Source organism: Diadema antillarum, unplaced genomic scaffold (assembly GCF_040938485.1).
Source record: "Diadema antillarum isolate AM-2024a unplaced genomic scaffold, OU_Dant_1.0 seq00000345_RagTag, whole genome shotgun sequence".
Classification (NCBI taxonomy): Eukaryota; Metazoa; Echinodermata; class Echinoidea; order Diadematoida; family Diadematidae; genus Diadema; species Diadema antillarum.
In genome coordinates, this window is record NW_027271356.1 from 963,501 (window position 1) to 1,107,679 (window position 144,179).

At 38.8% G+C, this 144,179-nt stretch overlaps 3 protein-coding genes across 3 annotated transcripts in view; 2 read left to right on the plus strand and 1 right to left on the minus strand.

Annotated features, from left to right (window-relative positions):
• The first annotated feature begins 21,087 nt into the window (after positions 1 to 21,087).
• Positions 21,088 to 91,192, plus strand: LOC139730975 (guanine nucleotide-binding protein G(q) subunit alpha). The gene is made up of 7 exons (XM_071641854.1): positions 21,088 to 21,504; positions 51,011 to 51,195; positions 68,284 to 68,438; positions 79,573 to 79,701; positions 83,663 to 83,792; positions 86,023 to 86,176; positions 88,597 to 91,192. The coding sequence occupies exons 1-7, from the start codon at positions 21,387 to 21,389 to the stop codon at positions 88,785 to 88,787; spliced, it is 1,062 nt and encodes a 353-aa protein (XP_071497955.1). The 5' UTR covers positions 21,088 to 21,386; the 3' UTR covers positions 88,788 to 91,192.
• A 9,059-nt stretch (positions 91,193 to 100,251) lies between these two features.
• Positions 100,252 to 133,936, plus strand: LOC139730957 (KIF-binding protein-like). Its single transcript, XM_071641838.1, has 17 exons — positions 100,252 to 100,412; positions 108,865 to 108,982; positions 110,032 to 110,198; positions 111,501 to 111,557; positions 115,209 to 115,273; positions 116,627 to 116,750; positions 117,245 to 117,386; positions 117,971 to 118,133; positions 118,790 to 118,997; positions 119,463 to 119,561; positions 120,493 to 120,665; positions 121,155 to 121,232; positions 122,713 to 122,750; positions 124,645 to 124,738; positions 129,025 to 129,081; positions 130,297 to 130,363; positions 133,592 to 133,936. Exons 1-17 carry the CDS (start codon positions 100,338 to 100,340, stop codon positions 133,670 to 133,672), a joined length of 1,806 nt encoding a protein of 601 aa, XP_071497939.1. The 5' UTR covers positions 100,252 to 100,337; the 3' UTR covers positions 133,673 to 133,936.
• Positions 133,937 to 137,054: 3,118 nt separating this feature from the next.
• The window catches only part of LOC139730968 (unconventional myosin-Va-like), a gene marked incomplete at its 5' end in the record, with an annotated part of 101,268 nt that continues 94,143 nt past the window's right edge, over positions 137,055 to 144,179 (minus strand). The window contains 3 exons of the mRNA XM_071641848.1: positions 137,055 to 142,618; positions 143,283 to 143,457; positions 144,159 to 144,179. The exon at positions 144,159 to 144,179 is cut by the window's right edge and continues 65 nt beyond it. Coding sequence (XP_071497949.1) covers positions 142,379 to 142,618; positions 143,283 to 143,457; positions 144,159 to 144,179 — 436 coding nt within the window. The remainder of the gene's footprint in view (positions 142,619 to 143,282; positions 143,458 to 144,158) is intronic.

The window sequence follows — 144,179 nt, forward strand, 5'->3', positions numbered from 1 at the left end:
ATTTAGATGGGTTTGATGAGATTAAGTGATAAAATGTGACATTTGTGCTCACCTCTGCTCACCTTTACTCCGCAGAATTACCTTCCATAAGTTAAGCGTGGATCAATCCAATTCGTGGAAGTGTTCACGGTATGCTACCCTGTGAACATTATGAATGAACCAAACGTGAGTGGGGATCGGAACGACACGCTGCAGAAAAATCGATATTTATAATGTCTCTGCACTTTAGGCTTGTTAGTTCTTTGTGTTGATGTAGTTTTGTTGTTTTCCTGTTGTTGTTCTTGTTGTTGTTCTTGTTGATTATGTGAGTCATTTAGAAATTGATGGGGTACATCAGGGAGGTACATTCAGTGGAACCCACATATGGACTGATTTTGGCAATATTAGTTGCAATACTCCAGTATTAGTTGACTAGGCGATCTCGCCTAGTGTCTCCCTGGTTGAGCACATCAGTAAAGTTTGAGGAAATCGGACAATTCATTCAAAAGTTATGAATTTTAAAGTTTCAGCGACGCCATCGCTGGATGAGAAGACTACAACAGTTCGGAACGCTACGCATGGGCAATGATAAAAAGACAATTTAAAGAGAATTCCATTTTTTCAATATGTGTGATATGAAATCATGGAAAACAGAAAATAGCGCATTTTCTGTTCTTTCATCATGATAAGTGTAATAGAATATGCAACTCTATGCAAGTGGCGTTTACAGAAACACTTATTGTTATTCTTCTTTAAAAGTGAATAATTGCGTGAGTCTCAAATTTGACCATGACAAATGTTTGCAGGTTTTGCGGGAAGCATTGATTTTGTTATGCTTTGTTTTCCTCTTTCCTAGAGGCCTATGCATTATATCAAATTTGGGAATGAGTACCTCTGATCAAACTGAATTGCAAGTAGTGTCTCTGATTGAGTGAGGGATTAAAAAAAAAAAAACCTTGACCAAAAGCAGGATAGACAAAAAGTTTATGTATGTGTATGTACTATGTGTATGTATGTAGGACCTATATGTATGTATGTATGTATGTATGCTTGTATGTATGTATGCACGCGTGATGTTTTGCACTTCCATGCTCAGACATCAACAGGAAGCACCGCCAAGGTTTTCGAGGCTTTTGATCAACAGTCACAAAACTGTATCATGACCAGTTTGTTCAAAGTTCAGTGTAGACCCACGCCTCCGTAGTGTCGTACGGTGCACAGCGCCATCTTTTGTTTACGTCACGAACAGTACTTGTCGGAGGGTGATATACAATGTGCATTTGATTTTGCTCTTGTACATGTGACGCTACACCACAAAACCATCGAAAAGTCGCCAGATATGGATTTCTAGCTAAGGGCAATTTCTGAAAGAGCAGACTCAAAGCTTTAAAATGATGTATAGCTCAATCAATACAAGATCCTCCTCATCACTTTCAAAGCACTACATGGAACAGCCCCGCACTACATTACAAAACTCATAACCCCATATAAGCCCTCTAGATGTCTCCGATCTTCTGCTCGAAACTTGCTTGTTTTACCTACTATTCGAACAAAGTCTTATGGGAAGAGGGTTTTTTCTTTTGCTGCACCTACTCATGAAATTCTCTGCCAGACCCACTAAGAAGTCAGATGCCAATAGACAATTTCAAACACAAACTCAAAACCTATCTTTACAAAGTAGCCTATGATTGCTAAATTTGAAGTCATCTCTCAGTTGTACTGGCAACTCTGACCTTCAATGTATGTATATTTAAGAAATAGTGATTGTATAGTAATATATTGTGTTTGGTAAATTGTAATTTTTGTTGCTATATTTTGTATTATGGTATGATCTGTTTGTTTGTTTGTAAAGCGCATTGAAATTCTTTTCAAGTCTGAAATGTGCTATATATAAGAACTTATTATTATTATTATTATTATTATTATTATTATTATTATTATTATTATTATTATCAAAATGGACTCTCCTGACCTATCTAAATATTGCTAAGAAAGCACACACTCTGGAAAAGTGTGAACTGAGAAAAGAGGCTCTGAAGTACAGGGTCTATTCAACAGCTTAATCTTTGCCAAGCTGCGCTAGCTGGGCGATAAATGGGACAAAAAAACAGGATGTAAACCACCGGTGCAACAACAATGAAGGGATTATTTGATTAAGCTGAAATTGAGCATGCTCTATTAACACATTCTGTCCATAATTGATGCCAACTTTCAAGACAGGGGCATTATCCTTTCAAAAGTTATTAGAGTTGAAAGTGAAGTGTGTGCAAAGGATTTTTAAGAAATAAAAAGGTGCCTCTAAGAAATACCTGATCACACTACTGTACAAAAAAAAAAGGTGTTGTAGAAAACCTGCTGAAAACACCCCTTCCATTCATTTTATGATCCCAACTTAGACAGAATGTAGAAGAAGGATAGCTCTTTCAGAAAATATGAGAAACTCAATATTGACTAAGTTGACCCATTTCACCTTTTTTTAGTCCTGACATAAAATCAAGGGGTGCGACTTTTTGTTGGTTTTGTGATGCACGGTCACAATTAGAATTAAAGAGTTGACTTACGATGTACACTTATCTCTACATTATAAACTCGCATCACTTTCTTATCTATATCTAACTTTAATGAAACTCCCACTGTTCTTGTAGTTTACGTTTACTGCAGTCCACTTTCCACTTTCACACGGAGGGGAGTCTAATTTTGTGTCAACCTTGTCGCATTTTACTCTGAAAATAACTGGGGGGAGTCGACTACGAGAAAACGCGAAGCATTAATCTACCTTTTTTTAAAATCCCAGCATCTTGAAGTATGCTGTACATCGGAATTATATCATGCAACTGTGCTTTAGCCTGTGCCGCCAAAGTCCTTGTGCATGGAAGCACAATGGAGGAAGCAGAAGTTCTTATTTCTTTGATATAATTTGAATTCAAATGACAGAAAGGAAAATATCTGAATATGATAAACATCACTAAAATATGAAAATGCTGAAAATAATGATAATGGCCACGATGGTAATTATCATTATCAGTATCATGATCATTATTATCGATATCATTATTATCTATACATAATGATCGAAATGATAGCAGTATGGAGGTGATGATCATGGTAACAATGATAGCATCTAAAACAGGTTTTTTGTCCATGTTTGTATGCGAGTGATAAGATCCCCCCCCTTTTTTTTTCAAGCAGAATATCTATAATCAAATCCTTTGGCAACCATGCAAAGAAACGAGCGGGAAGAGCGGAAATGATGTCTTTTGTCGTGAAGTTTATGTGCATGCAATGGCATGTCTCTTGATAACCTGTGTTTTATAATAATCAATTTAGTTGTGGAAGCAACGCTGTGGTGTTAAGAATTCTCGAGAGCGCCCTCAGTGTCTGCATACTTCCAATGCTCTTTTTTTTTCTCTAGTCTTTAAAATGTCAGCTGCTTGTTGTTTTTCACTGCATGTGACAATGCTATTAGTTTATTCATTTTGATTCTTTTTTTAAGGAATAGGAGGAATGCAGTAATATGATCCAGATGGGTCATTTCAGTTTATGAGGATGAAATACAGCTTTTTGTTTAGAACATTGCCGTTATTGCTCCACGGGAAAGGGGGTTAAAGTTGTCAATTTATTATTCCAAAGCTTTATTTTTCTTTTTTGCACAAATCAATTATGGAGAGTGCTTAGGTATAATGTTCATCATTAACTACTCTATAGTGGTGAATGTGTGAAACTTCATAACTTTTCACAACTTTTCATAACTTTTTCATAACTTTCATAACTTCCTTTCTTTAAGTCCGGTTTTGGTAAAACCTCTTCTGATATTCCGTTGTCTGATATCACTTTTTTTTAATAAATGCCAACATGTTATAATTTCATCTTCCATGCTTGAATTTCTCATGTTATTCTTCAATGCACCAAAACCTATTGGTTTAAGAGGATTTCATTCACTAAGCATGTTTCATTAATGTCACTTATTTTCTTAATCTTATGAGCTGTTGTTTTAGGTGACAAATTTTTAATTTTGATGGTAGTGATATTTTGTTTATGAAAACTACACCTCCACTAATCTTCTTCAAAGTGTCTTGTAGAAACGGGAGCGTTTAGGTGACAATGACATGATTGGAACAGGTCATTATTACACTGCATGTTCTTTATCTTCTCCGTTTTCAAACGTCTGGAAAGCTGGTTCATCCCTTACTGGAAACCTGTGATGCCACGATACTGTAATCGCCTTTCACGAGCACACTAAAAGTATTCTTTCATCATACTCCAGCGCAACTCTTTTGATCTTTCGCTCCATTGTCATCCGACTGTAACATGCCTACAACAATAGACGTCTTCTTAAATCTATGGAGTCCACCCTTCTTATTCAATGTATACAAGCTCGTATTATAACAATTTTCTTTTCCGACAGACTCCAAAGCAGTTAAGATTTCAATCTTGACAGCTGGTTAGGTTGACATTTCCGCACTATTCTCACTCTGGCAAACGTTTGTCCGCAGCCCTTTACGATTATTTTTGAGCTGCCCACCCCACAGACCGTTTTCGTAACCATGTATTCAAATTTATAGATGCTTCATTCAGGCAACATTGAGACGAGATATTCCACTAACCCGCTCTTCTTAAATGAAATTCAATTGCTATAATCAAGTTTGCATACTACTTGTTGCTCTGTCGGACAAGCCTCGGACAAGTTTTGAGGTTGTCAAGAACAACCTTTGTTTAAAAAGAAAATGAAAATTGAATATGCAAAAGATCATTAAGCAGAGAATTGAAGGTTGAGATGTGAGTTTTCTTCAATAATTATGTCTCCCTCTACAAATGAAATTTGTAAGATCGTAACTGCTGATCTATAATTTCAGATACATGTCGGGAAAGGGACCACGCATTCACTGCCGGCAACCAGGGATAGCCTGGTGGTGGTGTCGCTGCCCGGAGAGCAGTAACTGACAGGTGTGAATCCCATGGTTCCTTTTTCCGACATGTCTGTTACATTATAGACCAGCAGTTGCGATTTTACAAATTTCAATTGTATAGAGGGAGACAAAATCTAATTGAAGAAAACTCGCACCTCAAAATTGAATATGTTACGAAAACCGCCTACTGGTATACAGCGCAATTCCCATAAAAACAAACAAACGGACAACAACAACAACAACAACAACAACAACAACAACAACAACAACAACAACAACACGAAAAATATGGTAGAGGTTTCACTAAAATAATATCAATATATAAGAAAATTGATGAATTTTAGTGCTTCATACGATTCCACGAAAATGTGATATAAGTATAGCAGCCACATCATATAAGGGTCAAATGAAATGATGATGTCATAGCCTCAGAATTTTGTCTCCTGTTAACTCGTACATAAATACACTTAATTGTATTCACTAAATCTAAATTTTTAGAAATAAATCAAAAATGTATACGAGAGACATATCCCTCGCATAAATTATCGTTATGTTGGGTAAAAAACTCAGAAAACAGACCATCAGAAGGCAGAGGATGCAGCGGCAAAATTATTTTGTCGATTTTTTAGAAATTATTATCATCAGTTTGCTGCTCGTATTGTGTACATTTTTACCGATTATATCAGAAGCTGGTTGAACGTTCATTTGTCACAATCAGTAGAAATTATCTTTGCTTGATAAGACTTTCACCTGCTGGATCTGCAGGCTTCTTCAAGATCGAGCGCTGTGAGAAAGACTTCCCACTAGCCGACGTATAATCTTATATGTACAAATCAAAGTGAGGTAGAGCTTAGGCCAATAGGGGGAGGGTGCAGTGGGAGGGGGAACACAAGACGGAGCTTTTGCGTTATTAGAATTGAAATAAAGCGATCTGAAACACACTTTTTGGGGAAAATTCGGAAATTGTCATTCCCCAAAGTATACTAAGTCTATAGAGGGGACCAAGCAATGGGAGGGTGGCAAGATACGTCTCCCATATTCGAGGGAGCTTTTTTCAGTTTTAGAACTGAAATTCAACAATCTGGTGCACACTTTTGTTGGAATATCTGGAAATTTGTCAATCGGAGAAGATGGGAGGGGATACAAGCCCTATTCCCCATTCCCACTTCACACGAGGGAGATTCTGTATTTTCTGATTGCATTTAAACGTTTTGGTGCACACATTTTGTGGCATGTTTGGAAAACTGTCTATATTCAAAGTGTAACCACAGTCTAGTACTCTACTTGATATGCATAGGGGCGGGGGGGGGGGGGGGGGACGGGCGAGTCCTAACACCACCCTTCCAGTTTTCTATCAACAAACGCAAGAAAATTTTCCTCATTTCGGGAATCGTTGGGGATCATAATGTTATAATATGTTTGCCCCTTCCCTCTTCCCCCGTCCGCGCTCCCCGTCCTCCAGGATCGACGCCCCTGCATACGAGGATGCTTTTGCATTTTTAGAATGCAGATGAAAATATCTCGTAAACACATTTATGATGTAATCTGGGAAAACTTCAATCCAAGAAGTGTATAATATTTCTTTTTTAGGGGGGGGGGGGCCTCCGTTAATCGTTAATTGAAAGTATCTAGATATCTCCTCCCACCCACGGAACATTTGCATTTTTTAAAACTTAAGTAACAGACCTGGTGCACACTTTATATGAAAGATTTTAAAATCTGTCAATCTAAAGTGTATTAAGTATATAGAAAGGACTGAACGGGGAGGGTATGGAAGGGGTTAAGCCTATCCCCCTCTTATGCGAGGGGGATTTTGTATTTTCAACATTGAAATTCAGGCATCTTTGGGTGAAATATTTAAACACTTTTCTATCAAAAAAGTAAAAACATTTCCACATCTCGGGAGTTACGAGGAGGAGCAAAATGATATGTTTGTCGATACTTTTATGGGGGAACCATCCCCCTCCCCCTCCATCGACGCCTCTGCATATAATGAGGGAGCTTTATAAGCGAAAGATCTGCTACACAGTCTTTGATAAAATATCATCAAGGAAATACGTCAATCTCAAAAGTGTACAAAGTCTCGAAAGGGACCCAGTAGCGGAGCTTTTGCATATTTATGATTGCAATTCAACGATCCGGTGCATAGTTCTGGCGGTAGTTGGACAATCTTCCATAAAGAAAGTTCGAGATTTGTCCTCCTCTCGGGAATTGCTTGGGGGACAAATGATTTGTCTGCCCCCAACATTTCCGTAGGGGCGGGGCAAATGCCCCTCCACCCCCCCCCCCCCCCCCCCCCCCCCAAGATAGATTCGACGCCCCTGATCATCCCTGGGTATGCCCATTGATGTATTAAACAGAGTCATCATCGTTTCAGGAACGGTTCAGGAAATGGAGGGGGATTCAATTATGGCGGTATAGTTTTTGTTGTTGTTTGTTTGTTTGTTTTCGTACATAATTTGCAGATGGCCCCGAGTTGCTCGCGTCATAGCATGTTTACATGTAAGCCTATATGCTATTTGACGTTGTCAACGTCTGGACCATACCTTATGTCGAAATCACTTTCTTCGCGAGCGAGCGAAGCGAGCGAGCGCTTGAGAAAATTATGTGCGTGTCCTATACAAGATCGAATACTGTTCAGCTCTGTTACCTGTCTGAAGGCGGGTGTACGAACATCATGCAATATGCCAAAATTGATACAATCACATTTCTTCTTCTTCCATTTTTTCCCTCAAATTTCAGGGGGGGGGGGGTGATTGTACAGGCTATCCCCCTCCTCCATTTCAGGGGGGATATATCCCCCCATCCCCCCCCCCCCCCCGGGATTTACGCCCATGCTTTTGGGGCAGATACAAACATCTCTCCCTTTGGAAGTAAGGGCAAACAAAAATATAACGAAACTCATCACCTATAAAATGTGAGACGACAAGCAGAGTGTGCACTGCATATCACAGTGATGTGTTTGCATTAAATCGACCATTATTAACAGGTAATTTTTGCGATCTACATCGAAACTTTCATAAACTAAAAGCATCAGATTTATTTAGGGTGATGAAATAATTTTCAAAAACAAGGTTGCTTTTAAATATTCTATAATTTGTGCCAACACGGTTTGACCATACTGCGACATAATTTTGCATTAGAGGGCTCACTCCGCTACTTGCTCCTCGAAGGGCTCTGCTTGCGACGGCACTGCTTGCGATGGTACCTTTACATGATAGTCAGTATACTCCTCTCCCGACTTCTCCGTGAACACGATCTTGTAATAAATTCGCAAATATTCTAAGCGTTATTACGTTGTTCACCTTTCAACGTCGAACCAATGCTGGAGCTTGTTCAATTTTCAGATTCGTCTGCTGACAAACGTTTCTATCAATTTTCTGTTTGTGTATTCCATCACTGTAGTACAATGCAGTCATGACTATACAGGGTATCTTTATGGTTTATTCCCTAAAAATATATCACTTATTCATTTCTTGCCGTTTACGTCCTCGCCTTTCATTTTCTTTGAATTCACATCCACGAGTATACTCCAGGTGACGTTTACGTTGGTAAGGAAACGGGTTCTAATGCACTATACAGACTTCATTTTATATATTTCCACTCCAGCAGGCCTACATGTTATTTCCATGCACGAGAGAAATGGTAATTACGCCCTAATTAAATGCAATTAAATATTGGAGAAATATAAATTTCAGACCAATGTGTCATTGGAAGTGCATTTAAACATTGTTTTCTAGATGCTCAGGTTTATCGAAGAGCATGGACAACAAGCTCTGCTTTGTCCGCTGATTTGCACGCGAGCAGGAAGTGTGAAGGCACTGTATTGTCAATCTGGGAACTAATTGACAATGAATAGAGATTACCTAATCTCTTATTGTGTTACCATGGCCTTCCTGTATGGACTGAGACACGCTGCCACACCACCTGAGTATTATAGTCTTGCTAATCTACAACTATAACAGGTCAAGTTTAGATGGATTACTGATTGCTCATGAAAACGCTTGGCCTGTAATTATATAGTTAAGGGTTACAGCTCGTTATTCCGAAGGTTCGTTATTCCGAAGGCTCTTCTGTCCGAAGATTCGTTATTCCGAAGGTTCGTTATTCCGAATTTAATTTTCGGATTAACAAATCTTCGGAATAACGAACCTTCGGAATAACGCCACTTAATGTTCGGATTAACGAACCCTTTTTTCATTTTCGGATTAACGAATCTCTATGTATAGGGAATTTGTGTGTTTTGGATTAACGAACCTTCGGAATAACGAACCTTCGGAATAACGAACAGCACCCATAGTTAAGCTGGGTGCCTATACGTGATAATAGGGTTAAGGCAGCCAGACAAGAAGTGGGACTTTCGTATCCACTTATTGTAAACCAAACCAAGACGTCGGATAAAACCAATAAAGTAAATCATGCCTTCGACGTTTATCTCATCACAGGCAGAATTCATCTTTAACGCATATCCTCCCCACCCCTCTATCACGAGGGCCAAGCGAATCACAACGAACGATATTTTAGTGTCCTCTGTTGTTTGTTTGGTCAGGATTTCATTTTACTCGAAAAAAGAATACCAGTCTAACATCAGTCGCAATCACACAAGCATGCACAATCCAGTCATTGACAATGTGATGACGTTAGGGGCGGGAGAAACTTGAATATATGAAGAATATGAAGATTTTTTTTTTTTTTTTTGCTAGTCAATAGTGATATTCATATTTCACGTAACCTCTGAGGTTAGAATTCAGATTATAACCTCTAAAACCTCAGTTGTAACTGATTGTCCCATAAGATATAGTTACAACTTTACGGGAGAATGTCCAGTAAGGGATGTAGCTTTTCCTTCATGCATTCAGTCAACCAGGATATTCTATCGGAAATCTGTACGAAAGTATATATCCCCTGAGAGAATGATGTGATAGTCCATACATCCACCAGGTACGTCCACGACAATCATTTTCGCCTCATGCGTATAGGCCTACATACGAGACCAGTGGCGGATTCAGGCAGGGGTGCACCGGGCGCCCCCTTATTTTCTGTTGAAACAAAAGAAATAAAAAGAAAAAATGGGATGGGGTGCGGGCGCCCCCCTTTAATTTTATGTAGGCACCCCCTCTTATCGGAATTCCTGGATCCGCCCCTGGAGACTGTTACCCATGTTAAACTTTGAAATTAATTCGACTTTTAAATGATTTGTCGTGCACGCAACACGTGCACGCAATCTTTCCTATGTTGTTTTAGGGATGGTATAGCTTTGGTTGAGATAGGCCTTCAGGTTTCTGTGAGATAATGAGAAACCTCTAATGAAATATTAAGGAACATACAATTCTAGGAGGAATTCAACGTTTTGATGAAAATCGGTTATGAAATGGCTGAGAATATATCCAGAAACAAAGAGGTCCTAATAAAAGGTGGGACCCATGCACCCTTTATTAGGACCACTTTGTTTTACTTTGGTTTTGGATATCTCAGCCATTTCAAAACTGATTTCCATGAAATAACTTTGAATATACTTCTTTAGTATGCTCTGTACTATTGCATATCATTGCAAGTGGTTTCTAATTATCTCGCAAAATGTTACAATCTGAATCGTAATCCCCATCTCAACCAAAACTATACTATCCCTTTAAAGGAAAAGTAAAAAAGCACCATTCGTTTGTGACGAATTCGTCCTGAATTGGAGCTGCCATATAATATTTGCAAAGGAGATGAGAGACGAAATAATTGGAATTGTCTTTGCCGAAAACCAATTTTTATACACCATCACGATATTTTGATGGAAAGTGTCATGCAAAAACAAAGGTTCATGGGAATTTTAAGGACATGACGAGTTAGCATATTCGTTGATTTTATGAGCATGACGCGAAATAAGAACTTCAGAGATCTGTGGTTTTTAATACGGTAATTATGACTTCTATTTGTTTGTTTGTTTTTTTTTGGAAAACAATCATTAAGGATGACTGTATGAGGATTATTTCCACTTTCCCAGCTGCGGCTAGGTGGCAGTTGGGAGAAATTTTGACACGTTCCTTAGTAGACAGTATAAGTAACATAATATCCCATCCCTCTCTTTTCTCTCCATTCTTTCTTTCTTATCTTTCTCTTTCCTTGTCTGTTCTTCCTCTTTTCCCTTTCTTCACGTTTTCTCACAGTTTTCATTCCTTTCTCTGTGTATATCTGCCATTTTGTCATTTATTATGTGTTAGAAATATGAGGCGGTCATTCTTATTCTGTTTTTTTTTTGTCATAAACATATTGTAAATTATGTCAATATACGTACGTGCTCTTTTATGCTCTGTTCTATCATGTAGCTTGTGCAATTCTATTAAATTCTACATGAAATAAAGCTGCTCTTAATTGCATGGGTATGATATGCATTGTTTTGTGGTTCATAATATAGTATGGTGCACTAATACATTCTATGCTATCATACTGTATTATTACATATGTATTATCTAACACAATCTGTCCAAGTAAATGAATCATTAAAAGGTGAAGAAGTTTATGACCAGAAATTGAATACGATGCTACATTTTCCGCTCGAGTTTTGACCTTTAGGCCACAATGAACAATATGTTGTTTACACTCCACTCCATACGATTACTTTATTTGGCACACGTGGCCTACCACATGCTTATCATAAGAATATGTACTTCATAATATCAGGCAAATGCCCTGAGAAAGAAATGCTTGTCTAAATTTGAAAAAAGGAGATATTATCTCCTATAACATTTCGACGAAGCTGCCGTTAGAAAATATACCCAAATAATAGGATCGCACTCGATAAAGATCATGACTTTCTTTGAGGCAGTATCATGTTAATGAAACATGTGAGTCGGCCTATCCAGATGAATGTTAAACACTGTAATATTTTTGTTCCATTATTTTGTTACAGGAAACAATTTTTTTTTTCTGTGATATCATGAATACTATTAAAAAAAAGAAGACTCAAATCGAGATGGGGCTCCCTCTTGCTCTTCTATAGATAGAATGCTTTCAAGGGAGACTATGACTGAGAATCTGTGAATGTTTGGCCTCTTGAATTGCACAAGCGAATAGTGACATATCAAGGAAGATTATTATTGTTATCAAAACTGGAAAACATCAGAAAGCAAGTTAAGGCCACCAAGATAGCCAGAAATTGCTTGCATACATGTAGTAGCCCCTTCAGCTCCCCCCAAAAATAATAATGTAAGCCAGCAAACAAGCAGATAAACAAGCAAAGAAAGAAAGAAAGAAAGAAAGAAAGAAAGAAAGAAAGAAAAAAGAAAAAAAAAAAACTCATATGATTTGGCGGGGAGGGGGAAGATACCATTATTTGAATTGCGGAGGAATGCTGCACTGACATACTTCATGTTTAGAGCCAGCACAAACATGACTGTCATGGCAGTACCTGATGTAAACTGAGGGAAACGCGACACATTGTAACGATATTTAATGTAAGAAATACAACGAGTAAATTTCTCGTATACAATCCCGGTGTCTCTTCCACTTACAAATCAATTTTTATATTAGGCCTACATTATGCTCTGTATTGACGAGATCGACTGTAACGAAAAAACTGCAATAACGAGTTGAGTTTCCTGCCTATTCCGAAGAAATCATAATATTGAATCTGAAATGGTGAGAAAGTCAATTAAGTGTTAATTCCTCCATACATCATAATCCACTCTTGCCACAATGATCTTTGTGTTGTGTATGACTCACAATAGTACCGATGCTCGTGCTGCAACTCGTGATATTCTGTTGAGATGTATGTTATGACTCCATTGGGTCCATACGACTTCAGACTATCAGGCAGACTTCTTTAGTTTAAGCGATGAATATTCCCTTGCATGCCATGGAATAAAATTGGCTCTTTTTAATTCCGCAGAGATGTTCACACAGTTGCAGCAGTATAATAAATATCGAAGACGCAGAAAGCATGATTTACCAACATGTATTGCATACACCTGATTAGCGATCGTGTACGAGGATCATTGTTAACCCTGTACATTTGAAAAGATATCGGACTCAGCGACAAAGTCGCTTGATCCCGACCGAATGCTCCTTGTTAAATCGAGTTTCCCCGTAACTGCGAGCTACTGTTGAAAAATTTGTCACGTTGGCATTAGACTGTCTATAGGTACCAGTGCAAAAGTAAAATGAAAACAAAACAAAACAAAACACATACACACACGCACACACACACAAACAGAATAACAACAAGTACAACAACACAAAAACAAAATGCTATACTACACTGTAAAAACATCAGTGTTAGATTTAACACCATGGGTGTTAAATCTAACACCGATCAAACTTCAATAGAGGACCACACCCACAGGTGTAGAAAATGCACTGTGATGGTGTTGAAAAGTGTTCACCTGACACTTCGTGGTGTAAATTTGACACTGTACCTAGTGTTATTTTGACACTGTACTGGTGTTAATTCAAAAATGACACCACATGGTGTTGATTTGATATTTGTTGGTGTTAATATCAATGGTTTAACACCCGTCCAGCTTCAATAAGAGACCACACCAGCTGGTGTTACTGTGGTGTAAATTTATCTTCACATTTTTTTCAAAAATCTAGTATTTTAATGTAAAATTCTTGATTCTCTTGTTTAAATTAAAAATCAACAAGAAGTGCAGTTACTAAGAAACTCTTCAAAAAAAAAAGTTTTATATTTGGAAATGACACCCGGAGGTGTTAATTTAACACCATAAATGAGCACCGAAAATTTAACACCAGCTCGGTGTTCACTATTTAACACCGGACTTTTTGCAGTGTACAATCTACTTATTAAGTTAGCTTTGTCCACGTTGATGTATTTTTTTTTTTCCATCCCTATAGCAGAGTTTCATTAAAAAAAAAAAAAAACACCCAACAAACAACGTGCGAATTGTCTCATAAGACTGAGCGATAACTTTTTCATCCTGTATGTAAAGCAAACCAAACCGTTCAAACCAAAACGTTCAATCCAATACTGGAATTCTGCAATGGTGAATGCTAATGAGCTGAAATTAACGTATTTTATGACAGAACATCTATATTCTACATGATTATGTATGCGATATCATTCTCTTCGTTACTAATAGTGTGTATACTTTTTCACTTCTCTGGGCATACCCCAGTATATTCCAGTTTTGTTTCACGTTTCATCTTGACACACTACAGTGAGTACAGTTAAATTTTCTGTTCTCATGAATACCAGAAAAGAGCAAATTCGCGAACACAAGGTAGATTGCTTCACTGACGAACGCAAGGAAGAAGATGATGGCACGAGGCTTGGGAGCTCATCGTCCACCTTTGGTAGCTGAGGGAGCCCTTTATGTCGCGCAGAGAACACTGCGGGGGGTCAGTGCGGCGCGTGCGACATAACAGCGACGGCCAGGGCGTAGTTCTTACGTCAGACCCGACACACCAGAATAGGCCCTCCGTCAGCTCGATAAGGAACCATCAGTATAGTTCATATTGAGACAGAAGAAGATGAAAGAGAGAAAGTCAGACAAAGAAGATGTGGGGATATGAAGAAAGAAAGAGAGAGAGAGAGAGAGAACCAGGGAGAGAGGTTACGGAGGAACTGAGGATGGATGAAGAAAAGGCGGATGCCAGAAGTGAAGAGTGGGGGAGAGTTTCTACCTCGAACATTTTGCACTGGCAAGGTTATGGCCTACAATGTGCAGGCGTCCGAGCCCGGTTGCCATGGATCCTTTTATCTAACTCAGATGAGTGAACCAGCTTTGAAATTCCAAACAATGGGAAAGACCTGGGCATCTACTCTACCATTTCTAACGTGTTTTTTTCTCCCTTCTCGTTTTTCATTTTGCGATAGAAACGTGAATGTCACCCCTAGCTACATTCAGTAAGAGTGCAGGTAGAAATCGGTGAAAGGGCGGACTAACATTGACAGTACGTATACAACCGTGAGCCTTTGAGAACGTCCATACGTATACGCTCTTATACTCTGTCATTCTATCTGATTTGCTGAGTATTTCAATTCTCCTCTTGCTTTCTTTCTTTTTTTTAATCATCATGCATCAATCGAGCTAAGGCCCAAGGTGAAGTGAGGTATGAGGCTCTGCGAATCTGTTGATGATGATATTTTATACTGGAACTCAGAGCAGTCAGTTTCAAAATGTATTTTATCGTACATAGCACCTGTTAGAAAGCGGTATGCTATCATAATTCACAAACATTAACGGATAATTCCAGCCTTTAAGTCTAAGAAAAGAAGCGATTCTGATCCATGAAATAACAGGAAAACCCTGCTGTTCTGGGTGCTCAGATACCGGGCACATGGATTGTCAAGAGGGTTGCGGAAATATCAAATTCATGTTATGGTGCACCAAATTACAGGTATAATTTGCACATCAAAAACCTGTGATCAGATACTCAGTATTATGTGAATTCTATGTTACCTACAAAATACTCTCTAAAAAAAATCGAGTGAAAATTTTCACTCTAAAAAGAGTGAATACAAAAAAGAGTGAATTTCGAGTGAAATTGGAGTGAATTTTGAGTGAAAATGCTCATTTTCACTCATTTTGGAGTGACGTCAGGGATCACTCCAAAATCTTCGAGTGATCCCTGACGTCACTCCAAAATGAGTGAAAATGAGCATTTTCACTCAAAATTCACTCCAATTTCACTCGAAATTCACTCTTTTTTGTATTCACTCTTTTTAGAGTGAAAATTTTCACTCGATTTTTTTTTAGAGAGTAACATCACTTTGATTTTATACTATATCATGAAGGATATCTTTCTGTCTATGGATAAGACATTCACACAATAAATGAAAGTGTGTCGAAGCCAGACACCGTGTCGAAGGGATTGCCTTCAGTAATCGCTTTTTAGCCGAAAATTGAACAATGAAACTTAAAACGGCTCGATAAGTAGCTTTACATCGCCAAAGCAGCGTTACAAGATAGCTGTGGAGTGATGAGAAAGATAGATAAATGAAGAAGACAAAGAAAGATTAAGTATATATACGGTGGGGTACCCATTTACCTCCTTCCTCACCCCCCCCCCCCCCCCTCCACTATACCAATACCACCATGCACCACCACCTCGCCCTGCCAGACACACGAACTATCGTTTTTGTAACCTGTATTACTCGGAAGTGTCTGTCCATCAAGACTAGATGCATGTTACCCCTGGCCTGGGCAATGGCTATAAATAACTCGGTTCTGCCTGTCATGTGACACTGGGCGGTGCCTTTGTTTCCATCAAGGAGCGCACTGGCAGCGCTGGCATACACCGAGAGCAGGCATACCACCAGTTCACGGATTAATCCGATTGTTGGTTGGGTGAGAGGTGTTAATTGGGTTCCGAAAGGGGGGTTTAACAAGTGACCTGAGTGAGGACGACTTGGTCCAACGTGTACCCTGTTTGACACCAAATAGACAAACAAAAACATGACTGAAACCGATCACTCATCCGTTTTGAATTCGGTTTTTTATGATATCGGGGTCTCCTGGAGAATGCCCCCTATACAAGTAGATGTTCCATTGATATGCTAGCTACGTGTTGTGGAATATTGAGTCGATGGTCACTGGAGGGGTCTACAATGTATAAGTCTAAAATCAAACTAGATTTAACAACTGGATGCAAGGTGGTCTTTTGACAAGTTACCTTTCTTCTTTTTTTTGGGGGGGGGGGACGAATGCTTTCATTTGAAATAATGATGTGGAACAGTGGACAAATGTATTCATTTCAGACTGAGTTGAAAGGGTATGAGTTCATTGTGATCATCACAACACCCATAAAAATGTCCTCAATTTGAGAGACCTTTATAATGTAACAAGGACGTCATCGTACCTCTATCACCACCAGCATCAGCTCGACTGTTTATAGGTCGTATCCCTTTTTCAGACCCGAACATAATCTGATTATTGTCACCATCGCCGTTGCTATACTGCCAATACGAATCCTACTTCTTCGATACCATTTTAACTATTTAAATTCTGCAGCAACTGCTACCACCACCACCACCACCATCACCACCACCTCCTTGCCATTATGAGCAACACCACCACTAGCACAGCAGCACCATTACAACCCTTGCCACCACCACCATGATCACATCACCGTCCACCAATATCGTATACTACCAGCACCATCAATATAACTACCCCCACTAACACCATTTATACCTCTCCTATATACAATTCAATTCAATTCAATTATTTTCCATCAATAAAAGGAAGTACATAATACAAGGTGATACATTTATCAATTCAACTGTTACACATTTTGGAAGGACAAATCATCGAATATGATAAAAACATATGTACGAATGATATTGTAGCAAAAAAAAAAGAAGAGAACAATGCACACTTTTGCAATAGTGAAAAATAGATTTGTGGATGGAAAAAAGAGCTCCACTGAAAAGCAAAAAGTGGTAGGACGTGGATCACTCGAAAATAATGATAAAATACAACAGCAACACCAATATACCAAGATAACGTATTTATGCCAAATTATGCACCATTGGAGCATTAACGACATGATGCTAATGATATCAAAACATATCATTAACGGTAATTGTTTTAGAATAAAAATGAAATACAAACTCAAGATAACACAACAACGTCACTGCACAGACATTATTCATTGGGGGCCGTGTGTTATACCAAGAAAATATGGTGACCAAAACAATTACGAAGAAAAGAAAACACACCAACAACAAAACCCCCACAGAAATAACAAAAATGCACGCATGAACAAATTCGCAATAGCAGTTACCGCACAACGAAGAACGAGGAAAGGGGAGCAAAGAAAACAGGAAAAGAAGTCTGTGAACTCGCTACTCTTTCTCAAGTAATAATGAATGATGTTTACATGAACAATGTAATTAAATGATACCTTGTACTGCATTTACCTTGGCTCGATATCAACTATCACGACTATCATCATCACCATGCCAACACTCTCCTAATCTTCTTCGCTTTACTAATCCCACCTTTATCTGCTTTTTTTTGATATTATTTTACCTCTTCGCTTTACTCGTCCCACCTTTACCTGCTTTACTACTGTATTATTTCACTTGTACTTCTACTTACTGTTACTGCTATTCTCTCCGATGATTACTGATTATACGGAATCAGCCATCGGCAACTGTTCATTCACAACAAGAGATACCAATTGGCATCTTTTCGGTAAAACAAAATCAGAATAAAAAAAAACATGAAAAGAAGAATTCATGGTGTGTCAAAGACTGCTTATCATTGCACTTTAGTTCATAATGATTTATAATATACTCACATATTAAACCCCAAAAAAAAACAAAAAAAAAACAAAAAACAAACAAACAAACAAACCGTTCACACATTCATGTCATTCCTGGCAATTTTTGTTTATCATCATCACAAATCTGACGATGATAGATTATGAAGACTGACAGTACCCCATGTTTGTGTGTTTGCATGTGTGTGTGTGTGTGTGTGTGTGGGGGGGGGGGAACAGTACTTCCGATTTCGTTTTGTTCTTTTGTGAAAGATTGTCTCGGTGTATCATAGACCAGGTCAAGTTTAAGGTTTATCATTTTGTTATAAAGTTTGTACATAATTATCAATCTTGCAATTTGGCTAATAAACACAACAAACAAACAAACAAACAAACAAACAAACAAACAAACAAACAAACAAACATAATGGCCCAACATTATACCTCCGTGAACTACCGACAGTGACATTCAAATCAAATATCGATTTAATCAATAAAATGATAAATGCCGGCATCATTTGGGGGGGGGGGGGGGGGGGGTTGAGGAGGGGCAAAGTCGTTGACGGTATATACATGAAAACAATCCACTATGTATAGTTATATATCCCTTTGGGAATCTTTTGCTTTTCTTTTTGTTGTTTGTATCGTAGTGTATTGCTCTCGACACGTTCTCCAGTTTGCTCAACAAAATAAATAGACAACAAAACGATAAAAAACTTAAAGTGAAATTCCATATTAGGTTCAAGTTGACTTGAATGAATTGAGTGCAGTCAAACCAACATTATAATGGCAGAGGTTTTTATCGAAATCGGAACTAAAATTAGAAAGTCGTGAAATTGAAAATGATAATAACAAAGTATAGCAAACATCACACTGGAAAATGCATAGATGACAAAACATGATGATGATGATGATGACGTCATGGTCTCAGAGCCTGGCATCAACCTATACGCAAAAATCTTAACAAAAATGTTCTTTATTTGACATGAAGGCAAAAAGAGAAATGTGTTATCCTTAAATTTTTGCATCTAACTTTAATAAATTGTGTTTCAATAACCAGGGTATAGCGAAGATGACTTTTTGTGGAGAAAGGGCCGTGGCTGGTCTTTCAGAAAAATATGAAAATGTTTTCCTCTATGTTGAACTGAAATGCAAATAGAATTCGCGTATTTTTGAAGCGGATAATACACGGATTTTTATTTGAGAATATAATCATGCAGAGAGAACTGTATATCCATGCTATATACCCTTTGCAGTTCGGTGAACTTTCATATTACATTAAACCATAAGACACTTACATTTGATTTGAATGTTGAGAGTGCGTTGGGTATATTTGGGTAATGAAGAAAATAGCAATATAATCGAAACCAGCGCTTTAGATTCAACGAAAATTAGAAACAAATAATATTACTACAATTGCAAAATGTTGAGTGGGATGATGTGACTCGAAATCCAGTAATGAAGAAAATAAAAATTGAGTTGAAACTATATCGCTTTAGATTTAACGACAATTAGAAACAGATACAATTCTGACATGTTGAATTTCATGATGTGACTCGAGGAAAAAAATTGGATGAGAAATCGATACCTATATAGAAATCTGTCAGATGATAATTAATTTCTATCGTTATATATAGACATTGCTATATCCACAATCGCAAATCAAATGAGCTGATGATTAGAGTTTCAATTGACTTGCTCCCAAATTTTGATTGAACAAAATAAGAAAGGTTATTTCATTTACGTTAAACTAACAAATTATTGATGAGTTGTGAAGGGACTCGAGTACTGGGAGTATATAGAACGCAAAGAAGGCTAAATTCGCGTGAACAATTTTTTCAAAATGCATAGGGGCCTGTATTTTTTTTCTTTTAGAACTGTAACAAGTAAAGTTGTTTAAGTACTTTCTAACATTTTTTTTTTTGGAAATGGCAACACTGTTCAGGGATGCAAAAATATATATATATAATTTTACCACTTTTTTTTTCGGGGGGGGGGGGGGGGGTGTCAGACTCATCGACAAGAGAGCGTATGGAACTTGAGAATAAATGGCAAAACACCTAACGTTTCTCATACATTACAGGCAGTCGTCTCATCTCTCGTTTCATGCTTTTTCCAGGATAGTTTTCAGTGTTTTTCGTTTGATCGTATTGTCATCAAATTTTTTTTTTCTGGACCCAAAAGCCATGAATGTACTCAGTATAATTTCTATTGAGGTCTGATGTGAAAAAAATAACGCAAAAACTACAAGGTTCACTGATTAGGCATGATTAATATCATCATCCCTGACGCCGACAATTACCCTGTTAAATAATGACATGAAGGTATAAAACCATAGATAGAGTTGTATGCTACGTCTTTTATTGTTTTTGTCCAAGTAGAAATATTGTACAATTCAATGTTTTGTGTCGTATATTCAGTAGGCCTACATGACTATTTTAATCGCTGTTGATAAGCATATCATACTAGTACAACTGGTATCAAACGGTGTCAAATTCAAAGTTCAAAAGACACCTCGACAAGGTAATATTTGTGTATTTTTGCAAGATAAAAGACTGTCTATGGGTTGTCATGGCAGGCCGATAATTTCTGATGAAAATTATTTCTACGATAAAAGGAAAGAATCTCTTTTTATTTCGTTTCAAAAGAAAATGAATGGGAAAATCTCAACGACTCCAGCATAGCGCATGCCCGTAGAAAGATCGTACTAGCGTTGAAGGAATTGGCCATCCCATAATACTTCTTTTCAATCCTATTTTGGCTGTTACATCAATGATCCTCTCCACCTGATTACATTACATTTTTCGGTAAATACAACGTATTGTTGCATACTAAACACAAAAAATGCAAAGAAAACCCATTAATAATATAATTGTTAACATAAATGAGGCATTTGCGAGGCTGATATGCGGGATGTGAATGAAATCATGTTAATAAGCTCTATTTCCAGAGGGGAATCTATGTTTCTTATCACCACACCCAACGTTGTAGGTACCTTTTGCTTTCTGGCAGCGGATTTGTAAAGGGAATTACCGGGTCATTCAGGGTGCTACATTACGCTTAGGGGGCCCTCGACCGGACACCCCTGCCTTCTTCGTACTCTACGGGATAATTTTAACAAGAATTGGACAATTTGGTGGATGGCTAACCTCTCAGATAACCGCCATAATTGCGTACTTGGTGACGTTCATTTTCAGTTCTAAGCTTGATAGCATAGCTTTGCATAGGCGCTGTGTACTGTGCTGCATACACACCACATAGACTTGCACACATTACACAGCCATCATGGCTTGTTGTTTGAGCGAAGAAGCTAAAGAACAGAAGAGAATCAACCAAGAAATAGAGAAACAGCTACGAAAAGACAAACGAGATGCACGAAGAGAGCTCAAGTTACTGTTGCTTGGTGAGTATATAATGTTAGAACCATATGTATTGACCTAATATCTTCGAAATACGGCTCGGTGTTATTTTGTAATCCACATATCATTGCTAAACTACAGTCACCATGGGCCACCATTGGCACACAGTGAATGTAGCGCGACCTATTCACCACACGCCTCACATACACAGCCAGTGCAGTGCATGCATGGAACTGCATCATCATACCATGTGTACACTGTCACTGATGACATGATTACCATGGCTGTGTTATACGTGACCAGTCTGTTTTTCCAAATCGTCTTAGACTTAGAGATTAATTTTGCCAGAAATTCAAAGGAAGTACACGTCCTGGAAAACAACTGTCTCCATTTTCTTAAAAAAACCCCCTTATCTCTCTGTACATGGGTGGGCAGTGCAGTGCCATCTGAATATATCAATCTGTGACTGTGAGTGTTGTGTGTGTGGGGGGGGGGCGAGTTTGCAATACTGCAGTACACAGTGCAGTTAATGGTGCTGCAAACTATCATGTAATGTCAGATTCAACATGTTGATAGCCAAATTGGCAATCACACCAGGAAAACAATGGAAACGCTAATAAACTCTGAAGCCACACATGTTGGCTTACATTGTGTAGACATCTTACAATTGTGATTCAGTTGCCAAAGCCAAAGGTATAACTATGAGTATAGGTATGGTCTGCAGGTTTTGTAAATTGTATCGCTGCCGGGACAGTAATTTGTAAAAGTGAAGTTGACATGAATTGGAGGAGTGATTTGCACTGGTTTACACATTGCTAGCCTCTTTGTCAGAATAATGACAGTGTATTCTACTTTTCATCTTGCATTGTGAAACTTCGTGGACATAAGGAGTGCGCGAGCGGTGGGCACATGCGCGGATTATCTATAACGTGTAATTTCTCGCATCAAAAAACGTATACTGGTGCGATATGTTGAAATATGTCATATTTCTTGTTGAGGGCACGGAAGGGGGCGAAGCGATTCGAAAAGAAGACAAAATTTTCTTTCTTTTCATGTAAAGATTTTTTCCAGAGAGTATTTATCTTCGCTGCTTTTCAAGTTTTAATTTGGCTAAGCACGTTCACTTTTTGTAAAAAGTCTATGGAAAATGAAGAAATTTCCACGAATTCGTACGTACTCGCTGGTTTTCAACATCGATCAAATCAGAACCATATATCGTATCAACTTGGGGCGAAGTGTTTTGGATAGAGCGGGCTGTAATCTACATGACTATATAAAACTCATTGCTATTGGTTATCTAACTCTGCTGCTTTCTTAGGCTAAAACTACTGATCAATTGGAAAAACTGTCTCAAAAGTAGAAAACCTAGCGATGACGTAATGGGCGATACTATTCATCGCAAAGGGAGATGACCGGATGTACGTGTTATGTACGTACAGTCCATTGTCTCATTTCCCACGCGAGAAGACCAAATGTGACAATGGTCATCTTTCCCAAGGTATTTTGAAGAGGAATCCTCCTGTTTTGTCCGAAAAAAACTTATTACAATGGCCATAAAGGTGGTTAAAATGATCAAGTATGCTTTAAGATTGGTGAAAGCGTACATAATTTCATGAAAAAAATGTCTACATAGCCAGAAAATGAGGTAGTGAATGAGGTCCTTAAGGCAGCCAAAAAATAAACGATCGTTTCAGTGCAATGAGTCCCACATGTACAAAGTTGCGTATGGTTAATTACAGTACGTAGGCTGGCTTCCATCAGGGAGGTGGGAAGTCCCTGCTTCCGTACTCGAGCTGTGCCTGTGTATGTAATCCTGGGGCATTTCAGGAAACATTTTTGTCCGACAAAGCTGTCAGACTATTTTTCTCTCAGGCAATCAGATGCAAGGATTTCTGTAGCTTGTAACAGTGTGTCAGAAAAATATGCTTCATGAAATGCCCCCATGCAATGCAGCGAACCCCTATTTTGATAATGGAAATGCCTCGTCTCTTTGCTATCTCCGTTCAAGCGTGAGATGAGTAAACAACGTGACCCGGTGACCTGAACGTGCACGTTGTTGCTTGGAAGGCTTGTGTCCAAAATTGGGGAAAAGTTTTCATAATGTATTGTATGATTTGACATTAATATCAATATGTTCATTTAATACTCGCAAACATTGACTTTTAGCTCCTCATGCAATCGATTACGATTTGAAGGAAGTCATTTAATACAAACAGGAAGGGGAAAACAAATTAAAATGTGCTCTTACCTGTCAAACACTGTAGAGACAGACCTACACTGTAGATGTGTACAGGTGATAATAGAATATCACTCCAATAATGTAATTTGAATTTTTGAAGGCCACCAAGATAAACTTTTGGCTTCTGCAACAGTATAATTAGCTGGAACCAATGTGATTGAATAATCAGCTTGCAGATTATCACTGTGATGAAGGTAGTTCCATTTTCTCTGAAATGAAATGCCCTACTGTTAAACTACTGTAAATTCCACTGGTGTTCTCTTTCTATCTCTTTTTTTTTTTTTTTTTTTTGATGCACACAAAGCAAAATAAACATGCAATGAAATGTCTGTTTCTTGTGTTTTCATTATGAAGTGTCTGAAGCATACTACATACAAGAGAAGCCTTCATATTTAATATAGGCCTATTTCCATATCTATAATGCATTATAAAGATCATCAAAGTCTCTGAGAAATTAGAGTGTTACCCTTCCTGGCAAGAGTGGATGTATGTGTAATAGATGAATCCGACTTCAGAGCACTGTAACTTATGGCAGCCATAACTTGGGGGGGGGGGGGGGGGGTTTCCAAAGAAAAAGAAAAGCACTTTCAATGGATTATGCAATGAGCCAGGTGTTTTGCTATGTCAGTGCATAAATTATCTTTTATTAGGGATACTTGAAGCCCCCAGTTAGAAATTACCTTTAAAAGACAGTACCCAAACTAAATTGGTCTATAGAATGGCCAGTGTATTATGACAGTGTTGTCCCCTTTTTTGTTACTACACAAAGTACGTATGCGCACTTAAAATGTCAAAAGTAAACTTGGCATGATTTGTTACCTCATGTTAAACCCCACTCTGTATTGCCTTATGGTACAGTGTTTAATCCTTATAAATGCATGGTGCATGATGGGAGGGAAATTTATTAACAGATACAGGCTAAATATGTAATTTTGTTAGTGGTGTATTGTGCACTTGGCTTATTGCATAAAGCTATTCCATTACCATTCTTTCCTTCATTTAGCAAAATGTTTAGACAGGGTTGGAAAGGAGGCTTACTGTAAATTTTTGAGTTGAAATTAGATGAAATTTCCTCATTCATAAAGGCCATCTCTGCATGGAATCAGATGAGCACTCTGTAATATGAACCAATTGGATGAATACAAAGATGCATCATTTTAAGTCTAATAACATGCATAATGGTATGATCTCTTGAGTTACATGTATAATGATGGGAGGTTCTATGTGGTGATTGTTTTTCTAATAGCACAGTGACTCCAACACTTGTTGCTATGGTTGGGGCTGTGGAATAAATCTCATAAATATTTCTTTTTTTTTTCTCTCTCTCTTTTGTAAATAAGAGCCATGTATGCTGTACATCCAAGCTTCTGATTTAATTGCTCTGATTTGGGTCAGTGAGGGTGAACTTACACCCTTGATATAATGCAAGAGTGACCGTCAGTTTGTCACATCCGTGAAGAGTGTGATGCCAGTAGAAGAGGTACATTGTATATTTGGTGTGGAGCAGTCACAAAGGCATCCCAGGAGAAAGTTCTAACATGTGAAAATGGTTGAAAGAAAAGCAATGAGCATTTTTTTTTTCCTGTACGTGTACTACAAATGTGAAGAATAATTGAGTGTGTGTGTGTGAAATGTTGATGTATCAAACTTGGTTACAAATAAAACTTGTATGAAAAAGAATGGGATCGTTTGTGTTATCATCCGTACATGCTGTACAATTGTACAACCTGCTGTTCAATTGCCAAGTATCGCATGAGACAGCACCAGCTTTGTATGATGTTATGCATGCAGGGCAGATTATTGATTTGCAATTGCTGCAGTTATGAGTGGCAATGCAAAGTTACTTGTTCATGCTGTACTATGTGTGTGAGACATTGTTTAATCTCCCCAGAATTGGCACTGCTGCTTGTGGTGACAAGAGCGAGTAGTAGATAATGACTAAAAAAGAAAAAGAAAAAAAGAAAGTCAGTAAGATTGATTCACTGTATAATATTGAGTTGCTCATTGGCATATTGCATGGCCCCATACATGATTACGTGTGTTGGTTAAGTGGGCAATTCACTGGGTTGGACAGATCATGATTTGGTCTTTTGGTGTACAGGCTGCACTTGAACTTTACTGCTTTATTTCTGAAAATATTGTGGTCTCATTGTTTTAAAGTGTACCAAGGAATACCCTTGAAATCAAATTTTTGTACAGCTAGAATACACAAACAACAGCCATAATTCACCTGCGATGGCCCTTGAAAGTATGCATATTTCGATAAATCAGATCATATCTCTATAACAATTTGGCTCTTGTGCTCCACATGTTTAAGTTCTGCTCCATAAGCGCTGGTACTGATTTGTGTACGTTTTAGCTACTAGAAGTATATCCGTATGCAGGAAATAATATGCAGATTCCATGTTGATTGGTTAGCTGATCGCGCGCAAGCATCATTCAAGACATATTTTGAAATAAAGTATTGATACCAGCATCGTTCGATTGAAAGAATCGGGTGATCGACTACTAGTCTCTTCAAGTTGTTTTGTTTTTGTATACTCTTCGTTGAAAATTACATTTAAACCCCAATAAATGAAAATCGGAAAGACAAACAATTCTGATCTTTTGCCGAGGGCATGTCTCGAGTATATTCTACAAATATAGCAAACATAATACCCCGGGTATTCGTACACTGAAAGTCTTTTTTGTTGTTGTTGATTTTACTTCCAAACTGGTTAATTCCATTTGGATAGTGTGTTTGGTAGAGTTCTGGTTATGGTCAAGCCTTATGATTATTTAATGATTTACAAAGTGCAAATTGAAAATGCTTGAAATTTAGGCCAATTCTAGGATATAAAGATAAATTAGGAAGAAATATAGGTCATAGGTAATCCTCGGATGAGACACACGCTGTTGGTGTTAATTAGTGTTATAAAAACATTTGTTACGTTTGCACTATCAAAATTTCTAGCTGTTGAAACCTGCAATGCATGTGCATTTTTTTTTTTAATATACATGTACAGTATGTCAAAATTCACTGCCATCCAAGGAAAATGGAATTCTTTCCATGTGTACAGCTTATGTCAATGTCTTTTGTCAAGGGTACTGTACAGGTGCAGGTGCTTTTGAGCTCAACATTAGATTACCAAATACTGTAAAAGTGGAAATTTTCGTGGTGTTCAAATTTTCGCGCATTTCGCGCAACCAGAAACTAGCGCGAAAATAAAAGCACGCGAATATTTTTGCTTGCCATATGTGCCTGTGTGTGATGTCATGATTCTGCGGAATTAAAAACATGCGAAACTCTTCCGACCCGGCCAAGCGCGAAAAATTAGTCACGCGAAAATATCCACTTTTACAGTAATAGAATAGGCCTAACTATTTGTGAGTATTTAATCTGCTTGGATAATTGACTACTGAGAGCTGTTGTACAGGTGTACTGTATACAACACCCTGAAATAGTCATTGTTTAAGTATCTAAAATACTTCTTTGTTCAACATGCATGTGTTATCAGCAATGGGACCAGTACAGTGTACATACACTGGGAAATTCTGTTACACAGCAAATTTATATTCAGGAATGCAATACTAGTAGGGCACAGGTCATTGCACATTCCAATGAGCTAACTGCCAATATTACAATACATGTACAAATTCAACAGATATTTGAAGACCTACCATTAGCCCTCTTCATCATAACGGGTAGGCCTAAATAATGTGTGACTGCTTCACATGTTGCACACACACATAAGCATTGTGCATGAAATACCAACAGTCTTCAGTCTGAGAATATTTTCCGAATGATATTTCTGCACTGTATATACATTGTATACATGTATGTCATGGTCCATAATGACAGTTGTATATAAATACATGTATACACATCCTCAGAGACAGGGAGTCAAGTCTGTCTTACAAATTAGAGAAAGGTGCATTTTACCCATGGCCATAGTATGCACTCAAAATGATAAAAACGGTAAAGGCATTGTCAGTAACTTGACTGAAATGGCCACTTTCAAGGTGCCCACAGGGTGATGCATCTGCGGATATACAGCTGTAAACTTTCCATCACAAGATCACTCCTTGCATCTTTTGTGTTTCTTCAAAGATTTAAAGGAATTTCGTTATGGTAGTGCTCATCTGATCATCCGGAATGATTTTAGCGTGAACACCACTGAAGTGCAACAAAGTTCAACACAACATTTTATGTGTTATGATGTTCACTGCATGATTAGAACCACAATCCGCATAATTGGACAAACTGTGGCTGAAACATTTCCATTGCCCCCATTCATGCCTAAAAAAACGAATCAAGAGCAATAATCACAAGGGATTTCATTTCCCTACCAGAACTTCCTATTTTCCAGCCAATCCCAGATACAGTGTAGATTCTGCCGATTGTGCGGCCAAAACTTTTGCAGATCGTGATCGTTAGTGGGACATACATAGTGGGACTATGCAATAGGGTTGCGTTGTGCTTGCAGTGCCATTAACTTCTACTCAAATATCAATTAAAGGGTGTGTACAGTTCTGGTTGAGGTGAAGATTTAGCTTTTAACGTTTTGTGAGATATTCAGAAACCACTCTATGAGATGTCAAAGAGAGAGCAGTTCTAAGGGGTATCAAAAGTTTATTCGATGAAAATCGGTTTTGAAATGGCTGAGATATCCAAAAACAAGGTGAAACAAAGAGATACTAATAAAGTTGGGGCGTGTCGCCTTTTATTATTAGCACTATTTTGGATGTCTCGGCCATTTGAAAACCAATTTTCATCAAGTAAACGTTGAATCCTTCTTTAAATTACGTGCTCTTTCATATTTCATAAGAGGCTTTTCATTATCTCACTTAGGAATGTTCAAAACATGAATCCCTATCTCAACCAGTACTGTACAGTCCCTTTAATGCACTTAGATTCATCATTGTTTTGTCTCTGGTTATGATAGCATGAATGTACCCGTTGCCATGGATAATGATGATTGGTATAAGTTTTTATGGGTCAATTTAGGAATAATGGATTTCATGTAGGTTGATTTGCAGAGGTGTATACCAGCCACCATTTAAGTGGGACCTCCCTCTTGTTACAGTATACAGTGTACTTGCTGTAAGGTACAATGTACTGATAGTGGAACTTATGGAGAGCCCTCCCTCCATGACAAAAAAAAAGATAAAAATATTAGAGTTAAAAACTACATTGCAAATCTTCCTCAAAAGCTACATTGTAACTGCACCTGCATTTTTCAATTGAGGTGCCATTCCTCTGATTGTGGGTACATGGAGGCACTAAAGATTTGCCAATTTCCTTGTATCGCTGGGACATTGTTAAAGATCTGTACAATGTAACTCTGATATGCATTGACTATTGTGTTCCAGAGTAGTAGTACAATGTATCTGAATTACTGCATTCCAACTTTGTTCAGATGTACAGAGTCTTGGGTGCGACTGAATATAACAGTTTAACACCCTTGAATGCCTTCTGAGCAGCGACCCTGAAAGCTTTGTGACACTCCTGTACGTTGTCATTTAGAATTGGTATAGATTGCGCATGCATTTCCTGCAGGCTTCATCCGTGAATAAATGACTTTTGGAGGCGCCATGTTTTATATAAACATTGCATACACATTACAAGAGAAATGTGTACTTCACTATATCTACAGTACTTGCAGATGCATTATTACAATAGCTGAAATTATGTACATTGTATCAGTCATTCTAAAACTTACGATGTGTACTGTTATGCATGAAGGTTGTAAATTGATTTGCTCTGATATTTAATAGTTTTTCCACTGAATATTATCAAATATATTGGTACCCTAAATTTCCTTTGTCCCCAATACAACAACTGCTTGATTATGCTACATGTACATAAAAAATGAATAGTAATATGTTACAGAAATGTATGAATTAAGGAGATGATTCCCTTTAAAACACATCTTAAAAATTGTCCTCTTACAATCTCTCAAATTCACTGAACCAGAGTTGTTGTTTTTTTCCTGCCCTACCAATTGACTCTAGATTTAATATACAGATGTATACATTACTATAGGAAGATTAAAAACAATGTATGTTAGCATTGCGAGATGATTATTCACACATTGATAAAATTTTTTAACATTATATTCATAGAAAGATAAAGTAGCAGATACAAGGCAAGAGCATAAAGCTCCTTATCAAGGAGGAATGGACAGAAATCATGAATGCATTAACATTCTAATATGACCTGATCTAATGATATGATGCAAATGAGATATACTAGCATGCAACCAAAGTCTGCAGATTGTTGGGGCAAAATCCTCCCACAAAAACACAGATGATTAAAAAGAAAATCACACACACACACACACACACACACACACACACACAAACACCCGCACACACACAAAACACACTCTAATGTGAAGCATGTGAAATATTCTTTTTTTTAATTGCATTTTTATTTCTTACAGCAAACATTTTGAATTTTGAATCGCCTATTGCAATATTGGTATCAAAAGTCTTATTTCATCAGAGAGTGACTTCATTTAGGCGCACCTGGTAAACTAGGGACGGCGAGCGACGCGGTGCGACGCTTCTGCAAATTTCTTTCAATTTCCGACGTCAAAGGACACCCAGCGACGGTTAGCGACGGCGTACAGTCACTAGTTTAGACTGCGTGTCGGCGGGCGCCGCCGAGCGTCGCAAAGCGTCGGCTAACTCCCAAGTATACTTGTAAAAGACGAGCCCTCACAAGTGGACCGTTGCATGTACGAAAAGGAGCTTACCTGGTGGCCGTCTCGCTGCGTTCGCGAAATAAGCTCCTTCCCTCTACCCTACCGATGCGTCCTGATGCGTCTCGAGGCGTCCCTCGTTGAATGGCGACTATTGTTTCGTAATGAATAGAAAACTAAAGTGCTACTACTAGTGCTAAGCGGAGAAGCCATCGGCAATCCAGGATTTGGGGCCACGCACTGTTTTGACATGAAAATTACACTTACTGATACATGTGCAAAATAATTAATGTATTTTAGGTTACAGAAATGAATTGTGACATGATTCAACTCCTCAGCAATGCAACTGCGAACCAAATTCGGCAATTAGTATTAAGGAGGAAATGCCATAAATATAATATTGCTTGATGCTTTAAAAAATCGCGAGTTTACCATTTAATTCGCGCTACTCGCTCGCTACTCATACGAATCTCCGATACGCGTGCGTGTACGTAGTGCAGCGTCCGAGTATACTTGGGCACACAATCTGCGCCCTGGGCTTGAGATGAAATTTTATGAAGCACAGCTGTGACTTGTGAGAGCTAAAACATCAAATGCAAGTCCCCGCACCGTACGTAAATTTTCATTTAAACGCAAGGAAGTTCATTGCTAAAAGGAAGCGTGATTCCGTATAGGCAAATATCGAACGCAACCTTCGCTAATCAAATGGAATAGAAAGTGCTACATATTACTAGCAGACGAAGCGGAGAAGCCATCAGCAATAGAACAGGGTTTGGGGCTACGCACTGTTTTGACCTGAAAATTACACTTACTGATTTTCTAGGTTACAGAAATGAAGTCTGACATGATTCAGCTCCTCAGCAGTGCAGTTTCGAACCAAATTCGGCATTAAGTATGAAGGTAGAATTGCTGCCCGATGCTTACAAAAATCGCGAATTTACTGTTTCGCGCTACTCGTTCGCTACAACTCCCGATATCGTTCCGAAAATCCCCGATACGCATTAAGTATTGTGTTATAATATAGCGTGTGGTATAGTGCACATAATCTAAGCACTGAGCTTGGGAAATTTCAGTAGTTGTGAGAGGTAAAGCATCAACACATGCAAGTTCCCGCCCGAGAGCGACAAGCAAGTTCATTGCTAAGCGGACGCTCGATTTCGTAGGGAAAATATCGAACGCAACCTTGACGAATCCAATGCCAATTTGCGTTTGTTTCTAATTCAACGCACAGTTTCAGGCAAAACTGTATTACTTATTTGCAGTTGCAAGTCAAATCTCTCACAGGGCCAGCGAGCCCTGGTCCCAACAACTTTTGTTACTGTCATTTTAAGGCACGACGGACATCCACTCGTTGGTATTCCAGAATGCGTTCGGAATACACTTTGTACCTTTTATCTCAGTGGCATGCACTCGAGAATGCGCCCATTCTATACCCATTCCGGCCGTCGCCTGGGAATGCTCAGCTTAACAGGGCCTAGAAATAAGCCGGGCATTCCGGAATGAAACTGAGAATGCATCAACAATAAGGGTGACTTTGTCTAATCTCTCTATTGTCTGTTAAAACCTAACGGTAACACTACCAACAGGATTAATTTACCAGGGTTCACAACCTTTGTCTTCTAGCATGCATTCCATCAGCCCCACGCTTTCACCAATGAGGTGCATTTTGTATACGTACATGACGCTAATAGCTCACCGTTTTGCTTCCTTCGCTAGCTCTCAACGATCGAACATGTGGCTGGATCTCTAGCTGGCCTGGTATTGCGAAGGTACCAAGGTAGTCTTTATACAGGCATGCTAGATTTCGAATTTTCTATCAAAGGACATTTAATTCAGTTTTCGCCGAGAAGGAATAAATCAATCCTTTTGCATGGCTACGTGAACATTTATGATATCAGGGAGGTGAGGTCTGTTCGCTATATGCTTTTTTTTAGGCGAAAAGAAAGACAAAACAGTATCATATGACGTTTACAGGAACTCAAAAGGGGCTTTTACTCAAGACTAGTGCTAGAGACATGTCCCTGGCTCACTCCCACTCCCAGGCCAGACTGTCTAATTGATATCTACACGTGGTTTACAACAAGGGTGGGGTGTGAAGGAATGCATACGCGCATTCCTTTGCTGGCAGGCAACACTAACTTATTGATTGATCCACTCTGCTTTCATGGAATTTTCCACAAGCTTGGCCTGGCTGGGGCATAGGTATCATTCCCATTTATTCAGCTAGCACATGTTCCTTTGTTTGTTTAGTTTTAGTTTAGTTTAGTTTTTGTTTTTGTATTGTACCGAACTTCTTCTTTGTCGGGTGGGCTGGGGAGAGGAAAGATCAAAGTGAGCTGAGAGGGAATGAGACAGGGAGAGGGGAATCAAAAGGAGGAATCGTCCGCTAAGCATGTTGTCTCCTATACTTTTGCACAGTTCCATAAATTGTCCTCAAATGCCGATCATGTGAAATTAACCGGATTTGGATCAAACAGAATTGAACTGATATGAATAATAATATGAAAATCAGTGCTGATGCTACAATACAAACGCATTCTACGTCACTACGAATGATTACAAGTTACTGATCTTATACTGCAGGACCTATAATGTATTACAAAGCGTTTTTAAAGCGACAGGGCTGTTATGAAATTACAGACCAGCGTGGCTAACGAGCTACCCTCACAACCATGAAGCAAACGGGCAAATTACAGATAGGAAAATTATTCGACATGTATTCTAGCATGTTCCGGAGCTGCATGTTATTGCTATTTACTTTCGAACGTAAAAGCAAACATGTGACATTTATTTTATCGTCGTACGGAGTTGAATATTATCGTTATTAATTTCCGAAAGTTAAAGGAAATATTCCACATTTATTTTAGCATCTTCCGGGGCCGAATGTTATTGCTATTTACTTTCGAACATAAAAGCAAACATCCGGCATTTATTTTACCATCGTCCGGAGTGGAATATCATTATTATTCATTTCCCAACGTCAAAGCAAACGTGCGATATTTATTTTAGCATCTTCCACAGCCGAATGATACCCTTATTCATTTCCCAACGCAAAACCAAATACTCGACATTAATTTTAGCACCGTACGGAGCTGAATCTTACTGTGATTCATTTCCAAAAAGTATAAGAAAACATCCGACATTTATTTTAGTATCATACAAAGTCAAATATTACCGTTATTTATATCCCAAAATTAAAAACAAATATCCGACATCTATTTTAGCATCTTTCGGCGGTAAATGTTATTGCTACAGATTCGAACATAAAAGCAAACATCAGATATTTATTTCATCGTCGTACGGAGTTGAATTTTATTGTTATTCATTTCCGAACGTCAAAGGGATCATTCGACATTTATTTTAGCATCTTCCGGAGCTGACTGTTATTGCTATTTACTTTCGAACGTAAAAGCAAACATGCGACATTTATTTCAGCATCTACCAGAGCCGAATGTTATCTTTATTCATTTCCGAACGCAAAATCAGATATCTGACATAAATTTTAGCACCTTAGGAAGCTAAATCTTACTGTAGTCATTTCCAGAAGTATAAGCAAACACCCGATATTAATTTTAGTATCATAAAGTCGAATATTACCGTTATTCATTTCTCGAAAATAAAAACAAAATATCCGACATTTATTTTAGCATCTTATGGAGTCGATTGTTAGCGCTGTTCATTTCCAAAAGTATAAAGGCAAACATCCGACTTTTCTTGGTGGCCCGATCGGTCCACCAAAATCTTCATACAGTTTGTATATGAAATTCTGGTGCCCGACGTGCGTTTTTTGATGGCCCCGGGCCACCGCTAGTATCGAGACCTGACGGTATACCTGGTAGGTACCTCCTAGCAACAGGGTTGGCGTCTCAATCTGGCAAGAAAAAATACGAATGTATCGAACTGCGGTACGAAACGCAATTTTAGGCGACGAGTATTATATCGTAAAAAAACAAATTAACCAACATACCAATACAGAAAATCGAATAAAAACAAAATCTCTGTGTTAGAAATCAGTTTCCAGAGACACTTTCACTCATTTTTTTTTTTTCACACTGAAACACAACGTGTATAATGGCGCGACTTTTCTTTCTCACAACGCAACAGGGCGGCGTGTAGTTCTTTTGAAGGTCAAAGACAATAGTAGAGGTGCACGAGGCCGCTATCATTCTTCGTGAATGAATGGTTTCAGTATAACGCGTCTGCATTCTCGGACGCATTCCGGACGCCTTGAATAGAGGATTTTATAATCCCCATTCTCGGAATACGACGGAATGCCTCTATTCACAAGGCTGAGGGGAGTAACAATAGGACATTCTCAGTGCAGGCAGAATGCGTGGACCGGGAATGAAGTAGAGAATGCCTGCATGCCGGACGCATTCTGGATTACCAGCGACTGGATGTCCGTCGCCACAGCATACACACATCACATTTTATTTTGCTTTCTGCTTAACTGCGTCATCATGCGTCCCGAGGAGTCCCTCTCTGATATGGCGACTGCTGTTTTTTAATGAATAGAAAGCGCTAAACTGTACTGGCAAACAAAGAAGAGAAGATTAATCATTATCTTACAATGTCTTAATGAAGCGTAAAGTTACTCTAAATACTACGGATTTGGAAGTAAAACGTGATTCGTTTTCTTCTCTTAAATGCGTTCTTTGAGACCTTCAGCAAATTGTGATAGTCCCTTACGTGCTACTAAGTAGGTTATAGCTCGTTATTCCGAAGGTTCGTTATTCCCGAATTTCATTTTCGGATTAACGAATCTCCGGAATAACGCCACAAATGTTCGGATTAACGAACGTCTAGATATAGGGAATTTGCGTATTTCGGATCAACGAACCTTCGGAATAACGAACCTTCTGAATTTTGAATTGATTTGATTTGATTCATTTCATTCTCATTTTCATTTTTTTCTTTCATTCCACAAAACATAACACAAAGTAAATCTCAAATTCAATCATAAGCATAATTATATACATTACAAAGTATAACAATCAATGGTAATCAACAAACTTGCAAAGATATGCACACATACTGGAATTACAAAGTTATGTTTGAAGGATAAAAAAATGAGAACTGAGGGGTCCACTAAAAAGCATTGCTTGTAGATTGTGGACCACTCTAAAATATCTTCAAAAATACTTGTTGTAAGTACAAGTACATGTACATAATACAGAAATAAGACAAAATGAAACAAAGAACAGAGACACAACAACATGGCATGACTAAACTGAGGGGGATACGATTGAAAGGAATACCCTTAGCAAAAAAAAAAAAAAACAAACACACACACACACACACATTTAAGGGAAGAAGGGAAAGAAAGAAATAAAGAGAGTGCCTGCACGCTGGACAGAGAAACGGAAAAGGGGATTGTGGAAGTATTTCGGACAGCTGGTGACTGCACGCAGCTGTGGAAAAGTTAAGGATATAAAATGCCGAATTTCTTTATACACTTGTACTTTATAATGCCATTCTTTACTTTATAATGAATAACGAACAGCACCCACTAAGTACAGTTGTATTTAGTGGCAAGTATAGATACGAGGCCGATTGTAGTCATCATCATGAAGCATACTAACGTAGTATTTAATCTTCCAGCGCGCGTTGGTGCGTTGTTTGTAATTCTTGGTAAAACCATTGTTTTCAAAGAGAGAACATCATCTTGCTGATATAGATCTGCTCTACAAAGCTGTCACATTCATGACAGCAGTTTTAAATTCTGTATTAAACCTATGTCATTAAACTTTTCGTCTAAATTTCGTCTTTATATACACACTGATTAAATACGAAAAGGTTTAAAATGTTCATCAAAGAAGGGGGTCTGGACATTCACATGTTGGCATCAGTGACTGTTCATTCATCACGATTTATTTTTCTTTGTCCATTCACGAATCAACAGTATCATCATTCATCTAGTATTAAGACAAAAAAGTAATGTATATAGATAGGGAACATAACTGCATCACCAATAAAATGTTATTATCGATGTGTATCACAACATACCTTGGTACCAGCGCTCACACTCGTGTTCATTCGTTTGTTTTGGTTTTCATAAAATTCATTCTTTCCTATCTTGGTGGTACCTTATAAGCAGCCGTTGGGTTTGCAATTCCCTCGTCGATTGAACGTCGACGGACTCTTCGATAATTTTCAGCGTCGATTACTAACTTACCTTAACACCCACAGACACGCACGACAGCTTTCAAAGTCCCTTGGCTGTAAACTTGGAGAGGTGCTCACATGGACTGTTATCTCGGTGTCGTAACATGCCGAAACACAAATTCCCTATGCCTAGAGGTTCGTTAATCCGAAAATGAAAAAGGGTCTGTTAATCGGAACATTTTGTGGCGTTATTTCGAAGTTTCGTTATTTCGAAGGTTCGTGCATTCGAAAATTAAATAAGGTTCGACCGCATACAATCCGTTCGTGTTTTTCCCCTTATTTTTTTTTTCCTTTGCTGGTAATGAACATTTAGTTTTAACTTAACGAAGGTGAGGTGTATGTATTTTTCCCATCATTCATGGGAAGAGAAGAAGAGTGAAAGAGGGAGAAATGAAATCAGACGGAGGACACGTAGCTCAACAAGCTGTCTTTTACACCAGCATCAGTAATATCATTACCATCGCTTGGCCCTTTTCGTATCAAAATTAGGAACACGACCACCATCATCACTCGAGATAACACTTAAGCAAACTAATCACAAAGTACCAACAACCTCTCAGACAACAACACAAACAGTACAAAATATCACACAGCACACCGAAGAGGCTGGGATCGAACTTCCTTCGAAATATGCAGTACTACAGCAAATTGGAGAAATTGCCGTTACGAAAATACATGTGCAGTAACCGAGACGGGTGCTGTTCGTTATTCCGAAGGTTCGCTATTCCGAAGGTTCGTTATTCCGAAGGGTCGTTAATCAGACGCAGACACGCAAATTCCCTATACCTAGAGGTTCGTTAATCCGAAAATGAAAAAGGTTCGTTAATCCGAAAGTTTGTGGCGTTATTCCGAAGGTTCGTTACTCCGAAGATTGGTTAATCCGAATCTGAAATTCGGAACAATGAACCTTCGGAATAACAAATCTTAGGAATAAAGAGCCTTCGGAATAACGAGCTGTAACCAGAGAGACACCTGAAAGAATTTTTACATACCGGTACTTCGAAACAAAGGGAACGAATAAAGTGACATTAAACAAAAGAAATCGTACCAAACGAGGTATGAGAAACAGAGGAAATAAAACAATGAGTAAAGGCCCTCGCCGAAGTTTGCAGCAGCGAACACCACGCGAAAATTATACAAAGTCAACACGTGGCAACTCGCTATGACGAGATCTTGAGACAGACATATTTTGTTCTTTGTAATCTTTATCAGTACACAATAAACAATACAAAACAGAAAATGAATTCGTTGGGACCGGAGAAATTAGTTTGTTATATCGGGTATTATTTTGTTACATCAGGATCTCCTATGCCTAATCGAGTTTCCACGGGACACTGGAAACAAAGTTCGAACGCTTTTTCACATGCACAAAATACATGCAAGAACAATTATCGCAGGAGCAAATGTGTTATCATCCAGTTCATTCCCAAAAATCTTCTTTTTTTTCAATCACAAAATAATTGTCCCGAAACGAGAGAGTGCCACAGAACTTCTTTAGAGTTCTGCGGAGAGTGCCCGTCACCTTCTTCTGAGGGAATTGCTAGTAAGCCTGACCAGACGCAGTGCAATTCTATGCAGCGACAAGGGCTGGGTAGTTAGTGAATGAGTTGCCTCCTAATCCGTCTTTTGTTCGCACGAGGCGTGGCGTGGACATTCTGTTTTGAAATCGGCAAGCCGTAATTGTCTCTGATCATAGTTACTCTGTACACTGTACTTGAAAGTCTGTGGTGTAGGGGGTGACTGAGACACCTTCCTTGCAAGACACAGTGCGATGCGTAAAAAAAAGACAGATTAGTGCTTGTTCATTAATTTTCTACGCCACCACGCCAATGTGCTGAATACGCATTGTATCACGTTATGTGCACCATCTTGTTGATGAACCCTATGAATTTGTTTATCAAATCGTTGCTGACCGTAAACGAGAGGTGGAAAATATAAGTCACGAACTGCCAGCCGCATGACAGAAATGTACCAAGCAAGCAAACAAGCAAGCACCAGTGAATGCCGTTTACAAACGCAAAAACTTGAACTGTTAATAGCAAAATCGACTGAAATCGTGTTTAGACTAAGTAAGAAGCTAAAGGGCCTACTCGTACATTAATATTGCAGAGATCAGTTACTGAGGATGATTTAACAGAAAGAAAACTCGCCTTTTAAAATGCAAGGTAAAACTCGCTCCACATCACAATAGGGCAACGAGTAAGTTCAGATGTACATGTTTGTTGATTTACAGATCAGCAGTTGCGATCTTAACAAATTTAATTTGTAGAGGGAGGCAAAGTGAAGAAACTCGCATCTGAACCTTCACCCCTCTGAATAATATCTTTCTTTCAATGCAAAATGTTTTGGGTATATCCAGTTATTGTTTACTATAAAACATAGTCATGTGTTATTTACAGGCTTTTTCATGTTATTTATTGGATTCTATACATCTTAACTATTCCAGTTTCTTTCCCCCTGACTGATATCACAAAGTCTGCCATAACGATGTTCGCTAAACAGTTTACGTTCCATACGAAGAAATTATGTCTTTTAAACGAGGAAAAAACAAAAACAAAACAAAAAACAAAAACGAACGAATGTTGATAGCCAAATAACTTCACAGTTCGTAGGTGAAGTTCCTTCAAATTTTCCAAAGTAATACGTAGTTTTGAGCGTGAAATTGTCAGGATTTTGCTGTCTAACCCGGTAGTGGCTGCATCACATACTCGTAGTGAATTTGTGTGGGCATACGAGGCCTTTCGTATATTTCTGTGAGTAACCAATCCCTTCCTGTACAATTTGTAGTTCAGTAAACATTTAAAATACTCAATTAAGTACACAATAATAAACTGTTCGATATTTCTACTAACGGTCAAAAGAAAGGCTATAATTAGAATCATGATCTTTGCGATGACAACTCATGAGCTAGTTCTTCGATCGATATTTCCAGGCTATTTACACGCGGTTTATTCCAGTGCGCGCATTCTTTCGTCTGGCACCTTGGGTCTGGCACCTGGTTTTGTGGAAATTTTCCACAAGGAGGGGAGAAGGGTGGGGTGTCAAGTTTCTCGTAAATGCCAGAGAGTGCCTACACAATCTCTTTGCTTCAGTTACTGTTGTGTTTTTCCCCTTTGCTGGTAATGAACTTCTAGATTTAACTTTACGAAGGTTGCTAGCACGTGGTTCTTTTTGTTGTGAGGTGTATGTATTTTTTTTTTTTTTTTTTGCACCATTCATGGGCCGGAAGGGAAAGAAGTATGTTCTGCAAGCTGTCTTACACTCGCATTAGTATAACTTATCATCACCATCACTCAGATCACTCAGCCTTTTTCTATAAACATTCAGAAACATGACCAACATCATCATCAATCAAAGATTATTCCTCCCGTCTATATTTCTTTTCTGAATTATCCTCCACTACTCGCTTTAATGATTAACAAAAAATCGTAACTGTTCGTTACTTTGAAAGTTTGCAATTTCCGAAGTCTCGTTATTCGAAAAAAAAATAAAAGCAACAACAAAACTGTGTTGCTGTTTTGAAGATTCGTCAATTCAAAAACGAAGGAAGGTTTGGTTTTCTAAATGCTGTTAATCCGAAAACAAAACAAATTTTTGACCACATTATTCGTTTTCAGATTAACGAACCGTATTTCCCATTTTCAGATTAACGAACCTTCGGAATGTCACAAAATGTTCGGATTAACAAACCCTACTACACTTTCAGATTACTATAGTAACAAACATGGAATTTGCGTTTTTCGGATACGGAAGAACGAACCATCGGAATATAAGTATATACACCTATCCGGTATCATCATACCTGACTCTTTTTGGAATAATAACCACCACGCAAAGAAATTAACAATGTCAAACTGAGAAACTGATTTCTTGCCTCAAATTTTTCCCTGATGCCGTCTATATATTTCTTTTCTGAATTACCCTTCCCCCTTTCCAGAATACACACATCACGCAAAAAAAAAATGAACGATATCAAACTGAGAATTTCACTTACTTGTATTTCTTGCCTCAAGATTTTCACTCCCTTCTATATTTATTTTCTGAATCACCCCCCCCCCCATCCCCTAATCGACTGAAAAAAAAAAATAAACGTAGTTACAGTCATTCCGAAGGCTCGTAAATCCCAAATTGACGAACAAGGGGGGGGGGGGGGGGGAAATCGTTTTTTGAAGAATCGTCGACTCGAAAACGAAACGGGGGTCGATATTAAATCGTTGTTAAACTCAAAAGATAAATGAGTAAATAAACAAATAGATAGATAAATAAATAAATACATAATAAATAAATAAATAAAATTTCGTGCCGGATTAAGAGTGTTCAGACTAAGGCACCTTCGGAATAATCCCACACACTGTTAGTTACTTAAAAGTTGATGCCTATTTAGGTGGTCAAATCTTACGTTTGAAATGAGAAAGTGGGAGCATTTGCAGACATTTTAAAAACATCCGACATTAACGTTTTAGCACAATAAAGAGCCGAAAGTTATCGTTATTCATTTCCGATTGTAAGAGCAATCATGCAACATTTACTAGTATTTTAGCACCTTACGGAGCCGAATGTTACCGTTAATCATTTTCAAATGTAAAAGCAAACTACCGACATTCATTTTAGCATCTTAGGGAGCTGAATGTTATCCTTATTCATTTCCGAACGTGAAAGCAAACATCCGCTATCTATTTCAGCATCTAACTGAGCCGATTGATACAGTTAGTCATTTCCAAAATTAATGTAAAAGCAACAATCTCTTACTGTTTTAGCATCGTACGGAGCAGAATATTACTGATATTCATTTCCAAATTTAAAAGCAAACATCCGACATTTATTTATCATACGGAGCCGAATGTTATATGCTGCTGTCCACTTCCGAAAGTGAAATGAATCATCTGACAATATTATTTTAGCATCGTACGGAGCCGAAAAGTAGGGCCTACTGTTGTTCATTTTTAACGTCAAGGCAGATATCAGACATTTACTTTCCCATCAAACGCAGCTGAATGTTACTGTTATTCATTTCGAGATGTAAAAGCAAATATCCAACATTTATTTTAGCATCGTATGGAGCAGAATGTTACTTCTATTCACTTCCGAACGTAAAAGCAATCATCTGACATTTATTTCAGCATCTTCCGGAGCCGAATGTCATTGCTATTTACTTTCGAAAGTATAAGCAAACATCCGACATTCATTTGATTATAGTACGGAATTGAATATTATTGTTATTCATTTCCGAACGTCAAAGGGATCATTCGACATTTATTTTAGCATCTTCCGGAGCTGAATGTTATTGATATTTGTTTTCGAACATTAAAGCAAACATCCGGCATTTATTTCACCATCACACGGCGTTGAATATTATTGGTATTCATTTCCAAACGTCAAAGGGATCATTCAACATTTACTTTAGCATCTTCCAGAGCTGAATGTTATCGCTAATTTACTTTCGAACGTTAAATTAAACATCCAGCATTTATAGCATCTTCCGGAGCTGAATGTTATTGCTATTTACTTTCAAACATAAAAGTAAACATCAGACAGTTATTTTATCATCGTATACGGAGTTGAATATAATTGTTATTCATTTCCGAACGTCAAAGCAAACATCAAACATCAATTTTAATGAATCAATGTTACTGTTATTCATTTCGAAATTTAAAAAGCAGACATCCGACAATTATTTTAGCATCGTATGGAGCAGAATATTACTGCTATTCGCTTCCGAACGTAAAAGCAATCATTTGATAGTCATTTTAGCATCTTCTGGAGCCAAATGTTGCTATTTACTTTCGAAAGTAAAAGCAAACATGCGGCGTTTATTTATTATCATCGTACGGAGTTGAATATTATTGTTAATCATTTCCGAAAGTCAAAGCAAACATTCGACATTTATTTCAGCATCTTCCGGAGCAAAATGTTATCCTTATGCATTTCCGATCGCAAAATCAAATATCTGACATCAATTTTAGCACCGTATGGAGCTGAATCTTACCGTTATTCATTTCCAAAAGTATAAACAAACATCCGACATTTATTTTAGTATCATACGAAATTACCATTATTCATTTCCAAAATTAAAATGAAACACCTGACATTAATTTTAGCATCTTGCGGAGCCGATTGTTGCCGCTGTTCATTTCCAAAAGTAAAGGCAAACATTCTGACTTTTTCCTACGGGAGAAATAGGACGACTTCGTAATACACTGTATTTAGTTCTTGAGTCACTTGACAGATAAAAAAAGATCTCACCTCATGCATGCAAAATTTTACATGTATGGAGCTGCCTAATTAAGGCATACATTCGCGTTTAAGTGTAGACCTACATGTGTTTTCATAAACCCTCTTCGATCGCTACTTTCAAAGTGTTCCCCGTTCAGTGAGATCACACCCCATAATTACGTTTTGAACTCGTGGGTTGTTACAACGCCGTCATTACCGACCGCGAATTTAAACACACGCGAAAAAGTCGGCACCGATGGAAACCGCGAAAGTTTCTGTACGCGAAAGAAACCACTTTTACAGTAGCCAAACGAAACGCAAATCAACTCATAACCAATGTTGAGACAAAGGAAAGCGTCGGGACACGTCGCTCATCGTCGGGCTATCACGAACATCATTTGTAATCTGGAGAGGCGCGTCTGGACACGTCGCTCGCTATTCAATTTGAGCACTGGCCGTGACCATTCAGAAATCTCGCTACATCTCAAGCGCCATGTCCCGAAACGTCGGCGCTATTAAAACGAACACTTGCGTGAGCGGAGGTCACGCAACATAGAAAAAAATCAACAACTTCTTTCGAGGGTGTCGGCAAGTGTCAGCAAGCGTCGGCAAGCGTCGCGGTATCATCAAAATGATGGCGCGTACTGCTTTGACCGACGCTTAGCGACGGAGTGAAAACATACTGCGACGCACTTCATTGTTCTCGCAATATGTCCCCGTCGCTGAGTGTCGCTCTCCGTCGCTCGCAGTCCCTACTTTACCAGGTGCGCCTTACTCTTGAATGTTCGCTCGATAGAATGGCCCATTTGTTCTTTGTCATTCAGACTCCAGAAGTTACAAAGCATTACAAACATTTGGATAATATGGGACCACGTTGATAATTTAAGCCTACAAAATTCAATTTGTCTGAAACGTACATGTAAATGAAGGTACGTTATGCTTTCAGCAGATACACGCACTCATGCCAGTTTTTTCCCTCCATGTGAATTTAACATAGAAGTGAATTTTTTTTTTTTTTTTTTTTTTGGGGGGGGGGGGGTGATTATCCAAAGCCAGATTCATTAGCCAACATTCAAGGCTAAGTGATCTTTGTTAGTCCCTATTTCTCTGTCCAAATCTGCGGGAAGTATTAGTGAATTGATAATAAGTGTGATCCGAAATCTGGTATTTTAGACTGTTCGAAATGCAAGTGACTCTTTACCCAGACCAGGGCAAAAACCACACTGCTTATTTATGGTCTCTGGTATGCAATCAGTTTCCATCCTGTGAAGGATGGACTCGGCTCTCTCTGGACAAACAGGTTGTCATCTGCCTGTGACAAGTGCATTATTTGTCCATATTAAACATAACCCTGGCAAATAAATATTGAGTCATTATGCATGTTTGCATGTATAATACCAGAATGGTCTGTGCTGACACGCAATATGATTCAAATTTCTGCCCCCCCCCATGATGCATACAGCAAGTGCTTTTGTGTGTGTTCAAGTTTTTCGCATGAGGGTACAGTATGCCCCAACTCTGCTGTCCAATCTATTTTTTTATTCTTTTTTAAGTAATAGATGTTACCTCATGGGGTTGGATAAAGCCTGTACAGATAATTCAAAGGATTTAAACTTCCACGGTTTGAAAAAATCTGTGCAAACTAATAGCTCACACAAAAAAGTAGCCTGAACAACAGTAAATTGGTAGTGTTGCTGGGTACTGAAATTGGTGACAATGGGTGATTTCAAGTTCGGTGCTAGTGCTAGTGCTAGTGCTAGTGCTATCTCAGCACTAGCACCGGCGATAAAACCGAACTTGAAATCACGTCGGTGTTGGGAGTTGACCTCAAAATTATGACGTATTTCCGGTTGCTGGTGCTGGGCTCGGTGTTGAATGTCGTCTGCTGAACCGAGCTCCGCCGGTTGTGTTAGCGATTTACGTGCTTTTTCGCCATTCACTAACACTAGCCCCTAGGGATTAACATTTTTGTCATTTCAAGTTCGGTGCTGGTGTTAGCGTTGCCGTGCGAGACTCATATTCACGTCCATAATAGATGCGCGTTTTACGTGCAAAGTCTATGCTAACGCAATGGTCGCCCACCTAACGTACACGAACACTCTCGACATGGCTTCATAAATCTGAGCCTAGGAGCAAAATTAAGATAGTTGTATTTTTGGGAGTGGATGAAATTTGTGGTATTTTAATATGTCTTCCTCACTATGTCTCTAAAACTAAGCAATTTTGGCTACATCTTTTAATATTTGACTGTAATCACGCGCAATCACTTTTTTCGTCGCGCAATTCCCGCGGAGCTCGCGGTGCTGTGAATTCCAACACCTAGTGCTGGTGATCGATAATTTTGATCGGTATCGCCTCGTTAATCTGACCGTCGGTGTTGGAGCTCGATTTAACGCTGTTATTCGGGGGCTAGCACTAGCACTAGCACTAGCACCGAACTTGAAATCACCCAATATTTTGGTGTCCACAGTAGCATGTGTTTCAGCTGGAGGAGTGCATCCAAAACATGCAAGGTAAAATAAGAAGATACTGCTGCAATTTTGTTTGGTGTTCAACCCTAAGGCTTTGTGTAACACATGATGATTATGATACATGATACTCAGAAATAACTAGAAATCCAGAAAATTAAACAAGGCTAATATTTCCAGAAAGAAAATGAATGCATTCGACGATATCTGACATAAAAAAAAAACAAAAAACCAAAACTGTCTGGCTTCAGAAAATGGAGATTTCTCATTCTGGAAACGGTTCGAGAACAGTCAAATATGAAAATGCAAATAGTGAAGTTATTCCATTTTTTCAACATGCCACATAGGTCGTACATAGATTTTCACATTTCCAGTTCATTATTCAGGCGAAATTTTTATCTTGTTTGCTGCAAACAAGACTAGGAGAATTTTGTAATTGAGAAGACAAAAAAATAATAGTTTAATACTGTCACTGGTCGATTGGTAAGCCTTGTCACTATTGTCACTGCGTAGCTCCATTCTGCAGTTTGACCCGAGGAGCTGAGATGTGTAGTTGGTAGTGAGTGGCATGTCCAAGCTACGCATTTCAAAACGACTTTGTGTTTATCAACTCTATTGAAATGCATCTCTGGCTCTAACACATTTGTGAGCACACTTTTTTGGGCGTGTCCGAAACTTGTTTCTAATATTCAAAACAGCTTTGCATTTATCAATTGCCCAGAGCTCCCTGAAAGTTGTTCGGAAACCTTAATTCCGCGCCAGAAGTGAGTTGATAAATGCACCCTAAGTCTGTCCTTTCCAAATTGTGAGGAGTGTTCAGGCACTGACGAGCTCTCTGTTCAAGCTGCTGTCAAAGGTGACTGCACCATACAGCGTGGTCACACTGGCAAAAGATTGAGAAGTTTGCGAAGTCTTTGCGATATTGTGTCGTCCGGTCACGCTTGCAGCCAATATTTGGATCGAAAAGATTTGGTCTGGCCAAAAAAAAAAAAAATTTTGTATTGGCGTAACATGAGATTTTCAAATAGGGTCGGGCGGGCGGATTTTAAAAAAAAGAATTATTTAATTGTTTTTTTTTTTTGCTACCTGTATTTTACGTGTAAAACTCATATTTAACAAAACCCCATTCGATAGAGAGGGTCTGTTGCATCCAAAGTTTGTTATATCACCGGTTTAAAAGCCGTCACGACATACCGGTCAGAATACGAATGAACAAATTCCTGGGCTAAATCACCCAGCGCCACAGACAAACCGATTCTCCGAATAATATTAAATAAAATCTTCGAACCGGACTTGCCTGTCGCCGACACGCTGTACTGCGCAACCATTTTCCAACACCAGCTGTTGTTGTTGTTGTTGTTGTTGTTGATAATTCGCAAACCCGTATCGCGCCCTCTCTCGGTAAAAACGATGTATTTCCCTTTTTTTTGTTGTTGAAAAGTTCAGGGTCGGGGTTTTTTTTAGGGTCGGGCGGGTTACGCCAATACAACGATTTTTTTTTTTTGGTGACGTAACAATGAGCACCTGTACAACAATAGCCGTGTGCTTCAGAGGCGCTGTCCGCAAACGGGTGGTGGACTGGTCCTGTGACAAAGATGACAAAGTTTCAGTTTCTAGCAGTCACACTAGCAAAAGATCAAGAAGCTTGGATGGGAGTGGGGGAAATATCCTTAGTTGGAGTGAGAAGTTACGCGAAGAGTTTCGCGGGGAGTTTGCAGTCACACTAGCAAAACTTTGAGATCTTAAAGGGACATTCCAGACGATTTTCATAATTTCAAACCATGTAGTACATAAATCGATAACTCCATATATTTGTGGAATTTATCATGGTTCTTGAGCAGAGAAACAATAGTTTAAAAAACCTTAAGCAAATTACACTGAACAAGGATGATGACATAGGAGGTTCACATATTTCAGAAATGTGGCAGTGTCATTCCATTACAATACCGCTTGCTTGCGAGTTCACCTGTGTATAATCTATGCATGCCTTCTTCTTTCGTTCTGCTTCCTTGAGCCCCAACTCATGTATTCTTATGGTGACTCTGCCATGTCATCATCCTTGTTCATTGCAATTTGTTCTAAATTTTGAAAATATTCTTATTCTTCATCCCAATTAGCACAAATTCTGAAACTCTGTCCTCAGGATAACTAATTTATAGTTGTTCAAATGTAAAAATCTGAAAATCATCCGGAGGTCTCCTTTAAAGATCGCAATCTTAACCTTCTTGATATTTTTCCAGTCTGACTGCACCTCTAGAGAGCTAGGCAGCGTGGAAAGTGTTTCTCCATTATTTGCAGTCCAGTATGTTGCTACTTTCAATACAGTCGTCAGTGTGTGTCTTCTGAGATTTATGCATATTGGACGAATGTGTACAACTGCTTTGAAGATCACTGTGAAGGCCAGATATGATGTTCACATACATGCACATGTATACAATTTTGAAACGTGATTAGAGCAAAACATGGTTGCGTCCCAACTCACCTCGATATAAACAGCATTTCAAAAGGCCAATTCCAAATGTGCATATTTTATAGTCAGCATTTTGCTCTAATCATGTTTACAGGGAAAGCATAGATGCAAAACATATAAAGATATTTATAATGCTGTCATCTTGATGCCTTTCTGGTTCATATGAAGTAGACACGCATGCTGAACGGTTCGTTACAATAGGAGTTTAAAATGTTTCAACAATGCACAGTGCATGTTTGGGATATCTGCTCTTTTTTGAGCTTGAAAAAATTTGGCATGAACAGTTCTCCAGTGAATGGCCTTGTGTACAGTGTTTGGAATCAGCATTTTGAATCAGCTTTTCATAATGCCAATTCTGCTTTGGCATTTTGAGCATAAACGGCACCCTGCATAAAGGAGATGGCAATTTCATAGGGCACAAGCAATTTCATGTTTGTCTTATGGATGCTTCTTTTCCAAACCTATACCCTTTTCCATACAGCTGAAAAGAGCAAATACCAGTATAATACGTACACCATTTGTACTATATGGCATTTTAACATTCGCATGTCCTTCCAATTGGATAATGTCATCACCACCTAATTCTCCTGCTGATACAAAAACGTCTTTGGGCCATGATGTAACAACAAGCGTGTGTAATCCCTTGCCCTTTTGTTACTGTTCTGTCATTAGCAGCAGTTAGTAGCAGTACTTTAGTGCAGAGGAATCAAGTATTTACAGTGTACCTTTCATTTCAGGAAAGGAAATTTAGTAACAATGTGTGTGGAGCACAATAAGAGGCTTGTGCAGCAATGACAAGATACTGTATACGCCATATATTTCGTGAGTCTAAATTTTCGCAAATCGGGAATTCCCAACGATTTCGCGAGTGGTTAAATTTGCGATCGTGGAGTCCTGTACTGAGCGGAGAAATGTACATGCGTACGTCACATTCACATCGGGATCAGAGTCAATATTTTCGCGTGTCTTTAATATCGCGAATAGCACCCGATTCGCGAAATTCATGAAATAAAAACCTCGTGAAATAAAAACCTCACAAAATATTCGGCGTATACAGTAGATGATTGTAGAATTCCCTAACCTTTGTAATTTATGTGTGCAATTTTGATGAAGCTGTTACCATTCTGTTTGATTTGAATATACAAATGTATTTGTGCACCATGAAACTCGAACATGGAGTGAGATTGTATTGGGGCAGCTTTTGAATGACGGTGTATCTACAAGTGAAAGGGCAGATGCCAGTATCCTTCATAGGTAGATACTCAAGTGTAGCAGGTGAAATTAGGAATGTTCATCAGTCCTTGATCAGTAGTCGCTTCTTTGACATGATATTGTGCACTTAGTGGTACTGCGTGTATAGAATGCGCCAGATTATGACATGATACCGAGTGCAGCAGCGTGTACTGGCACTTAATTGCTACCAGCATATCTATACCTGTCATTTGAAATGAGTTTCCTGGTACCTAATGCAAAGTGCTGCCTTGTGAAAAGAATTTTCAGTGAAGATTTCAATGTAATTTTTTTGTTCTTTTTGTGGTATATCATGAGCTATCCAATAAGCTAGTGTTGGTTGTATGTATGTGTGTGGGTGGACAGAAATGCTGATGCTGTATTTTTCTCTTTACAAAAAAAAAAAAAAAAAAATACTGACTACTGGGCCTATCCAAATTAATTAGATTGATACAGAAATTGCATAGGCCAAAGCTGATTATTGGTAGCAGTGTGTTCAAAATGCCACTCCCTATGAATGACCTTCAGCGCTAGTCCTAACGTTGTGTTTGAATAAAGGATGGCAGGTGTATCCATAAAATGCTCACGATGTTGCAAGGCTTTTCTAGTGACAGGAATTGTGGTGGTAATGTAGTGAGCATTACATGTACATAATGTGAAGGTGGTGCCTGGGAAATACAGTGTAGTCCATGCATTGTACAATGTGTCTTTGCTCTATGCCACTGTCACTGGTATGTGTTTATGACTGCATGTAGGCTATTAAAAGGTCTGCCAGTGTTTTGTTTAGTGTCATGACTCTTTTCATCTAATATGATTTAATTCTCGGTATAGCCAGTACCTGAGTGCCTTGTGGCAAGCATCGTTTTAGATGCATTATGGGATAGCTCAAGGGACAAACTTGCCACGGTTTTGGCTGCATATGCACTCCGGTCATGTTCCGTCTTTATCCAAGGGTATTTTTTGTTGAAGATTTTTTTACTTTCCATCATGTGACCAACACATTGAAGCCTTGCAGTAGTGAACCATGACTCTAGTGACCGCAAATCAGTAAAATTGAGAAGTTTAGCTATTTTTTTTACTACTTTTTACTTAATTCTAACCAAAGAACAGCAGCAAGAGAAAAGCAGACAAAAATTGCATTGAATAGCATGGTAACTGAGACACGCGCAAACCAACTGGAAGTGACGATGCCCCCAAGGAATCCCACAGTGCATCTGTGACAGGGCTTTTTAGCGTGCACAGAAGTTTTTCACGGAATGGCGATACAGAGAATTCTCTGTGCTTTCCTTCCAAATGTAATTATGAATTCCATGTCATAAATTTTTACCGATTGGCGATATCACATCTATTTGATTCTGAAGGGGGCATGTTTATTAATTTGCTGGCTGAGAACACATGCATGAGCTGCTTCCCTGTGAAATATTAGGGCAGCCCCTTCATGTTCTCCTTTACAAATATGCATTGCATCAGAGAATAGATCTTTACAGTCTACTGTAAATTCATAAATTTTTGTGGTTCGTTAATTTTCGCGTATTTCGCACTACATGTACTTCTGGCTCGCCCAAATATCTTCACTATTTTCTGTGCACATTGTGAATGGGTTGACAATTGCGCAGCACGAAATCGGGAACCCGCGAATGTCTTTGAGTCGCTCAAATAGTAATCATGAGAAAATATTGACATTTACAGTAGTTTGGTAAGCGTCAATGTAATATTACCTTTTTGCGACAGCAAAAATGGTTGTACATAGCAAACAGGCATGTGGCTTTTGTAGGTACCCTGTAGTATGAACATATGACTTTTTTTGAAAAAAATCCCTCTCAGAGCAACATTCAATTCATTTCCTACATAGACCTTAGTGTGGATAGTGGATACAATGTATGTATGGAGGCATAGTACAGCTACTTGATGATTTTGTTCTGTAGAAGTGCTAATGAAACTTGACTGGAAAGACTGGCTTGCCTAATACATGTATTTAAAAAAAATATATCTTCAGTATTTGTTTGTATTCTCTTGATGAAGGCAGCTTGTGATGCAAACACCTGAAAATTTCCCTTTGTTTTTCTTTTGTCGTTGCAGGTACTGGAGAGAGTGGTAAAAGCACATTCATCAAACAGATGAGAATTATCCATGGGGCAGGCTACTCAGAAGAGGATAGGAAGACATTCACCAAGCTTGTATACCAAAACATTTTCATGGCCATCAATGCAATGATCAGAGCCATGGACACACTCAAGATCGCCTATGGCGACCCAACAAACGAGGTGAGTTTGTAAGAAAGCAGTGTTTAGAAATGCACCACCAGTACTAACAACCAGACAGTGGTTCATCAACTCTTTGACAAGTATGTAATATCTTCCTTCTCATAATCACGACATAGTCTTGCTATTTATTATCTCACGAAGGCATGTGCAAGGCTGATTTTCTTGTACATTAAAACATATGTGACCCGCTACAACAAAAGGATCCGAAAGTCGGGGGAAGTTGATATTCTATAAATGACATGACTTTATTGCCTCACTTTTCCGCTTTAATTCCATATATAACATGACACATAAAAGTACTCGGTTGCAGTGATATTGGTGATTTTATAAGATTATGTCGAGTGGTCTAAGAAATCAGCATTTCGAGAAAACCACCTTCAGAGTTTTCCCTCTGACGAAATCGTGATCAAGGGGAGGTAAGACAGTTTTCACCTCTTGACAATAGAAGATATGCTCCTAGCAACCTCCATGATGTTCATTCAAGCTTAGTGCCTGCGGTCTACGCACGACCAATCAGTAACCAGGATGCCATGCACTGACCAATAAGATTGCTCCCTCGTTGCTAGGAGCGGAGTCTATCTGCAGCGCTAAATCCAAATCTTTGGACACGTTTCTGTTCCTCTGAAAGTCAGAAAATCATGGCCTAGAAAAACACTATTTTCTTGCCTTTCCTTTGGTCATTTAGCTTCAAAATTTTGGCAGAGTTTTGACGAAACATTAGACTACAAAATTATGCCAAAACCAGAAATTTGATGGTTCTGACAGATTTTGATGATCTGACTTCAAACTCGATTTGCTCGGCTCATCTGTCAGCGACTTACGGGTCCTTCTGTAGTGGCGGGTCACATATGTTGTGAGATTATTGTGTAGAAGGGAGTGGAAAGTTCGAACTGCTGGCCTTTGTTGAATGATGATAAAGATATTAGCAGGTGCTGCCCTAATGAGCAGACAACAGTGCAAGAGTGCAGACAACGTCATTATGAAAACATGTTTTCATCTGTATTTTTGTAGAAAATGTTTGCCCCTTGAGATATTAATGTATCAACTTCTTTCAGATCAGTACTTCCAAGTATGCCAATCCTTTCGAGAATACAGCTCAGAAGGCATTTTATGACCTGATAACACCATCCTGTCAACTGTTTGCAGAAGATCTTCTTACATTTTATTGAATAGTTCCTATATCTTCCAGTAGCATTAAGGAGAGAACATATGGGATAAATGCTTTATCATTGATCTGTCATAAGTTGAGCATTGTCATAGCTTGATCAGCTGAATGCCTGTTATTAACAACATATTCATCCCATTTTTGTTCTGTGTGATACTCCTGGCCTTTGATTATGGTGTAACTTGCATTGACCTAAATTTTTACACAAAATACAAAACTTACGAAACTTGGATACTGTAAAACCAGGACTTTTCACGTGCATGTAACTTTCGCGAATTTTGCGAGGAGCCAAGATTCATTAAAGAGTAAAGCGCACTCGAAGGTTTTGGTCTACACAATGCTTTCAATTGCAGTGGCAATCACAGAAGTTTCATGCCTGAAAAAAGGCCGTCGGCTCCCATTTGTCAAAGTTTAATGCTGCGAATGTTTCTGGTTATTCAGTATGTGCAATGCGAAATACAAGTTTGGGGGAAATATGATGTGGGTGTGTAATGTCCAAGATTAGTTTTGCCTGGAGTCAATGGTGACATCAGCATCATAGTTATACTGTCAGGGGCTTTAAATGCTTACCTGTGCATTTGATTTCATTCCAGACTTAGTTAAGAATGAGAGTGTGCCGTGGCAACCGATGTGGCAACCCACCAATTATTTTAAAGAATATTATTTCCTTGTGAACCATGGTAAATCTTGTTAACGTACATTAGTTTCATGGGTGTTCTAGGACCTGTGGCTGGGGGTGAGTAGGGAGGGTTGTTCCCTCTGAAACACCTGTGAGGGTTGCCTGTAGAACTCAGAAGTCCTGTGGCAGGCAATGTGTTCAACTCTCATGCTAAGAGCTCTCTGCTGGCTGGGTCCAAATGCTTAAGCTACGCTGACACCATGTTCCCAGCAGCCACGGCGATCGTGTTTGAGGCCACTCTCTACAAAACGGAATCGATGTGAAACAACGTTGGGGGACAGGATGGGCAAACGTGACATGGTGTGATTGCCTTGTCATATTTTTAAACTTTGCCACGGCAGTCACAGTGCTGATCGTGATGAGAAACCTAATAGGCCGTAGTAAAATGAGGTGAACGCAACATAATGTGACAGCACATAATAGGCCATAACAAAACTTGAAGGCAGTCTATAGTGGGATGCAACGAGAAGTACTGTATACGCTATAATTTTCGCGTACATAAATTTTCGCGAATTGCCGCTGTCACACATTTTCGCGAGTGGTTAAATTCGCGATGGGGGCACCAGAGAAAATATGAATTGGCAAAGAAAGTGTGAATTTTCAACTTACTAGCAAATAAGAATGATACTAGTTATACACTGCATGAAAAAAACTTAACCAAACTCTGCGAACTAGTAAGTTAGAATTCAACATTTTTGAAGTGGTTAAGTCCATTGCGCTAGATTTATGACGAGTGGTCCCCTTGCGATAATGGATTGGCTCTCTACAGTATTCGTAAGTAGACGTGGACATGTTATGTACGTAAACAAGCTTAGCCAGTTGGTCTATTCGGTAAGCCATGACATGGTATAGAGGTCTACTAACGTTAGTACTGAAATGTTCGTATCATCAAGGCAAGGGATTCATTTTGGAAGGTAATATTTTCGCGTGTTGTTAATTTCGCGAATAGCTCCCGACTCGCGAAATTCGCGAAAATAAAACCCCCGCGAAATATATAGCGTATACAGTATCTGTAGTCCAGCCTGACCAGACGCTGTGAGAACGTCGTCTGATAGCTACATGTACACTGGAGCGAGGACTGGAACAAACAAGAGTAGAATACAGAGGGGGAAAAAGGGAGAATATCCCATGTGTCCACAGGGCACTATGTTTCGGACAAATAGTTCTGCTGTGGCCTCCAGGAACAAGGTCTTAACTTAATACGTACATCTCTGATTGCCAAATCCAAATGATCCTCTAGTCAGTGCATTAACTTGTATACAGTATATCTGTAGCTGTATTATAGCAGTTGTTGCAGTCATGAAATGAAGCAGGATCCTATATACCATGTTTTCTTTTTGAAAAGATTGCAGATAAACTGTAATGTAACAAATTTTAGGGAGCAGTTACCATATGAAATATCAGTGCAGGCATGTGTTGTATGTAAAGGCTGTTCATACTTCGAGGCATCGGAGAACATCATGTGAAGTTATTATACCCCCACCCACACAGAAGCCGGATTCACACATACAAATTAGCGGGATGACGATCGCGATGCTCATCCCGAGTTTTTTTGCGAGCGTCCACACGTACCAAATTAGCGGGATAGCGATCGCGATTGGTATCCCGCTAATTTGGCGAGCATCCACACGTACCGAATTATCCCGCTAATTGCCGATAGAGATAACAGCAAAGCCTGCAAACTGGGTCACACAGCGCCCTTCTCTATCACTGCCTGCGCGCACTTACCTTTGTCCATTGTCTTTTACGCGTCAGTGGTGTGGTTAGCGCGCTGTTGTTGTTGTGCTCCAAAGAGGTGAAGGACCTCTTCGCAGAGGCCTCGCTGTTGTCATGTGCGCATTGCGTGAATAGTGTGTGGGGGGGGGGGGGTATATAGGAATCACTCTGAGGTCGGGTGGCCAGTCGGTCGGGTGGGCGGTCGGGTGGTGGGGCGGGCGGTCGGTCGGTCGGTCCGTTGCAAAATCTTGTGGATCGAACTCCTCTCTCATTTTTTGAGCAATTGATCCCAAATTTGGCATGTGTGACCACTATCAAAGGTCGATGTGCAAGACACCTTTTTTGTTAGTATGGTATAATACGTTGCCATGGTAACGGCATATTTTCATAAAAACTTGTGGATCGAACTACTCTCTCATTTTTTGAGCAATTAACCCCAAATTTGGCATGTGTGACCACTATCAAAGGAAGATGTGCAAGATACCTTTTTCGTCAGTATTGCATAATGTGTTGCCGTGGCAACAGCAATTAAAAAAAAATCTTGCAAAATTTTGTGGATCGAACTATTCATTTTTTGAGCAATTGATCTCAAATTTGGCATGTGTGACTGCTATCAAAGGTAGATGTGCAAGACACCTTTTTTGTTAATGTCACATAATACGTTGCCATGGTAACGGCATATTTTCACAAAAACTTGTGGATCGAACTACTCACTCATTTTTTGAGCAATTAACCCCAAATTTGGCATGTGTGAATGCTATCAAAGGAAGATGTGCAATACAACCTTTTTCATTAGTATCACATAATGCGTTGCCATGGCAACAGCAAATTTTTAAAAAATCTTGCAAAATGTTGTGGATCAAACTACTCTCATTTTTTGAGCAATTGACCCCAAATTTGGCATGTTTGACCACTATCAAAGGTAGATGGGCAAAACACCTTTTTTGTTAGTATCGCATAATGCGTTGCCATGACAACGGCATATTTTCATAAAAACTGGTGGATCGAACTACTCTCTCATTTTTGAGCAATTTATTCCAAATTTGGCATGTGTGAATGCTATCAAAGGAAGATATGCAAGACACCTTTTTCATTAGTATTGCATAATGCATTGCCATAGCAACAGCAAATTTTTCTAAAATCATGCAAAATGTTGTGGATCAAACTACTCTGTCATTTTTTGAGCAATTGACCCCACATTTGGCATGTGGGACCACTATCAAATAAAGATGTGCATGACACCTTTTTTGTTACTATTGCATAATGCGTTGCCATGGCAACAGCAAATTTTAAAGAAATCTTACAAAATGTTGCTCTTTGAGCACTTGGCTTGAAATATGGTACATGTGACTGTTATAGCATGAAGATGTGCAAACTTCATCTTTCATCATTGTTGAACAATGTGTTGCCATGGTAACAAATATATATTTTGAATGAAAATCATACAAAAATACTATGGATTCAGTTAACTCCTTCAGTCTTTGAGCACTTGGCTTGAAATTTGGCACATGTGACCGTTATAGCACGAAGATGTGCAAACTTCATCTTTCATCATTGTTGAACAATGTGTTGCCATGGTAACAAATATATTTTGAATGAAAATCATACAAAAATACTATGGATTCAGTTAACTCCTTCAGTCTTTGAGCACTTGACTTGAAATTTGGCACATGTGACCGTTATAGCACGAAGATGTGCAAACTTCATCTTTCGTCATTTTTTAACAATGTGTTGCCATGGCAACAGTATATTTTGAATGAAAATCATACAAAAATTGTGGTTCAGCAAACTCTTTCAGTTTTTGAGCATTTGGCTTCAAATTTGGCACATGTGATCACGGTATAACCTAGATGTCCAAAATTTATCTTTCGTTGTTAAAAATGTGTTGCCATGGTAGCTATATTTTGAATGAAAATCATACAAAAATACTATGGATTCAGTTAACTCCGTCAGTCTTTGAGCACTTGGCTTGAAATTTGGCACATGTGACAGCTGTGATATGTAGTTGTGCTAACTTCATTTTTTGTTATGTCAAACAGTTTGTTGCCATGGTAACGACATTTTTAAATGAAAATCATAGAAATTGCCAATCTACTTATCTTACTCAGGTTTTGAGCACTTGACTTTAGTATGGCACATGACTATCGGTGAGCGAAATAGACATCTGTTCAATGTTGAACAATACATTGCCATGGTTGCTATTTTTTTTCCAATAAAAAGGATACAAGTTATTGCTGGTTGAGCTAACTCTCTCAGTGTTAGGTGGGGGTATTAATCACATTGAGTGATACTTCCAAGTTCTATTTAAGGCAGGTATTGTGCAAAGTTTATACATTAGCACGAGAGTTTGTACATGTGCCCATTTGATGAATACAGCTGGGCACTTACAGTTTGAGGGATCAACAATAAATATTAGTTTCTGTTGAGTAGGTGAGCACTACTGCTGGCCTCATGGCCACAGGCTAGGTAAAATGACCATGAATGACCTGCTTCTAGAGTTCATCCGATCACCACAGACGTGCATACAAGTTAAGTTTGAGAATTCGCCTCTAGCCCGCTTTGAAACCACAAAATCCAAGCCTTAGTCATCACTTACTTGATGCACCGCGTTATTTCATTTTATATTGTCTCTAATGCAGTACCTGCAGCCTTGAGAAAATCTCAACTGGACCCTCGATCTCCAAAGATTTCTCATCAGTCAGTGGCAGGATACCAGTATGTTAGTTCGGGGTATATTGGATGGGAAGACGAAGAGAAATGGCTAATCAAAAAATAGCCGACGCAGTTGTAGCAAAGCAGGCAGGGTTCGGATCGTATTAACAGGCAGTGCGCGCGTGACCCAAATCTGTGACTTAAAAATACCTGACTTCCGGAATCGCCGCATTTGCACGTCACCTTTGCATCACCTCGTATTTTATCGCTCAGTAGAAACAGCTCAAGTGGTCGTAAAATACGAGGTGCTGCGTTGGACAAAATTCGTGGCGATGCCAGGGATGTGAGGTGCTCTCAGTAGAAACACACTCTAAGTCCATAATGCACTGCAGCTGAAGAATGGCATACTGTAAAACCAGAAACATTCACAGCATGAAACTTTTGCGAATTGCCACTGGCATTGCAATACATTGTGTAGACAAATACTTTCACATGCATATTTCTGTAATACTTTCGCCAATCTTGGCTCCTCGTAAAATTCACAAAAGTTTCATGCATGCGAATTTTTTTTTTTTTTTGTCTTACAGTTTGGGCAAAATAAGTTTGACAGTAGGATACTATATTTGCCGGCGATAAGTCTGCAGCGCTGGATAAGCCCTATACCCTTACTTTGGTGATAAAAAACTGGAAAAAAAAAATCTAAGGGGTTGTTCTGATCAAAATTTCATTACTTCTCTATATTATATTGCTGAGAAATTTTGTTGTTTCTCCATCTTTTCATGAGTTTTATAACAATAAGTTATGTTTGTTTGATATTAATTTTGTTCCTTTTGATGCAAACTTTGCGTCAGAATTTTGAATGATATTTCTGCGTGTAGGTCTCTAATGTGAAGAATGACCGAGTGTGTGTACACTCACACACACTATTCAATACTCCGTAGCCTAGTACCGGTGTGTCTTCATTCACGCACACTATAATATTCAGTAGTCAAGTATTGCATGAGATAGTGCTATTGTGTTATGTGTGCAGGATTGCAATCGCTGCAATGGCTATGCATGCCAACTGGCAATCAAGCTGTGCTCTCTTATAATTTTGAACACTTTTGTTAAATCGGCACCAGCGACAGTGCAGTGATAAGTAGGTAATGGAAAAAAAAAGTTGTCACTTGACTGCAGAACATATCATTGTCTGTAAAATTGATCAATTCAGTGGTTGATATCGCGTTGGTCATTGGCACATTGCATAGTCCCATACATGATTATGCGTGTTGGTTAAAGTGTATCTTTGGCCAAAAAATTATTTTGGATATGTGAAAGAGACACATTTCAGTAATCCATTGCACCGTCTTTCAGTTATGATGCATAACATGGCAACTGTTACAGCAATGGCAGCCACACTTGGGTGATAGAAGCACTAGGGATATCTTCATGTTATGGTGTTGTCTGAGGTCATGTGATGATGAGTATGTGTTAAAGAGTATGTGCAAGACTCTCTTTTCTATGTTAAAGTTTACCTGCAAAACTCTCTTTTGACAAATGACTTCACATAAGTTGCTTGGATTACAACCTAACTGGGGTCATAGATGCACTGGGGGTACCTTCATGTTATGGTGCCGTTGGAGGTCACAGGATAAGGTCAAAGGTCATTTGAGGTCATTTGTTAAAGTTTACTTGCAAGACTCTTATCACACGTAACTCGACACGTGTTGCTACAATGGCAATCAAACTTGGGTGATGGATGCACTGGGGGTACCTTCATGTTATGGTGCCGTAAGAGGTCACATGATAAGGTCCAATGTCATTTGAGGTCATACGTTAAAGTTTACTTGCAAGACTCTCTTATCACACGTAACTCAGCACATGTTGCTACAATGGCAATCAAACTTCGGTGATGGTAGATGTCTCTTGGGAAGTTGAAGGTAACCACAAGGTCAAAGGTTACAGACAGGGGTCAATGAACTTTCAGGGCCCAATGTTCAAGTTTTTAGGGCGCATTTCGTTTATGGCTCATAACTTTTGATCCCTTTGTCCGTTTGTGACCAAACTTGGATGGAAGATGTCCCTTGGGGAGATGAAGGTCGTCACAAGGTCAAAGGTCACAGACAAGGGTCAACAAACTTTAAGGGCCCAATGTTATGTTTTCAGGGCGCATTTTGATTGTGGCTCATAACTTTTGATCCCTATGTCCGTTTGTAACCAAACTTGGATGGTAGATGTCCCTTGGGGAGTTTAAGGTCGTCACAAGGTCAAAGGTCACAGAAAGGGGTCAACAAATTTCTAGGGCCCAATGTTAAGTTTTTATGGCGCGTTTCGATTATGGCTCATTACTAGTGATCCCTTTGTCCGTTTGTGACCAAACTTGGCTGGTAAATGTCCCTTGGGGTGTTAAAGGTCACCACAAGGTCAAAGGTCATAAGCAGGTCAATTAACTTCTGGGAGTTCTAAAAAATATTAATTCCTTGTACGCGAATGGGCGAGACACAATTTGGCACTTGCCTTGTTCTCTGAAAGTTGGTGCAATGGACTACTGAAATGTGTCTCTTTCACATAAAAATAATTTTTTGGGCAAAGATACACTTTAAAGGGATAGTTCAGTTTTGGTGGAGATGAGAATTGGATTTTTAACTTTTTGCGAGATACCAAGAAAACACTTATGATATAGTCCAGAACGTACCATTTTAAGAGGAATTCAAAGTTTATTTGACGAAGATCGGGTTTGGAATGACTGAAACATCAAAAAACAAAGTAAAACAAAGCGATCGTAATAAAGTGTGGGTCCCACACTTTATTAGAATCGCTCTTTTTTGATATCTCAGCCATTTCAAAACCAATTTTCATCAAATAAACGTTGAATTCCTTATAGAATTACATGCCCTTTCACATTTTAGAAGAGGTTTCTCATTATCTCACCAAAAAATGTTAGAAACCTGAAATTAGGTCTCAACCCCAACTGTACAATCCCTTTAAGCAGGTGATTTTCTGAGTTGGAAAGATAATTTGCTTGTGCCGGCGTATAGGCCTCACCCCGACTTTATTAAGCAGGTGATTTTCTGAGTTGGAAAGATAATTTGCTTGTGCCGGCGTATAGGCCTCACCCCGACTTTACTGCTGTATTTATGTGAACAATAGTGCGGCCTTATCGCCGGTGAATACGGTAAATGTGTTACAATTTTATGCAAAAGTCTAAGACAAGTCCCTAAACATATTCCCCTTCCTGCTCGTACACCTCATTTCATAAGTGGCTACATTTCTTTGTGGCCATTTTAGAGAGCTGTTGCCAAATATTATTAACTCTGAATGGTTACATTTTTGTCTTGCTGGCGTAGCGAAAGCAAGACAGTGTAGGCGTAATTTTTCCGTTGTCAGCATTGTCAACAATTTGATGTACTCAGGAGGGTGTTACAGAGATGGAGTGGCAACTCTTCGTAATTCATGCAAACACATGTTTGGGTTCAAGGCGTTACAATGGGATGTTTAGCATTCCACTATGCTTTTAAGTCATGCTCGGCACCGCTTTAGTTGCAAGACAAAGTTCAGAGACAAAGAACGCATTTCACCTTTCGTTGAATTACAAGCTTTATTTCACCGTAAAATTTTGAATGAAATACTCGAATTGATTTATTATAGTTTAGGAAAGAATTCCATATTTTAAGTATGTATTTCTAGTTTCTACGTAATTCGCAAATTGAAATGAAATGAAAATTAAGCCCTCTTAAAAACCTAATATTTTTATATAATGCACACATTTCCGCCTGTTAGTTTTCTATCTTTAAAAATCCTCTTCTCTAGAACCAGAAGTGACAGAGCTAAGTTAATACTATGAGTTAGTACATTGATGATTGCAGTTTCAAGTTTGTTCATGGTGGAATCATGGTTGCCCCAGTTGGGACCAAGGGGAAGGGCGTGGGGAGGGCTCCTAATGGGGCCTATATCATACATTTTCATCTTCTTTTTGAGAACCCCATGACCGATTTTCACCGAACTTTGCAGGTAGCATCCCTAGGGGGATAGGATCTCAATTTGTTCAAATGGGGACTGTGTCCCACCTGGAGGGTCCCCAAGGGGCACAAACCTCCCAAAATTAGGGAATCTTTAAAAATCTTCTCTAGAATCAGAAGTGATAGAGCTAAGTTAATACTATGAGTTAGTACATTGATGACTGTAATTTCAAGTATGTTGATAGCAGATCTAGGGGTGTCCCCCACCCCTTTGGGGGCAGGGGGAGGGGGTGGGAAGAGGTCAGAATTGGGGCCTAAATTGTACATTTTCAACTTCTTCTTGAAAACCTCATGATTGATTTTCAGCAAACTTGGCAGGTAGCATCCCTAGGGGGTTAGGATCTCAATTTGTTAAAATGGGCACTATGCCCCTCCCAAGGGGGGGGGGGGGGGGGCACCCTGAGGCCACCATCCCCCCAAATTAAGGAATCTTTAAAAATCATCTTCTCTAGAACCAGAAGTGATAGAGCTAAAATTGCTACTATGAGTGGGGAAGGGGGTCCAAATTTGGGCCTTAATTGTACATTTTCATTGTCTACTTGAGAATGCCTAGTCAAATTTTAGGAGAGCTGTGTGTAATTTAGATTAGTGACTGCGTGAAAGGTGAACTTGCGATACTCAGGTGAGCGCAAGACCCCCGGGTCTCATGTTTTTGACTGGCTCCAACAATGCAGTTTTTGTTTTTTTTGTTTTTACTGGTCATGTTCGACCAGTAAATTTGACTTCCTGAAAAGTCACTGGTCCGACAGTGATTTTTACTAGTCTAGGACCATTGGAACGACATGAGTGTTAAGCGTTATGTAAAGTCCAACAAGTTCAATGGTCAATAAACTTTACCAGATGGGCACTGTACAGATACTATTGTGGTGTACTCTCAATAACCTTCCACAGCTTTGAGCCATGAACATCAAATTTATACCACAGGCACATCACGTAAGATGCCAGTCGAGTTCGAATATTGGTGAATTTCGACAAGGTCAGGAGGTCAATGAAGTGTACCTGATGAGCCCTGTACACATTATATTGTGGTGTACTCTCAACAAGTTTCTACAGCTTTGAGCTGTGACCACCAAATTCATACCTCAGGTACCTCATGCCAAAATAACAATGAACTATGACCACAAAACTTACACAACAGGTACATCACCTGAAGATGTAGGTCAAGTTTGAATATTGGTGAAGTCGGACACAGTCAAAGGTGAAAGGTCAATGAACTTATATTGAAAAATTCTGTAATACTGTGATATATGGCCGAGACACTGCTTGGCATTTGCCGTGTGGTCTTTGATGTTGGCTATCAATGTTTGGGTAGTAAGTACCTCGTGATTACACTGCTCCCTAGCTATGATTATGGTAGTGTATATGCCATATATTTTGCAGGGTTTCATTTTTGTGGATTTTGTTAGTTGAGTGCTATTCGCAAATTTAACTATGTGAGAAAATATCAACCCTGATCCCAACATGAATGCGATATGCACACATGTATGCGTTTCTCTGTTCATTATTGTACTCCATGATCGTGAATTAACCACTAGCAAAATTGTTGGAAAGTCCCAATTTTGTGCAAAATTAGTCTTGCTGAATATATATGGCATATACAGTATTTCGGTTTGTGGTCTGATTGGCCACAATGTTGGCTTGCCGCAAGAGCTGTCACATTGGTCTATAAACTGTTCAGCTATTGAGGTCAGATGAGCTTCATCTCAAGCTTGGGTTTAGTGTGAAGTATACTTTAGTGATTTATTCAAATCCACAACAAACATAGGGAATATTTATCAATTGCTTGCAAATTAGCAAACAAAATTGATATGTTCAGAAACACATTTCATGCACATTAAGTTAGTGACTCTTTCTTTTAAAGTCTGAAAGCAAACACAAATTGCAAGTTTTGTCAGAACCTGCATAGAGGAAGCAAGACATCTAGGCGTCACTTTTTCTTCATTGTCATCAGCATCAACTATTGGGTGTGCTGTCAATGACTTTCAACAGCTTTGAGCTGTGACCACGAAATGAACACCACAGGTACTTTACCTAAAAATGGCAGTCAAGTTTAAGTCTGACAAAGTCAAAGGTCAAAAGGTCAATGAACTTTCCCAGATAAGTCACTGTGTTGTGACCAGTGTACTCAATTTTTCACAGCTTCGAGCTATGACCACCAAACTCACACCACAGGTAAGACACCTACAGATGCCTGTCAAGTTTGTAAATGGGTGAAGTCTGACAAGGGCAGAGGTCAAGGGTCAATGAACTTTATACATGATAATCTTTATATGCATAACTAGTATTGTGGTATACTCAATAATTTTCCACAGCTTTAAGCTCTGACTACCAAATTCACACCACAGGTACACCACCTAAAGATGTTGATCAAGTTTGAATATTGGTGATGAAGTCCACCAATGTCAAAAAAACAAAAAGTCAATGAACTTACATAATAAAATACAAAATGTGATGTGCAGGTGAGACATTGCTTGGCATTTGCTTTATTTGTGGATACACATTTCTCAAAGTATGTGTGGCCAGTTGTCCTGTGTGTATTCTAATCAAGTTGTGCCTAATTTTGGGTGCAAATTAGGTCATGGGAATGGATTGATGTCAAAATGAAAATAAAGGAAACAGAGCTTACCTCGACCCTGTAGTCATTTCATTTCCGTCATGGTGCTTGTTCAAAATATTTTTGCATACTAAGCGAATTAGAGAGTTGCCTGTTTTGATTGACAGACCCTGGGTTTTGTTACACAGCTGTTGTATGGAATATTGATTGCAGTTAGTAGTCGGGAAGGAGACTTGTTCATTGTCTGAACACTCAGTTAACATCTGAACAGGTTCGTTAACCTGTTTCAGGCCCATCTAATGTATAAATTAGTTCTATTAGAAGTCTGATATCCCTCAGTGTTGAAGCATGAACTTGCAAGAGGAAGGAAAGTGTAATTTGGACGTCAGATCCAAGAGGTGTTCTGTGACTGCAAGTCTTGTAGTCTAGATGCTTGTGGGTACAATCTAGCAGTTTTTGACTTCAAATTGAACATATTTTAGACAGATTCAGCATCTACACCATTTAGTTTACTAGTATTTTTTGCTCTTCCAGCAAGCATTTTAAGGCCATCTATGTATCAAGATATTGAATCATTTGATTTCTGGCTTGCGAAAATTTTCTAGGGGGAAAGTATGACTTGAGAGAAAAAAGTGAGGTAACATAAATATTGCAATCTCTGGAACAATGATTTTGATGATCAAGAGTAATGAGAAAAAAAAAAAGAAAGAAGATAGCTGTATTAAAGTTGCCCTTCTGTGGTTTAGAGGGCACTTCTGGCAACACTCGCTGAACTTTACTTGCCCAAGTTGAAGATTTTGTTAGTGAACCTGATGACTGTAGCAGTTGCCCTTTGGGTCTTTTGCCTGGTGTACAATGCATGCAATACATTGCAATACAGACACCATGGACGTGCACACATAGTAGACTGGTTTACCAACATATTCAAATTTATGGATGTCTCTTCCATCCTGATGTAGTAACCAGCTATTCCATTAACCTTCCCCTCAAAAGCACTTTTCAATACTTGGCATTCAGTTTGCACACATCGGTTTTTGCTACATCAGGCAAACCTCATTCAAGCTTTTAGGTTGTCAAGGAGAATCGTCAGGAAGGCATGCATAGAATTGGAATATGTTGGTAAATTGGTCTATTGAGTTCTTATCTGAACGAGCAGCACGCTCAGGTTGTCTTGTGTTCATTGCCTATGCTTAGCAAGTTTGAATGTTATTGCAACTGATTGACACAGTGCCTTACATTGGCGTAAAGTAAACTACCAAATTATTCAGTGTTTAGTAGAAGCCATGATAATTAGAAGCTTTGGTCTTTACGTTGGTTGGTTGGATCAGTTGGTTGGATTGTGGATTTTTTTCTTTTGGTTGTCAAACAATGTGACAGGCACCATGCGTGCCAAGTTATATGACAGTGTGATTTCAATAATTTATAGTTCATTCTCATATGTGGACAGATTCTGAGGATCCCCCCCCCCACTTCATGTAGTGCATTTTGCACAAATGTGGTAGAAAAACAATAACAACAACAAAATAGTCCAGAATCTTGGCTACGGTAGTTTGTTTACATACGTGTAGTTCTCAGCACATTGCTTTATTTGGCCACTGATTGTGTATTCCTATACCCTTAGTTACGTGTATGACATTCAAATATGATAATGTGTGAACCAATGGGTATTCTGCATGGACTGTGTAGCACACGCATTGCAATTTTACCAGGGCAAAGAGTTCTCTTATCTTGCTGTTGGTTCACTATGAAGCCCTGCTCTGTATTGATGGCATATAACAACAAAGTGTGCTATGCATAATGTGGACAGTTACCTCACATATTAATTGATGTTTTATTTAGAATGCCAAATACAAATTATTGTATACACTCAGCAATGACGTGATTCTCACAAGGCATTATAATATTTTAGTTCGTACTGCTTATAATGAAAGTTATGAGAAGGTCAAACCCATCCTGCAGTGGGAGGAATGGGAAGCAGGGGGAAATTTTTAGCGTTCATTTCCGCCCTTGATTTGTAGTAATCCATTACTGATCCAGAGAAACTGGGCCCAGTGTGACTGAGCTGAAGCTAATTTATCCAAGCCTGTGGCCTTGAGTAGGATCAGGCATTCAGCAGCTTTCCATAATGTATTATTATTCTCATGCTGCGTGCACAGGGAACACTTCACCCATCGTGTAATTAATTGCAGTTTTATTGAAAAACGCTTCATACACATTCCTACACGAGTCTTGCCATAGGCACGGCCAAGTTCATCATCATCTCCTTTCACTGCTGCACACCGTTGAATTATTCGAGGATTTTCAACTCTTGCCTTTTTATAAAAGTTTATTTGCGCTACCCCAAAAACATTTTCATAATGTTGTCTAGCCCATATGCCACTTAGGAGAATGCTGCTCAATATGTTAATATTGATACTACTCTGTTTACCATGGCAACCGGCAATCATAACACATGTTGATGATTGTAATGAATACTTAGTATCAGGAAGTGCTGTTGGTATTCATTCCCTTGTCCCATGAGATTCCCTGGGGTAATGTAGCTGCCAAGTGTATAACAATCTGGAAAGGTGCTTGAAGTTTGAACATCATTTTCAAGAAATGACATATCTGATTGCATGTCAGTAGCTCTCAAAATTGTATCGTATCACAAACTCTCCAGCATGAAGTAACAGATGATTGATGCTGTCACACCTCAGTAAATTTAGAAAACATACACATAACCATCGAATGTGATTTTTCCAAATCCTGTGTGTTGGTAAAATTTAAGCTGTATTGGAATGTGATGCAAATTTCACTTTGCATTTGATGTCATTTACACTTCTGTAAATTCGCGCACAGTAAAAAAGCAGGATATTACTATTGTATCCCCCATAGACATTGCAGATATGAAGATATCGTCTTGCGCATGGCAGAATGTTGTTAACCCTATGTGCACTCCTACAGCCTAGCGACAATCTGCCATGTGCTGGGAAGCGCATTAACGACAATCTGCCATGCGCATGTCGATACTAAGATTTTTGGAATCAAATTGCAGTGTATGCAGGGATATAAATCTCAAATATTCTTCTCCCAACTAATTTTCTTTGTCATGCACTATGATACATGTGCATGAGATAGTTCTCGGGATGTAGGAAGATGTTACCATTTTTTTTTCATGCTGGTGAGGTAGTTATGGGGGTTTGTTTTATGGAGATGAAATTATGAAAGTTGATGCAAAAACAGTAACTTGCTTTTACTTATGCACTAGAAATTTTCCCTGTGCTGTGAAGTAGAAAATTGTTGACCTTTACATTTAGAGATTGCAAATCTGGTTCTTGTTTCAATCAGGCAGAAATTTAAGAAGTGTGTCAACTCCATTGTTATTTATTCATTTTTGGTTCAATTTCCTGGATTATATCACACAGTCCTGTTGCTTTTGTTTCTTTCTTTTAAAAGTAGTTTTGAAACATTGTATTTTAGTTTGTATGTGTGCGTGTATTTGATTAAGGGTGTGTTTATGCTCAATTTGCAAAGGCAGGATCAGCATTTTGGAACTGATTCAAAGCTCTAATTATACTTTCTTTTTTTCAAGCTTGGGAGAGAGTGTTTGCAATTGCTTTGTTGACTGTAAGCAGAGGCAGATCAAATTGGGGTGCATGCTTTCTCGGAAGTTCTGGACTGAGTGTGTACATTGTTTATGTTTCAACTGGCTACATATTTAGCTACATGTTTAGCATGTCTAATACAGTATAATATAATTTTTCTTTTTGCTGGTACACACGTGTGGGCTGTAGACAATGATAGGAAATACGAGTATCTATTTTAGCTACAAATTGTTGACAAGATCGTATTGTATTGTAGTGAGCTCTTCTTGCATTCATGTGTCTCTGTACGCATGGTATACAGTGTACCAACAGGGAGCTCAAGCTAGAAAGAACAGCATCTGCAAATTGTACATTGCACAGTAATTGAAAGGGCGGCAGGCCTGGCTTTCACGTGAACCAGAAAGGCATTGAAATGACATTATTTATTTCACCACGTATATATGTGATTTTGCATTTATGCTTCCCCATGAAACATGAAAGGCAGAATCGCTGATCATAAACGCACCTTTTTGTGCATTTTGAAATGTTTTAAAACGGCGTTTATCTCAAAATGAGCATGGAAGCAATGGCGTATTGCACCAATTACATTTCAAAATGCTGATTATGGCCCCACAAAATTGAGCATAAATGCACCTTTGTATGTGGTTTATGCCTCCACCTACAGATGCAGCAGTTGTTTTCCTGTGAATTTTACTAAGAGATTGTATTGTTTTTCTTTTCTCTTTTCTTCCCATGTGCAGAAAAAAGCTCAGGAGGTCAGATTAATAGACCATGAAACAGTAACAACATTTCAAGAGCCACACATAGCATTTGTAGATAGTATATGGAATGATTCAGGAATTCAAGAGTGCTACGACAGGAGGAGAGAATACCAGCTCACAGACTCAGCAAAATAGTAAGTAATTCCTTTAACGTTTTGCTTTTGACATCTGTAAAGTTTGTAAAACATTTGGACTGTAAAACATCAGATTGTGAAACATCAGGCACAAATACATTTTTTCAGTTCTTAGACAGAGATGACCAGAGAGTAGCAGTGGTTATGTTGTATTCTTACATGTTGACAGGTTGCTTCATGATGTTTTTGAAATGGCTTATTAAAAACAAAAGAGAATATATTTCTTTTTTTTTTTGTATGTGGCAGTTTTGCAAATCTTATGGTGCCATGAACTCTGTAACTATATGGCCCCAGTGCAATACCTTGGTGCTAATCTTTTGACTGAACTGAAAGTTTTAAAAATAAATTGCAAGGGGCCTTTGAATATGTAGGTGTATTTTTTAAAAACAATGACCAGTATGATGACATTCTGATTTGAGACTTAAAGATTATCTGTTGGAACAAACTGGGGTGTATCACACATGCTGACTCCAGAAATGCAGAGGATAAGAAATACTATAACTGTATGTGACTCTGTAACATGTGACATGTTGAGATCAAATTGCACGACGTGTGCAGTATTGATGTATGAGTGTAAAACCAGAAATATTTGCATAACAAAATTTTTGTGAATTGAAGCCGGCAGCCTTTCTGGTGGCATGAAGTTTTTGCAGATTACCACCAACATTCAATGCATACAGTGTAGACAATAACCTTTGCATTTATTTTAATTTTGTGAGTCTTGGTGGGTCACAAAATTCGCGAAAATGTCATGCATGCAAAAATTTCTGGTTTTACGGGTAAGCATGATTGACCTGAGAATGTGTTGCATAATTGATTGCTGCACTGACAGTGATTCAGATGTTACTTCACGCAATAAAAATGTTATCCCAATATGGATTCAAAGAGTTCTGTCATAGCCCTGGGTCAGGTACAGCAAACTCTGTTTTGTTTCTCAAATCTTGCACCACAGAAAATCTTCACACCAAATCTGATTTTAATTTCATAAATATGGCATACTATGATATCTTCAGTCATTTTTTTTTCCATAAAATTTTCATATGATTCTAAACTTTTGTACAGGGATGTTTTATAATTTCAACTTTTATTGGATCTCTTAAAGCTGTTCTTTATTTGAAAATTTTGTCGAAGAATATTTCAATCTTCAATTCTGTTCAGTATCCATACAAAGTTTTAGAAATGAAAAAGAAGAAAGTTATGGGAAATGTCTTTATAGGTAAATTTTGTGGAATTGCCAAATCAGATTCTCATTCACTACAAAGTTTTCAAAATCTCAAGGACTTTTTGAATTCAAATTGCTTTTGTAGCAAACACTTGCAAGCAAGTATTCAAACTTCTGGAAGTAATTGCTGGATTGTGTTTGCTGAGCTGCATTCTACAGAAGGGGGTGTGTCATTGTCTTGCAGTCCCTGTTTTCTGTGTGTTATGTGTAGGCAGCTTATCAGACTGGGCCAATTTTACCCTAAGCTTGACATTGACCATTTAGCAATAAATTGAATAAAATCATGCAAGTGATCCAGTGTGCCTGCATGTGAAATTCATACGGTGAGAAAGCCTTGTCCCGATAAAACGGTCGCTGAAGCGTATAGGGTAGCAAACACCAAGCACCTATAGACGGAAACATCATATAAGCCCGTTGCAGTTTATGGAACTTTGCATGTCTTTAGTACCACCCACGCATGCTGCAGTGGACCACAAATAGAGGTTGAAACCTTGCCTCGATGTGCCGAGCTACTCCTGTGCGTCACTGCCTGACGTCAGCCTCAGAGTGAGAGAACAGTGTAGTGAATGAGAAAAGACTTCTTTCCTGGAGTTACCCTCTTTTTCCTTTTTTCATCATGAAAATGTGCCTGCTAGAGCCATTTCATCAGAGAAAAATAAGACAGAATTTATGGATTGTTTGTCTGTTTGTTGTTTTTTTTTCATTTCTGAGTCACAGCTTTGTGTAAAACTATCAAATCGCATGTGTGTGTGGGTTGATTTGGGTGTGTATATGCCTCTGGTGTGTTTGTTTATGGTAAAATATCTTAGTGAGTTCAAAACATTATTTTGATTTAACAGTTTAGTCAGTGGGGCTCCACACTGCAGTGTAGCGTTATAAGTTTCACAAGTTGAATTAGTAGAGCAATGCCAAATGCGATCCTTAGTATGTCAGATTATTTATCAAATTCAGATACCCAGGGAATTCAAAAAACAAGATATCCGCTCTGAGATGTAAACTTTGCAAACTTGGAAAACTTGATGTATGACTGGAATTTGAAAGAACTACTGCTTGCATTGTTCTAATAGTTTGTGTTTTATATATGGAGTACTTGTTGATAAAATTATGAGCTTTAACTTTTTCTGGCATGTGTAGGGCAGGTAAACTGTAGACGCCAAAATGTAAGTTGTGCAGAAATGTCCAGAGCCTACAGCAGAGGCAAACTGTAATCTGCTACTTAAGACATTTTGGGTACTGTATACGCTGTTTGTTAGCTTTTTTTTCGTGAGGGTATAATTTTTATGAATTTCACAAATTGCTGTTGGACTGCAAATTTAACAACGCACAAAAATTTCTCATGTGCTAGTGTAACTAGAGAAGCACTCAGAAAGCGCAGACCTCTGCCAAGCTAGCAACTCATTTCCACCTATACATACACGAATGCAATATCTAGATAGAGAAGTCCTTTGTTCATGCCCTCAGCTTTCAGTTGCATGGCACCTTGCCAGAGCCAGGGAGGTGCTAGAGAAGGAGAGGCAACTACTGCTCTCCTTTGAAGTCATGCGCGGCACCGCCGAGAAGTTATGCGTTCAACTACAGGTGTTACCCATGTGCTTTGACAAAAGAGAGCATCAATAATCGCGGACTAGCGCTCTCTCTCTTTCAATGTGATGGCAACAATGAATTTGTGTACCTTGAATTGGAGCAGCGAATGAAAATACAGTGTAAAACTGACAATTTTAACAGCAAATAGTTTAAAAGCACGCTGGAACACGCTTTAGCGGAGTACTTTATTTGAAAGATCAAAATATATCAGATTAAAAAATAGAAAACTAACATGCGGAAATGTGCGCATTATAGAAAAATATCAGGTTTTTAAGATGGCCTAATTTTCATTTCATTTCGATTTGCGCATTACAAAGAAACTAAAAATACATGTTTATAATATTGAATTCTTTCCTAAACTATTCTAAATCAATTAGAGTATTTCATTTAAGATTTTACGGTGAAATAAAGCTTGTAATTCAACGAAAAGTGAAATGCGCTCTTCGTCTCCGAACTTCGTCTTGCAACTAGAGCGGTGCCGAGCATGACTTCAAAGCGTAGTGGAATGCTAGACATCCCATTGTAACGCCTTGAACCCAAACATGTGTTTGCATGAATTACGAAGAGTTGCCACTCCATCTCTGTAACACTTCCCTGCCAGAGCAGAGCATGCGCTTTAGTGCACGTACATACATGTATGTAAACCTCCAGTACGTGCAGCTAGAACTTCGGAGTTCATTGACCTTATATGTCAAAATATAAAAAATCCTTCAAAAATCCATAAAAATTCCCGGATTACTACCAAAATTTAATCATGTGTTCCTCGTGCCATTATCAACTTTTCCTGCAAGTTTCATTCAAATCTGTTCACAACTTTTTTGAGTTATTTTGCAAACAGACAAACCACTGCCAGTGATCACGTAACCTCCTTTCTTGGCAGCGGTAATATTGCACTTACAATAGCCTTGGTGTCAGCTCGCGAAAACAAACATCTCACAAAAATTTTTAGACCTCCTTATTTGTGAAAATAACAGCTTATACAGTAGTTCATTATTGCAACAGTGTAGGTGTCCACAAGAGCCTGTTGCACAACTACATAATATACATGTACGTAACAATGCCTGTTGCACAACTGACAATGCCTTAAGGCATATAACCAAGTGAGTGACATAAGAACAAGTCAACTTCGGTTTGTCATTTGGCAATTGCTTTTCAGTGGCAAATGAATAGCATGATATTGAGCAGGTGGTGTATTTGGTTTGTATCATACAAGTTTTGTGTGCCCTAAATCATGGCAGATTCAAGTTCGTAGCAAAACATGGGTTTACATTGCCTATGTGTGATACGATCAGTCTGCCTGCCATTATACTCATATTTGATATCTGTTGAAAGGTGATTTCTTTGAAATTTGCTAGTGACGTTGAGACTGCTTCGAATGAGGCATAAAATGAAATGCCACCCTCGTGCTTAGAGGCATAATCAAATGTCTTGATTTCTCGGTCAATAACAATGAAGAAGTAAACGAGGTAGATTGAAAAAGGATTAACAAGCCATTGAAATACATGACGCATATTTTCCTGTGTTTGTGCAGACCTGAATCTTCACCCTTTAACAATGAATTGAATGTAGTCAAAATGATTGAAATCAAAATTTGAACTCATATTTTTGCTTGTCATTCTCTAAAAACCGAAAATTCCATTCTTCGTGGATTAGTTGTCGAAAAGAATAGACAGGAACATCATTTTTTGTGTGTAAAGGAGATGTGACAAACTTATTTCTTGGAAGAGAAGCAAAATGAAAGTCATCTGATAAAAAAAAAAGCAAAGCAAGAGCAATTATGTGATGACTCAGTCACATCACCAAATATTTCATTTTCTCAAGGGTACTGAGTCAGATAACTGGCTGACTTTTATTCAGTTACAATTACATCTACAATCTTTTGCTCTAATTGACACAAATAGTGTATATTGCATGTTTAGATGCATATCAAAAGAATACTTGCTATAGCTCAGAACTTCAGCACAAGCACCTGTTTTAGACCAATTGCTTTAATTAGCAATGTCAATAAATTTATTGATGTTAATTTGTTTGATCACATCTTACGAGGATTCATGTGCTAGCTTTTGAGACATTGTTTTTCATTAAAGTTAGCATTATGTAATGATCTCATCGCTGTGTTGGTATACTGTATACGCCGAATATTTCGTGAGGTTTTTATTTTCGCAAATTTGTCAAGTCAGGTGCTATTCGAAAAAATAATGACTGTGATCCCGATATGAATGTGAAGCACAGGTATACGACTTACATTTCTCTGTTCAGTACAGTACTCCATGATCACAAATTTAACCACTCGCGAAATCGTCGGGAAGTCCCGATTCACAAAAATTTAGAATCACTACATTATTATGTAAATATATGGCATATACAGTACTTGATCTCGACCCAAAGTTACAATTACAAATGTCTCAGTGTCAGTAAATTATGCATGGTCTCTTGCAATATTTTTCACATTCACAGTTGTATAGTGTAGTGATGTGACTGTTATTTCAATGAATCAGAAATCATGTGCAATATTCATATTATTTGACTTTACCAAATATTATCCAGGCTGTTACTGTTTATGCAATGTACAATGTATTGTGCAGTGTTTCCATTTTGTGAATTTCTTTAGTCAAGGGATATTCACAAAACTAACAATTCACCCTCATATTGCTTTGTTATATAGTACATAATCATCAATATTTTGGCGGATTAATTTTTGCGCTGAGTGGCTCAAAGGCACATTTGCAGTTCTTGAATTCACCCTGCATAATTGCTTTGTACTCGCATGTTTTCATCCATTCACAGAAAAGTTGTGCCACCCGAACCATTTAAATGTAGTGCCTGCACAGAAACTATGAGTGCATTGTATGTGGTATTGCAGACACAGATGCTGAAATGAATATTAGGGGTACACACACACACACACACACTCACACTCGTACCAGGGAGGTGCCACTGATGAAGCCCACAATTCAACCTGTTCAAAATGTGCAGAGGAAATTGTGAAGATATTTTTGCGCGTTCTAAAATTCGTGGTAGCCAAAAGTAGCGCGAAATACGCGATAATTAGTGTACCTCAAAAATTTCGGCATTGACAGTATTCCAAGGTGGGAAATCACTTTCTTATCTCCTGAAGATGGATAATTACCTTTGTTCATCCTTTCTCTCTGCTTCTTAATTGCGAATTGAATCACTCTTAGAATTTTCTAAAGTCCCACTTCTCGAAATATAAAGCAGTTGTACAGCTTGTAAATCAAGTGGTTAGTTTACCCGGCAAATTGTGTAGATGAATCTATATTTATGATGTAACAGTGAACTGTGTCGTGAAAATTAATACCTGTTGTGATTGTAGTGACAAATTGGAAGTTGAACCTTGCATATCAGGGAACTCAAAGTAAGTGTTATGGGTACATTGACAACAATGCATGCAGTCCTTTAAACCAGTAACTTAAGATCGTTCATCGGCTTTGAGGTATTATGGCAACATGTGCATAGCTTTTTGTTATGATAATGACAAGGGATACGCGTAGTCTGTATGTGCCATATTCACCTCTAATGACAAACGGAGGAACCCTTTACCACACATTCAGGAGATGCAGACAGAATAGGAGAATGAGAAAGAGAGCGGGAGAGAAAGGGAGAGAGATGGAGAAGGGGCGGTGGAGGGAGAGCATGGAAGAGGAAGAGAAGAGAGAGCCGTAAGAGAACGAACGCTCATTCAGTCAATGGTTCAGTGTGCAGCGGCACCCTGTTGTGTGCTTCTGTGTGTAGGCTGGTCTCTGCTGTCCTGATGGAGAGTGTGCGTGAATAATGCGGCATGCATAGTCAATGAAAAGGGTGCGTGTTTGCCATGGTTTGCTTGTGATGCATAATATATGCCTGCAGAATTTGTGCGCAGTGGATCTGCGGTGGCGGCTGGTCGCCACACACAAGCAGGCAGGCACGGCATTGCTGCCGCACTGTTGTCATGTTCACATGTATGCAGCGCTGCATGTATGTGGTACTCCTTCCTATTGATTCGACTCGTGACAGACTACTTGAGATTTCATGGCTAAATGTTTTCAAATGCGGGACACTTGATTTAGCACAGCCAATTATCACTTGGAGTGCATAGATATGACTGTGTGAGTGTAAAAAAAAAGAGAGAAAGAAAGATAGAACAGACAATGACACTTAATCAAGCACATCCAAGTGGCTGTAAGAATGTATTGATCTTGGCAGTGAGATATTTGTAAAAATTTTGTATTATGTAGACAGGTTAAAGAATTAAGAATTAGAGATGTTGATCTTTGCTAAAATATATCTCCATTATGGCATTCTGACATTGTTGTCTGAGAGCGGTATGTGTATGTTTCATACTAGAGAGAATGTTTTATATTTTTTTAGATGCGCATACATTGTAATGAATATTATTCATTTCAATTTTTTGAGACATGTAAATTGCTCTTTTTGTAATTTGGTAACAGAATATTATGCAACAAAACCAAATTGGCTTGCATTGATGTTTAGCTGATGGACAAAATTCTGTCAGAATGATGTGATCTCATAACTCAAGCAATGACTGTGCTGAGAATCAAAGTTCAGTAACAAGCAACTATTGATTTGACCTCCCGGTTGGTAAAAGCAAAGCATCAGTTTTCTTGGCTTTGCTGCTGGAAAAGATCCCAAACAAACCAGAAAATGCTGCAAAAATATGACCCAGAAATCATGAAACCTTCAAGTCCTTTGAAAAGCTAAAATCTCTCATGAGAATGTCTTGTGCATTCTAAGTGTGTATGAAGAGAGAGAGTGTTCTGAGCATCAGTGTGTGTGTGTGTGGGGGGGGGGGGGGGGCAGGAGGAATCTACATGGAGTGCAATGATCAACAACCTATTTCCTCTATCGGTCACTTCAAGCTTACAATTACATTAGCTTACGATAACTGAGGGGGGGGGGGGTGGAATACAAGTACTTAAAAGACATGCAGTATAAAGTATGTCATGAAATATTTTTCATTATAGTTTAGAGAGATGGATGTAGTTTTGTTTGAGATGAGGCTTCAGTTTCTACCCTTTTTTTGTGAGATAATGAGAAACTCTTAATGGAATAAGAAAAAGTATATAATTCTAAGAGAATTCAAAGTTTATTTGATGAAAATTTATTTCAATATGGCGGAGATATCTAAAAGCGATCCTAATGAAAGGTGTGATCCACCCTTTATTAGGATCACTCTGTTTACTTAGTGTTCGGATATCTCGGATATTTCAAAACCGATTTTGATCAAATAACCGAGTTCCTCTTAGAATTTCATACTCTGTAACATTTAATACATGGTGTCTTAGTATTTCATAAAAAGTTATATTAAAGCTCAATCATCTTATCAACCAATGCAATATCATCCCTTTAATGTTTTGTCTTTGTTTACAATGTAAAGTTTCAAGTATGTATGATACATGTAAAATGAGAAAAAAAAAGGACTGTTTCTCAATGAAAAACACTGTATGCATACATTTATGATTGGTTTGCCATCTCTAACTCCTCAGAGGGGTTTATACATGTAGATGTTTTCACCAGGGTTTATATGTTTGAACATGAATGTCTTTTGTGTTTGATACTTGTATATGAGAATGCGAGGTCTGAAATTAAAGGGAATGCAAACCCAAAGAGCAATGTGGATTTGTTGAAAGCAGCAACATTCGTAGAACACATCATTGAAAGTTTGAAGAAAATCGGACAGTCGATGCAAAAGTTATGAATTTTTAAAGTTTTGGTGTTGGAACCGCTGGATGAGGAGACTACTAGAGGTTATGACGTTTGAGTGGACATCAATATAAAGAAAATATAAAGAAAATTCCACAAAAATTCATTTTCAATGAAAATTACAAATTCCATCAACTTGATACTGACATATGTTACGGGTAGCAATTATTCCCCCTGCTTTCTGAAAGCGGTTAGTCAAGTGCTCTTTCATAATGCTAGAAAAGTGAATTTTTGTTGAATTTTCTTTATATTTTGTTTGTATTGTTGTTCTACTAATGTTGCTGCTTTCACTCAATCCACATTGCTCTTTGGTTCCCTTTAAAGTAAAAATACTACTTGCTTGTAGATCACAACCTTTCATCTACAATGTATGTTTATACAAGATTTGTGGCATCACATTTACTAGCCATTCGTACAAATACAGCAAGTATGCTGGAAGTTGCACCATAAGTATAGAATGTACAATGTATGCTCATACTCCTGTTTTTACTAAGGAGCAACTTGCATTTAAATGTGATTTTGTGCTACTTGTGTTTGTATCTTCATCACATATTTACTCCAAATTGTTTCTTTTTTGTGTGTGTGTGTTGGGGGGGGGGGGGGTAGGGTTTGGTTGGACTAAGGATGAATGATGTTCACTGGCTCAGAACAACCAGAGGTACAATGTGTACAAGAGGAATTATTTCACTTCAGTGTTGGTGGTTGTTTTGTTTTTTCTCCAAAGTAATGGGTATGGAGTGCAAGCCTGTATTTAAATGTGCTAATCCATCCAGTTTCTATACTTTATGTTTTTATAACATTGCAAGAATATTGTGCGAGCAGATTGACCCAAAACACAATTTAGAGAGCTGTTAATTCTGTAAGAATTGCCTTGCACCAGCCAGCTAAAAAATGCTTGTGGATGTTTTATTTTAATTTTTTTTATCAGCTTTGCTTTTCAGTTTTGCACTAACCTGTCAATGTCCATATCTTTGTAATAGTGTCCTCGTTTGGTTTACAGTAGTGTTAAAAGATTCATTTTGTTGAGATCTACCTGGCTGAATTTCATGCTCAAGTCCATGTAAGTGGGCGTTGCATTGACCTAGTTTGATTGTGACACAACCTCGGCTTATTCATGTTGCCATAGCAACATTTTACTCTTGGCATGATATCCCAATCTCCAGAAAGGCTGCCTGTGTGAAGAAAAAGTAGCGCAGTTCGCCTGCTGCCGTGAGTTGCTTGATATGTATTGCTGCCACACAGGGTGTATCTGCCTTTCCTCCATCGTCTGTCACATGCAATCATAAGCAATTGCATTTTGTTCTACCAACACGCCCACTCTCACTGATGAAAGTTTAGTTAAAAGATACAAGGATACAATGCATGTTGAAGAATAAAAACATTGGCGTTGGTCTGTAGCACTGGGATATTTTTTCATAAGAATTGACCGGTCTGGTTTATCATTAAGTTTTTACAAATAGCCTTCAGTATCAATGTCAGAATGATGTCAACTCAAAACTATTCTTTTTGATGGATATGATATAAGAAAATAACTCTATATTCTTTTTGTTGTGTATTTTCTGTGAACATTAAGTTATTATGTTACCCTTGGAGAAAACATTGTTATTTTTAGTGTTAACTTGCCATTGTGGTTTGAGATATATTTTTGAGAATTCATTCTCAAAAGGGCATTAAAGTGCATTCTCACTTAAGTGTTCAATAAAAAGAATGAGTTGTGTGTAGTGTACAACAAGCTGTAGAGTATGAGGTACAGTGAAAGATAAAATCTTTTTTTTATTCTTTTTTTTTAAAGTGAGTAAACAGAAGGGCATTTGTCACAGAGACAAAGCTTAAATTGATACATAGTCTGTAAAGTTGATTGTGCTTTTGATATGCAGGGCATGACTTTCATTTTTGTGAAATGGTATTATTTATAAGCTGATTTTTTTTTTCTTCCACAGTGCCAGGATTGCGAAAATTGTTTTAGTCCTGTCCATCAATTCATCTACAACCTGTCTCTGTGATACTGTATAAACATTGAGCTGTTCAAAGCTGCATTTCAACTAATACCTGTATTAAATGCTATTGAAGAGGGAAGGGAGTTGGTTATGATAAAGCATTATAGGTTAGGACAAAAACTTTTCTGTTATCATAAGACAGTAAGGAATTTGACAAATGTAATGAAATTTTGAATTATCCTGTAATATGAAAAGGCAGGAAAAGAAGGAGCAAAATTAAACTTTATGTGTGTCTCCAGCATATTGGTAGTATTCTTTTTGGGAAGACAAAGTCACATGACTGCGTAGACTGCTTACACACAAAGTGAGCAACATGGTTTCAATATTGTTGTACTTTGTAGATTATGAGAGCCTTTCAGAATTACATACGTGTATATCATCATAGATATATCGCCTTTACAATAAAAAGTTATTGTGTTCCTGTTTCTTTACTTGCAGTGTTAGTAAACAGATGTATGACTATTTGTGGTTACTGGTGATTTTTTTTTTCCCATTTCAGTGAGAGAAAATTCTTATGAAATAATTTGTGATGCAAATATTTAACATGTTGGCATTGAAGGTAACCAACAGTTTTGTTTCCTTTTGTCTTTTCTCTCTCTTCTCTTTGCAGCTACCTTAGTGATTTAAAGCGAATTTCAGATCAAAACTATATACCTACGGAACAAGATGTACTCAGAGTACGAGTTCCCACGACAGGAATCATTGAATACCCGTTTGATCTAGATTCAATTATTTTCAGGTGAGTAAAATTAGTGACTTTTAATTGCTAAATGCCCAATTAATATGAATGGTGTGGAGGTACAGAGCAGTGTCATTTGCTGTTTGAAAGTTCTTGTCAACTAAACATTGTACTTCTACTGTAGTAGATGATGTGCACATCAGTGCATAGCAGTGTATTCTTTTTGCATATATTTTGCAAAAGTACAATTCTGCCTAAAAATCTTTATGTTGATACTACGTATGACGCAATATCAAATTGGTCAGCCACTGTATAAAGGGACTAATGATAGCTGACAAAGTGAATATTTACAACTGCCTGAAATTATTAAATGAATAACCAAAATTTTCTTGAAAATCACTTTGGAAGGATGTTATTCTTAAAGGACAAGTTCACCTTCATAGACATGTGGGTTGAGTGAATGCAGCAATATTAGTAGAACACATCAGGTCAATAGTACAATCAGGGTATGCAATTGTGTAACAGGGCAAAAATGAAAAAAACTTGGTGAAAATGCTTTTTTTGTTGTTTGTTGTAGCTGAGTGTTCAAATTTTCATTTCATGTAAAGAAAGAGTCAAAATTTTGCATTAAACTGTGCATAGATTAGCATTTAAATTAGGGGTGTCGAATTACATTGAAATGACTAATATATTGGAAAAATTCATTAAAAAAAAGGAGAATTTTTTTTCATCTGATATTGCTGTTAGATATTCCTGATAAATATCCCTTTCATTCACCACCAGCACATAGCCATGACATATCACAAAATATGAATGAATTTCATATTTTCACTTCTCGAAATGGATGATCAATTTTGTAGGCATTATTTTGAATTCAAATAAAACCACTTTTACATATTTTATCATATTTCACTTTTGCCAAAGAGTGAAGAGGCGAAACTTTCAGGAATAGGTAACAGACATATATTGGCCATTATTACAAATTTTTATGAAATTAGGGCTGGTACTTTGGAAGATATTATATTTTTCATCAAAAAATTATCTGTACAGTTTGACCTTGAATGTGCGCACAGTGTTTGGATCAATTCTCATATTTGTAAACACAGATAGAAGAATGAATGTGAGATTTATGATGACTTGAGTTGATATCCAAGCTGTGACACTCAAACAATGACATATTAAGCCAAAATACTATGTTTTTGCTTATGATATCTTTAGAAATTGAACAAGCATTGAAATATGAACACTGAACACTTATCATATGACCTTCATGCAGTATAACATGGGCGTGTATCGCACTTTTTTATGCTCAGCAATTTGTAAAAATATAAAAAAATAAGTTCCTCTTGCTCAAATTTGCTAAAATTTTTACACAATAGATTTCTACATATGTACAATTCATGGTTAAAAAAACAAGGATATTCAATAAGGGGAAAAGATTCTGTAAAGTAGTCAAATTAGGATATACCTCACTGAAAATACTGAAAAACGGCTGCACTTATTTTACTCAGCATTTGAAAATGGCTTAAAACTCAAAACTGGCTGAACATTTATTGGCAAACAGCTCACCATATTGTAGTGTGTCTTCAGTACTTTCAGGAAAAGCAGAAAAATAAGCTGTTTCTCCATGTATAGCTGTACAGCATGGGTTAAAAGGTCACAATGTCACAAAAATAAGCCAGCATTACACTCCTACCAGGATGGGACTTCAGACCTTATAACTTTCTCCAGCTGAAAGAACCACTGTTTTTTATTGCATGCAAGCAATGCCAGGAAAAAATCCATTAATTTGATACCAAACACATAGGGGTAGACTTAAAATATGGACCTCAAATCTTGATTTTACGTAAGTTGTAAAACGCTTTTTTTGACGCATTACGTGGGTTTTGGAGGACTTTTTGGTAATTAATCTTTAATAATTAACAGTAAATGAGAAGAAATTAGCTATTGTCTTACCACATGTGATTATTGATGTCTTAGCATGCTGCATGTGAATTTTTAAGTCAGTTGGTGCATTCTTTTAGAAGTTACAATTTTTTAAAGTGAGAAAGTCATGATTGCATACCCTGATTGTGCTTATCACCATCAGTGAAAGTTTGAGGAAAATCGGACAATCCGTTCAAAAGTTATGAATTTTTGAAGTTTCTGCTCAGTCACGGCTGGATGAAAAGACTAAGTAAGCTTGTGATGTCACATGAGTACAACGATATAAAGAAAGAATAAAGAAAATTCAACATATTTCCATTTTTCTCGCATAACAAAAGAACACTCGACTTCTCTCTTTCAGAAGGCAGGGGGAATAATATTACCCTTAACATACGTCAGTAGCAAGTCGAAGAAATGTGCACTTTCTTCAAAAAGTAAAGTTTTGTGAAATTCTCTTTTTATTTTCCTTATATAGTTGTACGCATGTGACATCATACACTGTAGTAGTCTTCTCTTCCAGCAGTGACTGCGCAGATACTTAAAATAGTCGTAACTTTTGAACGGATTGGTCAATTTTCCTCAAACTTTCACTGATGTGTTCCACTAATATTGCTGCATTCTCTCAATCCTTATGTATATGAAGGTGGACTTGTCCTTTAAGTCATTTAGTGATTAATTTGTAACACATTGCATCATATTCATATCACTTTTTTTTTTCTTTTTCTATCCATGTAAATTTGGTATTAGTTGAGAAACATGTATTGATATGTTGTTTCAAAATAGAAAAAGACTAAATTTCAGGTTACTGTATAATGCCACATATTTTACAAGCAGTGTATTTTTTTTTTTAATCAGGACAATTTTATGGGTGGTTTCATTTCAGATATTAGGGCATATAGTGGCAAAATGAAAAATAAACATTACTGTTTCTTAAGCATTTCTTCATCTTGGAAACTGTACTTTGCATTTGTGTTCTGACAGGCAGTCTTTGGGCATATTGTTAAATTTGCCAGTATGGATAGTCTCACAAAATTGGGGAAAACCCCTTAACACTGAGATACATTTTGTAAACAACATGAGGAAGAGGTCATCCAAAGATTATGCTCCAGTTCCCCGAAAAATTATCTATAAAGGAGAAATGATTGGGAATTGTACAGTATGTGAGGAAGTTAGGCTTACTCTCTGTATACTTGTAACAAACATGTTAGATAAAGAGCATAAACTATTCTGTGTGTTGATTATACTGTAAAGTCTCCTGTTGCAGAACCAGTAAAGCAAACAAACAAAGAAAAAAAAAAGCTGTTTAATGGCAAAAGATCATTTTCTCTGAGAAGCAGTTATTGTAGTACCTTATTTTTATATTTGTTTTTAATTTTTGATCATGTTCCTGAATTACCATGATAATTCTGCGAGGAAATGTTTTAACAGAGCTTATACTTTTGGAAAAGTGTTTGCTTCAAAGATTATGTGATGACTGGTTTTGCAACAAAACTGCTGAGCTTGGTTCAGCATTTCTTCAAAAGTGGAAGTGATAACCATTGACTGTAACACTTCATCATGTGTGTTAAAAGAAAAATGTTACTACCATGTTGTAATGAAATCTAAGTCCCTGGTAACCCATGCATACTGACAATATTTATAGCAGCTAGAATAGAGACATTACATACAGTACTTTTGACAAATCAATGTAGTGAAACTCTTTCTGTGATAAGGTGACATAGGTGATCTTCCCAACGATTCTTGAATAAAGTTCTTAGGGTCTGAAGCTCTGAAAAACAGATTTTTAAACTTGAAGGAGCAACACCTAATGAAAAGTGGGTGTTTTTTTTTTTTTTCATCCTTTAATTTCTATACATATGTGGAATTCTGCTAAGAAGCATGCTCTAGTAAGTATAATCTTCGCTTGTGATGCAACGTTCCAAATAGAATGTTACAAATCTTACATTTATTCAGTTAAGATTCTTGGTATTGGTCAGTTTTGTGTGAAGTCTTGCTCATGAGTGTGTTGAAAATGCATGGCATTGTGCCATTAAATGCGTCATTGATGAGGTGTGTTAACAATCTGTGTGTATACATACCACTTTGTGTCTTCCAGGATGGTCGATGTAGGAGGGCAGCGATCAGAACGACGCAAGTGGATTCACTGTTTTGAGAATGTCACATCCATAATGTTTCTAGTCGCCTTAAGTGAATATGACCAAGTGCTCGTCGAGTCGGATAGTGAGGTGAGAAAACTGTTCATTACAGCAAGCGGTTTGTGCATGATAGACCAGATTGAAATGTCTTGTCTGTTTGTCCATATGTCCCCAAAAAAATTACAACGGGACCCTCCGCATTGATAACTTTAGAAATAGTGAATCAATCCAAATACAAAATACAATTTCAGGGTATGAAACTATAACTCTTTGCCCACATCTTACAGAAAACCCCATTCAATTTGCTTCAGTGGTCAAAGAGAAATGAGGAATTTTGTAGAGCATGTCAGGAATCTCTTCCCTCCAAGTTCTGTCTATTGTGTTCACACACAAGAGCATCCAAGTGCTAAACTTGGAAGAATCAGACTCATGACATGCTTTACAACAATCCACATTTCTCTGTGACCACTTATCCAAATTGAATGGGGTTTTTTTTTCTGCAAAATAGAGCTAAGATGTTATATTTTAAGACCCTGATGTAGCATTTATAGACAGTTTAATCATATTGGGTATTATCAATGCGAAAATCTGATTGTAATTTTTTTTTGGGACATACTGTACAATGGTAGTTATCCATCGGCACTCATGATGCATATCAACTACCATACTCTCAGTGTAAACGTGCACGGATTTTACCTTCAGTAAGTGCTGTATATGTCCTATATTTGCTGGGGTTTTATTTTCGCAAATTTCATGAGGCGAGTGCTATCTATGAATTTGATAACATGATCCCGACAGGAATGCGATCTGCTCATGCTCTTTTCTTCATCCATGGCTATATTCTATGACTGCAAATTTAGCCACTCGCTAAAATGTCGGGAAGTCCCAATTCACAAAAAAATTAGACTAGCTAAATTATGACGTATACAGTATTTCACTTTTTATACCCCAGCCAAACGAAGTTTGAAGGGGGTATATAGGAATCAGCGGACGGTCGGGCGGTCGGGCGGTCGGGCGGTCGGGCGGGCGGTCGGTCGGGCGGTCGGGCGGTCGGGCGGTCGGTCCGTTGCAAATCTTGCGTCGCGAACTACTTCCTCAGTTTTCAACCGATTCCCATAAAACTTGGCACAGATGTGTGCCTTGGGTTGTAGATGTGCAAGACGTATTTTTTGACAGTACCCAAAAGTACGTTGCCATGGTAACGGCATATTATGGGCAAAAATGGGTACAAATCTTGCGTCGCAAACTCCTCCCACAGTTTTTGATCAATTTTTATGAAATTAGGTACAGATGTTCATCTGAATATGTTAATGTGCAAGACACATATTTCCGCAGTGGCAAAAAGTGCGTTGCCATGGTAACGGCATGTTATTTGTAAAATATAGGGCAAAATGCTTCATGGCAAAACTGCTTCATCAGTGTTCTTCCAATTCTCATGGAATTCATATTGAATGTTTGTCTTAGGATATAGGTCAGCATGACACATTTCTTGACAGTGACAAAAAGTATGTTGCCATGGTAACAGCTCACATATTATGAGCAAAAATGATGGAAAATTTTGTGTTGCAAACTACTTCCTCAGTTTTTGCCCAATTTCCATGAAACTTGGTACAGATGTGTGCCTTTGGTTTTAGATGTGCAAGACGCATTTTTCGACAGTACCCGAAAGTACATTGCCATGGTAACGGCATATTAATGGCAGAAGATCAAGGAAAGATCTTGCGGATTTAACTACTTCCTCAGTTTTTTGACCAAAGCTTATGAAATGTTGTTTTGACCAAAGCTTATGAAATGTTGTTTGGCGGGGGTATAACCAGTCGCTGTAGCGACATTTCTAGTTTTGATTGATCGGCGATGTTCTTTTCCCTTTAAAATCAAGTTTCTGTAAACCTGTGCTTCTCAACCTTTTTTAACATTAGGCCCACTTTGGTTCCTAGATTTTTTTTTTTTTTGACACCCAGTTAGATCGAATTCAAATCTATTTTACTTATTTTTTGGCCAACACAGTGGCCCACTGGTTGAGAAGTGTGGATGTATGCATTGACTTAACTAATACTGGACATATCTCTTGGGACCTTGTACGAGTTGAAGGAAACTTGATTCTTTTAATTTTTTCTTCTGCTGGGGGAAAGTTTTGCCAACATTACTGATGTACAATGTACATCGTGACTGTAAGATGTGAATCTTTGGGCTAAGTTTTAGTAGTTGTTAATGTTATCTGCTCCTACACAAATTGGCCTGTAAAGTATTTTCAACTTCATTCATTGCTATCTGAGTGTGAGGTTTTCTGTCACGCTTCGTTCCCTGGTCCTTCCCTCAGAACCGAATGGAGGAGAGTAAAGCACTGTTCCGGACCATCATCACGTATCCCTGGTTCCAGAACTCGTCTGTGATCCTATTCCTCAACAAGAAGGACCTGCTGGAGGAGAAGATCATGCACTCACATCTCGTAGACTACTTTCCAGAGTTTGACGGTTAGTATGAGCACTGATACCCCATTTACACTCAAAGTTGGGCCCAGGAGCGCTCCTGAAGCGCTTAGGCTTATGGCCCCTCTGAGTTTGTTCATACAGAGAATCACTGCTCGCCGAGACCCCACACAAAGTGGCTGAGAGGGACACGAATGTCATTGTGACCTACGGGTGCACTGGAACTTCTAACATGTAAACTGTATGCACAGAGCACATCACATACCACTTCCGCAGCGCTGTGAATGTTGGTGGCCATTTATACAGAGTTTAAAGTGCCCCAGGATCCGATTGTCTGTTCATACAGAGCGTGGAGGGGTTCGGGAGTGCTCCTAGAGCACTCTGAATGCCCTGTATTAATGGAGTATTATTGTAAAAGTGGATATTTTCGCGCGAGTAATTTTTCGTGCTTGGCCAGGTAGATGAATCCACATGATTTTAATTCTGCAGAATCAGTATGTTAACTACTGAAACATACCGCATTGGAAAATATTCGTGTGCTTTTATTTTCATGCCTAGCTTCTGATTACGCGAAATGTGTAAAAATTTCCACACTGCCAAAATTTACACATTTACTGTAGTCTGTTTTGGCAAAGCTCTGGAGCATGTTTTGAGGAGTGCAGTAATGGGGCTATATAAGCATCAACAATTTGAATGCAACCTGGCTGCATTTCTTTGTGTACGTACATGGGTTTGGAAAAGGAGATAATGTACCTATAACATGATCACTGGAATGTGTGCGTCATAGATATTATACTTCAGACTAAAAAACAAGGAGCAATACAGCATGCTTTCAAATTCGCTTTCATGCAGCACCATATGTTCATATATGTATATCCATTATGTCGACATTTAAATCTTTGTGAAAGTGCCAAAACAACATTCTGTCTTAAATACAGTGCATTGCATCCGATGAGTGTCAACGATATCTTTCTACAAATATGGTGGTCTTGGACTTGTAACATCAGGGATGCCAGTTTTTAGGCCCTGGTAGTATCAAAGTTCAGGCACTTGTACAAAGTAGCTTCATGTAGATCTATGTATTTCAGGTCCTCTCTTTCATTCTAACAGGTATCCCTGTAAGATGCTTAACTTTGACAGAAGGAAATCTGTAGAAAGAAGAAAAGGAAAGTTGAAAAATAGAGGAACATTGAGCACGCACGCTGGCCACACCTGCCTGAACATACTCTTTTTTTTTTTTTTTTTAATATTTTCAATCCAAATTGAACTACACAAAATTCATGCATGAGATGCCAGGTGTGTTAGCATGTAAAAAAAAACCCCTGAAGTATTCAGGAGATGGTCCTTTTTTTTTCTTCAGATTTTTACAGCGATGTATTTATAAAACTGGTACCTGGTATATGTGCTCCCATTGTCATTGTGGTTTTCTGCAGGCACAGTTATTTATATGGGCTAGGTGACTGCACTTTGCATTTGTCAGCCAAATTCAGTGGTTTTGTACGCCTTTCATTAACCGAACAGACCAGAGTAGGGCTCATTGATGTGATGGGTGTTCTTGCATTTTTGGTGGCTGCCAGAGAACCAGGAAATTCCTGTTCGGTTAAATGCAAATGCCTACCACGTTTCAAAAGAGAGACGCTATGCAGTGCACTCATTGTTCCTTGTCACGGAATGTTCCTTTGTTTTTAGACCGTTTTCGGGAGGGGGGGTGGGGGGGAGACACAGCCAAAAGGAAACAAAGGGAACATTCATCTAGCGATAACCTTCTGCGTACAGATGGATTGGAGCATATCCCACAGAAGTGCTTGTAGCGGAAATAAATGTTAATGACTTTGGGACGTCATGGGTAAAGTCAGAACAACAGTGCTCATGTAGCATGACAGTGGTTGATTCTGTAGCTGAAAAAGGTGTATGGTTATGTCAGCATGAAGCATAAGATGGATTTCTATTGAACAAGTCATGAAACTCTTCATTGCAGGGGTTGAATCAAGTGGCCAGCAAGTTCCTGCATGACTAGTTCAGTGAAGCCATGATAGGCCTGCCTCATTCCTCTCCCCATTCAGACCTTGACAACCTCCAACTACTTGGATGAAATGGACTAAATTCTCCTTGCCTGAAGTCAATAGCAGTCCAGTCATTAAGTTGACATTTTTAGATTTGCATTGGGGCAGTATTACCATTGCTTTTCACCTAATGTCTGCTTCAGTTCAAAATTTATTCGTTCTGGTAAAGCATTGCAAAGGGTTGATTTAAACAAAATGTTGAAGATTGCCCATGATTTCAAAGGGGAATATTTGTCATTGTTCAATTTTGTTCTTGCTCATAAGAAAAACCTTCAGACTATGCACTCTGTGTGATGAAGAGATTCATCCTTGTGTGACAGACAGTTGTCCTGCCAGTGGTTGTAATTAACCTCTGCTTGATATCCCTCTTTCTCTCCTCCCATCTCTACTTCTCTCGGACAGGGCCGCAACGAGACGCGACGGCAGCACGAGAGTTCATCTTGAAGATGTTTGTGGAGCTGAACCCGGACAGTGACAAGATCATCTACTCGCACTTCACGTGTGCTACCGACACGGAGAACATCCGATTTGTGTTCGCTGCCGTCAAGGACACCATTCTCCAACTGAATCTAAAGGAGTACAATTTGGTGTAGCAGCCGGCAGAGAGACTGTCAGTGCTGTGTCCACTCTGCCCGGCTGGCATGGGCTTCTTTTCGGCCTAGCAAGTAATAAATTGACCAGCCCTCTGCTGGCCCGTGTCTCAATGCCCAGTAGTTGTGGTTGATTTACCCTATCAGTACACAGAAATGAAAATGAAAGACAATTTTTTTGTATTGGGGACGTGCACTATCGAGTTGTACCTGAGCAGACAGTGCATATTTTTTTTTTCCTTTTTTTGTCATACATGTTTTTGAGCAAGAGCTCAGAAATATAGGAGAGGAAAGAGAAAAAAAAATCACACTAGGATTTAACTTCATTGTACCAACGCTGAAAGCTGGTGGAGGAGTTGCAAGAGACTTGGTGCATTTGAAGACACCATAGAGCCTCGGATTTGTTTGAAGGAAGCCCATGCAGCTATGCTAGCCTCTGGCTCGTAGCGCAACTCACTGTCACCATAAGCAGCCATTAGAGGATACTTGTCATTTTATTTGTTTGCTTTTCGTGCATCACAAGGATTACCAGCACAGCCGTGGATGGAGAATAGAATTTCAAGGAGATATTTGCCCCCAATTACAGAATTTGCACGCACTCGACAAGAAATTGCAACGCGTCTATACTGGAAAACACATCCAACATCGCTAGCTGAACAAGGCTGCACCAGTGTCGCAATAGTTTTTGCTTCTCTTGCCAGGGCGTGGACAAGCTTCAGGAAGAACAGTAACTCCTAGTGTTTGTGGAACAGTTTGTGGCGAGAATTTTTTAAAGAAGGGGGGAATTCCAACCTTGACAGTGCCAGCAAGTGTGAGATGGATTGATTTGTTTGTGAGGCCCGGAAAGCTGGCCGAGAGTGGAAGCGAAGGGCTGAGGAGAGAATGTTTTATTTTAAGCGGCAACTCACTGCCAGGACATGACACCGAAACTGCGCCTCTCACGTATCGTCTCTCGTAACCTGCTGAATATATGTGAAGCAGCATGCCCTCCTGCGCCGGGCAAAGCCAGCTTTGCCTCTCTTTGGAGTCGGGGGACAGACACCTGCTTAGTAGAGAGTTTTTACGTTGCAATATAGTTTTACTCTGCATATATAGCGTCAGCGAAACACGTGAATAGCTAACATAGTAGAAGGCTCTAGGTGAGTTCTCCACCACTGCGATGCTGTTACGTTTGCGGAGGGAGGTGTAGTTTCTATGTGTCAACTTGTTAGCTGCCACCCTCACACCTTGAATCTGCCCTGGACAGCAGCCCTAGTGGATTCTCATTGATGAGAAAGACAGATGAAGAGAGATAGGAAATTGTCAACAAAGTACCATTCTTATCAATCAAAAACACATTCAGTTTGCACAATTTTTAATATTTTTAATTTCTTTTTATATGCATTATGTATCGACTTATTTCTCTGTACCATTGTTGAAAAAATTGAAAAATCTGAAACTATCACCTTTGTATGACCCAGTACATTTAGGATGCACATTTTAGTCTCATTACCGAGAATTCGGAATTACCAGTTATGAGTGTGAATATCTTTGACCGAATACAAATCATAATCAAATGTTCGATAGGATCATCTTTGTCCCAGTCAGATAGTTAGAGAAAAAAAAAAATGCTTGGGATTTTGTACAATGGCAGCTGACTGCATTTACACATAATTCTCTCTTTTCTGTTTGTTTCTAGTCTTGTTTATCCATCATACAGTGACAATTGCGTAGACATCAATAATGTATTGGACTCAAGATTTTTTTTTTCTTCAGTTTTCACTGTTTTCTACATCTAATTTGCAGTCCATTATGTGGCTAGGTAGTTGTGATGAATTGTGTAGCAACTGAAGTAGGAGGTACAGTCAATACATCCAATAGTGAGATGCTTTGAGATCTGTGCTAGATGAGTCAGGCAGGCATACTACACAAGAGACAAGTTTTGAAAATTGTGACACGTGATTAAGCATAATTTTCATTTGAATGTACAAATTGAGCATTATTTCATCATGTTCGGACAGACATATTCTACTTTTTGCAATCCTTTTTCTTTTCCGTGTTTAACTCACAGAATAGGATATCAGCACCTTATTCGTTATCTGTTTCTTGTTGTGTCTCAAAGCTTGTCATGTCCACATTGAATCTGCACTACGAGGACTTAAAACAAAAAGCTTGACTGTTCAACTAGAAAAAGAATGAAACACAAGTTGATGCTGTGAGGATGCTTGTCTTTGTGTCAGCGTAGGAAATGAGCAGTCGGGGCATAATGATTTTTGTATATCGGTCTGTTTTGAATGCATTCATTCAGTATAAAGCACAAAGACAGAAAAAAAAGGACAGCCAAATTATGCAGCAGACTTCATAGTATTTTTCCCAGTTATCTGTCCTTGTGTGTTGATTTTTGCCAATCATTTTTTCTTAGTTCCCCCCCCCCCCCCCAAAAAAAAAGATTATGTGATGGAGCAACATTAGCAGTGCCATTTAGGCAAATTCTAATCACGGCTGTTGAGTGAAGACAAGGTGAATTGGGCAATCACCTAGGTAATTTATTGTTGAAATGGTGATATCCAGTTTTGTTGAGGTAGCATATAACCAATTCCCTCTTTCTCTTTGTTTTTGCCCCCCCCCCCCCCCCCCCCCCTTCTGTGGATTTGGGAGCATCACACGGTGGCTTTCAAACGCTTGGCCCCAATGCCATTTGGTGATGAACCGGTAACTGCCTTGAGGTATTGTGTTTATGTGAGCTCGATGCCAATGAACGATAAACACTGAGATACTTGTACATTAGGATTTCAAAGACTTCAACAAGGTCTACCTCTGTTACTACCAATGGAAAGAAAAGGATTGAATGAAGAATGATTAATTGACATTTGCTGTAGTTACCTTTGTCTCGACCATTGGCTTCAAGATAGAGATTTGGGACCAATATCCTATCGTCCTTTTCTCCTTGTTAAGCATCATCAGCATTGATTTTTTTATACCACCTGGTTTTAGGGCAGGGTTGTTCTGAAAACAACTCCCCCTCCTTCGGAAGGGGAGCGGAAACTCTTTTGGATAGTGGCGGTAGTCTGTGCATGTGCAAGGCTTCTGGTCCCACACGGTCTCCATGAAAAGCTGTTTGTGGCTCAGAGATAGCAAGGAAGCTCCTCCGGAGGGCTCCAGCATTGTTTGTGGGATGACTTTGGAAGCTGAACCAGCAGTCAACGGGAAGGGGGAAATCGGCTTTTATGTTTCCAGCATGAGGAGCATGTCAAATGTTTGACCGTTACGCGCTGGTTGGTCGGGTGCGTTGGCGCAGTCCTCTGCCATCCGTTTCCGAGTTGTGATTCCGAGCCTGGCGTGCACTGGGGATATGTCTTGTTTGCAGACATCTTGTGGCCGACTGTGCTTCATGCCTTGATATGTGGCAGTGAAAAGTGGCACAATATAGACAGACAGGAGACTCTTACTTTGAACAAAGCGTATAGTCTTGTCGATCAACATCTGCATGCGTTTCAGTGAAGTATGTGTGTATTTCATTTTGTGGATATTTCCTTCATCTTGCTGGTTGACATGGCCACGTTCACAAGGCTGGTTGATGCAGAAATTTTTGTCATACACACTGGCCAGGGGTCTTTGCAAGGAACCACACACCAAAAACCAGACACTATGACATTGTAGTATTGATGTTGGCTTTTTAGCTTTGTGAAAACTGCAAAAAAAAAAAAAAAAAAAAAAAAAAAAAATATGCTTCAATACTACAGGTAGGCCTCAGAATGGTTTGTGAACATAGAGGTTGACGCATTTACGCACACGAAGACATTTGGAAGATTTTAAGTGAATACTGCTGTGTACCACAGTCTGTAGAGTAGATTTCTGCATACAAGCGCTTGTAACAAATGCAAAAAATACAACATTCATGAATCTCTTTATCAACATAAAGAATGCAATGCTTACTTGTTTGAAAAATGGACCAAAGAAGTCACTAGTTAAAACAATTTGTTTGATATGCTTTGAAATCAAAATGCATAGAGAATGAATTTCCCATGTTGATGTTATAATCTATTTTATTTATTTTCACAGGAATTTTTTTTTTTTTGTCCCACAAATTATTTTGTTTGTATTTTTTTTCAAGGGTTTTTCCTTCCCCACCTAACAACGAACACACACAATTGATGAAATCTGCAGAATTTAGAGCTAGATAGTTTGTGCATTTACTTGGTTCTGCATTCCTTGACTTGTAAATTGTAAAAAAAAAAGAAATTTGAAAAAAAAAAATCAGTACGTACAAGTGTCCAAAGTGAATTATTTATTAATGACATACTATTTTGTGCTCATATTGTATGCTTTTATTCTCTTTATTCTCCAGGATGTGTTTTGAGTTTTATAAGTACTAAGCACCTGAGATGTATTGAAACAGGAATGAATCAGGCTGTGAATGGGCCAACAATTAACCTCAGTTTAGATGGAGTTTATGGGTTGCATATTGCAAAGAGGAATTTAATGAAAAATCAGATGTGACAAATGAGTATGTGGATGCAAATACATCTTGTGAAACGGAGAGGAACTAAGTTAAAAAGTGAAAGACTCTGAGAGTATTTTTCTACTCTTTAAGAACTAATCCCATGTAGAAACATTCTACTCTTTCTCCACCATTTAAAAGGAAAAGTGATCTTTATGTAATAAAAAGACAGTTTTTATTGATATTCAGGAAAAAAACAACCCTCTTGTTCTGATGACAAGCTATCATAATGCTGGAACTAAATTTAAGCAGGAATGGTCATTTAAACAGATCTGAAGTTAAAAAAGTGATCAATAGAGTCTGAAATTCGTGTATCAGATTTGAATTATTCGGATGACTCAATTGTATGTGAGGTATTCTACGTTCTAATTGGATCTTCAGATTTGTGAACTATATTTCCTGCTGCTGAGTGCATACAAGGAGAGTACACATTTCATCAGTTGTGTAATCATGGAATGTAACGAGAACTTTACTGTACTCAGAGATCGTGTTTCAGAAATGAACAAATTACAATACATCATGCTTTGAGAATATGGATATTCATAGGTCATGGAAATGTTATCAATTTTTCTCTCTTTTTTTGTGATGTTTTCAATTGATTCCATGGGAACAAGATAATAATGAAATGTAGAATCGCTCGTATATGCCAGAAGATTTGATGCACATGAAAAGTGTTTTTTTAATCGCTATTGTAATGTTAGATTACACAAGTTTAGATTCTAGATAGATGTATCAATTTTGAGAAAACATTTCATTTGGCACAACTCGACCAAATCTGTGATGCAATGATGTTTTTCCTTCTTTTTTTTTCTGTACCTGGTACAAGGTTAGCCTCCTCAGAATTTCAGTTGAGTGTTTTCTTCTTGATTCAGGCTTATGTAGAATCCAGTGTATTTCTTAGGGAATGTGTACACACACTTGTTACAGAAGTTATATAGATTGTATGATATTTTATTGTGTATTCACCTTCTGAAGCAAGTTTGCTTCATTTTGAATTACAAGTGATAATGTCTACCCGTCTTATTTGCATTACTTTAATCGATTTCACTTAAAAACATCAGAAATATCATGAAATACACTTTTGCATTTGTTCTACTTGTATAACAGACCAACAGGTTCGATGTATAATTTCATTTATGTTGACGTGTACTAGGATGTGGAAAAGGCTATATTGTGTTTTTTTTTTCTTCAGTTAAGTTGATCTGATCTATTTTATCATCAACTTAAATCATAAATGTGTGTATATTTGCCAAGTTGACTAATGTAGACTGCATTTTAGTGTGCAGGTAAGGATTTAGATAAAACAACATTTGTTATTTATTGAAATACCTTGAGAGAAATGATTGAAGACAAATATTCTACTAACAAACCCCAAACTTCACAATCTGTTAAAAAGAAAAATGAAAAAGAAAAGAAGAAATTACTAGACAAACATTTTGATATAGGTAAATATTGATGTGGAAATAAGGGCACGCTCTTTTGCGGCGGTGTAATTATCAGTGTACTATTGTTATACAAGTTTGTGAAGAGTAGAGTTGCCGTGTGAAAGGATCTTCTTATTGATTGTTCTGGCAGGCCAGTTGCTCATTAAGCGGAGGAGGTGCGTTTTCTCACGCGCCAACCTGCGATGCTTGTTTTTGTTTTATGGGCCTGGTACACTCACGGCCAATCCTGCTTCTGTTCCTTTTTGTTTTGTCTTGTGTGAATCAGTTTCTTCTGGTGTCTACTGTATCCAAAATGTTATGTTTTTTATTTCTTTTCTTTTTCTTTTTTAATTTTTGGAAAAAAAAAGGAAGGTTGTATGAACCTGTTGAATAGGTTATTTATGTTACTCTTTTCTGTCGTGTTGAGGGGATGTTTATAAGTGTGTGTGAATGCCCTTGCGTTTGCATGTTGGTGAGAAAATGAGTGAATGAGTGTGTCTATGTTTGTATGTGTGTTGTGTGCGTGTTTGTGTGTTATTCTGTATGTGTATGAGAAACTTTTTTTTTGGTCCCAACTGTCTTTTGCATGTGTGAAAAAAAAAAGAAATAACACAAGATTTGGAAAATTCTGTGTGTGAGGATTCTTTGTGTACAAGGGTGTTGAGTGATTGTCAATGTATCTGTGTGCGATTGAGGGTGCGAGCACTTTAGGGTCAGTAGTAATATTTAATGTACCGTGTGACATTGCTGCACTCTAATTTAAATGTTTTTTCCAATGAAATTTTGGTGTATTTTACTAGGTATTGTGGCTTTTATGTCTTACTACTATTACTACTACTACTACTACTGTTTACAACAACAACAACTACTACTACTTCTACAGTTACTGCTTCTACAACTTCTACTTCTGAAACTACAACTTCTACTACTACTACTACTACTACATGATGAAGCTGTGGGGGTCCGTCTCTATCGGTTGTAAGTGGAGACCATACGTCCATGCTTTGTCACACAGCACTTCATCTTTTTGCAAAACACCGAATCGACCCAGTTGGTTTGGTGTCGCCACTTGTGTATATGGCTTCGACTACCAATCAGTTCTCTAATGGATGGTGCCTGTGTCCTGTGTACAGTAGACTTCCCATGACTTTGAGAAAAAAAAAATATTCAGTGTTGTTTGTCGTTATCATGTCTGTTGCCCTAACTGCAAATTGTTTTTACAAAAAAAAAAGTGATAATAATAATATTCAAGCGGTGCTTGTCGGACCGCTAGTTTTACAAACTGTTGTATGGTAGTTGTAATGAATATTGATTAGTAAGATCATTGTACTATGGTAGCCAGAGTCGGGGTATTATGAAAAAAAAAAAATGAGTAACAAAATAACGGAACTGCACAATTGACTGGGAAAGGAGATGTGGGAGAAACGTGTTTTTATTGTAAAAGAAGATTAAAGATGAATTGTTTTAAGATCCTGAGAAGAGATGGACATATACTAATTTTTTTGAATGAGGTGCAATTATCCTTTAGAAGAAAAAAAATTGTCAGTTTGCAAGACAAAATACATTTGGAGAGGAGGAAAAAAAAAATCAAAACAAGCGAAGGATTGTGCCTCATCATGTGGCATAAATTGACTACAGTATGTATACCCACCCCCCTCCTTTTGAGAAAGATTCTGTCTTTTTCCTGTGCAGTGTAACGAAAGCATTCATGTTGCGAGTTGTCTCATGATTAAACTCTTGACCGTTGTGACAAAAAAGTTTTTCATGCATTGTTTCATCAATTTTGTGTACGATTATGTATGGCTGATATGTTTGGCTGATTGACAGAAATTGTGAGTGAAATGTTATGTTTTGGGGGATTATCGGACACATGTATTGTATATGCCTTATACTGTATTATAGCCAATAAGGACTTGTATTTAATTCTTTTGCAAGTAGTTTCCTTTTGTTTTCTTTTATTGAGAACCCCAGTAACAGAATGACAAACTAGCATTAGCAATTGTTACAGAACCAAAGTGAGCAATTTCCTTTCCACAACGGAGACCATACTTAATATTTACAGAAAGTTTACACTGGAAAGTCTTCAAATCCAGTGTATTGGTCTACGTGTGAAATTTTGCGCAAAGTAGCACTGCTGTAGGAATATATGGCATATACAGTAGTTTGAAAGAGGGACTTGTGAGTTGTGAAATGAGTGAGAGATTGAACCAGGAAAGTGCAGATGTAGCAAATTTTCATTTTGTCTCTTTATCCATTAAGTGTGGGTGTGTCTTTTAGGGTGTTTAGGCATATGAGATATGATGATGTTTTACAGTATTGTAATTTTGTAGTTCTGTTTTGTTTTTCCTCTTCTTTGTGTGTGTGTGTGTGTGTGTATGGGGGGGGGGTGTGCAAGTGTTCGGATTTGTAGGGCTTGCAAAACCTAGCTGCAACCTATGACAGGCAAACTCTCAACATGGTTAGAATAGCTTAAATATGCAACGTGTCGATGCACTGGTGTTGAATGGAGTTGATAGCGTCATGCGTATTGTAATATATGAATGCTGGATAAATGAATGGAGGGATGCTCTTGTGAAAAGGAAAGAGTCATACTTACGGCAAGCTTGAAATTAAAGTTTGTTGCAATTCTGGATACAAATTTACTTCTAGCAAGGTACAGTACCAAAGGCTGCACTCTACATCTTTCTTTCCACTATTAATGAACAGAGTAATGTTGATTTTGATGAAGAGTTTGGTGTTGCCACTGAATGAAAGGAAATTCATTTCTTAGAGACGGGGTTTCTGGTTCTCTTTTAGTGTTGCGCAATGGGATATACACTGACAAATTAGTATGGGATGGTGATGAAGCTGTAGATATTGAAGAGAGAGAGGAAGAGAGATGGATTAAGAAAGAGAGAGTGAGAGATGAATATGCGGCATTTATTATATTACAACGTAGGGACCAGAATGAAAAGATGGATGTATACTGTAAAAGTGGATATTTTCGCTTGAGTAAGTTTTCGCACTCATCCTGGAAAGATGAATTTCCCATGTTGTTAATGGCATGGAATCGAGCCATTCATTAGTGGAGCATAATGCCGTGCAAAAATATTTGCATTTTTATTTTTGCATTGGTATCTGGTCATGCAAAATGCACAAAAATTCCCACATAGCAAAAATTTCCACTTTTACAGTATGGATAATTTACTTAGGAATAACAATGAAAACCCATAACACACAAAAGAGATGCAAATAAAATCTTTAAATTCAAACAATAACATGGAAATACAGTCATCAATTGAAATGTTAGATATGCAAAGGTGTTCTGTGACCGCTTTGAAATACCCAGCTTATAGTCCTTTCCTCAACCTAGAGCAGAAATACACTCGCCAAAAGATCACAATTAGCAGTCATCTTGCTTTAGTCACGCTGATAGAAAAATTTATGATTCCTTCATTTCAAGCTCATACCCTCCGAGTAGAGATTTCCCTGCCGTTAAGAATCTGCTTGAGCAGAGATCACCATGCACCATACCTTTTGCCAGAAACTTGTGCATACTGAACCATGTACGGGGCAGTTCATAGTGTAGCACTGTTCTTGACAGACCTAATTTATTCCTAGAGGTAGTGGAATAAAAAATATGTTGCTAGGTTTGAATTCATTTGACACTACCACCATTTTGCAGATTGTAATGCTATCAGTTATACTCATGCTAACAATACACAGCCCTGTCGCTGTACACAAGTGTCGCATGCTTCACACAGCATCTGGTCGGGCTATACTCATACCTGTTTGATACACTTGAAGTATTATAAGCTTGTCCCAAGTCTATGGATCTATAAAAAAAAGAAATGAAAATCTCTTGTTCCATTATATAAGTACAATATAAATAGCAAATTGTGACTGCACATCTGAGAAAATGTTACCAACAATATTTGATAGGCATTACTCGGACTGATATATGCAAGTTATTACCAACAGATATCATGGTCATCTTTTTCTGTCAGTGTAAGAGCCTACATTATGGTGGAAAGTCATACCCCAAGCAAAAGTTAGAGCGAATATAGAGGCAGTGATATTGAAATGATACATCAATGAAAATTCAAGGGACATTTAAAAGCAAAACAATGATTGGAGACTTAAGGCATATAGAAGCATCCAGCAAAGCATGCTGTAGGCAAAATGAGCCTCTGACAAGACAGCCAGTCAAATACATCTGGAGGGATTCTGAAAGGATAGCTATACTGACGCATTGTTTCTTGCTTTCTTTGGAACAAATCCTTGTTCATTTTTTTTCTCTCTCTCTCCACCTCGGGGGCGGGGGGAGGTGGATGGAAGTTATTGTTTGCTTTAGACAATGGGAAATTATTGAAATATGTGCAAACATGTTAGCATCTCAGTCCCAGATAAAAAGGAAGAGAAGACAGAGAAGGAATAGAGAAAGGAGAAGGAAAATAGAAGAGTGGAAGAAGATGAGGGAGGATGATGAAGATGGGAAGAAGGGAGGAGGGAGAAATGGAGTAATCTCCTGAGGTTTTGCACAATACAGAAAGGAACGGAAGAAAATTATAAGATGGAGGAGAAGAAAATATGAGGAGACATTAAAGGGTGTGTACAGTTCTGGTCGAGGTGAGGATTTAGCTTTTAACATTTTGCGAGATATTCAGAAACCACTCTATGAGATGTCAAAGAGCATGCAATTCTAAGGGGTATCAAAAGTTTATTTGATGAAAATCGGTTTTGAAATGGCTGAGATATCCAAAAACAAGGTGACACAAAGAAATCCTAATAAAAGGCGTGGCCTGTTGCCTTTTATTATCACTTTTTTGGATATCTCAGCCATTTGAAAACGACCAATTTTCATCAGATAAACGTTGAATCCTTCTTAAAATTACATGCTCTTTCATATTTCATAAGAGGTTTCTCATTATCTCACTTCGGAATGTTCAAAACATGAATCCCCACCTCAACCAGTACTGTACAGTCCCTTTAAGGAGAGAGAGAGGAGGAAAAGTAGACGGAGGAGAAATGAAGTAGCAGGAGCGCACATTGTTGGCATATTTTCCAGTAAAATGATGATGATGATAAGAATGTTGGGTGAATTAGCTTGCCTCCTCTTTCGCACAGGGTAAACAAGATAAAAGAGATGATAGGTCACTGATCACACAACCCCGCAATCACGCTGCTCTTGGGGTCGAGAGCAAGGAGGTACTAGTATTTATCACACCTCCTCGGAGAGAGCGACCTCCGAAAAGGGCGGTAGAGGCAACGAGGGGTAGGGGTGATGGAAAATGAACGAATCTATCGTGCATGGGCTGCATCATGCGCATCGCGTCTCGGGTTTAGCGAAGCACGGTCGCTTTGGTGAAATTCGCCGCCGCCGCGCCGCATCTAGCTAGTTATATCTACGTACCGGCATGGCACGGTACGCCCGGTAAGCCGGTAACAACTGCACATGCACCCGGTACTGCTGCGCCGTGCTCAAAGAGATGTATAAGTTCTTAGTATAACATCTCTATGGCCGTGCTCCTAGTACACAGAGTGCTAGTGCTAGTGTACGGCGGATCTGTTGGGGCATCACCGTTTCATTCAGAAGACTTTGCAATCGCTACCGAGGCAGAGCAAGTAAATTTACTACTAGTAACTGAAAGCTCATGAGTTCACAGAATTATGGCTGCATCGGGAGATTCACTTGTTCAGAACATCGTCGAGAAGTATGCAGAAGCAAGGAAACTTTCAGAGCAGGTGAGGCCGTGATTTCACTAGAAGTAGAACACTCCACGACACTTATTCCTTCAGCCCCACACATTAAAACACGTGTATGGATTTCTTTCAGAAAATTGTTTGTCTTATTCTGATAAAAAATACCGCACCTTTCTTTTTTTATTTATTGCCCTTCAAGTGTGTAGATACAGTCTAATAAAGCCTTGGCTCAAAAAAAAAAAAGAAGGGAAGAATAGGTACTGCCGGAAAGAAAAGTCTATCTAGAAACATGAACTAGATCTAAATTTATACCTAATCATGGTTTTTAACGTAGATTAGAATTTAGGGCCTAATTTACTTCATATTAATATTTAATTTACTTAATCATTATTACTATTGATTAGACGCATAGGTCTTTTAAAGGCAAAGCCCAAACAAAGTTCTGGTACGCCTGCAAAAGTTGTCAAATTTTGCTCCAAAATGTGAACGTATGCCTAGGAAATGTGCGGAATAATGCTGTAATAACAAGATATTCGATGGGTAATGCAGCTGTCATTTGTATGACGCACCTCTTGACCCCCGGGAAAGGTGCGTCATGGTCGCGTCAAGTACCACCAATTTGATGACGCGTGGTACCGTCATGGGAGCAAAATGTCCGTCACAATACTGACCCATTATGTGCGTCATAGTCGGTCATTTAACCAGAGTGTGTCAAAAGGTTCGTTAATGGGACCGTCATGTAATTTTGCGAGGCTTCTTGCATGGTATGTATCCCTCCGTAACAGAATAAAACAAACTCGCGATCGCGAGCCGGCCGAATTCAGCGGCTCCTGAAAACGCGAAAATGACACAATTTTCATTCAGTTTTATTATAACATACTGATACTCACTTCATTCTCGTATGTCTTCTTTTTCTATCTGATGTCAGACTAAAGGTCTTTTCAGAAGGTTTGAGCACAAATTTGCTCAAAAAACCACACTACCAAACACGATTTGTGATTAAAATCATCACATACAGCCCGCGGCATCGCGAAGCTCGCTATCCTTCTATCGCATTCACTGTTATAGTGTAGCATCGACTGTCGACCGTAATCTGCTGCAAAACCACGTGCGTGATGTGGACCATGTTGTACATGTATACAGTACAGGCGTACATACGTATACAGAAGACGAGGCATGGCAGAGAAGAGGCCAGGCGGCGATTATTTTTTCCGTAACCCTAACCTGCCGATCGACACACAAACGATTATGGAACTACTGAGAGTCTTATTCAAATTTATGAACAAAATATTTACGTCGATGTAGGGCAATTATTTGTCAATCAGTTGCAATACTGAGAGTCTATTATATTAACTTAAAATAGTAAATTCTATTCAAACACTAGCCATATAAACCATGTACGTCGTGTTTAAATATAGGCAGGGGCTTCAATCAAGCTGTTTTCGAATCGGGGAAGGGGAGGCGGGAGGTTACGGGAAAAAATTACTGTGGCCATGCCAGGCCGTAGTTTCGTGAAACTAGATATAGTTCGAGGACATGCCATAGCAACGTGTAGGCCTATATATCAAAACACGCATTTCTATGGGATGTCCATGAACTAGGGAACGGTTTTGAGAAATTCGAAGTTGAAGTGGTCTTTTCCTACGCATTTTTAGGTGATCCGAGTATCCTCTCGAATCACCTTCACAAATCTGTATCTGTACGGATTCTTTCTTTCTTTCTTTCTTTCTTCTTCTTCTTCTTCTTCTTCTTCTTTCTTTATTTCTCCCCAAAAGTTGTGCAGAGGTTAGCTCAGAAAGTGCTATGCCTATCAAGTTCATACTTATACCATTTATGTGTCGTGTCCGAAAGACGACAGATCTAGTTATTTTTTGTTGTTGTTCATATCTCAAAAATTCGATTTCTTATTTTTTTTTTTCAACTGGTATTTGGGAGTCTTGTAATATATTTAAAGTGTTGATAGAAATTTCTGACTATATTCAGAAAGTATACGCCTAGGCGCCTACTGTTTGGATAAACGGTAAACATACAGTCTACGTTCGATACGAAGAAATCATTACGTCTTTCACTAGGAAAAACATACAAAACAAACAAAAAACACGTACGAACGAATGTTGATAGCCAAAACTTTGAATAAGTAATAAGCAGTTATGATGAGCGTGAACTGAAATTAATTGTCATGATTTTGCTGTCTAACCAGGTGATGAATGCATCTCATTGAACCTACTCGTAGTGAATTTCTCTGGGCATACGAGACCTTTTTATTTCTGTGATTGCATTTTTAATTGACTGATTAATCGATCTTTTTTTTTTAGTGTTCAGGGAACATAAGATATTCGATCAAGTACACTGTATTCGACTGTTTGATGTTTCCTACTATGCGCCAAAAGAAAGGCTATAGAATCACGATATCTTTGCAATGATTCCTTTAATTCAACTAATGAGCTGGTTCTTCGATCGATATTTCCAGGATATTTACACGCTGTTTATTCCAGTGCGCGCATTCTTTCGTCTGGCACGCACCTGGGTGTGGCACCTGCTTTTGTGGAAATTTCCACAAGGGGAGAGAGGTGGGGTGTCAAGTTTCTTCGAGCCGAAGAGACTGCATGTAACACAAATCTCTTCGCTCTGATTTATTGTCATTCGTGCTTTCCCTTTATATTCTTTGCTGATGTTGAACATTTAGATTTAACTTTACGAAGGTTGGAAGCACGTGGTTCTTTTTTGTTGTGAGGTGTATGTAATTTCTTTTTTTATCATTCTTGGGAGGGAAAAGAAGAGTAAGGGGGAAAGAAGAATAAGAGGGAAAGTGAAATAAAACAAACGGCACGTACGCTCAGCATTCACAGTAAGCCGTCTTTTTCCACCAGCATATAGTTATCATCATCACCATCAGACATCACTCAGACAATTTTAGCCTTTTCCTATCAACATTAAGAAACACGCATACAATGCAGTCCCTCGAGACAAACACCTAGGAAAATAAATAACAAATACAAAGTATCAACACCTCCCAACAACACAAATACCGGTACATGTATTTAGAAAGACAACCCACAGCACGCTAAAGCGGCTGGTATCAAACTTCGTCGCTTCGGTTCGAAAAAGTGATTGCAGCAAGCGGAAAAATCGCCGTTACGAAAATAGCAGTGCGAGACACTTGAAAGAATTACGTAAAATACTTCAAAGTACAAAGGGAACGAATAAAGTGATATAAAAATGGAAGAAATCGTACAAAACAAGGTGTGAGAAACGACAGTGGAGAACGGTAAGTTTAGTGTAGTAAATTTAATCAGGCCCTAGCAAAAGTTGGCAGCACCGAAAGCTACGCGAAAATAAATATAGACATTGGAAACTCGGTATTGCGACGAGATCCTTAGGATCAAGTCAATAAACGATACAAAACAAAGGAAATCAATTCATTTTGACCGGAAAATAGTTTGTTATAAGTATTCTGTTATATGAGATCTCCTTTGATAGGCCTAGAAATAGGCCTACATCGAATTTCCACGATACTCGGCCTCGGGAAAGAAAGTTCGAACGCTTTTCATCTGCACATACTGCAGTGCACATCAATACACGAACAGAAACTCACCTCTTCCTTGCAGAAATATGATGCTATAACGTTACAAAAAACACACACAACACTCTAAAAATCATTTCGTACTTGAGAGGAAAGGGACAATCCAAGCGGATGGAGAAGATGAGAAATACAAGCAGACATTGCACAACGGAACGCTTCTACCCCGACTCAAAACGAAATACTAGTAGGGGACTGTAGTGTAGTGGCAGCTGGCTACAGTGTGCAGCTAAGCTACTATACTCACGCTCCCCAGCCTCCCACACATGGGGATACCACGGCGATCCATGAAACATCCAGGGTCCGTAGGCGACAGGGATTCACGCGCGCGAATTTCCGTTCGGTGCACACAGTTCGCAGGCAGCGAATTGCGTGAGCGCACACTTTTCCAGTCTGGTACGTACCGCGAATAACATGTGCGTCAAGGGTCAGTCATTTTCACGAAGAGGTGCGTCACCATTTTTCATGGTTAATGCGTCAATGTCTCATAAAGGTGTGTCACTTTTTGTGACGGAGGGTACGTCATGGTACCTAAAAGGTATGACGCACATTGGTACTTTGACGCACCTATCCCGGGGGTCAAGAGGTGCGTCATACAAATGACAGCTGCATAACGACGAAAATGGGAAATATTAACCAAAAACGTTCAGTCTCAGAACTTACCCGAACGGGGTCAGGCTAGACTCGGACTCGGGGATAACTCGACCTCGCTGTGCTTAACGGCGGGATGAGTTGTATTGGTTGTCCCTCTGGATTGTACAGTGACAATGTTGTACTATGCATGTGGGAGCGGCCTGTTAAAACTACATTGTAGCGTTCTGGCTACTCGCAGTAATGGTCCGAGTTGTTACAATTCACGCGCGCATCAAAAACCTCTTTTGCGCGCATGCAAAATTAGTGTGCGCCTCTCAAGCACCTCTAAAAACAATCAAAGACGCTTGATAAACAACAACAGGATTAGCACGCACTTTCCTGTCTGCTCAGTAAGGCCTCGTTTGGTACCCGTAGTATTATAGAGTACTGATTAACATGGCGATCACGAATTGTGTGTAACTCAGTTCGGGAAACCCACTCACAAGGGGGGCCCCTCCTTATAAGTAAACCCGTCCCCCTTATAAGTAACCCCCGGGGCACCCCTTATAAGGAGTCTCCACGCTTTTTTGCAATGCAACGCGAAAATGAAAGGACTGCGGCAATTCGCTTGATTATGTCCATAAAGCTTCACAAGTTTCCTAGTTACTCACAAAATTTGAGCAAAATCGGTTCGAGGCATCATATCTAAAATCATGGATTTAAATGCGATGTCAAACGACCCATGCGAATGCTGAAATGCGAGCGATTACTGGCGTGAGTGTCGCCAGGCGCGGCGGCGCGGCAATGCTTGAGTGCAGACGTGGCGACTGAGTACGGACTCCGTCGTTTGACATCGTATTTAAATCCATGATTTTAGATATGATGCCTCGAACTGATTTTGCTCAAATTTCGTGAGTAACTAGGAAACTTGTGAAGCTTTATGGACATAATCAAGCGAATTGCCGCAGTCCTTTCATTTTCGCGTTGCATTGCAAAAAAGCGTGGAGACTCCTTATAAGGGGTGCCCCGGGGTTACTTATAAGGGGGACGGGGTTACTTATAAGGGGGACGGGTTACTTATAAGGAGGGGCCCCCCTTGTGAGTGGGTTTCCCGAACTGAACTAATTGTCTGAAATAGGGTCGAGTTTTCCCTGAGACCGAGTTAGTCTGGAGCCTTCTGGAATATTAAGAGTCGGTCTACCTACATTTATTATTTTTCTCAAAATACTCCAAAATGACTCATCATTCCGGCAAACCGCATCAGCCAGGTAAGTTTCTTTGTAGACTCTTTCGATATATTGCAAGCAAATATGAAATGGTGCCAGACGGGTTCTCAAGCCCTTACCAGAACTTTGTTTTCACTTTAATATTTGGATTTAACACTAAATTATTTGGGTTGATTTGTGTTTTGTCAGTGGCATGTTTGGAGATTGGACATTTTTTGGGTAAATTACAGAATACCGGCAGCCAATTACGAAGAGCGCAAATCGCTCTGAAAAGAGCGTAATTACGCTCACCGATAGCAACCATCAGAAGTAAAATATTAATCCGATCTGCTATATGGTCCGTGATTCGGCTGTCGACGATTGCATTTGTTTAGGTGTGTTTTCTTTGCTCTGTGCGGTGAGAAGTGTGGTATTCATACGTTGTTTACGGGGGTTTCGGGGGTGTCCCCCGATAGCGATAATAATGTAGTTCTAACGTTAGATTCTGACGATGCTAGTCTAGACGAGCCGTTAAAATTTACCCGTATTTACGATGTCTACTCACGTTTTTAGGAGTTGAGGATAGTCCGTATCCGTGTAGACAACAAGAAAACTAGGTGAGACTACACAGCAATCACTTATCTAATTGCTGGTGCTAGCTTACAGTAGAGCTTACGCACTGTGTGGGTGCGCTTGACAGCCCACCATGTTGACTATATGCATGCAGTATACACATAATATCCACACATAACAGCTTATGCGTCCTTGTGGCAGTGGTAGCGCGTATTGAGTCTGCACAACGCGCGCATGTTTACTAGTACAGTGTACAGTACGTATAGCAGTTGAGCGCGCAATTGTTTCATGACAATACGCCAAAATAGTGTGTAGTGTGATTGATTGTGAATGACTTGTGTCGAAAAGAGATGGAGGAAGAAGGGCTGCCAGCTGTGATGACGTCATCACGATTAAAATAGTTCCGTCAAAATTGCTCGATTTTCTTTATCGACGATTTTCTCGAGTTATGTTGATTTAGAGCAGTTTCCCTCTGAAACCACTCAATTTTCATAAAAATTTTGTGGTCAACCTACTTTTTGACGGCCGTTCCGTTCCCGGCTTTTTGGGGGCCCCAGAGGACGGGAAAGACAAATTTCAGCCCTTTGGGCTGAAATTCATATCTAAGGGAGAGCCGCCTAGCCGGTATTCTGTAATTTCTAAATTTTTGGTCAACTAGAATCGAGAAATGATTAATCTGAATGTGAATAGCCTAACTAGACCATTAAGTTAAGATAGATGGTCTATTTTAGTCCAGTCTATCTATGTCTAACTATACAGAGCCCAGTCAATTCAGTTGGTCAGTCGCTGTAAAAAAGCGACAGGGCTGTACCACTACACTAGAGGGTGGTGCACAACAACAAAGCGAACACAAAGCGAACATGGTGATCATGTTGAGTTTTGATACTTGACATAATTTTTGTCACCTCAAACTTGGTAACGACAATTTTCATTAATTAGACTTCATTTCTATGTTATCGATATTGACATACACAATTCACAACTTACCGTACCGAAAACGAAGATTATATGCAGCGTGTGCGGATGGTAGGATGGGGGGTTGGGTGTCCGGACACTTAAGACTCTCGCGTACTGACTTGCTTATTTTACTTTTAATACGCATTTACGCACCGCTCCTCACTGACAAACAACTGTTTATGTAGGCGCGTCATTGTCAAACCAGACGCACTTTACAGTACGCGTCCGGTCCCACAACCTGTCCGGACACGCAATGACTGGGTATACATTGTCTTTCACTGACGGCCATTTTGAATAATCGGGAGTTCATGCGATCGGAGCTGCGCTTCAAAGTGCAGCTCCGATCAATAGCTCCTATACTTTAATAACAATGATAGCGTAGATTATGATTGTTATGAGATAGAGCACAAAACGTCCGAAGGTAGGAAGGACACGATCCAACACCCTATTAAGAATGCACATTGGAAAAGCATTACGTGCATTTCACACGTAAGAGGTCAGGGGTGTTGGATTCAAAATTACAGCGCAACTGAATGCGTCAAACTAACAACCCACGTGTTTGAAGCAGTTATCTTGGAGCGTGTACTACAAATTGCATTTTTAATGCGCACTTGTGAATTCAGAGTATTTTCATTACATGTGAGTAAAATTTCAGGTGAATCGTGAGATATTTTAAGTATCTATTGATAGAAAAACATTAGGGTGTCAATGTGTTGGACACTCAACTATACCTAGACACTAATTTTCAGGGCAAGATCCATGGGAGGGCATCGTAATGAACCCTTATCAATCATCAAAAATTAGAACCTACTTTGCCTTTGGGGCTTCTTATACACTGTACCTAGGCTGACAGTCCCACCTTCTTACTATTAGTCAAACATTAACAATAAGCCACCCATAATTCAAACATAATGCCGCCCAAAATTTGATGGCCTCCTACATGTACATGTAAAACCTAGGATCTACAATGGTGTATGCTTATGCATGCGGTTGAATTTTGCCATGGGAGGTACAGCCTTGGTGAAGGTTTTTTATTGAATTTCACAACATTCACTTCAGCTATTCTGCTGCTGTATTGATCTAGACGCGTAGGTAGTGTACAGTTATGTACGCGTCTCAGGCTTACAGTTTACATAAAAATTGCAACTTCACAGCAATCATCTGCATGTATTACAGATGTCACTATCTCTATGGTAACTCTATGGATTTGTAGTAATTTGTACAATTGTTGAAGATCTTGCCATGAGCAAGGCTTCCTGGCATTAATGTTGTTTCATATCCATCACTATCTCAAATTCTTCATGTCTGAATTGCACCAAAATCACAGGAAATACTTAATGGCTTATTTTCAGTCACTCGTGTAAATTTGAACCAAACTGTTGTATGGGGAAGCATTGATATTGACGCCGACTTTCATGTCATTGTTCAAAACAACTCACTCTTTGCCAACAATCGCGGCGTACGCTGTTGTTGAAGCAGTCAATACATGTATACATTAAAATAAGCATGTAGTTTATGATTTTTACTGGCTGTTGTGAATGCAGTGATTGTACCACAAAGACTCCTGCTCAAAATGTTGCATAAATGACTCCCATTTTCTTTGCAGGATTCCAAGAATGACCCTGAGACAGATCCATATAGGTCCAAGTACAAGGCAAGAGAGGTGCTCCATGACATACGGAAGGAGCTTGAATCATCCGCTGATGGAACAGAGACGTCAAAAGGTGAAAATCAGTTCATTTTCATTTCATTTCCAACTATGCAAAACATTTACAAACATATAATAAACAATATCAATACAATGTAGTAACGAAGGAAAATACTGTGAAATTAACAATACAACGCATCACTTTCTGATAATATTGAATTGAAATCAAAGTTGTTAATTGATACCTGGCATTCAAGCCTATACTTCAAAATGTTGTGCTGTTAAAAAGCTCAGGCAATATCATCAGAACTTGCTGGAGAGAGGCTCTGCTTTGAGGGATGAAGCTGTCTTTGCGTACATTCACATACAAATACAGACCCATTCCAACAATTTTATTCTTGAGAAAAATGGGTTTGGGGCTTAAGTAGGATGCCTGAAGTCTTCATCCAGGCACTGTTTCATGTAGTTGCTTCAAGGAATTACATACCGGTATGTGCTCATTTAGAAAGTAATTATCAAGGTTTGATATTATTGATAGAAAAAGAATAAGGGAAAAGATTTTAACCTGAACTATAAACGACTGTATGCATAATGTAAAAAAAAAATAAAGAACAAGATCTGTTATAAATTTATTAGTCATGCCATTGATGCCTTTTAAAGGCATATTGTTGAAAACACCTTGGACAGTGTATTGTTGTTGTTGTTGTAATTTGGATGATTTCTCAAAGCTTAACGCAGAGACTCCAACTCTCCCGTTTTCGACGGGAGATCTCCCGCCGAAAACCCATTTTTGCAAAATCCCCCGTTCTCCCGTTTGAGATTTAATTTCTCCTGCCCTGGCTCTTTGTCTCCCGTTGGAAAGGATTTCTTACTTATTTCTATCGTATGTTGAAAAAATAAGCCTTAGATAGCACAAGAGAGCATCTAGAACCCTAGGAACTTCGCGCTTTGCACACATCAAGTTGGAGTCTCCCGTTTGCTAGGGGTTTCAGGCGGGAGAATCTCCCGATCAGAAGGTGCTTTGGGTTGGAATCTCTGTTAACGTGTATTTTGTTAATCCAGGATGCACAGATAAGCTTACCACTATGTTTTTATTTTCTTAAAATCGGTTTATGATTTCAACAGAAGTCAAGTTCCGTCTTGCTGTGGTGCAATACCAACTGGGTGTGAACTTTTTGGAGACGGAGGAGACATCATCAGGTCATGAGCATCTTGTGAAGGCTAATGACATTCTCAAGGAGTACAGAATGGATGAACGGTGCATTCAGCTAGCCCTCAACATCCTAAATCAGGTGCAGTGTGCATTTTAACTGTTTGAGATACCATATATCTTACACCCATCTCATTTGGATCTAGGAAGCTGTAGTGACAAATTCAGTCATGCTACAGGAGACAGTCATGAGTAGCCGTAGACATGACCCTTGTTTCTAGCCCAATAATTGCTTGTTAGGACCAGTTGTATGCCCCCCTCCACCTCCCCTCTCTCCCCCTCCTCATAATGTTGTTTAGAGTACTTTAAATGCCCATTTTCAAAAGCTGACAATGATTTGTTTTTTGTTTTTTTTCTTCTCAGTGAGGCATACTGTTTCAAACAACTAAGAATAGCCAAGGCAACTACATAGCTTATAATCTAGCCTGACACATACTTGCCAGTTGCCCCTATTTTCACCCCAGGAACAGAAAGAAAAAAAAAAGAGTTATTTTATCATGTTTCCCTATTTTTGTTCAAACCTGGGTGTGGTATTGTATTGGAAATGTAGGAATCCTGTTTTTAAAAAATATTCCCCTCATTTGTTCTTGTTTCCTAGGTTTCAGGGTTAGCAAGCATGCTGACAGCAATTTGTTTGAGTGTTATTATGTCTGTGTGTGTGTGTGTGTGTGTGTGTACATGTTTGTGTGTGTTGCATTGGATGTAGATGCAGGACCTTTGTTTTGGTGCAACGAGTGTCAAAATAGCCGCCAAATTAGTTTTTGAAGAAATGAGAATTTCATATCATTTGGTATTTCTTAAAACTTGTAGACTCTACACTAGTGTGTCACTTTTAAAGGACTAGCGTGCAGTGGGAGAAGTACTGTATACGCCATATATTTCACGAGTCTAAATTTTCACGAATCGGGAATTCCCAAGGATTTCGCGAGTGGTTTTAAATTCGCGATATTGGAGTCCTGTACCGAACGGAGAAGAGTACACGTGTACGTCACATTCACATCGGGATCAGAGTCAATATTTTTGTGTGCCTTTAATTTTGCGAATAGCACCTGACTCGCGAAATGCGCAAAAATAAAAGCCTTGCGAAATATTCGGCGTATACAGGCTTGTAAAAGAGGATATTTTTGCGCGACTAATTTTTCGCGCTTGGCGGTGTCAAAAGAGTTTCGCGTGTTTTTAATTCCACGGAATCCAGACATCCCACACAGGAACATATGCGAGCAAAAATATTCGCGTGCTTTTATTTTTTTGCTAGTTTCTGGTTGCGTGAAATGTGCGAAAATTTCGACACCGCGAAAATTTCCACTTTTACAGTACTTGATGACTTTTTGTAATGTTGCAATTAGACCTTGTCACATGCTTTTCTGTGGTTGCACTCATGCAGTTGGCAATTCTGTGGTGTACCAGGAGAGATCATGAGAAAGCCAAGGAATTTCTTCTGGTGAGTCCATGCATGACCAGTCTATGGTCGGCATTTAAAAAATTAAGTATTAAAAAAAAAGTGTTATTATTATTTTTTATGCCTCCGCCACGAAGTGGTGCCGGAGGCATTATGTTTTCGGGTTGTCCGTCTGTCCGTCCGTCATTCCGTCCGTCCATCCATCCGTCCGTCCGTCCATCCGTCCTTCCGTCCGTCCGTCCTTCCGTCCGTCCATCCTTCCGTCCGTCCGTAATAAATTTTGTGGACAGGGTAACTATCAAAACCTTTTAAGGTATCCTAATGAAACTTGGCATGTATGTGTATTAGGGGGTGAAGTTGTGCCTATCAACTTTTGGGTGCACATGGTCAAGGTCAAAGGTCAAAAGGTCAAGGTCAAATACGTAAAATTTCACTATTTCCTCCATATCTATGCAATGCCTGAAGATATTTTCTTGAAACTTAGTGTATACATGTATTACCCAATTAAGATTCTTTGGTGAAAGTTTTGGGTCATGAGGTCGAAGGTCAAAGGTCAAAGGTCAAGTTAAAATATTAAAACTTCGCTTTTTTTCTCCGTACCTTGGAAATTGTTCAAGGTATCTTCATGGAACATAGTATATAAACATGTACTGACTGGCAGTTATTATCTAGAGAATCTAGGGTTCATAGGGTCAAAGGTCAGGGGTCAATGGTCAAGTGCAACACTTCAAATTGTCAAAGGTCAAAAGGTCAAAGATCAAAGGAAAGTGCTGAACTAACTTTTTCCTCCATATCTCAGAAGTGGCTCAAGTTATCTTGAAACTTACTGACAGTGATTATCCTATGAATTTTAGGGTCAAATGCCAAAAGAAAATGGTAACAGTGTACTTTTCAATACAGAAATTACACTTTTTCTCCATACCTTGAAAATTACAGTATTCATACACTTATGAATGAGTCAAAGTCAGGTTAAAGTCCTTGAATCCCCAAATACATGCTCTCCTATTCATCTAATTAAACCTAGGTAAAGGAAGGTGAACATTCAACACATTTGTGACAAATTTTCAATAATTTCAATATTTTGACAATATTGTGAAAATGTAATTATGCATTGTCCACATGTACTATAGACCTATTAGGAGTATCATGCATTATGGCGGAGGCATAGCAGTCGCCTTAGCGACATTTCTAGTTTTTAATCTGAAGAGCATGTCAGATGAGGACCAGAAGGCTGTTATTGCAATTCTAGGGGGCAGTAAATTATTGGTATCACATTGTAGAGCTCGATCTCCTCTACATTATGGGGCCTATTTTATATTATTCTCATTTTCAGTAAAATGTCAAAAATCAAAACCACAAGGGTTCTATTTTACCTGTTATTTGGAACAGTGCTTATAAATCTGCCCACTTTTGATTAAATAAACTTTTTTTATACCCCCGCCAAACGAAGTTTGAAGGGGGTACATAGGAATCAGCGGACGGTCGGGCGGTCGGGCGGTCGGTCGGGCGGTCAGTCGGGCGGTTGGTCGGGTGGTCGGTCCGTTGCAAATCTTGCGTCGCGAACTACTTCCTCAGTTTTCAACCGATTCCCATAAAACTTGGCACAGATGTGTGCCTTGGGTTGTAGATGTGCAAGACGTATTTTTTGACAGTACCCAAAAGTACGTTGCCATGGTAACGGCATATTATGGGCAAAAATGGGTACAAATCTTGCGTCGCGAACTCCTCCCACAGTTTTTGATCAATTTTTATGAAATTAGGTACAGATGTTCATCTGAATATGTTAATGTGCAAGACACATATTTCCGCAGTGGCAAAAAGTGCGTTGCCATAGTAACGGCATGTTATTGGTAAAATATAGGGCAAAATGCTTCATGGCAAAACTGCTTCATCAGTGTTCTTCCAATTCTCATGGAATTCATATTGAATGTTTGTCTTAGGATATAGGTCAGCATGACACATTTCTTGACAGTGACAAAAAGTATGTTGCCATGGTAACAGCTCACATATTATGAGCCAAAATGATGGAAAATTTTGTGTTGCAAACTACTTCCTCAGTTTTTGCCCAATTTCCATGAAACTTGGTACAGATGTGTGCCTTTGGTTGTAGATGTGCAAGACGCATTTTTTGACAGTACCCGAAAGTACGTTGCCATGGTAACGGCATATTAATGGCAGAAGATCAAGGAAAGATCTTGCGGATTTAACTACTTCCTCAGTTTTTTGACCAAAGCTTATGAAATGTGGCACACACCTTGATCTTGGTGGGAAGATGTGCAAGACATATTTTTTGGACGTGTCGGAAGCTGCGTTGCCATGGTAACGGCATATTAATGGCGGAAGATCAAGGAAAGATCTTGTGGATTGAACTACTTCCTCAGTTTTTGACAAAAGCTTATGAAATGTGGCACACACAATAGTCTTGGTGGGAAGATGTGCAAGACATATTTTTCGGACGTGTCGGAAGCTGCGTTGCCATGGTAACGGCATTTAAATGGCAGAAGATCAAGGAAAGATCATTCCTTGGGTAAGACTGTCGTCACGGGGCGGGGGTATTAATCACCTTCAGTGATATTTCTAGTTTTTCATAAAAATTAATTGTTTCATTTTTATTTACGCTCAAATCCTAGAACCTAATAGTGCCGTTCTGGTTCTCAGCCAACAATGTGTCCATCCTATACAAAGCATCAATTGAGAGGAGGGAGAATGACGATTTGAAAAAGTGAACCTTACTGGAAGAGAGTAGCAAAAACTGTACCAATGCAAACTAATTCATGGTCATGGTTTGTCAAGAGAGGGATGCTTCAGGGCTGCCAAGTCTCCTAAATTCTGCAGGAGACTTGCTGAAAGCTTCGATTTCTCCTTGCATGTACAGTATGTCCCAAAAGAAATGACAATCGGATTTCCGCATTGATAACTTTCAATATGATTAAACTGCTGGAATGCTATTTCAGGGTCTAAAAATATAATATCTTACCTATATTTTGCTGGGAAAACCTCATTCAATTTGGTTAAGTGGTCACAGAGAAATGTGGATCATCGTAAAGCATGTCATGGTAGATAAACGTATGGAAGAATCTCCCTGATGCAAGAATTGTTATGTCCATTGAGATGCAGGTACACACAAGTACACTGTATATCTCTAATTTGCTCTTTAGAATCTCCCTGGGCTCCATTTTAGGAAAAGTTGTTCTGATAGCAACTCTTGCTGGAATGACAATTGTCATGGGAACAACAAGAATACAGCTTCCTGATTGGCTGTTGCTATGGAAAGTTGCCATTCCAGCAAAAGTTGCTATCCTAACGTCTTTAATGAAATGGGGCCCAGATATTGATGTTAGAATGCTGGCAGTGCTATGATACAGGTTGGATAGCCATTCTCCTACAGGGCTAAGATCTGAAATTTGCATGTTTGGAAGTATATTACTGTTATTATGTTACTAGGGAATCATTATGGTATGATTATGATTGCCAGTGTCATTTGTAAACAAGACTATGACTGTATGGAAATATGTAGTCTTTTACACTTGTTTAAATGCTCTTGAACTAAAAACTGGAAAGGAAATGGAACATATTAACTTAGGAGAGAAAGACATTGACTCCTCCAGTGCTAATCTTTTGTGTGATATTCTGTGCAATGTGACAATGAGATACTATAACCGTGGCTTTTGTTGAAATATATTTGTTGATTAGGAAGCGGAAAGCCTTTTCAAGAGTTTCAAGAAAGATGTAGGATCCTCGCCACGCATTCTACATGAGTAAGTGCTTCATATCTGGAGTTTTTTGCTCTGGCATTTCATATCAAGACATGTTCGCAGAAGCTGGAGTGAGGTCAAACAAGAGGAATTAAGGAATCGAATGGTACACATGTGCCTCTCTGCTTGATGTTTATCTGATAAGCTGCGGCCACACTGGCAGAACTTCTCTAAGTTTATGGTTCATGAAGTTTTGCCAGTGTTACCACAAACTTTCCAAAAACTTCTCGTAAAACTTCCCACTAAAATTAAGGAAATTTCCTATACCTTTCCAAATTTTCTCATAGTTTACGCAGTCTGAACGCACGCAGCCGAAAATTTGCAAAGTTTGTCACACGACCGGGCCAATTCCTGTTTGTGGTAAACTAACTGTACCTCTTTTTTCTCATTGTTTACGTAACAATCATCAGCAGTCAGATGGGGCACACTTTCTTCCTTGTTGCGCATGTACGTGCACCAGTTGAAACTTCAAGATTTTTTTTTTTGCTCACCAATCTGAACGTACAAGCAAACTTAGTGAAGTATTTCTAAGTTAAACTTTAAGAAGTTTTGCTAGTGACCATTTCTTTAGAGTAATCAAATGTGAATGGGGTGCATAGTGGACTCAAGTACGACACTATAGCATCAGCTAATTATCTGCATGTTATCACTGAATAATTTTGACTTCATGAATAATGTCAATGGAGCCTTACCTGTCTATGGATATACAGGAGTTCTGGGATTTTACTGCCATAGGTAATTTATAATTTGTGGGTACTTAAATAATTAATCCACTTTCCAGTTATTGTTGTGATAGAACTCTTTGAAAGCTACTGTGGTATGTGTCATATAATTATGACTGTCGATGTACCACTTGATGGTCTTAATACCAAGTTGGAATATCAGTCACACATGTGCAAACTAGAAAGTCAATAAACTAAGAGAATTCCCCCTCCCAGTCGTAACTTTCTGTTGTCATCAGATGGGATCAAGAGAATTCTTGCCTATGGGTCAGCCTCTGTTGCTTATTCTGTAAAAGTTTCTGCATAGTTCCATTTTCACTTTGCAGCGCTTGTTTACAATCTTGCGTATGAGAGTATCTTTGTACAAAATTTGATATCACTTCAAATATTTTAGCAGTATCATGGTGGAGCACAGAAATTGTGGAATATTTCCACACCGCAAAATGTTTCATATTTTCAGAGATCTAATGGAACATGGAACTCTTCTGCCCAGTTTGTATTGATTCTTTCTTTTTTTTAATGTCGAAAGTGTGTTACATAATACATAAGTGTGCAGATAACATCAATATGATATATCTGAATTAACTTGCATCCGTGTAGGCATTACTGTTCAGCTCTCTTTTTCTCCTTTCAGGTTGTTCCTTGATGAGAGTAATGCGCCATCAGACCATGAGAGAGAGAGAGAATTTGAGAAGTGTTACACACTCACCCTCTATTACTTGGCTCAGGTTTATGAGAAGCAGGGAGAAAAGACACTGGTAAAGTGAATGGATTTTTTCTTTCCCATTTCTTCAGAAGTGCTATTTGTGTAACTGAATCTTGCTATTACACTTTGTGCTGCCACACTTTGTTGAACATCTACAAGGCTGCATTACAGGAATGAAAATGGTTGAATGTCAGGGAGAAGATATGATATGAAACACATAAGAATATTTCTCAGTAATGATACATGGATCACACATTGCTGCGTGTGTGTGTGTGTGTGTGTGTGTGTGTGTGTGTGTGTGTGTGTGTGTGTGTGAGTGTGCGAAAGACACTTAGTCATTTACTCCAGTGGTACCCAGTGTATCCAAAATATTAATGTGTCTTCAATATTACTGTGTGACCCATAAGATTGGTCATCTTCACTTGCAATTTCCTGTGTACAGCGTGGAGTATGCAAAGGGGAACATCTCTTAAGCTCCTGCTAGGTGAGAACTGTTGCAGGTATGCCTGTAGCTATTATCATTATATCAACTCTTCCACCACGCAGGCAGCCAGATACTGTCACACCACCCTGAAGAGGCAGCTTGAGACGAACCAGTACGATCCAGTGGACTGGGCCCTCAACTGCGCCACACTGTCTCAGTACTACATCACCCAGGATGATTACCAGCAGGCGCGTCACTGCTTAGGTGAGATCTTCAGAGAATGGATCAAAATTATATAGGCACAGATTTCTGAAGATAACAGTGCAAAATTAAATTTTGTACATATAAGAAATAAAAACCCAATGGCAGTAATCATGGAACATGTTTGTATTCTGGGGTATGAATTAAATGTCAACTTGTCCAAACTAGTTTGAATGCTCTTCAAATTGCAAAAGCTCTTTGAAGCAAAGCCAAGTTGTTTACCGAGTGCAAGTCTTTGAGAGTGTCAGGAAAACGACAGTCATTGTGTATCATGACTTTTGCAAAAAAAAAAAATGAAGTAATAGTGAAATCAACTAAATTGTTTCTTTAGAGATCTCTTGTCAGGAAGAAACAATGAACAAGGAGCAATTTGGGTGGGTGTTCTGCCCCATACTTTTGATATGTTGGACAGAAAGTGGTAGTCTGAAAGGCCTCCTTCAAGATTAAATTTTGTAGATATCTGGACTGATTTGCTATTGTTAAGAAGGGCCACAATCGTCAGAAGTGAAATTGTGTGGTTGAATAGCTGAACAAACTGTGCGGTGTTTGCCCTTATTTATTAATAAAAGTGGTATATTTGTGTTTAGCCAGCGCTACCCGCATCTTCTCTGAGGCGGAGAACAAGCCGATACAGGAGAGTGAGATGGACAGGGATGACATTGAGGCTTGGGAGGAGAACATCAAGAGCCGCAAAGCAGACATCGCACGCTGCTGGGTCAAATACTGCATCTCACTCCTACAATACTCAAAGTAAAACTCCGTGTGCTGTATAAGCCGTTATTTTCGCATACAGATTTCCGTGAATGAGGAGATCATGGACATTTTTGCTTGATGTTGTTATCGTGAATTGACACAGAGGCTATTGTAAGTGCACCATTGCCCTAGCACATGGCAGCATTTTTGCGTGTTGGGTAGCGGTCCAACAGTAATTCACAGAATTTGCAATATTTAAACCCTCGCAACAATAACAGTTTATATATCTAGTGCTGCATGTGAATTTTACAATCTTGCAATATCAGCAAGGGGGGGGGGGGGGCAAATTTCTCTTCTTTTTGCAAATTGGTTACTGTGTTTTAAATCATTTTTTTTTCTTTGTTTGGTTCATTTTATACTGAGTACGTATGTTTACGTGTGCAGTGAAGATAATCATCATTAATATCATCAGGTAAATGTTATATTATGACTATCAATTCAAATTAATGATATGCATTCTGGATATGATGCTGGGTTTTTTTTACCAGGAGAGGATCATTCTTGACAGTATTAGGAAGAGGGTGCAAATTTCTCTTTTTTTTTTAATTACAAATTTTACGCTTTGTATGGTTTCATTTGATCCTTAGTAAAGATGTAGACAGGTCACAGGTGTGCAGTGAGGATGTCATTTTTGCCCCCTCTGTTTCTGACAGGGAGCAAGAACTAAGGGGAAGGCCAGACAATGCATCCAGTGCTCCCGGCGCTGGGGATAGAAACGCTGAGGAGTGTTCCGCCGATCAGGATCACCACGGAGACGATGCGGAGAGCGAAGAGGACAAACTTGCACAGCGATTCGAGTCCCTGGAGTTGACGTCGCTGGAAGGTCAGGTGGGAACGGAGGTGGTAAAAACCTTTGATGAGGTGAGTCAATGAAAGATCAATAGAAGAAGAAGATGCAAAAGTAAACTGATAATACAAAAATAAAGCCTGTATACCTTCAAGTATGTAATTAACATGTGTACATATTTTTCTGTGGATTTAAAAAAATTAATATTCAAAATATCTTTTATGCATGTGAAGTTGAATAAACATGTGAATTTATGTGGACATAGTAATAAATATTGTTAAAAAATGTTGATGATAAACTTCAATGTATCATTACACTGTTATGTTCATCTTTACATTGATAGTTTATGCTGCAATACATCTATCTATTCATATAACTGTGTGTCTCTGTGTATACTGTTATGCATATCTTTTTGCTTTAATATCAGTCTATCTGTCTGTTCATTTTTCTACACACCCACTCACACATCTTTGATCATGCAATCTGTGGTATAAAAATGCGGCTGGTGACATGATTTTTGCTGGTTCTTCACTTATCAGGCTCGGAGTCTGTTCTTGCCAGCTCAGAGGTGGATCAACTCAGCCAAGGAGTACTACGTCCTGGATGGACATGTGTCGGATCACATAGAGATTGTAAGGGTGAGTGCCTCGTTCCCAGACTGTCAATGCGATGTGTTCATTAGAATGCAGTTTGTATTTCGTGTCATATCATATCATTTATCCCCTTTTGAATTGGATGAAAATCATACACAAAACAGCAGCAATATGTACAATATACAAGACAGTTTACAGTACATACATTGTATGATATACAAGACAGTTTTAATGCTGTATACAATTGTACATGATATGAGTTTATGATGTACAATTAATGATGACATCATGAATACACAGATGGGGTGAATGGTGAAGAATCCATGGACTTAAAAAGGCTTCTCCCAGACGGAAAAACTTTGTAACATTTGTGTTTCTGGAAGTGAGACTGAAAAGCAAGCAAAACTAAAGAAGCGATTAAAGAAAAGCATACAGAATTAAACTAGTTCTGCCAATGTTCTTGTATAGACCTATTCTAAAATACTGTAACTTACATCAGCCGTAATTTGGGGCTTCCAAAATTAGAAGAAAAGGTGATTCAATGGGTTATGCAATGAGTCAGGTGCATTGCTATGTCAGTGCATAAATCAACCACTGTTAGGCATACTGAAGCCCCCAAGTTACAACATGTATATCTGAAAGAGACATTGACATATTAAAAAAACAAAAAAACAAAAAACAGCACCCAAACCAAAACGGGTCTATTGGTAATATATGGATCGTGAATCCGTAAAGTAATGGGCATTTAGGGGGAGAAGGTAGAGTAAAACTTTGTGAAGGACGGTCAGGGGATCGCCCCTATTGTTCCACACTGAAGTAGTTATTGTGAGATAGACTAGTTTAAGGGGGTAGGGGAGGAAGAGGATGGGTCATAAGTTGCTTTCTTTGAATGGCACGATATGATTCCAGGGTCTCTGCTGCCGTTGAGCATCAATTTTGACATGTCCCCTAATCTTTTATTCTGTAAATTTGACAGGATCACAGTCAGCTCTTCAAACTGATTGCCTTCTTCGAACTGGACTTTGAGCGTCGATGCAAGATGCACAAGCGTCGTATAGACATGTTGACCGACATGCTGGATGGCCTTAACAGGCAACACTTCCTTCTCATCTGTAGGCAACTCATGTATGAACTGGCTGAAACCTACAGGTAAAGTCAGTGGATGGGACTGATTAAACCTTGCATGATTGAAAGACATTTGTGAACATAGAGTTCGACTCAATGTGTGGGACTTAAGAAACTATGGATATTGTAGTATGAAAGACTTGATTCTTTGTGAGATTTGTAATGACATGAATAGTTTGAGCAGAGAATGCATACTTTCTTTTTCTCTTTTTTTCCTCAAGGTACTTTTCAAGGCCAATAAATTCTCAAATTGTGGCAAATAGACATGTGAAGATCAAAAGTAGATATGAAATATGTTGAAGTTAGACCGTGATTCAGTTCACCATACTGTTATTACCATAAATGCATTATTGCAGGAGAAATTTATTACAATTGTTGTCACTGTTTGGGTAAGATAGACCACAAAGCTGTACCTTAAGTGATCAGCTTGTTCAGCAGCTGAGAGGACTGTGTTTAATGATGCCACGCTAGCTAGTGCAGGTGACTTCACTTTGTTGAAATCAAACTTTGCAGTGAAATGATGGATCTGAAGATTGCCATACTGGAACAGGCCACCCCGACGGTGAAGGCTGCAACCAAGATCAACTCCCTGTAAGTCAGCATGGAGTGAGCATTTTGAACTCTCCAGTTCAAAGGAGATTTAGGTGTCTAATATGACAGAATAGTCCTAAGTTTTTTTCTGTTATTTGGATGATGGAATTTGAGTGATGGAAAAGTAGTTTTGAATCAGACAAATTTATATGTCTTCTGTCATCAAACTTGTTCAGCTGAGATTAGATTTGTCATCTTTCCAGCAAAGATCGAGTTCCAATGTGAGAATTAAACTTCATATACGGGGGAAACTCGGTATAACGAACACTGCTATAACGAGATATCGGTTATTACGAGGAAATTTTCCCGGTCCCAAATTTCCTTCCACACAAGTCTATGTAAAATGCTACTCTTATAGCGAGATCGGCTATAACGAAATAACGGCTATAACGAGATAAATTTTGTGACTTCCAAACAAAGAAAAACATAGCCAATCAAACCTGTTATAGCGAGGTAAAGCAAAATGTCTTCGGGTAAAGCTTTACTTCGCCTGTACAATGTATCACCTTCCGATTGTAAAGCTCGATGCGCCAAAAACTGTCTTGTACACACATATTTTCTTCAGTTCACTCAAACTAGCACCGCATGTTGTCCGTGTATGTATGTGTGTGTGCGCACACTGATACATGCAGAAAATGTGGTGGGACGGCCATATGTATACATAACATCATCATGACGTTTAGCAGGTGTGAGGCAATCTGATGTTGTGATTGGCTTTCTACATAGGGAATTCCCCATCTTCACACACACGCAGTCATATTGTACACACAGAATGTCTCACATACACACACAGCATTGTGCAGACCATATTCCACACACAACACACACCCATACCATTACCACATACCAATCCACATACGATCTTGACACAATCGCAAGCTATATGAAATTACAAATTCAAACATCTACAATTAATAAGAAACACATTCTTGATATTGGATTTCATTGGTGAAAAACATCTTCCTACCCATAAAGGTGAGTAATTCCCTCACACACATTATCAAGTTATCAGTATTGATTGATACATGATGAGTAGTCCCACATGTGCAAATTAATGTCTTTATGTATGCTTTTTTTATGCCTACTGATATAACAAGATATCGGCTATAACGAGGAAAATTACTCGGTCCTGACCATCTTGTTATATCGAGTTTCCACTGTATTCATTTTTCCTGCAAATGTTTCTTTGTAAGTGAATGCTTTTGTATGGCAGTGATTTTACAAATTGAAGGATCAAATGCTTTGTATATGTGTGTGTGGTACTGTTCATGGACAAACTTGTATGAATTCCATGCATGTCAACAACATTAGTTGAGAATGATATGTAGTTGCAGTGCTCCCCATTTGACAGAAACATGACATCTCTGTGACTGGAGCTCTGCAATATTTGTTTTTAAAATTTTTAGGTCCTAATTAAATACGGGAGAGAAATAAGAAATATTGTGTACTCATGAAACTTGACTTTTATTTGCTAATGCAGATGCAGTAACAGCCTGAAGTTGTACAAAGAGTTCATTGGTAAGTCGAGAGAGGGAGTGGTGGTTGATTATGGCTGTATTTCCGGTTGCAGAAGAGGACCAAGAATACATTGTAGCATGATGATATGATATTGCATGATAGTGGTTTATATGAATGCAGGCACGCTGTGTTACGTGGAGGAGGGGGGGGGGGTGTCTCATGGAAGACACTTTTCATTGTTTAGAGCAGTGGGGCAAATTGATTCAAGCAATGGGCCAATGATGTTATACTCTCAGTATAAGACTGTAAAATGGATAGCAAGGAGAAAACATTAATGGTAATGAGAACTTCCCTCCATCAGCTAAGGTTTGATGAAGCAGTACTGAAACTGATTGCACCATCCATTACCATTTCTTTATCATTTCTTTCCCATTCTGGTACCATCCATGTAACATCCTCATACCATCCCTGTGTACTTTCCTTATACCACCCCAGTACCACCCGAGTACCATCCCTTTACCATCCATGTACCATCCTTATAATATTCTTGTATCATTCCTGTACCATTCCTGCACTATCGCTGTACCATCCCTGCACTATACCATATACCATCCACGTACCATTCCTGCACTATCCCTGTACCATCCCTGCACCATACATTTACCATCCCTGTACCATCACTGTACCATCACTGTACTATCACTGTACTACACCTGTACCATCACTGTACCACACCTGTACCATCACTGTACCACCCCTGTACCATCCCTATACCATCCCTGTACAATTCCTTCACCACCCTCATACCATCACCACTGTACCATCCATGTACTATCCCTGTGCCATCCCCTTGCCATTACTTCATTATCTAATATACAACTATTGACTGCTCTTGAGGATGGTGGTAGAAATTATCAGCCTCAGGATGTAGAAGAGTCTTTATGAAAAGCACCAAGGGAGTGATAATTTTCACCACCATCTGAATATAGAGCAGTCTATATTTGTTTTATATACCTCATCATTTCAGACTAGGTCTAACTACTGTAGTAGCTAGCTATGTCTGGATTTGAGGCTATTCAAATATGAAATAGGCCTAGGCCTAGAACTAGGAGGACCTGCACAGGCCACAGCAAATAGCTTGCATCGTTTTCATACAGTAGACTACAACTCACATGACCTTCTTGCGAGCTCCTGCATAAAATCTTGACAGAAGATTATCCAACTCCCCGTCAGTTGTGTTTCAATTTGATATTTCCAACATTGCATGTTGAGCAATAATTCTCATGAGAGACCACACACTTGATATATTTCTGCTTCCTACTGTAACTGCTCCGAATCCTCCGACTCTGCATTCAACGCTTCAAATCAAGGAGGGAGGAGCACTTCCCATGCCATGTTGAAACATTCCTAGCTCCTGTGTGCTCGCTGCTTGCTGTGATCATGTTGTACAATGCGCGTAACGTAACCATCGCTTAGTTAACGTCCTTGGAAAATCGAAAGCAATTTTAATTGTGCAGGGTGCGGTCACTGCGCGCAAAGTCTACTTGTACATTGTTATGTGTGCAAAAGTCCCAGAGGGTTTACATATTCTATCAGAGGGTTTTGGCTTTTTTTCACTTGACCTTAGGTCAAGTGAAGGAAAGTCGAAACCCTGAGGCGATGATAGATGGAACTGCACCATGTCACATGATATACTTTTGACCAACCAGTGATAAGAATCTTAATCATGAGGTATATAATAACTGATACCTCACTTTGTATGTCTAGATATATCATCACTGCTAAGTGGTTTGTGTGCAGTGTTCAAATTTTATACCATGCAATAGATGTTAGCTCTGTTTCCCCCTTTCTCTTCTTTTTCTGTCTTCTTTATCCTCTACTTCTTCTTCTTGTTTTCTCTCTCTGTTTTGATTTACCTCTCATCCTTTCTCTGTTGTACCCTCTTATCATACAGACTCTACCAGGAATATAGAGGGCAACTTACCAGAGAAGTTTGAAGATGATGTACTCCGCCCAGTCCTGGTGGCATATTTCTGTATGGGCAGATTGTGAGTATAGCATATCATAAAATGGTGATGTGGATCCTAGTCAAATGATTTGCTGAGAGCTATCACATGACCAGTCTTTCATTTTGACTATCAAGCCCAGCAGTCTTAATTTTTTGCTAATGACCAGTGCTGAAATATGCGACTCTATTCATTCAGTTGTGCTTACCACAATCACCCTTGACGTCACCATTGCATGCTTTAGCAGTGTACACTCAATCAGTTACAAGCGTGTTCAATCCCTTATTTACTGTAAACAGTTTCTAAGTTTGTATTCAGTGTGTTTGAAAAAGTTGGAAAATTTCTTCCAATATCTTGGCTTTTGAGCAAGTTTTATGTGTAGCTGACTGGTATTCACCTCTAAAGGTAAATGAAAAATCGTTCATAAAACCATTTTATTGCAACTGATTGACAAATTGCCCTGCATCGATTTAAAGACACCCAGTCGCGAGGATACATGGACATATTTCAGCCGCGGGCGGCAGCACGTAAACTCGCTTCCGAAGTTGCTACGAAGCGAAATGTGTGTGTGCGCAAGACATCCCTAAAGCAATGTATCGCGCTATAGTATCTCGATTGCTCGCGATCGCTTGCTGAGCGCGGGACAGTACGTTTTGTGTAATGTGAGTGATGTTCGCATGAGCTAGTAGCTAGCTGCGTATACTTCGTACGACTACGCATTCTCTTCATCGCATCGTCGATCGTCGTCACTCGTCAACTATACTGTAATCATCAGATCAGATCAGATTAGTGAGTGCAGACCACATTATAATAGATAGGGTGGCCATCATGGACGATGACACATCGTCATGGGTAGCGGATATTACCGCCGAGTTGTCTATTCTGAACGCGGACGATTGGGTCGGAGACCCTGCCTGTATCATGTACTTGCCCTGGCGTGTGTACATAAATTCAGGACGGGGAAGCGACTGTGCCCGTGCAGGGCCAACGGCCAACGGCCACAGTTGCACTGCACATTTATGCAGTATTTTTGCACTCTTCATTGTTTTACTAACTAATATGAAGAAGGTGAGCGTTGTATCACCTGCCTGGAATATACTATATGTAAGAAGCAATGCCGAAACCCTTTCATTTGACTAGGTACAGTTTGTAAACTCACAGTTATAGTTCTGTCAGCTTAGCCTGGTGTGAATAATCTTTAAAAAAAAGACACACACACACACAAAGTGAACATTAAAACTCATAGATAAGTACATGACAAATAAGATGTAATGCCTTCTTCAGACAGGAGCATAAAGAAATTATTGTCTATCTCCCTCTTACACAAACAAACAGAACACTATTGTCTCAACAAACAGTGTGAAGGATAACCATTATAAATAAACCTATCACAGGTATCAGTATTTGAGGTTATGTGTGAAAAATGCCCTACAAATTAATGAAAATCGCGGACAGTAGACCTTTGTCCATAGTCAACTCAGTGTAACATCGCAAAGCCATTGTAATGGGTTAGCTTTCTACCAAACACTGATTAAAATACCAATCAGAGGCGTACCTTTGATCAACAAATAAGGGATGTGCCACGGATACCAATTAATCGTACTTGATGAAGCTCATACCTGTACATATTAGCATGTTACAAACTGATAGGTTCATATGACCAATATCTGTATTAGAATTAAAACAATGGATTCTTATGAACTGTTGTTCATCAACAACTTCCACACCAATCAACATCCCTATTAGACACTCCTATATGAAGATGTGAAGGTAAATAAAACTGTAACTTTCACGTACAAGGGTATTGTACGTACACTACTGTAACTCTGTAGTTACTACCACTGACCTGACACTGTCGGTGTAACCAAACTTTAACGAATTTCAACTGTAAAGGATCAATTTTTTTTTCTTCAGAATTTACATTTCAACATACTTGTAGAAATTCACATGAAAAGATGTACACTTCACTGGATCACTTGAATTTGGTTTCAAATTATTGGACCAAATGCATTGGAAGTTTGACTATAAATGCAACATAGATGCCTGAAACTTTTGCCAAGCTTATGAAAATTACAATCTTTATCAAAATTCCTTAACCAAACTTAAAATGTAGGGCCCCTAAATATGAAAGAGGAGACTTTGCTATACAGTTAAATCAATGGGGACAAACAGTATTTGAATCGTAGCCATGAAATCTGGCTATGCAAATTTAACCTGGATTGTTGACGCTAGCTGCTCAGGAAAGTGACCTCTCTGTATCTATCTAGATTCTACATTTGCACATGAAATACTTTAAATTCTCAATACTGTGATGACAAAAATCTTACCACTACTTGCGATTCCCTGACTAATGACATTTGCTGCCTACTGCTGGGTCAGTTTTTAAGAAGCGATAAACTGACCCAGCAAATGTCATTTCGATTACGGCGTTATCATAATTTGACATAAATGAGAACTTAGAGAAGTTTTTCGCGGAATTATACATAGAAAAATAGGCCTACTTGTCGATGAAACGCAAAGGCCCTAGCAGTTAAAGATATATTAGAAAAAGTCATTCCACTTCAATCATTGATTCATGTAATAGACTTCTAACGTTACTTACACATCATCTGGATCTGGATTCCTTGAAGTTGTTGACTTGGTCAGCTGGGGTTGCTTGATTGGCGTAAGCCGTGGCATTACAATTCCACCGTGCATGCCGTAACACGAATTTGCACATTCTAAATTCCTGCAAAACTGTTCATGCAACTCCAGCAAGTGGAAAGCAAATTTTTCATCGGCACGCTGACGCTGAAGCTTCCCCCTCTGCCACTGGTCTCTTACTTGTCCTAAGCAGGGAGGTGAGAGGAAACCTCCCTGTCCTAAGCATGCTAAGAACACGTCTCTCTGCGTTCTCCACTCGTCGATAGCGTCAAACAAGTCGTACGTTTTACTCGAGTTGGACGGCTGTTTTGATCTCCATTGTGAGGTTTCATTACTAAACCAAAGCCAAGGCTAATCCGAAACAGTACACGCATACCACACACATTATTGATATTGACATACCGGTACCGACGACTTTATACCAACTTTGTTATGTTCCGATCCGGCCCAACATACTGTAACACAGCTGACGCAGCAGACAATTGCCAATGAGATCAAAACAACCCGCCATATGGCTATGAGCATTGCAACTTGCTATACATGAAGTTTAGAGTTTTAATATTTCTTCATCAAAGCATATTTATAAATACCAAATATTAAAGAACGTAATATATGAATGATTTAAAATATTGTTATATAATATTTACAGACATTTTAAAATATTATTGCTTAGATTGCTGAAATTGGCACCATAGTGCAAATAAACAGAGACTGCAGCCAGATACGTACGTACGTACACCACACAGCTCTACTGTTGTGTCGCGACGGGGACCCGTAGGAGAGATTTTCATGCACATGGCTGTTGTGCGGTTTTGTGCGTGCACCCATTCGGCCCCATTCGGTAGGTATTCGGGCGTCCATGTTGAAATTACAGTGGACGGCTCGCACGGCTCTCGTGCCCCATCTGGTTTTCGCTGGTGCGCTGCGTAGCGTCGTGTTCGGCATTCGGTACGTACGGGGGTACAATAACGGGAGGAGCAGCTTGTCGTGCTTTTCTACTGAGCTGCGAATCGCCTGCGACGACCGATTGCCTTTAAATAAGCACTGAATTTACGTCAATGCAGAGCAGTTTGTCAATCAGTTGCAATGATAACATCTCGAAGGAAGAATTTCATGAATTTGAAAAACCAATTTATTAACCAAATAATGTACAGCTACATAAGTGGAGATGTAATGCATTCTCAGCTATTCACAATATTGTGCATGTTACCCCATTGTAAATACCTCATTTTCACTATAAAATGCTTCCCCACACTGGTGCATTATTTGTATACTCTCTGTGGTATTTAGCCCTCCCCCCCCCCCCCCCCCCCCCCCCCGCCCCCTTTCAGTTACTGTTGTAAAGAATATGAATCCTACTGATGATTCACCAGAGAAATTCATGTGGAGATTTTGAATTGTAACCCAGGCAGCTTTCATGAGAGGTAACAGGGGCTATCATTCACATAACCAATGCTTGTTTTTCTTTTAAAAAGTTCATATGAGTGACCACATCAAACAAATCATGATTCAAACTAAACAAAAATCAATTTGTTGCCAAAGGTGTTGAATACTATTTGATGCTTCAAGTGAAATCAGGAATGTCCTCCTTTGGTGAGAGGTATTCATTTTGTTGGGGATTCACAAGTGCATTTATATCATTTTCTCATGTTGTTTAGTTTTTTTTTTAAATCTTCTCCATTTAGATATTCCAAATTCATCACTCCACATACCCAGCAGCGGTTGGACAACCTGCAACAAAGGTGAGTGAATATCCTGTCACATTTTGGTCTTTACTCTTGCTTCTATAGGCAAGTCTGCACAGACCTGCACTAATTCATTGCCAGTGAAATTTTCTCTTTGTCCACACAGTGTACATGTATGTGAAGACAGACACTCTATTAGATATTGTCTTGAACTTCTGTAGTTTTAACCCTATTTCAACTGGACTATTTGAGACAAAGTTTTTACTGGGGGCGGTCAATAGTATACAAATAGTGAATGGTCACGAGTGCAATGGTACGAGATTTCGCACGAGGTGAAAGATAGAGGCGCTCTATTCAACGAGGCGAAGCCGAGTTGAATAGAGCGCCTCATCTTTCACCGAGTGCGAAATCTCGTTCCATTGCTCGAGTAAAGACCATACACTATTTGATTTATACAACGTCCAAGTAGATCTCTGGTCTAAGTAGGCCTACACGTAGAAGTCTATATATGTATGAAAAATATAGCCATACTTACATGTGGATCCACTGCGATTCTCTTTCTGGCTTGTGCAATCAGTGTAGATACAGACACGTACACTAGCACTTCGTAGGCCTACGTACGCGCATGCATGTACCGCACACGTACACTGCGCTAGCAGCAAGCATGCGATCCTCAATATGCAACACACAGTACACGCAGTACCGTACAATATCTCGAACCGTGGAATAAAATGGAAAAATCGAACCAAGTTGCACGCAAAAATAGAACCAAAATTGCACGGCGCGTTGAATGGAGTACTTATTGAATATCACGTCACCAACAATCCTCCAATCAAATTACAAGGATCTACTTGGACGTTGTATAAATAGGGTCATGTCACTGAAACTAGAGGCAAACTTTTCATGTTCTTTAGGATAACATAGAATTGTTGAACTTTTTTGGTTTCCTATGACAAGGACAAGGCTTTGATGTATTTATATCTGTTTACATGCTCTTGGCTCTTGTACAGTTGAACATGCTTGAGTCTAAGTTTTCTTTCATGCGTCGTAATGTATGTATGGATTCACTATCATGCTAATATTAACCTCATTAGTGCATATTTATAGTCTTGTTAAGCCTATATTTATATATTTCTTCAAACCCTATGCTGTATCATTTGCTGATGAGAAGCCATACCCATTAAATTTCTTAGTAAACGTACGTGTTTACGATTTGCTGAAAGAAGACAAACAAGATTTTAATGTGGTATTTATATTTCTTTTGCCCCACAGTCTGAATCACTACAAAGCAGTGGTGGATTACTGTAGTAAGCATCCAGACTGCGTGGAGAGGGTGAAGGTAAGTTAATGCGTCATGCATCACGCACTGAACAGCTTCTGTCTCTTACAGTCACTCATTTGAGTTTCTGCACCCTAACCCTTCGTCACACAGCCTGATTCTTCTTGATGTGGGCAAGAAGTCTGTAGTTGATTCAAAGGGAAAATTCTCCCTAAAAATCGATTTTGTGAATAGAAGCAGAAAATGAGAGGATCAGGCTAGTGAAAGTTTGAGCAAATTCTGATTTTAAAAAAATAATCAAGAAGTTACAATTTTTTGAAGTTGTTATGAATCAGGCACAAGATGGCATTCCTTGATGGAGCATTTGAGCTTTCTTTCCAATTGATCTATGCATAGAAATTCCTCAGAATCTCTCTTTTTTTTTCTATTTTTCATTGCTGATGACTGAGTATATTTTTTGTAGGTAAGGGTTTTATGAGAAAATATTTACAATGATTGCATTAACGATGTATGTACAATTGAGAATTTTACTTGATGGGAAAATGAAAATTTCTTATTTTATGGTACAGAGCGAAGTGGGACAGGAGCTGGTATCTAATATCACGCCACTTCAAGAAATCAAGTTTTTATCACATTTTGCTCAAACTCTCACTGTCCTGTTCCTCCAATCATTCGGGGCCATCCCACAAGACCGACACTTATGAGTCATACAGCCAACGAGTCCTGCAGCCAACGAGTCCTACAGCCCTCGAGTTCAACACTAGGCAAATAAAGCCCATGAGACTGACACTAGGTAAAAACAGCCTATGAGTTTGACAGATTCAACACAGGGTTTGATGTGTCGGTCTCATGAGCCTTGTTTGCTTAGTGTCGAACTCATGGGCTGTATGACTTGTGGGCTGTATGACTCGTAGGCGGTGTGACTCGTGGGTGTTGGTCTCGTGACGTGCACCCGATTATTCTGCTTCTGTTCACATAAACTCATTATTATTATTTCATGACGCAAATCTCTCGTTTGAAGAGGCTACACCCCCGTAAATAATGCCAGTGTATATCTTGGCAATCAATGACTTAAAAACCAAAGATATAAAACACCTGTTTTTTGACCCTGGCCTAATCTAAGCATCAGTCATCGCCACAGTGCCACGGGGGGGGGGGGGGGGGGGGGCACCGCGAGAGGAGGAGATTGTTTTGGTTTTGGCATGGGTGGATGTAGCTCCATGGTGCGTGTGCGTGTACGTGTGTGTACGTGTGCATTACACATTGTCAGCACTGGCAAACTGGCAATGCTCTCCTTCTTATTCCTGTATTTTCGTTATTTACGGGTCAATTTTTTTCGTTCGAAATGTAAAATGGATGACCATAGAATTTCTCAATAGAATATACAATTGAAAACTTTAGAAAGGATAGAGAAAATTGAGTTCACTTTGAATGGTCTGCCACAGGCAGATATCCTTATCATGCTCTTACGTAATACAACAGCTGCTGTAGTCATTAAACCCTGGCTTGGCCTCCAGGTTTGTCACGCCTGAGTAGAAAGTTAATTTGCAATGAACAAATACTTCGACTCCCAACTCCCAAACGAAAAATCTTTAGCGAGGTATAGCACCCCATCAGCTTCGTGGAAGTGGGGTCTCGCCGCAAACGAGGGATTGATGGCATGTCTTTTTTTTTTTTAGGGTGGATTTCCCGTTAAGGGGAATCTTTCGATTATTCTTGAAGGGGGAAATCCATCCTCCATGTTCAAGTTGCCTCTGATAAGCAGAGTAGAAATCAACCTACAACATAACAACAGTTACAGGCTCACTTAAACTTACAGAAAAGTTTGAATGCCAAAGTTGCATGTATTCCATGCTGCAGAGATATTTGCTCACAACTACACATGCATATGCAGAATATTGTATATGCCGAAAATTTCAGTAGGTTTTTAGGTTTTGTGAATCTCGCTAGTCAGATAGAAAGAATACTTGGTGCACCGTTAAGCCTTCTACCACCCAACGTTCTATCGCCACGGAAGCCTTTCGTAAGTCAGTTCTTTTCATGAATTTAAAGACGCGCAAAAATATTGACTGTGATACATGAATGTGAGGTGCACAACTGAGTACATACATTTCTCTATTCATCACTGCATGACAGGATTGCAAATTTAACCACTTGCAAAATTGTTGAAAGTCCCAATTCACAAAAATTAGACTCGCTAAATATATGACGCATGTAGTACGTAGATGAGGGGATAATGCCATTACTGTATAATTTCTCTCTTTTTTTTCACAGGGAATATTTTGAATTATTTTTTCTCTTGTAAGCAAGTTAGCATCTGCAGTTCTCATTTTTACACTTATCAGGGTCAAAGAAAAATACAGATCTAGTGAATGTTTGTGTGCACATCAGTCATGTATATCATCCAAGAAAGAAAGACATCAGGCTCCTAAAATTCACACCAAATTTCACCCCACAAGTATCTAATGAAGGGGAAAAAATTGCATTAGACAAAATTTCTGACGTGCCTATGTTTTCAGTAAGAAATACAAATTTGCACAAATTTCACAGTGGAGGTTTCATCCAGACCAGATGATTGTTCCTTTGCCCTTTTCAGCATCTGTCTTGGAAGTCCTTAAAGGGATGGTAGAGCTTTGGTTGAGGTGTGGATTCAAATTTTAACTTTTTGTGAGATAAATAGAAACCACTTCTGAAATATGAAAGTGCATACAATTCTCAGAGGAATTCAAAGTTTCGATTGATAAAAATCAGTTTTGAAACGGCTGAGATATCAAAAAACAATTAGTAAAACAAAGTGGTCCTGATAAAAGGGGGTCCCACCTCTTATTAGCACTTCTTTGTTTTGGGATATGTCATATCTCAGCTGTTTCAAAGTCGATTTTCATCAAATACATGTATTAAATTCCTCGTAGAATTATATGCACTTTCATATTTCACAATAGGTTTCTCATGATCTCAGAAAAAGGTACGAAACCTGAAGCCCCATCTCAACAAAAACTATACAGTCATCCTTGCCTAAGTCTAATCTATTTGGACTGAAGAAATAGCTTTGACTTTGAGGAAATTTGGCTTATTAGGGGATAAAATCAATAGAATATAAAGAGAAGAGGACTTGAAACGACCTCCGACTTAAGCAATTATACTGCTTATGTGAGGTCAACTTAAGCATGGTTGACTGTACCATCCCTTTAAAGATTTTATCAAGTCAAAGCCAGATTCAATTTTCTGAAGGCATCCATTTTCAGTGTCTTGACGTTTCTGTTTGTTTTATGTTTTTCACCCGACCAGGAGGAGGTGGATTTGTGTAAGGAAATGGTGGAACTCATTCCTCTGAGGATCCTCAACATTCGGGGTGAGGTGCAGCTGTGATTGCCATGGCAACAGCGAGCACTATTGCATCTGGAGATTTTTATATTTATTTAAAAATGTATTTATTTCAAATCACGCCCCTTCAACGAGTGTGGGAAAGTTGTTAAGAAAGTGCTCAGAATTAGTGTGATAGAGAACATTGAAATGAATAGAAGAGGGGTGTACTTACACTCGCAGTTTGTGTACCTGCACGAGTGAATGTGGTATTTGTGAAAGGTTTGAGCTGTGAGACAAATCAATCAAAAAATGATATAAGTACTTAAAAAGCCAAAATATGAAGCATAGGAGATGGTTAATCTCTCAGCCTTTTTTTCACTTTTTACTGGGAGACAAGGCAGCCACAAATTGCAATGATGTACGAGATGCATTGTTCAAGTCAATTTCCATCATTACTGATAGTTGCATTGTATGTAGACTGTATAGATACAACCCAAATGACCCACAGAAGCCAGTCCTCATTCCTCCTTGTCCACTTTTCCCAAATATTCCCCCTTTTTTTTTAATATAAAGATTTTGCTAATATAATTCCACATTCTGCAATCCCCAGTGTTTGCTTTTGCCAGTTTATGTATCTGTATGTATCTTTTGGAAAAAAAAAATGCAGGTAAATACGAGTGTGTTTTGTGTCACAGCATTTCCTCTTGAGATCAGACTAATATCTAAAAGTGTAGCAAGATGTATTAGTGTGGATAAATGTTGAATACTGATAAACCTCTGCACTGTATTTTAGTGACTTTTTGAGGCTCTAGGAATGTGTCTGTGGCTGTAAGCTAACTATGCAATGTTGTGATACCTTGGTAGCTCCCAAACCTACAAATCAACAAATGTTAGGAAGTCCAAAAAGTAGTGCTCGAGTGTAGATAATTTATCCAGCTTTAGATTCGCAGTGTATCACTGTGCGAATGCATCCTCTAAGAGACGTTCCAGTCAGACCAAAAGAGAAAGATGTCAACAATACCGGTAGTTTATTTTCAATGTACATAAACAAACTAGGCCCACTTCTGGTATGAAGTTCCAAAGTTTGATGTCATAGCCATTCATCGCCATGGAAACTGGCTCTAAACAAACTCACCTGGCCCAAGTGTTTATGTGTGCACCTCGTTCCAACCCAAGCTTTGTTAACAAGACTGTGACATCATCAATTCGGTACTCTATAATGTCCGTCATATTTACTTAAAGTCCGTTTGTCCGACTCAGGGAGGCTTATAATTAATTTACTGACAATAGTGTTTGCTTTCTGCAGATCTATTTACAGTCTATCATGTTTAAATTCATGCTATGAATACTTTGTGAAAGGAGGATTGACTTTCCAAAGTAATGATCCATCTGAAAATTGATATTGTCTCACATTCTAAAGAATTCTGTGAAACAATATCTATGATAATGATACAACTCATTATTTGTATTGTCAGTAAATTGCTTCTGGAGATGGGAGATTCACTGTGTGGGGCATCAACATTTCTTGTGGTGCAAATGTCTAATATGAAATTATGGATATGTTTCTGATGTAAGTGTAAAATATATGCCATGGAGTTCTTGTGCGCCCCCTCCATTTTTTTGATATCCCCTTTTGTCAGCCTATGATCAGCTGACCTGATGAATATTTGCACTTTTGTGTTGACAAATTTCCTCCTAGTAGAAGATTGCAGGTGTGATGGTTCTACATGCATTTGAAAAAAAAAGAACAAAAACAATCATTCTCTCCCCCCCCCCCTTGTACTTTGTTGCTCTCTTTCCGTGAGGACTACTTAAAGGCCCAACTAGCCCCCTCTTCAGACGCAAGCCAGTTTATACCAAAACTTGATAAAGAAACGACGTATAAAGAATCATCGTATAGCTGACAGACTGTTCATACGCTAATCTTGACCATTCTGGAAAACGTATAGATGTGCAGTTTCTCACTGCACATACTGTAATGGTCATGAGTGACAGGTATAGGGTCACCTTTCGTGTGTGCTCCCATTAAGCCCCACCCAGTTATACCGTTCTATGGTCGCCATACGTTCAGACGCATAATGGGCATGATGGAATGTTGATTCGTTATTGAGTTCTAGTTCGAAACGATACTCTGACTGTCGTTTGCTATACGTTGTTCGTTAGTCACCATTCAGACGTATAAATTCATCGTATAGCTATACCGTTTTGGTATAGCTATACCGTTCTAGTATAAAATTTTTGCATCTGAACACCCTGATAGAATGGGATTCATGGGTGATCTGATTGAATCAATCTTCATTTGCACAAATAGTGCCAATCCCCTTTAAAAAACCACTAATAGTGCCCGTCGGGAAGTATGTGTATTGAAGCGTACGCTCGTCAGTAAGGCTGCGTTCACATAGAAGTATACGGTATTCGCTATTCGCTATTCGCTATTCGCTATTCGCTATTCGCTATTCGCTATTCGCTATTCGGGCACCCAGTACACCATCACCCGCACCGTCAACTCACCATCCCATGCAGTGAGGATTTCTTCCTCCTACATCTCAGCAAATCTTATTAACAATTTCTAAACTGCGTCAGAATGTCAGTCGACATGCTTTTTTTTCGCTAATGGGCAAATCCAGACCAAAATTGTCAGTATTTCATAAACGAGACACGGTATACGCTGCAAGAAAATCGAACAAGCTCGATTCCCACTATGCTATACTATTCTGAGCTATTCGGTACTTTCGAATAGTGCCCTCTTATGTGAACCGGTGTTAGGAAATCCTATCGTTCGATTCAAGCTATTCGCGTGCCCTCGAAAACGAGCACTGAATACCCGAATAGTATATTTCTATGTGAACGCAGCCTAATGGTCGACTCCAGTCAGTATTCTTTGGCTGTGTGTGTGTAATGACATAAGGGATTAGTGATCAAGCTGTACACAATTTGTTACTGCTCCATTGTATTCCCATGCTTCAATCACTGGAAACACGTTTTTTTGAATGTCAGGCTGTTTTTAAGGTGGCAAGAATTTAACCACTTTAGGATTAGATAGATAGAAAAGTTCTTGATCTTACCATTTTCAGTTTAGTGTGTGGAAAGATTTCTGCAGGTGTAGAGCTTGTAAAATAGTGTAGAAAAGATGAACATGTATGCTGTTATTGTTGTGTTTATGACTGTCTATGATGCTATCATGCTACTTGTGTGCAATTATATCGAAGGCTGTGTGCTTTTCATGAAGAAAGTATGTATTTTGTATTTTCTTCTTTGTATATGGGCAATGTATCAAAGCTTGTGATTCTGTGTGGCTGAATTTGATTACGGAAGAAAATTGTTTCCAAAGCAAACTTTTTTTCCAAACCCAAATTGAATATTTTAATCTAAAAACTACTAGTCGTTGCTGTAATGAGATCTCCAGCTGTCTGAAAGCAAAAAGCATACACACCATGACCAGTCGTAGTTTGCTATATTTATGTGCATTTATTGGTTTCTTATCTCCTTCTCTCTCTCTTCTTTTCTTTTCTTTTTTTTTACTGTAAAAACAATTTGTCAAACATATACACCACATATAACGTGACCAATTATAGCTGCTATACATGATCTCTGCTTTCATACGATATCTACACCACATGAATCCAATTCAAAGTCAATCGAAGAAAAAAGAGAAATACTTCTTTTTTTTCTCCCAACATATAGAGTAGCTCCAGAAAAAAAAAAAAAAATGTCTTTGAATATGTATATAGTGCATTTGGTAATATACTCTGCAGGCAGTGTATAAACACTGTATGCAATGAGTCATTGCAACCTACATTAAGCTCTGGAGAATGTGACATTGACTTCAAACAACTAATTCCATCCGCTAAAGCCAGTAAGTACACATGACATTGACACATATTTCATTTCATCCTCACCTTAGTTAATCACCACCCATGATTTACAAATATATTAATATCTCTATTAAGTGACAAAACAAACAAAAAAATTACTTAGAACATTTCATAGTAACATAAATCTCTACAAGTTGTCAGAAATTCCCTATTATCATAAATGTGGCTACATCTGTCACAATTCAGCAAAAGAATAACATAGGACAAAATCTTCTCGTACACCAACAACAGGTGCACATTTTGCAAGAAATACTTGGTAATAAGTTCACAGAGATATCTTGATATGCTTCATTTTGATATATCTATTCAGCTCAGAACTATACTTTGATGTCATATGTACCCGCATGATTCCCCCACTCGAGATTGGCACATGGAAATGGCATTGAGAAAATGAGCTCTCTGGTAGGAATCACAACTGGTCACATGATCAAGGGAAAGGATCCTACTGGACGACAGTTCTCACACATCACATTCAAACACCTGACCATGCTCAGGTCACCTAGGCAAAGCCAGTGCCATTTTACAAAGGAAAAAAAAAAAGAGGGTGAAGTGATACCTTGCCAGTGAAGAGTTCTAATGCGGGACAAATAATTTCTGGGCCAGTCGCACTGGCACACATAGCCACCATGACTAGATTCAACTTTTGATGAATGCTTGTAATACTGAGAAACTAAGATGCGTAATTTATCGCTGTGTAATTATTTTCTGTACATGCAGATGGACATATCAAGTTTCAACTGTGCATGCAAAGGCAGTAAGCATGTACATGTAATAATTTTTTCCTCTTTTTGTGAGCTCAGTATTACCAACTACTTTGATACTGTCACCATTTCCAGCGCTTGATTCAAACTTTGCACTTTCAGTAGTCTGCCAGTCAGACCATACACAAATGTTAAATGCAGAATATTTTTGGACCGAGTACTGCTTTAGTCACAAGAAAATTTCATAATACTATTATACACAGGTTGCGGCATTACAGCACAGTGTTGCTAGTGCAATACCACATAGAGTAAGCCATCAAAGCTATGCCGTCTATGATAAGGTCATCAAAATACCCAGTTGGATGAAGAGATATTCACATAAGTCTTGCAAGCTTGTATATATTGCCCATAATATCTCAACACAAGGAGAGGTACAGGTTATAGCAGGTATGCCAACAAATCCCTTTAATCCCATACATCTAACAATGTTCCAACAGCACTGAATCAATATCATTTCACTGAATACAGGTACCAAAATCCAGCAAAAGTCATGTGAAATCTGTGACACGCACAGAACAAAAATGAAAATGGAACGAAAATTTACTACATGTAAATCCGCAACTGTCTCGCCACTACACACAGTCTGGGCATGTATACCCATTACATATATCTTCATAATTTTCAGGAAAATGATAATGAGATGGCATAGGCACTACATCACTGATTAAGATACATGGCTACAAAGTTGAAATGGCCATCATCTTTTTATTCTACGATATAAACTAAAACGCGCTCACATGATGGCTCAGGCACTATAATATCTTGGTATCTGGTTCACACAAATTTCTCCGTTAACAGCAGAATTATCACGCTCTTCATTCAAATAAATACAATTCAGTGGAATACTATGTATACATAAGTCTATTTCCATCTATATCTCCCTACATGCAACCACAAAGTGCAACATCTTTACTAGGGGGGGGGGGGGGAGGAGACAAACAAATATTACTTTGGGGTGCATTACCTGTAGTAATCAATTGTATCACACAGTCACTCATACTGGTAATTTCACATGACAATACAAAATCATATCTTCAACAATAATTATTATTTTTTTCTTTACAAAAATACTCTGCCTTAACACAACCAAATTTGACACACTTTGATAGTTAAATCTCTTCCAAAGATTTGTAGCACAGTGCCTTCTTCCTATTGTATATCGTCTATTTTGTGTACTTTCTACTCTTTTTCTGTATGCTCCTCCCATACCACTGTGCTCATCCCCGCAAATTTCACGAATCTCTCCAGCGTGAACAACAAACGGAAAGTTCGTCTGCCGCACCGTTATCTGGAACACATTCATTCGTACGCACAGACCGATGAAACTATCTGTGAAAAGAATATCATCAATACTATGTACAATGGTTTGGAATGCATCTGTGCATATCATACACCACGTGTCTACGTCTATTACACCCATTGAGCGACTTTTTGTTCGGTTCTTTCTCAGCTGTATGGAAGCACTTTTAAGAGAGTGGCACGGAGTTCTGTTGCAAGTACAACATTGACCATTTCGACACAAAGCAACATACCACAGAGAACAGATGTCATGTCAAAACTGCTACAGAATATTTCCCACTTCTTAAAAACAGGCATTATGAACGATGCCCCACCGAATGATGACAAGTACAGTAACTGATTTCCATGGTGTTTTTTTTTCTTGATAGATTCTCCTACCAGCAGTCTAGAAGGTACGAGTGAAATACCAAATGCATTATGAAATATGCACACTGGAGAATATACATGTATACCTGGCATACAGTGATCTTCATCAAATGAATACTTGTGTATGGGTATGAATCACTTAGGCAACCTTCACATTGCCAATTTTTCTCAATTTTCTTAAATACAAGGATACTAGTTGACACAAAGTTAGTTTTAAGAGCCCCTTATTCTCTTACATGGCATCTAAGAGCAACAAGAGCTTCCTTCAATGATACACTAGCACATTATATCCATATGTGGTGTTGTATCCATTGTGTTCTGTATGCAGAGGAGACTTAAAGTGCAAAGACTTAATACACAACTAAACCCTTCAGCAGTGCAGGGAAGGGGAGCAGTCTGATATTGTGCCCCATCCAAGTGGCATGACATAAACCTTTGTAAAACATATATGTTGCTCATGCGCACGTTTGCCAAATAAAATGTATAACCCCTTTGTTTCTGACATCCTGGTGTGCCATGCACCAACCTTATGAGGAATTACAATTACATCTCGGAGGCAGCGAGCTAAAAAGTTGCATGGGTGGTTAGACATATGTTCCAGCATGTACTCCGGCACCAACAGTGTGTGCAAGAGCCTCTGTTCTTAGGAAGGTTTTCTTTAACCCTTGGTATCCCACTGTCATTTTGTCCCCATATATCTGTCTTTTCTTTTGGTTGGAATAATGAGTTACATTGATGATGATAGTGCATTTTTTCCTTGCCAAATGTAACAACCTACTTTCTTCAATTACCTATGCACCTAACAATAACACAATATTTGTTTTTCTCTCTCTCTTCAAGTACCAAAACAAGATTAGCTACCAAACTCCACAATCATTGCCATCTTTTTGCAACACAACCGGTTGAAAAGACAAAGAAACCTGAACACCACTGACCCCTCAATTGCTTTAAAGCCATCGTTCAAGATGTAATAATGGCGAATCGCATTTGGCCAATGATGTCATCCCCACCACAATGGACTTTCATCCTCAAACTCATTCCAGTTGCTACGACAACATCAAATATGGGATCATGCTCTACATCGGTGATTAAGATACGACATTCTCACTACGTCATGACGTAACTTATAACACACAAAGTGCTACCAAAATCATATAAAAGCAACTTTCCTACACCTTGGCAAACTGGCGGATGGCTTTCTGCACAATCCATCTAGTCTCATAGGTCCCACTGATAACGACAACCAAATGTTACTCAAAGAGTTCAACCCCCTTCCTCATGCATTAGAAAAGTATGTGCAGTGAATACCCCCAGGTAAATTACCTCCCAAAAAGTACATCCATCGAGAGTAGTACTATTTGGCTTTACAGATATTATTTCATCACATTCTCTATTTTTCTCTCCTTCTTTTGCCATAAGGGTCTACACACGTTTGGTCTTTAGTACACACTGCTGGAACATGCGTCCATCCATATATTTGGATATAAACTTTGTGGATGACCTTTGCAAACTTTGTAGCAAAACATTTGAACATTTGATAATTGGGATTGGTGCATGATTGTCATTCTTTTTACTTTTCTTCTGTTTTTGCTCACTATACACAGAGAAAAAAAAGCTTTTAATGAAGAACTATAATGACAAGTTTGGCTGCACGGATGCCATTTTGAGATGCTTTTTTGTTGTTGAGACTTTTAACAAATATCCATTGCACTTACACCAGATGATTTTAAGATACAACCAGACATGATGATTTTCTATCAGTCATCAGTAACACACGTTACATACACACATGAAAGATGAAAGAGACGGATGAAGATGTGATATTCAACATGAATACATAACAACATCGATGAACACTCGAACAAACCAGGATCACTTATTTCTCTATGTAAGTGCAGAATTGTACACATGTAGTCGCAAAGTGGTACACAGGAAGCTCTTACAATACTTCCACTACAATATTCCTGATTCCTTTAAAATCTAAGCAGGTTGTCACTTTTTTGTCGATACTACTGTCAGTTTGGGAGCAGAACAAATACAGCCAATATCATTCCAACACCAACAACATTATGCCATGTGTTGATGTGAGTGCTACACATTTGCTCATAAAGAGTGAAAGAGAACTATCACAGGAACTGAACAGAAGGAATCTCGTATACACGACAGATTTTTCCCTGCATGATCTTTAACACTACTAGGAGAAAGTGTAGCAATATCACCACCTGTCTCATGTAAAAGTGGTCCAGTGACCTTGTACTATTTTCTGTGGCTGAAATAAGCAGGTGCCGGTACCCTCTCTTGACCAAAGCTTTCACTGCATGGCAACTTGGGAGCAATCTAGTTGGGAAGTAGAATACACCAATTTTTACATTGAAAGAGTAAGGTAGAGCTCTCCAATTCCACAAAAACAAACGAGATGAAAAAAAAAATGAAACCAATGAGACACTCGCGGTTTCCCAGCACGCTTCTCAGTGTCTCTTGAGGAAGTCAAGCTGGAAGGTTTCGGGAATGGTGATCTCATTCAGCTCCACGCTCGACGGGTTGTACGGGAACGTGACGGGGAATGTGTGCTTGGCGTCGATCAGGAGCTGCGACTCTCGCTTTGGGTCGTCCCGCGTGCCGAGGCGCGACTGGACCTTCCGGATGAACGCCACCTCCGTTCGCTTCTCGTACTCGTCCGGCGTGTACAGATTAAGGACCTTGATGATCTGGTTTAGGAGGCGAAGGTGGACCAGACAGTAAAAGGTGAACAGTGAATTTCATCAAAGGCATATAGCTAAGGGAACATTGTGCGAGTTGCCACTGTGGTTGACTTGTACAAGGATTGTAGCCACAAAAACTCATGAATTTTCACATACTCATAAAACATAACTGCTGTATCGCAATTAGGCTTGTCATATATATTACACAATCCTAAACAATGTTTACATTGTATTTTTCTTAATACCAGTAACACTCACTCTCAGGATAATGCTGTGGCTTTTGAAAGAGTTGTTAGATTTGACATTATGCACATAAAAGAAATACATGTTCACATACATGTTTACTGGATTTTTTTTTTTTTTAAATGCATTTGTTCATGCAATGAATCAATAATTGTTCTAAAAAGTACAAGATAAGGAAGAAAGTAATCATATATGGAGAACAGAGATATTCTCCCACAAGATATATATGATATGGTGAGGATGTGGGGTGCAATTGTCCAAGGTATCAATCAACCAGAGGGGGATAGAAGGAACATAGAGCAGAAGTAGAAGAGAAGGAAATGAAAGGAAGGAGAGACAATGGCACAGACTGCAATGGATTGACAGAAGAGGAAGAGATGACTGTAAGATAGAAAGGAGGAGAGATGGAGAGGAGAGTCTGGCCTACCTGCGTGACTGTCAGCTGTGTGCACGTGTCGCAGATGATGCTGACGTCGTCATCGGTTCTCTTCTTGACCTGGAGGAGCTGCGCGACCTGCACCAAAGGTTCAAGGGTCGTTTCCATGGTCTTGTCGTAGATACGGCTTGATCTGAGCCACTCTTCAAGCTCACTAAGGTTGTACCTGTGATAAGTGGTTCAAAAAGTTCAAAAGAGGCAACATATTTCAGTTCCAAGTGCAGACACTGTATTTCAACAACAATGTAAATCTGATTGGTCGTCACAATGAGAACTAAACAAGAACTACGTTATTCCCCAATTCCAAAAAAGTTCTTGTAGAAGTATGACAATCAAGTGGAAAACTGTTTTATGACATTTCTGAAAACTGAATGCAATGATGTAGGCCTGATAACACAAAGATCCACTCAACGAAGAATGATCCTACATGTTATTACCCATCAACTGTCTATGAAATTACACATCATCAGACTGGCAAGGTTTGAAAATGCCACAGGAAACAAGCACAATCCCAGTGTGAGTTAGTGTTTACAACAGAAAAGCAGCACAAAATGTTTATAGGTATCATCACATCCATGAAATGTCTGACAATGACCTTAAAAATCTAAAAGATATCATACTACATCCCCCATCTCTCCCCCCCCCCAAAAAAAAAAAAGAAGAAGAAGAAGAAGAAGGAGAAGGAGAAGAAGAAAAAAATCAAAACACTCACACGCATGTAAGAAAATTATTTTACAAGAAATGTTCATACAAGAATTGTACCAGATTGAATATTCTGTGATATCGATCATAATGAACTTCCATACACAGACAACCAAAGCTGCCGCGATGAGCTTTATACTGTTTCGAGTTGCCTTGAACACAAACCTTATCTGGACGCCCTTGGAC

Bases quoted from the DNA above. Each gene is read 5' to 3' on its own strand.
- LOC139730975 (XM_071641854.1), top strand. From the start codon at position 21,387: ATGGCTTGTTGTTTGAGCGAAGAAGCTAAAGAACAGAAGAGAATCAAC. The intron at 51,196-68,283 runs GTGAGTTTGTAA...TCCCATGTGCAG, and splicing joins ATGGCGACCCAACAAACGAG to AAAAAAGCTCAGGAGGTCAG. The intron at 79,702-83,662 runs GTGAGTAAAATT...TGTGTCTTCCAG, and splicing joins CTAGATTCAATTATTTTCAG to GATGGTCGATGTAGGAGGGC.
- LOC139730957 (XM_071641838.1), top strand. From the start codon at position 100,338: ATGGCTGCATCGGGAGATTCACTTGTTCAGAACATCGTCGAGAAGTAT. The intron at 100,413-108,864 runs GTGAGGCCGTGA...TTTTCTTTGCAG, and splicing joins CAAGGAAACTTTCAGAGCAG to GATTCCAAGAATGACCCTGA. The intron at 110,199-111,500 runs GTGCAGTGTGCA...GCACTCATGCAG, and splicing joins CCCTCAACATCCTAAATCAG to TTGGCAATTCTGTGGTGTAC.